The following is a 144,179-nucleotide window of genomic DNA, read 5'->3' as shown; positions in this document are numbered from 1 at the left end:
GTCCCACCACCAGTGGTGAATCCATTCCTGACACTCTGTCTCTGGGCTGGGGCCTAGGGTTGCCACCTAATCCCTTTGAACCCAATCAAACACATATTAATTACACAGGTTCTGTGGCTGATTAAGGTGGTGATTAAACTCACACACTCTCCCTTCTCTGGCCCAGGGGGTGTAAACATTCTCACACTGTCCTGTCCTGTTAGCTTGGTGGGTTGCAGCTGCTTTCAGGCCTTGCACTGGGCTGGCTCCTCCCCGGCTGACAGGATGTCCTCCCTAGGAGACTTATGGCACAGTGGAGATCCTTCCATTCAGCACCAGCCTGTAGGAGCCCAACCTCCCTGGGACCCACTCCCAGGCTCCACACTCCGGCATCTTTCTTCAGTCCATCTTCCACTTGACTTCAGCACTACTCCCTGCTGCACATGTGAGGCTCTCTCACATTTAAGGGTTACTCTTGGCCACCATGCCCTGCCTGGGGATTTGCCAAGTTCCCTTAAACATGCAAATCCAGGCTTTGCATGATATTGATCTGGTCAGCTAAGTAGCAGAGGGGGTTGTTTATCAGTTTCAGCTGCTTTATTGTTAATGAAATTAACAGCAGGTGCACTACATGGGCAACAATGAGATGACCCCCAAAACAGGAATGGTTTTACAGGTGGAGGCTACTGACATTTTTTTCCCTTTTCATCTTTTCTGACTGTTTTTCACTAGTTCTGCATTTGGGTAGGGTCAGTGTCACTACTGGTAGCATGAGGCGATACCTGGACCCTACAAAGGTTGCACAGGCAATCCAACTCCTCCAGGATGGCACATCAATACGTACCATTGCCAGAAGATTTGCTGTGTCTCTCAGCAGTCTCAAGAGCATGGAGGAGATTCCGGAAGACAGGCATTTACTCTAGGAGAGCTGGACAGGGCCGTAGATGGTCCTTGACCCATCAGCAGGACCGGTATCTGCTCCTTTGTGCAAGGAGGAACAGGATGAGCACTGCCAGAGCCCTACAAAATGACCTCCAGTAGGCCACTGGTGTGAATGTCTCTGACCAAACAATCAGAAACAGACTTCATGTGGGTGGCCTGAGGGCCCGACATCCTCTAGTGGGCCCTGTGCTGACCTCCAGTAGGCCACAAATGTGAATGTCTCATTGTCAGACCCTATGCTGGTGCAGTGGGTCCTGGGTTCCTCCTGGTGCATGACAATGCCCGGCCTTATGTGGCGAGAGTATACAGGCAGTTCCTGGAGGATGAAGGAGTTGATACCATTGAATGGCCCCCACGCACACCTGACCTAAATCCAATAGAACACCTCTGGGATGTCATGTTTTGGCCCATCTTTGAATTCAGTCCTCTGTAGGTTGATAATTTTCATTCCATCCAACAATGGGGCATCCTTACATTCCTAACACATTATCCAGTCCATATCAGTATAGACATACAGCAGGAGATTTTTCCCCATTGAGATCTGATGGGTTTTCAAAGTATTCCTTTAAATTTTTTTGAGTAGTGTGTATATATATAAATATATACACACACACGTAAAGTGTTGCGTAAATTTTATTTCAGGTACTTATATAGCGCTGTCAATTTACGCAGCACTTTACATATATATTGTACATTCACATCAGTCCCTAACCCTCAAGGAGTGTACAATCTAAGGTCCCTAACTCACATTCATACATACACATACCAGGGACAATTTAGACAGGAGCCAATTAACCTACCAGCATGTCTTTGGAGTGTGGGAGGAAACTGGAGTACCCAGAGGAAACCCACACAGGCACAGGGAGAACATGCAAACTCCAGGCAGGTGGTGCTGTGGTTGGGATACGGACCAACGACCCTAGTACTGCCAGACAGAAGTGCTAACCACTTAGCCACTGTGCTGTGCTATATAAGTACCTGTATTAATCTTCATAAACTAGCCGTTTCGGTTCACCTCAATGACAGCCTCTCAGAACACTGAGAAGATCAGCGGAGAACAAGTTCTCCACTGATTATCTCTGTTTCATAAATTGCTAATGAACTGATCTCAGTTTCATAAATGGACACCACAGTGCAGCATTTCTAGGGGACACTAGAGGGAATTAGCAATTGAATGTAACCATTGGTTCTCTAAAACTGTTGTACAGAATCCACAGGAGCAGGGCTTTGTTTGATAGACTATTTCCTAAAAAAGGTTAAAAATTATAATATTACAATTTAATTCATTTGGTACATTCTAAAAAAAAACATATAATACGAACATGCCTTTTTTGTTCAAAAGAGAGAGCGGTACCCAGGGGTCTTGATAGGTGAATGCACAGTGAAGATTTTATTTCATCGTTTCGATGAGGCGCAAGCTCATCTTCCTCAGGACACGAACATGTCTATATATCAGCTTTCTGTTATTCTCTACACTAGGGGTTTCCAAACTTTTTAGTATGAGGGCCATATAATACATTTTCCTAACATTCACAGTTGTAAAAAAAAATATTTATTATAAATGAATTAATAAAATTTAAATTAACAAATAAGTCCCCCCTTTACATCCAGAAGTGCTCTCCTTACATCCAGATGTTGTTCATACCCCATTATGGCATTAGAGATCCAATATAACAATTCTAGAGAATGCTAGAGGGAATTAGCAAATACATGTAACCAATGGTTCTCTAGAATTGCTGCCTCTGGATGGAGCTGAGAGGCATAGGAAATACATATGTCTTGGTAACAAGAGATACACTTATATGGGATAGGACACATTACATGGAAAATGGCACATTAGATTGGACAAAGCACATTACATGGGACAGGGCACAGGGCATATTGCATGGGACTGGGCAAATTACATGGGACAGAGCACAGTGCACATCAGATTGGACAAAGCACATTACATTGGACAGACCACAGGGACAATACATGAACAGAGCACATTACCTGGGACAGAGCACATTACATTGGACAGAGCACAGGACACATTACATGGGACAGAGCACATTACCTGGATCAGAGCACATTACATGGGACAGAGCACAGTGCACATAGCATAGGACAGGGGACATTACATGGGACAAAGCACAGGACACATAGCATGGGAAAGGGCACATTAAATGGGACAGACTACAGAACACTTACAGTATATGGGACAGGGCACATTACATGGAGCAGGGCACATTACATGGAGCAGGGTACAGGGCACATTAGATGGGACAAGGCACATTACATGGGACAGAGCACAGGACACATTACATGGGACAGAGCACATTACCTGGATCAGAGTACATTACATGGGACGGAGCACATTACATCAGACAGGGCACAGGGCACAATACATGGGAAAGAGCATATTACATGGGACAGAGCACATTACATCAGACAGGACAAAATACATGGGAAAGAGCACATTACATGGGATAGAGCATATAACATCAGACAGGACAAAATACATGGGAAAGAGCACATTACATGGGACAGAGCACTTTACATGGGACAGAGCACTTTACATGGGACAGAGCACTTTTTCATGGGACAGAGCACTTTACATGGGAAAGAGCACATTACATGGGACAGAGCACTTTACATGGGACAGAGCACTTTTTCATGGGACAGGGCACCTTGTATGGGACATACTGTTGGGCACTGTGTGGGGGACACAGCTGGGCACACTACTGTATGTCTTCATTCTTCTTCTACCTTTCCTCCAGTGGTGCACTATTTCCCGCCGGCCCCTCCTCATATCCTGTCCATCCCAGATGATTTCACATACAAGCACCCCGGATGGACAGGAGAAGAGGAGAGATCGGCGGGGAAGAGTATACTACAGCCAATAGTATGCCCTGCATGAGTGTCCATGTGATCTACTTTTCAGTCACAGGCAGATCACCATGGAACTCCGACTGAGGAACAATGTGTTAGGCAATTTCGGTGGCCGCAAGGCCCCTGTCAGGGATGCGGGTGTGACCAGAAGTGTGTGGACTGACACAGGGAAACGTAGGCTTCAGATATAGTAAATAATATAATTTATTGAGACTAACAATACAAATATAAACGCAGTGCACCAAACCCCAAGCTAACACAAATACATACAACAAGGTGAAACAAACCCAAACCTAAACTGATATAGATACACAGGTACATACACATATAGAGCACAACGTAGTCAGGCAGGCCGGGTCGATAACTATCGGGCAGGTAGGTACAGGAGGAGCAGGCGGAGAGAATGGTCAGGGTCACAAGCCAGGGATCAAACAGGAGAAGTCAGCAGAGGTCAGGATCAGGCAGGGTCGGCAACAAGTCAGGCAGAAACAGGAACAGGAATGCAGGTTACAAGATACAGGGGCCCATGGAAAAACACACACCAAGGCCCTGACTGTGAGTCTGGCCATTCCTTAAATACAACCCCTGCAATCAGCCTCAGGTGTTTTGGCTGACTGCAGGGGTGAGTCTCTGATTGCTGAGAGCACCCGCTGGCCAGCCCTGGTACTGCAGCCCACAAGGCAGGTGAGTCCCACCGTTATTGGCAAGTCCATTCCTGACAGCCCCTGTGAGCACAAGGCCTTAGGCGACTGCCTAATTTGCCGAATTAAAGAGTTGCCTGTGGACCTGATCACTCCATTGATTGCCTCCTGTCTTTGACTTCTGCCTAAAACTGGCTACTTTCTCGTTTGCCACCTACCAAGCCCCTTGACTGGACCTAATTATTCTCTTGCTTGCTGCCTGCTTTGACCCCTGCCTGGACCTGACTAATTTCCTGACTTCTGCCTAGTGTACGATCTCCATACTGCAGGTGTTCTGTTCCTGCTGTTCCCTTGATGGGGTGATTCCGAGGGCCACAACCTGGTGAAAATTTGTAGCAAAATAAACCAGGGCTACCACGGTTTATGGCCCATCTCCACCTTCAGGTGCTTTGGTGAAGACCAACTATGGGTAAGACCAGGGCCGATGCAAGGATTTTTGTCTACTTAGGCAAAGGTGCATTTTTCACCCCCACGACCCCGGTCTTCCCACCAACCCCCTTTCCTCCACAAATGATGGGGGGGGGTGGGGTTATGCCCTGCTTTCCCTCACTGGCTAAGGGCAGTTGAGGCAATCTAAAGCTTCTAGGCAGTATGAGAGAGGGCGCAGTGTTAGGGATCGGAAGACAGGCATTTTAAATCATTTTAGTCTTAAAGATTACTTATAACCCCCAAAACATTGTATGTTTTCTTAAAAGCAGACACCATAAAGAATAAAATTTTGGTAGTTTCAATTAAATTCAAAACACTTTATACATAACTTTTATTGCTATCTACTAGGGGACCACGAGCCCCCTATGTGATCACATATACCAGTGGTGGTAAACCTATGGCACGTGTGCCACAGCAGGCACACAGAGCTTTCTCTGTTGGAATTTGGCCCCCTTGTGCTGGTGGTCAGTGGAACTTTGCCCCCTTGTGCTGTAGATCAGTGGAACTTTTCCCCCTTGTGCTGCCGGCAGGGGCATATTTACCACAAGGCAAACAAGGAACTTACCTAGGGCGGCATTTTTCTGGGGGGCAGCGCTGCCCCCTGAAAGAAGGGATGGAAGAAGGGACACACGCAGCATGGAGACCAGGTGAGATCTGAGAGAGCCTGTAGCGCTGCTTGATGGTGTATGCAGAGCCTGACTCTTGTTCCCAAGTGTCTGGAGCTGTGAAGGTGAGTGTCTTCTCTCTCGCCAGGGTGGGAGGGGGGTACCAGTGTATGGGGGGCGGTGGTAGTGGAAGGCTCTCTCGGGTGGGGGGGGGGCTGGGATGTTGTTCGTCAATGTCAGAGTTTGTGGGGTAGGGGGGTGTTGGCTGGTGTCAGGGTCTCTCTGTGAGGGGGGATGATTTTTGTGCTGCCTAGCACGTAACCTAAATACACCACTGGCTGCCGGTCAGTAGAACTTTGCCCCCTTGTGCTGCCGATCAGTGGAACTTTGACCCCTTGTGCTGCCGGTCAGTGGAACTTTGACCCCTTGTGCTGCCGGTCAGTGGAACTTTGCTCCCATGTACTGCCAGTAAGTGGAACTTTGCCCTCTTGTGCTACCGGTCAGTGGAACTTTGGCCCCTTGTGCTAGTGGTCAGTGGAACTTTTCCCCCTTGTGCTGGTGGTCAGTGGAGCTTTGCTCCTTTGTGTTGGTGGTCAGTGGAACTTTGCTCCCTCGTGCTGGTGGTCAGTGGAACTTTGCTCCCTTGTGTTGGTGGTCAGTGGAACTTTGCCCGCTTGTGCTGGTGTTCAGTGGAACTTTGCCCCCTTGTGCTGGTGGTCAGTGGAACTTTGCCCCTTGTGCTGGTGGTCAGTGGAACTTTGCCCCTTGTGCTGGTGGTCAGTGGAACTTTGGCCCCTTGTGCTGGTGGTCAGTGGAACTTTGGCCCATTGTGCTGGTGGTCAGTGGAACTTTGCCCCTTGTGCTGGTGGTCAGTAGAACTTTGGCCCCTTGTGCTGGTGGTCAGTGGAACTTTGGCCCCTTGTGCTGGTGGTCAGTGGAACTTTGCCCCCTTGTGCTGGTGGTCAGTGGAACTTTGGCCCCTTGTGCTGGTGGTCAATGGAACTTTGCCGCCTTGTGTTGGTGGTCACTGGAACTTTGACCCTTTGTGCTGGTGGTCACTGGAACTTTGGCCCCTTGTGCTGGTGGTCAGTTGAACTTTGGCCATTTGTGCTGGTGGTCAGTAAAACTTTGCCCCCTTGTGCTGGGGGTCAGAGGAACTTTGCCCCTCTGTGCTGGTGGTCAGTGGAACTTTGCCGCCTTGTGCCGGTGGTCAGTGGAAGCTCTGTTATTGTGTTTTTCTTTTAAGATAAAAGATGTTAATGTATGAGTTGTTTTTTCTAAACTAAAACCTCAGTATTCAGGTTTAATTGCAGTGTTGGCACTTTGTGATAAAAAAAGTGGGTTTTGGGTTGCAGTTTGGGCACTCAGTCTCTAAACGGTTCACCATCACTGGCATATACTGTAGGTGACAGGTACTCTTTATGAGACATCTGGGGTCTATTAGACCCCAGATGTCTCCCTAGTACTTTTCACTGCAGCTAATGAAACACAGATCATATTCCATCAGCTGCTTCCTCAGGCACTGATCCTGCAGCTGGGGCAGTGGAGCCGGGTAAACCTGACGGGGGGGTGACACACATTTCGGCAGTTGTGGAAGTGATCGGCGGCTTTGCAGCTGCATGTATCATTTACACATTGAAAGCTGGCTTCAGTCAGCTTCACAAAAGTACACACGCTATACAGACCAGGAGTGTGTTAACACACGTCTGTAGCATAGTTAAAATCCGAATCCTCAGCACGTGGATGGGGGATTCGGATTTTAAGGAACCACCACCTATTGTCAGGAATGGACTTGCCAATAATGGTGGGACTCACCTGCCTTGTGGGCTGCAGTACCAGGGCTGGCCAGCGGGTGCTCTCAGCAATCAGAGACTCACCCCTGCAATCAGCCAAACACCTGAAGCTGATTGCAGGGGTTGTATTTAAGGAATGGCCAGACTCACAGTCAAGGCCTTGGTGTGTGTTTTTCTATGGGCCCCTGTACCTTGTATCCTGTATTCCTGTTCCTGTTCCTGTCTGACTTGTTGCCGACCCTGCCTGATCCTGACCTCTGCTGACTTCTCCTGCTTGATCCCTGGCTTGTGACCTTGACCATTCTCTGCCCGACCCTCTGTACCGCTCTGCCCGTGAGTTACTGAACCCAGCTTGTGACCCCGACCACTCTCCCGCCTGTTCCTGGTACTCCATTTGCCCGTTTGCTACTGACCCGGCCTGCCTGACAACTCTTTGTATTGTATGTATTGTTATCGGTGGGTGGTTTGGTTTGTTTGCACTGTGTTTATGCTTAGTTTTGCACTGCGTTTTGTATTGTTAGTCCTAATAAATTATATTGTTTATACCATATCTGAAGCCTGCGTTTCCCTGTGTCAGTCCACACACCTCTGGTCATACCTGGAGCCCTGACACCTATCCTAGTGTCCTAAGGCAGCTGCCTATGCCACCCTATGGTTGAACCCTGGGTAAGACAATGTCATCTGCCAAGGGACGTCGTAATACTCAAGACAAGAGGCAGCAGTAAGGTGCGGTGATGTCAATGACATATTCAGGCAATGGCAAAAAGCCAGGATGCAAAGGTATTTTTTTAACATATTTTTAGCCTTTATGTACAGTATTTTTCTTTTTTATTTGTGGTGATATGGTGCTCCTAGATAAGCAGACCTGTCTTTTTCATACAAGGTCGGATTTAACATGTATGTCCAGTCAATCACTAAGTTTTTACATTTTGCAATAGGCAAGATCTGATAATATATTTTTTTTAACATATGTGTTTAGACTCTCCAAGGATCTCACGTGTTCAATATTTTCTGCCTGCGATCGGCTCGTTGGATAACAGTTTGCTTGTATCTGAAAGAATTTCCAGTGCTTTCATCAAAGCAGTAGGCTGAATTTTAATTTGTCGGAATACAACTGATTATGCGGCTCGGCACAAATCTTACTCGGCATATTGTTCAGACACACAGAACAGGCTCTGCCTTGGAACCCTCTCTGCCGAATCCCTGGAATAATGAAAGATCTCCTTCTCACAAACGGAGAGCTAAAGAGAACCCGTCACTTGGCAAACAGCTTGTTTATTAATCAGTTTGACACTTGTTAATGTATTAAACAAGAACTCAGTATCATTTATTGTTAAATTTGTTGTTATTATTAATTTCACTATTATTATTATTTCTCTTAGTGTAAATGTCCTTCCTGTCTCCAGCTCCAGTGCTCTATGCTGGCATGCTAAGAATACCCCCATCCCTCATCACAAGAGTTCCTACATACACTTGCAGTCAGGTCCAGATTTCCCAATAGGCACTGTAGGCAAACGACCCACACTGCACTTGAGTACGTGTGTTAGAATACTGCTTCCCTTTCTGAACACCGACAACAGACACCACAGCCGACCATACAAGACTAGACGACACCAGTCTTGAAGTAAACCAGGAGGTAGACTAGTTTATTTGAACACAGATACAAGATATATACACTCATTGGGCAGTATAATGACTCAGGGCATGGCAATCTACATTTAGTAACAAGAGACACACAGGTATTCAAACGTCACACCAACAGACAGTCCCATCAGGAGGGAGGGCTGCTGGAGACACCCCCCCACTAAGCTAATACACATAAACACATACATCCCATAATAGTTTGCTCCCAAGCAAGACACACAATAGAACAATGGGATGCAGCCACATAACATCAAACAATCAACAACCCTCCACCCCAATATTAGGACAGATCACCCTGTACCCCTAAAAGGCACAGGATGACTTACAGGTAATAGGGATATGGGGAGCTGAGACAGGGGTCTCCCCACCTCTCCAAAGTGAACTGGGTTCTATGGGCCCCCCACCCAAAGTGACTCCCGTCACAGCGCCCTTCCTAGATGGGCACCTGGCAGTTTGAGTTTTTTTAGGTTTTTTTTTACAGCTGTCCCAAGGAGTCCCGGAAATGAAGGTCTGTTACGGACAGCTGAGCTGCTTGCAGGGCAGATAACAGACATAATGTGCGGTACACAGATCCCTCCCCCTAACTCCTTCGGCTCCTGATCCCCAGCAGCTGATCAAGCAGCTCTATTGACAAATTGAGGCTTGCAGGGTTTGGGCAGGACTCTGGAGAGGGTGTGGTGGCCTTGGAGGTGATCACGCCGGCTCGCCATCTGATGCAGCAGTGACAGGCTCAGTGGGGCTGCAGACACTGTGAAGGGAGCAATCCCCTCTCCAGTAGGTACTGGGGGGGGGGAAGTGAGCAGAGGAGTCCTGGCCAGGGACAGTCAGGATCTCTCTGGGTCAGGGGTGTCAAACTGGCGGCCCTTCAGCTGTTGCAAACTACAAGTCCCATCATGCCTCTACCTTTGGTAGTCATGCTTGTAACTGTCAATCTTGCAATGCCTCATGGGACTTGTAGTTTGGCAACAGCTGGAGGGCCGCCAGTTTGATACCCGTGCTCTAGGTGAAGCAGAGAAGTCACAGCTGTCCTGCATACAGAAGAGGGGGAGGGAGGATCACACTGAACAGACCATTGTGTACACAATGCAACTTCACCCCTCCACTGCCCTACAAACCAATGGCCCCTGTACACTGCCCTACAAACTAATGGCCCCTGCACACTGCCCTACAAACTAATGGCCCCTGTATACTGCCCTACAAACTAATGGCCCCTGCACACTGCCCTACAAACTAATGGTCTCTGTACACTGCCCTACAAACTAATGGTCTCTGTACACTGCCCTACAAACTAATGGTCTCTGTACACTGCCCTACAAACTAATGGTCTCTGTACACTGCCCTACAAACTAATGGTCTCAGTACACTGCCCTACAAACTAATGGTCTCTGTACACTGCCCTACAAACTAATGGCCCCTGTATACTGCCCTACAAACTAATGGCCCCTGCACACTGCCCTACAAACTAATGGTCTCTGTACACTGCCCTACAAACTGCCAATCCTATCCATTTCCTCCTTCCAGCCTCCTTCCAGCACAACCCCTCCACTCTACTTCTCAATCAAAACACAAATTATTGTTCACCCCCCCACCGTGTTCCCAGTACAATTCCCAACCCCCTCCCCATGAATCTTACAGTCCTCCTGCCTCTACAGAGGTTCCGAGCTGTGCTCTCTCTCTCCTGTCATACCAGCAATCCATCATAGAGCAAATAACACTGGATCGCTCTAACATCAGACTGTGCTCTGTATGATTACCTGTCCACATTTCCACATTTCCAGCTGCCGGGAGAACAGCAGTCTTTGGAGGAGATGTAGATAGGTAATCATAGGGCAGCCCACTGAAATTAATGAGTTACCCTACACGCAGGGTTGCTGTTAGAAACCACAGGGCCCCATGCAGCCAACCTGACAGACCCCCCCCCCCCCACCCAAAAAACCCCACAGTTTACTATGCTTCAGTTGTGAATGAACACAGGGAGTGATCGGTACTGATCACTCGTTGTGTTCATTCAGGAAAGGAAGAGGTTGGTAAATGTGGCATTTTTACCGAACCCTTCCCCCACTCTCCATCCTGAGAGATCCTATTGTGTGCTTGCAGGTGGGAAGGAAAGGAGGGAAGGAGAGGAGAGAGGCCGGCAGTACTGCAGGGGTGATGACCCACACAGGGGTCCAGGGCAGCAGGTGAAATGGTGTATGCAGTGGTGTCCCGAGGCAGGTGCAGGGGGTGCGTGCTGCACCGGGTGACACCTACCGCACGGGGTGACACCGGACCCGCTCCTCGAAAAGGTAAGTTGTAAAGCAAGCCGACGATCCCCACAGGATGGATCGATTCTGCAGTTTGGGAAGCATAATGCATTGGAGTCCCATCCATTATGCTCAATACGCAGATCCGATCCATTCTGCAGAGATCATCGTAGGGGGTGTCACCAAGTGTTATCTCACCGGGTGACACCAACCCTAGGGACGCCCCTGGGTGTATGGTATGCACATGTAAGGTGCACATGTAAGGTGCACAGGGAGGGTGATGGGTAGGGGGGGCAATTACTAGAACCAATCCCCTGCATGGCTCTCTCTGCAGCAGCTGAAAGCCAGCAGGAGGGAGAGGCGAAGAAGCCAGTTTTCAGCTGCTGCAGAGAAAGCCATACAGGGGATCGGTTGCAGTAATTGCCCCTGCCATGCCGATCATCCTTCATGCCCACATCTGATTCACCCAGCTGCTTGGGCCCCCCTGCTGGCCTGGGCCCCATACAGGACTGGTGGTACCCCCTTATCCACGGCCCTGCATACGGGAACGTGACCACGCTCGGTTGCACCAGTAGGTGTGCGCCAAGGCTTAGTGTACATGAGGCCTCAATCATTATCAGATCTCAATTGTGACAAATGGCCCCACATCGCGTCAGTCCATGTCACCACAATGTGACATGGAAAATGGCTCCTACTTTTTTGTGGTGCGCTAAGGTATGTTATGCTCCAGGTTGGTGTGCATTGCATTAAGGCAGCTCATTAAAATGAACAGACTGCTAACGCGCCCTAATATAAGAAGTGACCCCCTTTTTTGTAATGTAACACACTACCATGTGCTGTCTTGCGTAGGGGTGCGCAACATCGCAGGTGTGCTGCAGTAGTGTGTTGGAGTGTCATTCAAATGAAATGGCGCATTTTACGTGTTTCTGCAGTAGCGTGCGCGTTACCATGACACGTTTGTTGAAATGAGGGGCTCAGTCGCTATCAGGCGACAATGAAACGTTTTTTCGTTCCCAGGAGCTGGAAGCTTCTAGGAGGAGGCTGGTGCTGTGGCCGGGGATCTAAAGATAGAAAATCAGAAGAGAGAATTAAACACATAATAACACAGTCTGCCGAGCGTGGAAAAGAGCGCCGCGGCAGCACAATGTGTTCCGGAAGATCTGATTGGAGATCCCATTCATTAGACTTGTCTGGAATGGATCACTAACTGTTTAATTGCAGATTTCAAAGCATTTGGCTGGCTAGGGTGTATTCATTATCGGAGTCTGGATTACTAATTGATTAAATACATTGTGTCTGCCTCTACTGCTGCAAGAGCTTGCAGATGGGTGCAGATTAAAGGGGAACTCCAGCCCGACGCACATACCGCTCTCGCTAAAAGTGAGCAAAACACGTGTAGCTGCATGGCTGCATATCTGCCTCTGCACTATAAACTGGGTGGCCCCTACAGGAATCATCCTTCTGCAAATAAGATCTTTTCATTTTCATTGCATACCTCATTTTTTTTTTAAAGGCATTTATTTTTGGTTTTAGTTTTTTGTAAGGTTACAAAATGGAAACTGTCTATACCAAGGTGATGACATGCTCATTGCATACCTTTTTTTTTTTTTTTTTTTAAAGCATTTATTTTTGGTTTTAGTTTTTTGTAAGGTTACAAAACAGAAGCCAGCTATACCAAGGTGATGACGTGCTCATTGCATACCTCATTTTAGATGTCATCATTAGGTATTTATGCTTCTCTATGCAATGCAGGCAGATCATGGCTGATGGGAGGAGATGGCAGGATGCTGTACATAAACAATAAATGGTAGAAGTCTTATGCGCTGCCAAACAAAACCAAACAAAAACCTACCAATACAATCAAAAAAGAGATAAAAAAAAACAGCAAACACCCATAAAGTGTTCCACCACTAAAAAATAAATAAAAGAAAACAGTGCTGCGCTAACAAGTATTAATGATAAACTCGATACACATAAAAGTATAAAATATAAATATACAACTTCCTCAGGCAATCAAAAAAAATAATAATATATATATATATATGTATATACAGTGGGGCAAAAAAGTATTTAGTCAGCCACCAATTGTGCAAGTTCTCCCACTTACAAAGATGAGAGAGGCCTGTAATTGGCATCATAGGTAGACCTCAACTATGAGAGACAAAATGAGAAAAAAAATCCAGACAATCACATTGGCTGATTTGGAGAGAATTTATTTGCAAATTATGGTGGAAAATAAGTATTTGGTCACCAACAAACAAGCAAGATTTCTGGCTCTCACAGACCTGTACCTTCTTCTTTAGGAGGCTCCTCTGTCCTGCAGTCATTACCTGTATCAATGGCACCTGTTTGAACTTGTTATCAGTATAAAAGACACCTGTGCACAACCTCAAACAGTCACACTCCAAAATCCACTATGGTGAAGACCAAAGAGCTGTCGAAGGACACCAGAAACAAAATTGTAGACCTGCACCAGGCTGGGAAGACTGAATCTGCAATAGGCAAGCAGCTTGGTGTGAACAAATCAACTGTAGGAGCAATAATTAGAAAATGGAAGACATACAAGACCACTGATAATCTCCCTCGATCTGGGGCTCCACGCAAGATCTCACCCCGTGGGGTCAAAATGATCACAAGAGCAAAAATCCCAGGACCACACGGGGGGGACCTAGTGAATGACCTGCAGAGAGCTGGGACCAACGTAACAAAGGCTACCATCAGTAACACACTATGCCACCAGGGACTCAGATCCTGCAGTGCCAGACGTGTCCCCCTGCTTAAGCCAGTACATGTCCGGGCCCGTCTGAAGTTTGCTAGAGAGCATTTGGATGATCCAGAAGAGGATTGGGAGAATGTCATATGGTCAGATGAAACCAAAATAGAACTGTTTGGTAGAAACACAACTCATCGTGTTTGGAGGAGAGAGAATGCTGAGTTGCATCAAAAGAACACCATACCTACTGTGAAGCATGGGGGTGGCAACATCATGCTTTGGGGCTGTTTCTCCGCAAAGGGACCAGGACGACTGATCCATGTACAGGACAGAATGAAGGGGCCATGTATTGTGAGATTTTGAGTGCAAACCTCCTTCCATCAGCAAGGGCATTGAAGATGAAACGTGACTGGGTCTTCCAACATGACAATGATCCCAAATATACCGCCCGGGCAACGAAGGAGTGGCTTCGTAAGAAGCATTTCAAGGTCCTGGAGGGGCCTAGCCAGTCTCCAGATCTCAACCCCATAGAAAACCTTTGGAGGGAGTTGAAAGTCCGTGTTGCCCAGCGACAGCCCCAAAACATCACTGCTCTAGAGGAGATCTGCATGGAGGAATGGGCCAACATACCAGCAACAGTGTGTGCCAACCTTGTGAAGACTTACAAGGAACGTTTGACCTCTGTCATTGCCAACAAACGATATATAACAAAGTATTGACATGAACTTTTGATATTGACCAAATACTTATTTTCCACCATAATTTGCAAATAAATTCTCTCCAAATCAGCCAATGTGATTGTCTGGATTTTTTTTCTCATTTTGTCTCTCATAGTTGAGGTCTACCTATGATGCCAATTACAGGCCTCTCTCATCATTTTAAGTGGAAGAACTTGCACAATTGGTGGCTGACTAAATAATTTTTTGCCCCACTGTATATATATACAGTATATATATATATATATATAGTGACAGTGTATGTTACACTATAATATCTAGTGTAGATGAGGGTCCACATCGTTACATAGTTAGTCTGGCTGAAAAAAAACAAAAGTCCATCCAGTTCAATCATAAAAAAAACAAAAACAAAGTTATAATCCTATACCCACAGTTGATCCAGAGGAAGGCAAAAAACCCAGCAAACAATGATATGATTTGCTCCTGGAGGGAAAAGATTCCTTCCTGATCCCCCGAGAGGCAATCGGATATTCCCTGGATCAATTTTACCTATAAATGTTAGTATCCAGTTATATTCTGTGTACTTAAGAAATAATCCTGGACTTTTTAAAGCAATCCACTGAGCTGGCCAGAACTAACTCTTGGGGGAGTCTATTCCACATTTTCACAGCTCTTACTGTGAAGAAACCTTTCCATGTTTGGAGATTAAATCTCTTCTCCTCCAGGCGTAAAGAGTGCCCCCTTGTCATCTGTGACGACCTCAGAGTGAATAGCTCCATACCGAGTTCACTATATGCACCACTGATGTATTTATACATGTTGATCATATCCCCCTTATGTATTATACATGGAGATCATATCCCCCTTCTGTATTATACATGGAGATCATATCCCCCCTTATGTATTATACATGGAGATCATATCCCCCTTATGTATTATACATGGAGATCATATCCCCCCTTATGTATTATACATGGTGATCATATCCCCCCTTATGTATTATACATGGAGATCATATCCCCCCTTATGTATTATACATGGTGATCATATCCCCCCTTATGTATTATACATGGAGATCATATCCCCCCTTATGTATTATACATGGAGATCATATCCCCCTTATGTATTATACATGGTGATCATATCCCCCCTTATGTATTATACATGGAGATCATATCCCCCTTATGTATTATACATGGAGATCATATCCCCCCTTTTGTATTATACATGGTGATCATATCCCCCCTTATGTATTATACATGGTGATCATATCCCCCTTATGTATTATACATGTTAATCATATCCCCCCTTATGTATTATACATGGAGATCATATCCCCCTTATGTATTATACATGGAGATCATATCCCCCCTTATGTATTACACATGGAGATCATATCCCCCTTATGTATTATACATGGAGATCATATCCCCCTTATGTATTATACATGGTGATCATATCCCCCCTTATGTATTATACATGGTGATCATATCCCCCCTTATGTATTATACATGGAGATCATATCCCCCCTTATGTATTATACATGGAGATCATATCCCCCCTTATGTATTATACATAGTGATCATATCCCCCTTATGTATTATACATGGAGATCATATCCCCCCTTATGATTTATACACGGAGATCATATCCCCCCTTATGATTTATACACGGTGATCATATCCCTCCTTATGTATTATACATGGTGATCATATCCTCCCTTATGTATGATACATGGAGATCATATCCCCCCCTTATGTATTATACATGGTGATCATATCCTCCCTTATGTATGATACATGGAGATCATATCCCCCTTATGTATGATACACGAAGATCATATCCCCCCTTATGTATTATACACGGAGATCATATCCCCCCTTATGTATTATACATGGAGATCATATCCCCCCTTATGTATTATACATGGAGATCATATCCCCCCTTATGTTTTATACATGGAGATCATATCCCCCCTTATGTATTATACACGGTGATCATATCCCTCCTTATGTATTATACACGGTGATCATATCCTCCCTTATGTATGATACATGGAGATCATATCCCCCCTTATGTATTATACATGGACATCATATCCCCCCTTATGTATTTATACATGGAGATCATTTCCCCCTTATGTATTATACATGTAGATCATATCCCCCCTTATGTATTATACATGTTCATCATATCCCCCTTATGTATTATACATGGAGATCATATCCCCCCTTATGTATTATACATGGAGATCATATCCCCCTTATGTATTATACATGGAGATCATATCCCCCCTTATGTATTTATACATGGTGATCATATCCCCCTTATGTATTATACACGGAGATCATATCCCCCCTTATGTATTATACATGGAGATCATATCCCCCTTATGTATTATACATGGAGATCATATCCCCCTTATGTATTATACATGGAGATCATATCCCCCCTTATGTATTATACATGGTGATCATATCCCCCCTTATGTATTATACATGGTGATCATATCCCCCTTATGTATTATACATGGTGATCATATCGCCCCTTATGTATTATACACGGTGATCATATCCCCCCTTATGTATTCTACACGGTGATCATATCCCCCCTTATGTATTATACATGGAGATCATATCCCCTTTATGTATTATACATGGAGATCATATCCCCCTTATGTATTATACATAGAGATCATATCCCCCTTATGTATTATACATGGAGATCATATCCCCCCTTATGTATTATACACGGTGATCATATCCCCCCTTATGTATTATACACGGAGATCATATCCCCCCTTATGTATTATACATGGAGATCATATCCCCCTTATGTATTTATACATGGAGATCATATCCCCCTTATGTATTATACATAGAGATCATATCCCCCTTATGTATTATACATGGAGATCATATCCCCCCTTATGTATTATACATTGAGATCATATCCCCCCTTATGTATTATACATGGAGATCATATCCCCCCTTATGTATTACACATGGAGATCATATCCCCCCTCATGTATTTTACATGGTGATCATATCCCCCTTATGTATTACACATGGAGATCATATCCCCCCTCATGTATTATACATGGTGATCATATCCCCCTTATGTATTAAACATGGAGATCATATCCCCCCTTATGTATTATACATGGAGATCATATCCCCCCATATGTATTATACATGGTGATCATATGCCCCCTTATGTATTATACATGGAGATCATATCCCCCCTTATGTATTATACATGGAGACCATATCCCCCCTTATGTATTATACATGGTGATCATATCCCCCCTTATGTATTATACATGGAGATCATATCCCCCCTTATGTATGATACATGGAGATAATATCCCCCCTTATGTATTATACATGGAGATCATATCCCCCCTTATGTATTATACATGGAGATCATATCTCCTCTTATGTATTATACATGGTGATCATATCCCCCTTATGTATTATACATGGAGATCATATCCCCCCCTTATGTATTATACATGGTGATCATATCCCCCCTTATGTATTATACATGGAGATCATATCCCCCTTATGTATTATACATGGAGATCATATCCCCCCTTATGTATTATACATGGAGATCATATCCCCCTTATGTATTATACATGGAGATCATATCCCCCCTTATGTATTATACATGGTGATTAGAGATGAGCGAAGTATTCAAAAATTCGATTCGGCTGATTCGGCGAATTCGAGGAATAAATTTGATTCAATGCGAATATATTCGCTGCGAATTTAACTTATAAAAAGGGTGTTTCTAGGCTTCAGAGAGCCTTTATATTAGTGCAGAACACTGTACCTTTAATTTAAATGCCCTTGGAGTCTGCTGGGGAAGAGAAATAATACTGTCAGTCAGTATGACATGCAGATGAGTGCCGTCGATCTTAGAATCACCGCACACTTCACTCATTTGGGCAGTCACAGGGCCAAAACCAGAGTGTGGAGCCACAGTGTGGCGGTGGAGGCAGCAGCAATGGGAGGCCATACAGCACCCTATGACAAAATGGAACCCACCAGCAGTGTGAGGAGACCTGAAAGTGGCACATGGCAGAGTGTGGCAATGGAGACAGCAGCAATGGGAGGCCGTACAGGGACCCATGAGACACTCTGGACCTGGCAGCAGCATGAGGAGGCGGTACGGGGGCCCATGGCAGATTACGGGCCTGGCAGCAGCAATGGGAGGCCCGTAATCTGCCAGCACCCTATGACAAAATGGAACACACCAGCAGTGTGAGGAGACCTGAAAGTGGCACATGGCAGAGTGTGGCGATGGAGACAGCAGCAATTGGAGGCTGTACAGGGACCCATGAGACACTCTGGACCTGGCAGCAGCATGAGGAGGCGGTATGGGGGCCCATGGCAGATTACGGGCCTGGCAGCAGCAATGGGAGGCCCGTAATCTGCCAGCACCCTATGACAAAATGGAACACACCAGCAGTGTGAGGAGACCTGAAAGTGGCACATGGCAGAGTGTGGGGATGGAGACAGAAGCAATGGGAGGCCGTACAGGGACCCATGAGACACTCTGGACCTGGCAGCAGCATGAGGAGGCGGTATGGGGGCCCATGGCAGATTACGGGCCTGGCAGCAGCAATGGGAGGCCCGTAATCTGCCAGCACCCTATGACAAAATGGAACCCACCAGCAGTGTGAGGAGACCTGAAAGTGGCACATGGCAGAGTGTGGCGATGGAGACAGCAGCAATGGGAGGCCGTACAGGGACCCATGAGACACTCTGGACCTGGCAGCAGCATGAGGAGGCGGTACGGGGGCCCATGGCAGATTACGGGCCTGGCAGCAGCAATGGGAGGCCCGTAATCTGCCAGCACCCTATGACAAAATGGAACACACCAGCAGTGTGAGGAGACCTGAAAGTGGCACATGGCAGAGTGTGGCGATGGAGACAGCAGCAATGGGAGGCCGTACAGGGACCCATGAGAGACTCTGGACCTGGCAGCAGCATGAGGAGGCGGTACGGGGGCCCATGGCAGATTACGGGTTTAGCAGCAGCAATGGGAGGCCCGTAATCTGCCAGCACCCTATGACAAAATGGAACCCACCAGCAGTGTGAGGAGACCTGAAAGTGGCACATGGCAGAGTGTGGCGATGGAGACAGCAGCAATGGGAGGCCGTACAGGGACCCATGAGACACTCTGGACCTGGCAGCAGCATGAGGAGGCGGTACGGGGGCCCATGGCAGATTACGGGAATGGCAGCAGCAATGGGAGGCCCGTAATCTGCCAGCACCCTATGACAAAATGGAACACACCAGCAGTGTGAGGAGACCTGAAAGTGGCACATGGCAGAGTGTGGCGATGCAGACAGCAGCAATGGGAGGCCGTACAGGGACCCATGAGACACTCTGGACCTGGCAGCAGCATGAGGAGGCGGTACGGGGGCCCATGGCAGATTACGGGCCTGGCAGCAGCAATGGGAGGCCCGTAATCTGCCAGCACCCTATGACAAAATGGAACCCACCAGCAGTGTGAGGAGACCTGAAAGTGGCACATGGCAGAGTGTGGCGATGGAGACAGCAGCAATGGGAGGCCGTACAGGGACCCATGACACACTCTGGACCTGGCAGCAGCATGAGGAGGCGGTACAGGGGCCCATGGCAGATTACGGGCCTGGCAGCAGCAATGGGAGGCCCGTAATCTGCCAGCACCCTATGACAAAATGGAACCCACCAACAGTGTATGGAGACCTGAAAGTGGCACATGGCAGAGTCTGGCGATGAAGTCAGCAGCAATGGGAGGCCGTACAGGGACCCATGACACACTCTGGACCTGGCAGCAGCAAGAGGAGGCGGTACAGGGGCCCATGGCAGAGTGGCGAAGCGTAAGCAGCTTAAATTGAAGGCCATACAGAGGCCTATGTTAAAAATAATAACATGTTTGGGGCATGATTCATGGCGGATTTAGTCAGTTGTGTCAGGAACTGGTGGTTTGAAATCCAGACTAATCCACGCCTGATTCATTTTCACAAACGTGAGTCTCTCCACACTTTGGGTGGACAGTCGTGTCCTCCGCGGAGTTACAATACCTCCTGCCGCACTAAACACGCGCTCCGATGCCACGCTACTCTCCGGGCATGACAGCCTTTCAAGGGCAAATTCAGCTAGTTGGGGCCAAAGGTCAAGTTTCGTTGCCCAGTAGTCAAGGGGATTGTCTACCTCGGTTGGCAGGGTGCTGTCCAAGTAGGCCCGAGCCTGTTGTTTGAGGTCCTGCTCCAGGTCCACCTGATGCTGCTGCTGCTGCGGCTGGTTAGTAGTTTCCTCACTGCGCTGGTGAAGAAAGCTACTCATCATCGACTGCAGACTGAGGCAGCTGCTGCTGGTGGAGCTGCCACTGCTCCTACCACCCCACCCCTCCCCTGCTGCCATGGCAGCGGAACGCGAGCGCACAGGGCCCACAGTGTCTGAGGATGGACGTTGGCGCAGAAAGGCAGAGACCAACTGACTACATAGGTGGTTTTTATAGTACGTTATTTTGGCCTCCCTCTCAGCAGGTGTGAAAAAGGCCACCATTTTTGAACGGTAGCGAGGGTCCAACAAGGTGGACAGCCAAAAGTCATCCCTCTGTCTGATGGTTATTATTTGGCTGTCGCTACGCAAGCAACCGAGCATGCTATGGGCCATTTGTGCCAAGGAATGCGAGGGACTCCCTGCCTCCATCTCCACAGCATACTGCCACGGTGCGTCTGGGTCCTCTGTCTCCTCCTCCTCCTCTACCAGATGCTCCTGCTCCTCCACTCCTGTCCGCTGAGTGGAAAAACCACCCATTTCACTCAATAATTCCTGAGCACCAATGTCCTCCCCTACCTCCTCCTCTTCTTCCTGTCCTGCCCCCACAGGGGTCATGTGGCGTTGAGATCTGTGCGCCACGTCTATCGCACCCTGACCAGCCATTGTTAACAGCATTTGTTCCAGGACGTGCAACAGAGGAATGACGTCGTTCATCCCATAGTCCTGCCGACTCACGAATAGCGTGGCCTCCTCAAAGGGTCTGAGCAAGCGCAGGTGTCACGCATGAGCTGCCAATGGCTGACATCTAAGTTACACAGGGGAGTACCTTTATCCGCTTGTAACATCAGGAAATCGGTGATGGCCTTTCGCTGTTCGTAAAGGCAGTCTAACATATGTAGGGTTGAATTCCACCTTGTTGCAACGTCACAGCATGAGGAGTCGGTACGGGGGCCCATGGCAGATTACGGGCCTGGCAGCAGCAATGGGAGGCCCGTAATCTGCCAGCACCCTATGACAAAATGGAACACACCAGCAGTGTGAGGAGACCTGAAAGTGGCACATGGCAGAGTGTGGCGATGGAGACAGCAGCAATGGGAGGCCGTACAGGGACCCATGAGAGACTCTGGACCTGGCAGCAGCATGAGGAGGCGGTACAGGGGCCCATGGCAGATTACGGGCCTGGCAGCAGCAATGGGAGGCCCGTAATCTGCCAGCACCCTATGACAAAATGGAACCCACCAGCAGTGTGAGGAGACCTGAAAGTGGCACATGGCAGAGTGTGGCGATGGAGACAGCAGCAATGGGAGGCCGTACAGGGACCCATGAGAGACTCTGGACCTGGCAGCAGCATGAGGAGGCGGTACAGGGGCCCATGGCAGATTACGGGCCTGGCAGCAGCAATGGGAGGCCCGTAATCTGCCAGCACCCTATGACAAAATGGAACACACCAGCAGTGTGAGGAGACCTGAAAGTGGCACATGGCAGAGTGTGGCGATGGAGACAGCAGCAATGGGAGGCCGTACAGGGACCCATGAGAGACTCTGGACCTGGCAGCAGCATGAGGAGGCGGTACAGGGGCCCATGGCAGATTACGGGCCTGGCAGCAGCAATGGGAGGCCCGTAATCTGCCAGCACCCTATGACAAAATGGAACACACCAGCAGTGTGAGGAGACCTGAAAGTGGCACATGGCAGAGTGTGGCGATGGAGACAGCAGCAATGGGAGGCCGTACAGGGACCCATGAGAGACTCTGGACTTGGCAGCAGCATGAGTAGGCGGTACGGGGGCCCATGGCAGATTACGGGTTTAGCAGCAGCAATGGGAGGCCCGTAATCTGCCAGCACCCTATGACAAAATGGAACCCACCAGCAGTGTGAGGAGACCTGAAAGTGGCACATGGCAGAGTGTGGCGATGGAGACAGCAGTAATGGGAGGCCGTACAGGGACCCATGAGACACTCTGGACCTGGCAGCAGCATGAGGAGGCGGTACGGGGTCCCATGGCAGATTACGGGAATGGCAGCAGCAATGGGAGGCCCGTAATCTGCCAGCACCCTATGACAAAATGGAACACACCAGCAGTGTGAGGAGACCTGAAAGTGGCACATGGCAGAGTGTGGCGATGGAGACAGCAGCAATGGGAGGCCGTACAGGGACCCATGAGACACTCTGGACCTGGCAGCAGCATGAGGAGGCGGTACGGGGGCCCATGGCAGATTACGGGCCTGGCAGCAGCAATGGGAGGCCCGTAATCTGCCAGCACCCTATGACAAAATGGAACCCACCAGCAGTGTGAGGAGACCTGAAAGTGGCACATGGCAGAGTGTGGCGATTGAGACAGCAGCAATGGGAGGCCGTACAGGGACCCATGACACACTCTGGACCTGGCAGCAGCATGAGGAGGCGGTACAGGGGCCCATGGCAGATTACGGGCCTGGCAGCAGCAATGGGAGGCCCGTAATCTGCCAGCACCCTATGACAAAATGGAACCCACCAACAGTGTATGGAGACCTGAAAGTGGCACATGGCAGAGTCTGGCGATGAAGTCAGCAGCAATGGGAGGCCGTACAGGGACCCATGACACACTCTGGACCTGGCAGCAGCAAGAGGAGGCGGTACAGGGGCCCATGGCAGAGTGGCGAAGCGTAAGCAGCTTAAATTGAAGGCCATACAGAGGCCTATGTTAAAAATAATAACATGTTTGGGGCATGATTCATGGCGGATTTAGTCAGTTGTGTCAGGAACTGGTGGTTTGAAATCCAGACTAATCCACGCCTGATTCATTTTCACAAACGTGAGTCTCTCCACACTTTGGGTGGACAGTCGTGTCCTCCGCGGAGTTACAATACCTCCTGCCGCACTAAACACGCGCTCCGATGCCACGCTACTCTCCGGGCATGACAGCCTTTCAAGGGCAAATTCAGCTAGTTGGGGCCAAAGGTCAAGTTTCGTTGCCCAGTAGTCAAGGGGATTGTCTACCTCGGTTGGCAGGGTGCTGTCCAAGTAGGCCCGAGCCTGTTGTTTGAGGTCCTGCTCCAGGTCCACCTGATGCTGCTGCTGCTGCGGCTGGTTAGTAGTTTCCTCACTGCGCTGGTGAAGAAAGCTACTCATCATCGACTGCAGACTGAGGCAGCTGCTGCTGGTGGAGCTGCCACTGCTCCTACCACCCCACCCCTCCCCTGCTGCCATGGCAGCGGAACGCGAGCGCACAGGGCCCACAGTGTCTGAGGATGGACGTTGGCGCAGAAAGGCAGAGACCAACTGACTACATAGGTGGTTTTTATAGTACGTTATTTTGGCCTCCCTCTCAGCAGGTGTGAAAAAGGCCACCATTTTTGAACGGTAGCGAGGGTCCAACAAGGTGGACAGCCAAAAGTCATCCCTCTGTCTGATGGTTATTATTTGGCTGTCGCTACGCAAGCAACCGAGCATGCTATGGGCCATTTGTGCCAAGGAATGCGAGGGACTCCCTGCCTCCATCTCCACAGCATACTGCCACGGTGCGTCTGGGTCCTCTGTCTCCTCCTCCTCCTCTACCAGATGCTCCTGCTCCTCCACTCCTGTCCGCTGAGTGGAAAAACCACCCATTTCACTCAATAATTCCTGAGCACCAATGTCCTCCCCTACCTCCTCCTCTTCTTCCTGTTCTGCCCCCACAGGGGTCATGTGGCGTTGAGATCTGTGCGCCACGTCTACCGCACCCTGACCAGCCATTGTTAACAGCATTTGTTCCAGGACGTGCAACAGAGGAATGACGTCGTTCATCCCATAGTCCTGCCGACTCACGAATAGCGTGGCCTCCTCAAAGGGTCTGAGCAAGCGCAGGTGTCACGCATGAGCTGCCAATGGCTGACATCTAAGTTACACAGGGGAGTACCTTTATCCGCTTGTAACATCAGGAAATCGGTGATGGCCTTTCGCTGTTCGTAAAGGCAGTCTAACATATGTAGGGTTGAATTCCACCTTGTTGCAACGTCACAGCATGAGGAGTCGGTACGGGGGCCCATGGCAGATTACGGGCCTGGCAGCAGCAATGGGAGGCCCGTAATCTGCCAGCACCCTATGACAAAATGGAACACACCAGCAGTGTGAGGAGACCTGAAAGTGGCACATGGCAGAGTGTGGCGATGGAGACAGCAGCAATGGGAGGCCGTACAGGGACCCATGAGAGACTCTGGACCTGGCAGCAGCATGAGGAGGCGGTACAGGGGCCCATGGCAGATTACGGGCCTGGCAGCAGCAATGGGAGGCCCGTAATCTGCCAGCACCCTATGACAAAATGGAACCCACCAGCAGTGTGAGGAGACCTGAAAGTGGCACATGGCAGAGTGTGGCGATGGAGACAGCAGCAATGGGAGGCCGTACAGGGACCCATGAGAGACTCTGGACCTGGCAGCAGCATGAGGAGGCGGTACAGGGGCCCATGGCAGATTACGGGCCTGGCAGCAGCAATGGGAGGCCCGTAATCTGCCAGCACCCTATGACAAAATGGAACACACCAGCAGTGTGAGGAGACCTGAAAGTGGCACATGGCAGAGTGTGGCGATGGAGACAGCAGCAATGGGAGGCCGTACAGGGACCCATGAGAGACTCTGGACCTGGCAGCAGCATGAGGAGGCGGTACAGGGGCCCATGGCAGATTACGGGCCTGGCAGCAGCAATGGGAGGCCCGTAATCTGCCAGCACCCTATGACAAAATGGAACCCACCAGCAGTGTGAGGAGACCTGAAAGTGGCACATGGCAGAGTGTGGCGATGGAGACAGCAGCAATGGGAGGCCATACAGGGACCCATGAGAGACTCTGGACCTGGCAGCAGCATGAGGAGGCGGTACAGGGGCCCATGGCAGATTACGGGCCTGGCAGCAGCAATGGGAGGCCCGTAATCTGCCAGCACCCTATGACAAAATGGAACCCACCAGCAGTGTGAGGAGACCTGAAAGTGGCACATGGCAGAGTGTGGCGATGGAGACAGCAGCAATGGGAGGCCGTACAGGGACCCATGAGACACTCTGGACCTGGCAGCAGCATGAGGAGGTGGTACGGGGGCCCATGGCAGATTACGGGCCTGGCAGCAGCAATGGGAGGCCCGTAATCTGCCAGCACCCTATGACAAAATGGAACACACCAGCAGTGTGAGGAGACCTGAAAGTGGCACATGGCAGAGTGTGGCGATGGAGACAGCAGCAATGGGAGGCCGTACAGGGACCCATGAGAGACTCTGGACTTGGCAGCAGCATGAGTAGGCGGTACGGGGGCCCATGGCAGATTACGGGTTTAGCAGCAGCAATGGGAGGCCCGTAATCTGCCAGCACCCTATGACAAAATGGAACCCACCAGCAGTGTGAGGAGACCTGAAAGTGGCACATGGCAGAGTGTGGCGATGGAGACAGCAGTAATGGGAGGCCGTACAGGGACCCATGAGACACTCTGGACCTGGCAGCAGCATGAGGAGGCGGTACGGGGGCCCATGGCAGATTACGGGAATGGCAGCAGCAATGGGAGGCCCGTAATCTGCCAGCACCCTATGACAAAATGGAACACACCAGCAGTGTGAGGAGACCTGAAAGTGGCACATGGCAGAGTGTGGCGATGGAGACAGCAGCAATTGGAGGCTGTACAGGGACCCATGAGACACTCTGGACCTGGCAGCAGCATGAGGAGGCGGTATGGGGGCCCATGGCAGATTACGGGCCTGGCAGCAGCAATGGGAGGCCCGTAATCTGCCAGCACCCTATGACAAAATGGAACACACCAGCAGTGTGAGGAGACCTGAAAGTGGCACATGGCAGAGTGTGGGGATGGAGACAGAAGCAATGGGAGGCCGTACAGGGACCCATGAGACACTCTGGACCTGGCAGCAGCATGAGGAGGCGGTACGGGGGCCCATGGCAGATTACGGGCCTGGCAGCAGCAATGGGAGGCCCGTAATCTGCCAGCACCCTATGACAAAATGGAACACACCAGCAGTGTGAGGAGACCTGAAAGTGGCACATGGCAGAGTGTGGCGATGGAGACAGCAGCAATGGGAGGCCGTACAGGGACCCATGAGACACTCTGGACCTGGCAGCAGCATGAGGAGGCGGTACGGGGGCCCATGGCAGATTACGGGCCTGGCAGCAGCAATGGGAGGCCCGTAATCTGCCAGCACCCTATGACAAAATGGAACACACCAGCAGTGTGAGGAGACCTGAAAGTGGCACATGGCAGAGTGTGGCGATGGAGACAGCAGCAATGGGAGGCCGTACAGGGACCCATGAGAGACTCTGGACCTGGCAGCAGCATGAGGAGGCGGTACGGGGGCCCATGGCAGATTACGGGTTTAGCAGCAGCAATGGGAGGCCCGTAATCTGCCAGCACCCTATGACAAAATGGAACCCACCAGCAGTGTGAGGAGACCTGAAAGTGGCACATGGCAGAGTGTGGCGATGGAGACAGCAGCAATGGGAGGCCGTACAGGGACCCATGAGACACTCTGGACCTGGCAGCAGCATGAGGAGGCGGTACGGGGGCCCATGGCAGATTACGGGAATGGCAGCAGCAATGGGAGGCCCGTAATCTGCCAGCACCCTATGACAAAATGGAACACACCAGCAGTGTGAGGAGACCTGAAAGTGGCACATGGCAGAGTGTGGCGATGCAGACAGCAGCAATGGGAGGCCGTACAGGGACCCATGAGACACTCTGGACCTGGCAGCAGCATGAGGAGGCGGTACGGGGGCCCATGGCAGATTACGGGCCTGGCAGCAGCAATGGGAGGCCCGTAATCTGCCAGCACCCTATGACAAAATGGAACCCACCAGCAGTGTGAGGAGACCTGAAAGTGGCACATGGCAGAGTGTGGCGATGGAGACAGCAGCAATGGGAGGCCGTACAGGGACCCATGACACACTCTGGACCTGGCAGCAGCATGAGGAGGCGGTACAGGGGCCCATGGCAGATTACGGGCCTGGCAGCAGCAATGGGAGGCCCGTAATCTGCCAGCACCCTATGACAAAATGGAACCCACCAACAGTGTATGGAGACCTGAAAGTGGCACATGGCAGAGTCTGGCGATGAAGTCAGCAGCAATGGGAGGCCGTACAGGGACCCATGACACACTCTGGACCTGGCAGCAGCAAGAGGAGGCGGTACAGGGGCCCATGGCAGAGTGGCGAAGCGTAAGCAGCTTAAATTGAAGGCCATACAGAGGCCTATGTTAAAAATAATAACATGTTTGGGGCATGATTCATGGCGGATTTAGTCAGTTGTGTCAGGAACTGGTGGTTTGAAATCCAGACTAATCCACGCCTGATTCATTTTCACAAACGTGAGTCTCTCCACACTTTGGGTGGACAGTCGTGTCCTCCGCGGAGTTACAATACCTCCTGCCGCACTAAACACGCGCTCCGATGCCACGCTACTCTCCGGGCATGACAGCCTTTCAAGGGCAAATTCAGCTAGTTGGGGCCAAAGGTCAAGTTTCGTTGCCCAGTAGTCAAGGGGATTGTCTACCTCGGTTGGCAGGGTGCTGTCCAAGTAGGCCCGAGCCTGTTGTTTGAGGTCCTGCTCCAGGTCCACCTGATGCTGCTGCTGCTGCGGCTGGTTAGTAGTTTCCTCACTGCGCTGGTGAAGAAAGCTACTCATCATCGACTGCAGACTGAGGCAGCTGCTGCTGGTGGAGCTGCCACTGCTCCTACCACCCCACCCCTCCCCTGCTGCCATGGCAGCGGAACGCGAGCGCACAGGGCCCACAGTGTCTGAGGATGGACGTTGGCGCAGAAAGGCAGAGACCAACTGACTACATAGGTGGTTTTTATAGTACGTTATTTTGGCCTCCCTCTCAGCAGGTGTGAAAAAGGCCACCATTTTTGAACGGTAGCGAGGGTCCAACAAGGTGGACAGCCAAAAGTCATCCCTCTGTCTGATGGTTATTATTTGGCTGTCGCTACGCAAGCAACCGAGCATGCTATGGGCCATTTGTGCCAAGGAATGCGAGGGACTCCCTGCCTCCATCTCCACAGCATACTGCCACGGTGCGTCTGGGTCCTCTGTCTCCTCCTCCTCCTCTACCAGATGCTCCTGCTCCTCCACTCCTGTCCGCTGAGTGGAAAAACCACCCATTTCACTCAATAATTCCTGAGCACCAATGTCCTCCCCTACCTCCTCCTCTTCTTCCTGTCCTGCCCCCACAGGGGTCATGTGGCGTTGAGATCTGTGCGCCACGTCTACCGCACCCTGACCAGCCATTGTTAACAGCATTTGTTCCAGGACGTGCAACAGAGGAATGACGTCGTTCATCCCATAGTCCTGCCGACTCACGAATAGCGTGGCCTCCTCAAAGGGTCTGAGCAAGCGCAGGTGTCACGCATGAGCTGCCAATGGCTGACATCTAAGTTACACAGGGGAGTACCTTTATCCGCTTGTAACATCAGGAAATCGGTGATGGCCTTTCGCTGTTCGTAAAGGCAGTCTAACATATGTAGGGTTGAATTCCACCTTGTTGCAACGTCACAGCATGAGGAGTCGGTACGGGGGCCCATGGCAGATTACGGGCCTGGCAGCAGCAATGGGAGGCCCGTAATCTGCCAGCACCCTATGACAAAATGGAACACACCAGCAGTGTGAGGAGACCTGAAAGTGGCACATGGCAGAGTGTGGCGATGGAGACAGCAGCAATGGGAGGCCGTACAGGGACCCATGAGAGACTCTGGACCTGGCAGCAGCATGAGGAGGCGGTACAGGGGCCCATGGCAGATTACGGGCCTGGCAGCAGCAATGGGAGGCCCGTAATCTGCCAGCACCCTATGACAAAATGGAACCCACCAGCAGTGTGAGGAGACCTGAAAGTGGCACATGGCAGAGTGTGGCGATGGAGACAGCAGCAATGGGAGGCCGTACAGGGACCCATGAGAGACTCTGGACCTGGCAGCAGCATGAGGAGGCGGTACAGGGGCCCATGGCAGATTACGGGCCTGGCAGCAGCAATGGGAGGCCCGTAATCTGCCAGCACCCTATGACAAAATGGAACACACCAGCAGTGTGAGGAGACCTGAAAGTGGCACATGGCAGAGTGTGGCGATGGAGACAGCAGCAATGGGAGGCCGTACAGGGACCCATGAGAGACTCTGGACCTGGCAGCAGCATGAGGAGGCGGTACAGGGGCCCATGGCAGATTACGGGCCTGGCAGCAGCAATGGGAGGCCCGTAATCTGCCAGCACCCTATGACAAAATGGAACCCACCAGCAGTGTGAGGAGACCTGAAAGTGGCACATGGCAGAGTGTGGCGATGGAGACAGCAGCAATGGGAGGCCATACAGGGACCCATGAGAGACTCTGGACCTGGCAGCAGCATGAGGAGGCGGTACAGGGGCCCATGGCAGATTACGGGCCTGGCAGCAGCAATGGGAGGCCCGTAATCTGCCAGCAACCTATGACAAAATGGAACCCACCAGCAGTGTGAGGAGACCTGAAAGTGGCACATGGCAGAGTGTGGCGATGGAGACAGCAGCAATGGGAGGCCGTACAGGGACCCATGAGACACTCTGGACCTGGCAGCAGCATGAGGAGGTGGTACGGGGGCCCATGGCAGATTACGGGCCTGGCAGCAGCAATGGGAGGCCCGTAATCTGCCAGCACCCTATGACAAAATGGAACCCACCAGCAGTGTGAGGAGACCTGAAAGTGGCACATGGCAGAGTGTGGCGATGGAGACAGCAGCAATGGGAGGCCGTACAGGGACCCATGAGAGACTCTGGACTTGGCAGCAGCATGAGTAGGCGGTACGGGGGCCCATGGCAGATTACGGGTTTAGCAGCAGCAATGGGAGGCCCGTAATCTGCCAGCACCCTATGACAAAATGGAACCCACCAGCAGTGTGAGGAGACCTGAAAGTGGCACATGGCAGAGTGTGGCGATGGAGACAGCAGTAATGGGAGGCCGTACAGGGACCCATGAGACACTCTGGACCTGGCAGCAGCATGAGGAGGCGGTACGGGGGCCCATGGCAGATTACGGGAATGGCAGCAGCAATGGGAGGCCCGTAATCTGCCAGCACCCTATGACAAAATGGAACACACCAGCAGTGTGAGGAGACCTGAAAGTGGCACATGGCAGAGTGTGGCGATGGAGACAGCAGCAATGGGAGGCCGTACAGGGACCCATGAGACACTCTGGACCTGGCAGCAGCATGAGGAGGCGGTACGGGGGCCCATGGCAGATTACGGGCCTTGCAGCAGCAATGGGAGGCCCGTAATCTGCCAGCACCCTATGACAAAATGGAACCCACCAGCAGTGTGAGGAGACCTGAAAGTGGCACATGGCAGAGTGTGGCGATTGAGACAGCAGCAATGGGAGGCCGTACAGGGACCCATGACACACTCTGGACCTGGCAGCAGCATGAGGAGGCGGTACAGGGGCCCATGGCAGATTACGGGCCTGGCAGCAGCAATGGGAGGCCCGTAATCTGCCAGCACCCTATGACAAAATGGAACCCACCAACAGTGTATGGAGACCTGAAAGTGGCACATGGCAGAGTCTGGCGATGAAGTCAGCAGCAATGGGAGGCCGTACAGGGACCCATGACACACTCTGGACCTGGCAGCAGCAAGAGGAGGCGGTACAGGGGCCCATGGCAGAGTGGCAAAGCGTAAGCAGCTTAAATTGAAGGCCATACAGAGGCCTATGTTAAAAATAATAACATGTTTGGGGCATGATTCATGGCGGATTTAGTCAGTTGTGTCAGGAACTGGTGGTTTGAAATCCAGACTAATCCACGCCTGATTCATTTTCACAAACGTGAGTCTCTCCACACTTTGGGTGGACAGTCGTGTCCTCCGCGGAGTTACAATACCTCCTGCCGCACTAAACACGCGCTCCGATGCCACGCTACTCTCCGGGCATGACAGCCTTTCAAGGGCAAATTCAGCTAGTTGGGGCCAAAGGTCAAGTTTCGTTGCCCAGTAGTCAAGGGGATTGTCTACCTCGGTTGGCAGGGTGCTGTCCAAGTAGGCCCGAGCCTGTTGTTTGAGGTCCTGCTCCAGGTCCACCTGATGCTGCTGCTGCTGCGGCTGGTTAGTAGTTTCCTCACTGCGCTGGTGAAGAAAGCTACTCATCATCGACTGCAGACTGAGGCAGCTGCTGCTGGTGGAGCTGCCACTGCTCCTACCACCCCACCCCTCCCCTGCTGCCATGGCAGCGGAACGCGAGCGCACAGGGCCCACAGTGTCTGAGGATGGACGTTGGCGCAGAAAGGCAGAGACCAACTGACTACATAGGTGGTTTTTATAGTACGTTATTTTGGCCTCCCTCTCAGCAGGTGTGAAAAAGGCCACCATTTTTGAACGGTAGCGAGGGTCCAACAAGGTGGACAGCCAAAAGTCATCCCTCTGTCTGATGGTTATTATTTGGCTGTCGCTACGCAAGCAACCGAGCATGCTATGGGCCATTTGTGCCAAGGAATGCGAGGGACTCCCTGCCTCCATCTCCACAGCATACTGCCACGGTGCGTCTGGGTCCTCTGTCTCCTCCTCCTCCTCTACCAGATGCTCCTGCTCCTCCACTCCTGTCCGCTGAGTGGAAAAACCACCCATTTCACTCAATAATTCCTGAGCACCAATGTCCTCCCCTACCTCCTCCTCTTCTTCCTGTCCTGCCCCCACAGGGGTCATGTGGCGTTGAGATCTGTGCGCCACGTCTACCGCACCCTGACCAGCCATTGTTAACAGCATTTGTTCCAGGACGTGCAACAGAGGAATGACGTCGTTCATCCCATAGTCCTGCCGACTCACGAATAGCGTGGCCTCCTCAAAGGGTCTGAGCAAGCGCAGGTGTCACGCATGAGCTGCCAATGGCTGACATCTAAGTTACACAGGGGAGTACCTTTATCCGCTTGTAACATCAGGAAATCGGTGATGGCCTTTCGCTGTTCGTAAAGGCAGTCTAACATATGTAGGGTTGAATTCCACCTTGTTGCAACGTCACAGCATGAGGAGTCGGTACGGGGGCCCATGGCAGATTACGGGCCTGGCAGCAGCAATGGGAGGCCCGTAATCTGCCAGCACCCTATGACAAAATGGAACACACCAGCAGTGTGAGGAGACCTGAAAGTGGCACATGGCAGAGTGTGGCGATGGAGACAGCAGCAATGGGAGGCCGTACAGGGACCCATGAGAGACTCTGGACCTGGCAGCAGCATGAGGAGGCGGTACAGGGGCCCATGGCAGATTACGGGCCTGGCAGCAGCAATGGGAGGCCCGTAATCTGCCAGCACCCTATGACAAAATGGAACCCACCAGCAGTGTGAGGAGACCTGAAAGTGGCACATGGCAGAGTGTGGCGATGGAGACAGCAGCAATGGGAGGCCGTACAGGGACCCATGAGAGACTCTGGACCTGGCAGCAGCATGAGGAGGCGGTACAGGGGCCCATGGCAGATTACGGGCCTGGCAGCAGCAATGGGAGGCCCGTAATCTGCCAGCACCCTATGACAAAATGGAACACACCAGCAGTGTGAGGAGACCTGAAAGTGGCACATGGCAGAGTGTGGCGATGGAGACAGCAGCAATGGGAGGCCGTACAGGGACCCATGAGAGACTCTGGACCTGGCGGCAGCATGAGGAGGCGGTATGGGGGCCCATGGCAGATTACGGGCCTGGCAGCAGCAATGGGAGGCCCGTAATCTGCCAGCACCCTATGACAAAATGGAACCCACCAGCAGTGTGAGGAGACCTGAAAGTGGCACATGGCAGAGTGTGGCGATGGAGACAGCAGCAATGGGAGGCCATACAGGGACCCATGAGAGACTCTGGACCTGGCAGCAGCATGAGGAGGCGGTACAGGGGCCCATGGCAGATTACGGGCCTGGCAGCAGCAATGGGAGGCCCGTAATCTGCCAGCACCCTATGACAAAATGGAACCCACCAGCAGTGTGAGGAGACCTGAAAGTGGCACATGGCAGAGTGTGGCGATGGAGACAGCAGCAATGGGAGGCCGTACAGGGACCCATGACAGATTACAGGCCTGGCAGCAGCATGAGGAGGCGGTACAGGGGCCCATGACAGATTACGGGCCTGGCAGCAGCAATGGGAGGCCCGTAATCTGCCAGCACCCTATGACAAAATGGAACACACCAGCAGTGTGAGGAGACCTGAAAGTGGCACATGGCAGAGTGTGGCGATGGAGACAGCAGCAATGGGAGGCCGTACAGGGACCCATGAGACACTCTGGACCTGGCAGCAGCATGAGGAGGCGGTACGGGGGCCCATGGCAGATTACGGGCCTGGCAGCAGCAATGGGAGGCCCGTAATCTGCCAGCACCCTATGACAAAATGGAACACACCAGCAGTGTGAGGAGACCTGAAAGTGGCACATGGCAGAGTGTGGCGATGGAGACAGAAGCAATGGGAGGCCGTACAGGGACCCATGAGACACTCTGGACCTGGCAGCAGCATGAGGAGGCGGTACGGGGGCCCATGGCAGATTACGGGCCTGGCAGCAGCAATGGGAGGCCCGTAATCTGCCAGCACCCTATGACAAAATGGAACACACCAGCAGTGTGAGGAGACCTGAAAGTGGCACATGGCAGAGTGTGGCGATGGAGACAGCAGCAATGGGAGGCCGTACAGGGACCCATGAGAGACTCTGGACTTGGCAGCAGCATGAGGAGGCGGTACGGGGGCCCATGGCAGATTACGGGCCTGGCAGCAGCAATGGGAGGCCCGTAATCTGCCAGCACCCTATGACAAAATGGAACACACCAGCAGTGTGAGGAGACCTGAAAGTGGCACATGGCAGAGTGTGGCGATGGAGACAGCAGCAATGGGAGGCCGTACAGGGACCCATGAGAGACTCTGGACCTGGCAGCAGCATGAGGAGGCGGTACAGGGGCCCATGGCAGATTACGGGCCTGGCAGCAGCAATGGGAGGCCCGTAATCTGCCAGCACCCTATGACAAAATGGAACACACCAGCAGTGTGAGGAGACCTGAAAGTGGCACATGGCAGAGTGTGGCGATGGAGACAGCAGCAATGGGAGGCCGTACAGGGACCCATGAGAGACTCTGGACCTGGCAGCAGCATGAGGAGGCGGTACAGGGGCCCATGGCAGATTACGGGCCTGGCAGCAGCAATGGGAGGCCCGTAATCTGCCAGCACCCTATGACAAAATGGAATGCACCAGCAGTGTGAGGAGACCTGAAAGTGGCACATGGCAGAGTGTGGCGATGGAGACAGCAGCAATGGGAGGCCGTACAGGGACCCATGAGAGACTCTGGACCTGGAAGCAGCATGAGGAGGCGGTACGGGGGCCCATGGCAGATTACGGGCCTGGCAGCAGCAATGGGAGGCCCGTAATCTGCCAGCACCCTATGACAAAATGGAACCCACCAGCAGTGTGAGGAGACCTGAAAGTGGCACATGCAGAGTGTGGCGATGGAGACAGCAGCAATGGGAGGCCGTACAGGGACCCATGAGAGACTCTGGACCTGGCAGCAGCATGAGGAGGCAGTACAGAGGCCCATGGCAGATTACGGGCCTGGCAGCAGCAATGGGAGGCCCGTAATCTGCCAGCACCCTATGACAAAATGGAACACACCAGCAGTGTGAGGAGACCTGAAAGTGGCACATGGCAGAGTGTGGCGATGGAGACAGCAGCAATGGGAGGCCGTACAGGGACCCATGAGAGACTCTGGACCTGGCAGCAGCATGAGGAGGCGGTACGGGGGCCCATGGCAGATTACGGGCCTGGCAGCAGCAATGGGAGGCCCGTAATCTGCCAGCACCCTATGACAAAATGGAACCCACCAGCAGTGTGAGGAGACCTGAAAGTGGCACATGGCAGAGTGTGGCGATGGAGACAGCAGCAATGGGAGGCCGTACAGGGACCCATGAGACACTCTGGACCTGGCAGCAGCATGAGGAGGCAGGCAGAACCGCCGTATCTTTATCACGGTTTTCCCAGGCCACCAAATGGCGACGCTGCATATGCTGACGCAACGCTGTAGTCCCAACATGGGCCCCCTGGCCACGCTTGACTTTCTGGCCACATAGTCGACATACGGCTACGTTTACTTCCTCGGGCGGCTTGACAAAAAATTGCCACACCGCCGAGTAGGAAACTTTGCCCCCGCTACTCCTCACTGGCTGACTGCTACTTCCTCCGTACACACCGGCACCACTACTGGCCGTGGTGGTAGGCTGCAGTGGAGCTGGTGCTGTACTCCGTGGCCGTTTGCCTCCACTGACACTGCTGCGACCCTGCTGCCTCCTGGGCAACCCACCGACTGTTTTGCTCGCTGCCAAGCTGGCACCCTCTTCTCCTGATGATGCGGAAGCAATAGCCTGATGACGATGAGGCTGCCAAGTGCGATCAGCCTCATCATCATCAATTAGGGTCTCCGCCTCACTACTAGCCCCCTCGGCTGCGTGTGGGTCAGGAGACAGACCTGTCTCTAGACCGGCTACCGAGCCACTCTCCTCGCCAGTACTTCTTCGCCTGGCTGCTGAAGAGGCGGATGTCTCCCCCCGTTCCTGACCGCCCTCTGTTAGCTCTTCCTCACTGTACAGTGGGGCTGAGCCCACAGCATGCGATACTTCGCTTGGTGAGGGAACACCAAAGGACAGGGGCAGGTAGAGGACACGTGATTTCAGTGGGCTTGCTCCCGGGCCATGCCAACTAACGGTTGTGTCTGACGTACCCACCGACCGTTGGCTGTAGGTGTCAGAGGTGACCTGGGAAGAGGAAGATGACCGGGTCAACCAATCGATGACGGCAGGGTTGTCGGTGGAGACACGATCGCTGGATGACACCGGGAGCACTGGCCTCTGGCTGCGACTAGTGCTGCCTCGACCCCTTCCTCTGCTGCCACGTCTGCTCGCTCCTGAAACATTGCCTCCTCTGCCACTCCTCTGCGTGTTGTCTGACATACTCTTTAATTCAACGATTCTGTGTCCCTGAGTAACAATTCTGTGTCCCTCAGTAACAATTCTGTGTCCCTCAGTAACAATTCTGTGTCTGTCCCTGAGTAACAATTCTGTGTCCCTCAGTAACAATTCTGTGTCCCTCAGTAACAATTCTGTGTCCCTCAGTAACAATTCTGTGTCTGTCCCTGAGTAACAATTCTGTGTCCCTCAGTAACAATTCTGTGTCCCTCAGTAATAATTCTGTGTCCCTCAGTAACAATTCTGTGTCCCTCAGTAACAATTCTGTGTCTGTCCCTGAGTAACAATTCTGTGTCTGTCCCTGAGTAACAATTCTGTGTCCCTAAGTAACGGTTCTGTGTCCCTAAGTAACGGTTCTGTGTCCCTAAGTAACGATTCTGTGGCCCTAACTCTGTCCCTCAATACAGACAGGTGGTCTGTCTCTCTTGAATGACTGGAGGCTAATGGAGAATTCTAAAATGGCCGCAATTTATAGCTCGACCATTACACAGTGCTGGCTGGCTGGCTGCTGATTGGCTAATGCGATCACATGTCATGAATGAATGCATTATGGGTCAGCCTTCCCACAGATCCCCGCTCCGTCGCCGCACATGTCGCCGCCATTTTTGGAAAAATTTTGATTCGCTGACTTTCGATTAGCAGACTTCGGATGCGCGAATCGAAATTTTCCTAATATTCAAAACGAATTCCACTTCGCCAAGTTCGATTCGCTCATCTCTAATGGTGATCATATCCCCCCTTATGTATTATACAGGGTGATCATATCCCCACTTATGTATTATACATAGAGATCATATCCCCCCTGATGTATTATACATGGAGATCATATCCCCCTTATGTATTATACATGGTGATTATATCCCCCCTTATGTATTATACATGGAGATCATATCCCCCCCTTATGTATTATACATGGTGATCATATCCCCCCTTATGTATTATACATGGAGATCATATCCCCCCTTATGTATTATACATGGAGATCATATCCCCCCTTATGTATTATACATGGAGATCATATCCCCCCTTATGTTTTATACATGGAGATCATATCCCCCCTGATGTATTATACATGGAGATCATATCCCCCCTTATGTATTATACATGGTGATCATATCCCCCCTTATGTATTACACATGGAGATCATATCCCCCCTTATGTATTACACATGGTGATCATATCCCCCTTATGTATCATACATGGATATCATATCCCCCCTTATGTATTACACATGGAGATCATATCCCCCCTTATGTATCATACATGGAGATCATATCCCTCCTTATGTTTTATACATGGAGATCATATCCCCCCTGATGTATTATACATGGAGATCATATCCCCCCTTATGTATTATACATGGTGATCATATCCCCCCTGATGTATTATACATGGAGATCATATCCCCCCTTATGTATTATACATGGAGATCATATCCCCCCTTATGTATTATACATGGAGATCATATCCCCCCTTATGTATTATACATGGAGATCATATCCCCCCTTATGTATTATACATGGAGATCATATCCCCCTTATGTTTTATACATGGAGATCATATCCCCCCTGATGTATTATACATGGAGATCATACCCCCCCTTATGTATTATACATGGTGATCATATCCCCCCTGATGTATTATACATGGAGATCATATCCCCCCTTATTTATTATACATGGAGATCATATCCCCCTTATGTATTATACATGGAGATCATATCCCCCCTTATGTATTATACATGGAGATCATATCCCCCCTTATGTATTATACATGGTGATCATACCCCCCTTATGTATTATACATGGAGATCATATCCCCCTTATGTATTATACATGGAGATCATATCCCCCCTTATGTATTATACATGGAGATCATATCCCCCCTTATGTATTACACATGGTGATCATATCCCCCTTATGTATCATACATGGAGATCATATCCCCCCTTATGTATTACACATGGAGATCATATCCCCCCTTATGTATCATACATGGAGATCATATCCCTCCTTATGTTTTATACATGGAGATCATATCCCCTCTGATGTATTATACATGGAGATCATATCCCCCCTTATGTATTATACATGGTGATCATATCCCCCCTGATGTATTATACATGGAGATCATATACCCCCTTATGTATTATACATGGAGATCATATCCCCCTTATGTATTATACATGGAGATCATATCCCCCCTTATGTATTATACATGGAGATCATACCCCCCCCCCCATGTATTATACATGGAGATCATATCCCCCTTATGTATTATACATGGAGATCATATCCCCCCTTATGTATTATACATGGTGATCATATCCCCCCTTATGTATTATACATGGAGATCATATCCCCCCTTATGTATTATACATGGAGATCATATCCCCCCTTATGTATTATACATGGAGATCATATCCCCCCTTATGTATTATACATGGTGATCATATCCCCTCTTATGTATTATACATGGAGATCATATCCCCCTTATGTATTATACATGGCGATCATATCCCCCCTTATGTATTATACATGGTGATCATATCCCCCCTTATGTATTATACATGGAGAACATATCCCCCCTTATGTATTATACATGGAGATCATATCCCCCTTATGTATTATACATGGAGAACATATCCCCCCTTATGTATTATACATGGAGATCATATCCCCCCTTATGTATTATACATGGAGATCATATCCCCCTTATGTATTATACATGGCGATCATATCCACCCTTAATCTCCTCTTCTCAAGAGAGAATAAATTCAGTTCCTCCAATCTTTCCTCATAGCTGAGCTCCTCCGTGCTTCTTATCAGTTTGGTTGCCTTTCTCTGTACTTTCTCCAGTTCCCCAATGTTCTTTTTTTGAATTGGTGAGGGGAGTTTACAGGTAGAGAGAAACAAAAAGCTCAAACGCCTGTAGAAGCATTTTTTTTTGAGCTGCAGTTTGCAAGAATTTATTCTTGCTAGCTCATTGGATTGCTCCACTAGCCTACTGTGCGCTTTCACTCCCTTCCTACACAGGCCAATTTTCAGCTTTCAGTGCTGTCGCATTTTGAATGACAATTGCGCGGTCATGCAACACTGTGCCCATGTGAAATTTTTATACTTTTTTTCAAACAAATAGAGATTTCTTTTCCTGGTATTTACTCGCCACTGGGTGTTTTATTTTTTGCGCTATAAACAAAAAAAAGAAGAAAAAAAAAAAGTTTTTCTTTGTTTCTATTATAAAATTTTGCAAACAGGTAATTTTTCTCCATCAGTGATGTGCGTTGATGAGGCTGCACTGATAGACAGTACTGATGGGCACTGATAGGCAGCACTGATGGGAACTGATGAGATGGCACAGATAGGCAGCACTGATGGGCACTGATGAGATGGCACAGATAGGCAGCACTGATGGGCACTGATAGGAGGCACTGATAGGCAGCATTGATAGGCGCAATTGATGATGCTGCATTGATAGGCGACACTGATGATGCTGCACTGATAGGCTGCACTGATGGGTGGCACTGCTGGGCAGCACTGATGGGTGCCACTGCTGGGCACAGGTGGGTGGCTCTGATGGACACAGGTGGGTGTCACTGCAGGGCACAGGTGGGTAGCACTGCAGGGCACAGGTGGGTGGCACTGATGGGCACAGGTGGGTGGCACTGATGGGCACAGGTGGGTGGCAGTGATCATCAGGGCACTGAACATCAGTGCCCTGATTATCAGTTCTGATCTCTTCACTGACAATTGCCAGTTCTCAGCAGTACTTTCCTCACAACAGTGTGAGGAGAGTGCAGCCGATAACCGGCAACTGTATTTACCCGGTGATCTGCTTTGTCATTGGACACAGCTGATCACATGGTAAAAGACCGCTGTGATTAGTCGTTTACTGTATCATGCAATCAGCTGTGTCTGTAGGATACAGCAATCACCAGCAGCGCCGGGTTTGCACCACTGGGGGCGCCAGGGGCGGACTGACAACTCATGGGGCCCCCGTGTCCTTGCCCAAACTCAAAAAGTCTATGAAAAAGGTACCAGGGGCATCTTTTGGGGCCCCCTACTGACCCCTGGCCCTCGGGCAGTGCCCGAGTTTCCAAATGGTCAGTCCGCCCCTGGGGGGCACGCAGGGGGGCATGTTCTGGAATGACGTCCATGGACGTCGTCCCAGGATTACAGAACTGCGCTGTAGCCGTCCTTCAGCTATAGCACGGTTGGAAACCGGTTAGAAAAGTCCTGGATTGTTTCTTGGATACACAGAATATAACTGGATATAACATTTATAGGTAAAGTTGATCCAGGGAATATCTGATTGCCTCTCGGGGGATCAGGAAGGAATTTTTTTCCCAGCAGGAGCAAATTGGATCGTGCTTTGCTGGGTGTCTTGCCTTCCTCTGGATCAACTGTGGGTGTAGGATTACAACTTTTTTTTTTTATTAATGGTTGAACTGGATAGACTTTTGTCTTTTTTTCAGCCAGACTAACTATGTAACTATACCCCCCCTCCCCCAAGAAGCAGATGTTTTGCGTCCCGTACAACCCTTTCAGTGCCACCTCCCAGTAAGGACGGAATGCCTGCGGAATATCGAATCTCCCGTCCGCCTCGCCGCCCCATCTAGCGGCCTTCTTTTGAAACGGCGGCGCGGAAAGTGTCGGCGTAGAGGAACAATCGCTGGGAGAGCTTCTAATTGGCTTCCTAGTTTTCATATCAAAGAGAGACAAATGTGAATTGAGGACAGTGGCATGTTTAATAAGCTGCATTTAGCATAACGACAGCTGTTGGGAGCTGGGAGGGAGGCTCACTGATGTTTCCTTCTGCTATTTGATGTGCAAGCCCTTTCTAAATAGACGAGGAGCCGGACGCGGTATTATCTCCGCCGAGCACTAATTACGAAGTAAACTTGCTACATACTATAGGCAGGCTGAGCAAATCATTGGGCTGCATTTAAAGCTGAACTCCAGCCTTCTCTTTGGGTCCATAGTATTCCCTAGTAGACCAGTTGTGGTCATTTGCAGACGGGCTCCTATACTACGGGGTCTATGTATTAAAAAGAAGTGCTGTGTGAATGTGTCAATCCAGTGTAAAGAATCATCACCGTAATTTTTTCACATTGTTTTATTTCCCCGGCTCGATAGTGCCATCTAGTGGCAAAAAAATTGTGTTTTTCCTGATATAGCTAAATCTGTAAAGGTTGCCACCTTATGACCAGCCGTGTATTTACTGCAAGGCAAACAGGGCGTTTGCCTGGGGCGGCAATTTTCAGGGGGGTAGTGTCGCCCCCTGGAAGAAGGGACATACATGGCAGGGAAGGGGATCTGGTGAGGCTCCCCTGTGGAATCCGAGCAGGCTGGTGGAGGGTGTAAACTGCCCACACAAGGAAGGAAGACACTGGGCTTGGCTCCGGGGATGGCCAGCTGCTTTCTGGAGAAGGTTAACCGCTTCCCGACTGCCCTATATCAGAAATACTGCTACAGGGCGGCACGGGTGCGCAAAATCATGTGTATATATACACGCTTTTGCATTTCCGGGTAGGGGGTGTGCTTGAGATACATGCACCCTACCTGCGCCACCATGCACGGCCGCAGCTGTCAATCACCAGGTCCTGCGCCGCCATGCACGTCCGCGGCTGTCAATCACCAGGTCCTGCGCCGCCATGCACGGCCGCGGTTGTCAATCACCAGGTTCTGCGCCGCCATGCACGGCTGTCAATCACCAGGTCCTGCGCCGCCATGCACGGCCACGGCTGTCAATCACCAGGTCCTGCGCCGCCATGCGCGGCCGCGGCTGTCATTCACCAGGTCCTGGCCGGTGATTACTTGACGGCACCTAATGATTACCAAGTATCTCTGATGGGGAGGGAGACTGTTTTGTTTATTAACCGCTCCCCTCCCTGTCAGCTTGGGCGTACTGCTTTGGATGGCTGTGCACAGCACAGCCATCCAAAGCAGTGTGCTTACAGTGAAACACACAAACACCGCCCCATACTAAAACACTCCCAGCACACAGTTAACCCTTTGATTGCCTCTCATGCTAACCCCTTCCTGCCCAGTGCCATTAGTACAGTGTCAGTGCTTTTTTTTTAGCACTGATCACTGCATTGGTGTCACTGGGGATGTCAGTGACACCAAGTCAGCTCCCTACCTGTGTCAGAATGTCCGCCGCAGTCCCGCTATAAATCGCTGATCGCCGCCATTACTAATAAAAAAAAAATCCCAGTATATATACCGTCATTTGTAGCTGTTATAACTTTCACGTAAACCAATTAATTTACACGTATTGGGATTTTTTTTTTTAGCAAAGACATGGAGCAGAATACATTTTGGCCTAAATTTATGACGAAATTTGATTTTTTAAATTTTTTTACCGGATATGTTTAATAGCGAAAAGTCAAAATATAGGTTTTTTCTCAAAATTGTCGGTCTTTTTTTTTATAGTGCAAAAAAATCAAAAACACACAGGTGATCAATTTCCACCGAAAGAAAGCTCTATTCATGGGAAAATTTCATTTGGGTGCAGCGTTGCATGACCGCGCAATTGTCAGTCAAGATAAAGCAGCGCCGTAATGCAAAAAATGGCCTGGTCAGGAAGGGGGGTAAATCCTCAGGAGAGCAAGTGGCGGCGGGGGTTGGGAGGGGTTTGTTGGCAGAGAGTGGCGGCAGTGGGGCCCAGGTGGTGGTGCCGAATTTTAAGTGTTGCCTAGGGCAACAAAAGAACTAAATACACCACTGGGTATGACCAGTAGGTGGCGATCACAGGAAATAAATGTAACAAGCAAACGACAGTGAAGATCCCTCGCTCCTGTCCAATGAATGATTTTTTATTTATAAATCCACTTTAGCTCCAGGACATTTCTGCCACTTTTTATTTACATTTTAAAATCCATAAAATTCCTATTTTTTTGGCTAGAAAATGTCTCAGAACCCCCAAACATTTCATATATTTTTAAAGCAGAGGCCCTAGAGAATAAATTGGTGGTTATTGCTGTTTTTTTTTTTTATGTCACACAGTATTTGCGTGGCAGTTTTTCAAATGCAATGTTTGGGAAAAAATACACTTTAGCCCTCATGCACACGGGACATTCTGATAACGCTGGTAACATTCGCTGTAAAGTCACGTTAAAAACCTGAGTTTTCCAGCTTTTTTAGTGTTTTTGCATTATCGTTTAGTGGTGTTTTGCCTCAATTAGTGGTGGTTTTTCAAGTTTGCTCTTTTTAGCCTTTTTTCCGCTTTTTTTTTTACCCCCCCAATCTTTTTTGGGTTAAAAAAAGTCCAAAAATGCTGGTTTGTGGCATTTTACCACGTTTTATCGCGTTTTTCAGTGTTAGAGCATTTTTACAGCTAAGCCCTCATGCACACGGGACGTTTTGATAACACTGGTAATGTTAGCTGTGTAAAGTCATGTTAAAAACTTGAGTTTTTCAGGTTTTTTTAGCATTTTTGCATTCGTGTTGAGTGGCGTTTTGCCGCAATTAGCAGCGTATTTCCATGTTTGCAGTTTTTAGCGTTTTTTTTATGTTTTTTTTTACCCAAAACATTTTTTATAAACATCGACCAGATGGGAGATAAAAAAATACAAAGTAACATTGTTTATAAACATCGATCAGACGGGAGATAGAGAGATGCAAAGTAACATTATTTATATACATCAATCAGACAAGAGATAGAGATACAAACTAATATTGTTTATAAACATTGATCAGAAGGGAGATAGAGAGATACAAAGTAACATTGTTTATAAACATTGATCAGAAGGGAGATAGAGAGATACAAAGTAACATTGTTTATAAACTTCTATCAGACAGGAGATAGAAAAATACAAAGTAACATTGTTTCTAAACATTGATCAGATAGGAGATAGAGAAATACATAGTAACATTGTTTATAAACATCGATCAGACCGGAGATAGAGAGATGCAAAGTAATATTGTTTATAAACATCGATCAAACAGGAGATAGAGAGATACAAAGTAACATTATTTATAAACATCGATCAGACAGGAGATAGAGAGATACAAAGTAACATTGTTTATAAACATCAATCAGACGGGAGATAGAGAGTTACAAAGTAACATTGTTTATAAACATCGATCAGACGGGAGACAGAGGGATACAAAGTAACATTGTTTATAAACATTGATCAGATGACAGATAGATACAAAGTAACATTGTTTATAAACATTGATCAGACGGGAGATAGAGAGATACAAAGTAACATTGTTTATAAACATTGATCAGATGACAGATAGATACAAAGTAACATTGTTTATAAACATTGATCAGACGGGAGATAGAGAGTTACAAAGTAACATTGTATATAAACATCAATCAGACGGGAGATAGAGAGATACAAAGTAACATTGTTTATAAACATCGATCAGATGGGAGATAGAGAGATACAAAGTAACATTGTTTATAAACATCAATCAGACAGGAGATAGAGAGATACAAAGTAACATTGTTTATAAACATCAATCAGACTGGAGATAGAGAGATACAAAGAAACATTGTTTATAAACATCGATCAGACGGGAGATAGAGAGATACAAAGTAACAATATTTATAAACATCGATCAGACAGGAGATAGATACAAAGTAACATTGTTTATAAACATTGTTCAGATGGGAGATAGAGAGATACAAAGTAACATTGTTTATAAACATCAATCAGACAGGAGATAGAGAGATACAAAGTAACAATGTTTATAAACATCGATCAGACGTGAGATTGTAAAAATAATTGAAAGAAAAAAGTCTTTATTTCATTTGTAAACAACTTTGCAATGCTTTATACCAAACGGATGAAATCGTATAAAGTAAAGTATACTTTCAAGCATGAGCGCCCCAGAAGCTCATCGAACTGTCCCCGTGCGTCTGCGGCCACCATTTGTTTTTCTTCTTGCATTTTCCCTGCGTTGCCAGAGGAAGTAAATAGAACTTCGAAGCATCTGCCATGTTTGTTTGAACTTTACTACAGATCAGCACTTGTGTTTTATGAGAAGAGATGTCCATTTTTCAGCGGCGCTGACCCTGCGGCTCTCTCTCCTGCCGGTACGCTGGGCTGACTGCCTATGGTAATCTCGCTGACAGAATCGCCACTGTCTGGCTGATTCATTACCCCGTCCCCGCACAAGCCTTTTGTGCTTACCGAAATAGATTTTTCAATGCAGGAGGCTAGATAAAGGCTTAAACACAATAAAACCCCGAGGAATAAAAACCGTTTAAACTTCCAAGACCGTGTAATGAAATTAGCGTGCCGAATTTAAGGGGCATCTGAGGATATTTACTAACGCGACACATGAGGGTGCAGGGAGCCGCAGCAAGGATCGATTTAAACTTTGCAACATTTTTTCTATTGATTTGCGCATTTGATAAACTGCTGTTAAGATGCTGATTTGCTTATGGGGCCCATTGGCGTCCCGGAGCAGTGAGCTAATGCGATGTGTTAACGCAAATTGCATTTAACCTCTTCACGCCGGCCGCACACAAATGTGCGGTCTCCCGGCGTCTGGGCCTAGATACCGATCGGCCGCACCTTTGCGTTCAATTATAAAAAAACATATGTGCTGAGAGCGTGCGCCCTGCGCACTCCCAGCACACGTCCGATACTCACGGAAAGGTCCCGGTCTTCTCTTCCGATCGGGACTTTTCCAGATCATGTGACTGCCGTGACACGTCGTCATGATCCCTAAACCCCATCCCGGCCGTCCCGTCTCCTGGCTTCTGAAACTCTTAAAGGGCTGGGAGGCGCCGGCCTGAAGGGGTTAAAGAGCTTTTCTTGGCCATACTTCTCTTCTGGGTCACAGGAGTGCACTTATTTCTAAAGCCTGCTGTCGGCTCAGATTCACAGAGCAGGTCGAAGGTTTCAGAAGGATCCCAACTTTAAGGTCGGGATCCACCCAGATGCCAGGCCTGCAAATGGCTCCACTTCTCATGCCGCCGCTGAGAGCCTGAGCCAGCCACTCCCTCCACAGACTGGCACTCCAGTGAGTGCTGGAGGGGCAGAGCAGAGAGCAGTAACTGACAATCACCACTCTCTGCTTAGTAAAGATTGAGAACTGAGCGGTCAACTGTCTTGTGACCAGGGGCGTCCCTAGGGTTGGTGTCACCCGGTGCGGTAACACTTGGTGACACCCCCTTCGACAATCCCCACAGAATGGATCGGAACTGCAGATTGAGCATAATGGATCAGACTATGATCCATTATGCTCAATCTGCAGATCCCATCCATCCTGCGGGGATCGTTGGCTTTCTTTACAACTTACCTTTTCTTGGAGCGGGTTCAGTGTCACTCCATATAGGTTGCATGCCGATGATCCCCGCAGGATGGTTCAGATCTGCGGATTGAGCATAATGGATCGGAGTCTGATCCATTATGCTCCCCAATCCGCAGATCCCATCCATCCTACGGGGATCGCCAAGAAAAGGTAAGTTGTAAAGAAAGCCGACGATCCCCGCAGGATGGATTGGATCCATCCTGCGGGGATCGTTGCTTTACTTTACAACTTACCTTTTCGTGGAGTAGGTCCGGTGTCACCCTGTGTGGTCGGTGTCACCCGGTGCGGGCCGTACTCCCCGCACCTGCCTCAGGACGCCACTGCTTGTGATCACTCTCGATCTTACAGCCAACAGGGGACAGCTGCAGCATTAAATTTTCGTTGCAGCCATATAGGTGAGAATGTAAGTTTTTGATTTTGACTTCCCACACTTCTCGATTCATTAGCTGGCAAGGTACCAAAATATAAAAAAAAAAAATGGACATGTGTGGGCAGGTGCCTAAATATTCATTATAACTAACCATTCCGTATCTGCCACCCCTCTCTGCCAATCCCTCCACTGGCCTCCACTCAGTGTCCTCCATCCCTCTCTGCCAATCCCTCCACTGGCCTCCACTCAGTGTCCTCCATCCCTCTCTGCCAATCCCTCCACTGGCCTCCACTCAGTGTCCTCCATCCCTCTCTGCCAATCCCTCCACTGGCCTCCACTCAGTGTCCTCTATCCCTCTCTGCCAATCCCTCCACTGGCCTCCACTCAGTGTCCTCCATCCCTCCTTGCCAATCCCTCCACTGGCCTCCGCTCAGTGTCCTCCATTCCTCTCTGCCAATTCCTCCACTGGCCTCCACTCAGTGTCCTCCATCCCTCTCTGCCAATCCCTCCACTGGCCTCCACTCAGTGTCCTCCGTCCCTCTCTGCCAATCCCTCCATTGGCCTCCACTCAGTGTCCTCCATCCCTCCTTGCCAATCCCTCCACTGGCCTCCACTCAGTGCCCTCCATCCCTCTCTGCCAATCCCTCCACTGGCCTCCACTCAGTGTCCTCCATCCCTCCTTGCCAATCCCTCCACTGGCCTCCACTCAGTGTCCTCCATCCCTCTCTGCCAATCCCTCCATTGGCCTCCACTCAGTGTTCTCCATCCCTCTCTGCAAATCCCTCCACTGGCCTCCACTCAGTGTCCTCCATCCCTCTCTGCCAATCCCTCCACTGGCCTCCACTCAGTGTCCTCCATCCCTCTCTGCCAATTCCTCCACTGGCCTCCACTCAGTGTCCTCCATCCCTCTCTGCCAATCCCTCCACTGGTCTCCACTCAGTGTCCTCCACCCCTCTCTGCCAATCCCTCCACTGGCCTCCACTCAGTGTCCTCCATCCCTCTCTGCCAATCCCTCCACTGCCCTCCACTCAGTGTTCTCCATCCCTCCTTGCCAATCCCTCTACTGGCCTCCACTCAGTGTCCTCGACCCCTCTCTGCCAATCCCTCCACTGGCTTCTCATTGCCCAATGGATAAAATTCAAAACATTAACAATAACATATAAAGCCATTTATAACTCTGCCCCAAATTACATCACCAATCTTGTCTCCAAATATCACCCAAACCGTACTCTCCGCTCCTCCCACGACCTCCTGCTCTCTAGCTCCCTTGTCTCCTCCTCCCATGCTCATCTCCAGGACTTCTCCAGAGCTTCCCCCATCCTCTGGAACTCTCTACCCCAATTAATCAGACTATCGCCTACTCTGCTCACTTTTAGGCGATCTCTGAAAACCTATCTCTTCAGGGAAGCCTATCCTGCCCTCAGCTAATAATGGAATCTTCTATTCCTCCTACCAGTCCATCCCCACAGTTACTACCTTTTGTACCTCTAGCCCCTCCCTCCTAGATTGTAAGCTCCAAGGATCAGGGCTCTCCTATCCCTCTTGTATTGCACTGTATTGTTGCTGTATTGTCTCCTGTTACTTTGTAAAGTGCTGAGCAAACTGTTGGCGCCATAAATCCTGTATAATAATAATAATTATATTTTGCATTTAAAGCGGAGTCTAACTTATTGTGATGGAACGTCTGTCACCCAGATTGGGTGATCCCATCAGAGAACCACTTCCTCGCCACTGTTACATAGGACCAATTGCACCCAAGACTAGTGATCACATGAATTGGGACCTCACAAAGAGGTCCTGTATAGCGATCGGTGTCCTCCAGACACAGTGGGCACTGGATCGCGGTGTCGCACACTCCCAGGGAGCACACACAGGCTGTAAATGTGGGCTCCGTTTATGAACAACAACCCGCTCCTGCACTGCCCCCGTCCGGCCGTTTATATACATGGGTCAGACGCGAAGTGGCTAACAGATTAGAGCTGATTATATCAACATCTTCTTAGAGTCTCTGAGTCTAGGAGAGTCTAGAAGAGGGGTTGAATCAGTCAATGCTGGTGACCCCAAATCTGTATCCTGGTCCTCCAGTTTTCAGAGTCTGTGTGTTCTGGGGAAAGATGGACTTGAATACAAATTAAACTACTCCAAAGGTTTCCCCCAGGACCACCAAAGAATAGAGCCCCCTCAGATGCCAGGGCCCATGGTCAGTAGGCAAGAGGATAGCATGCAGTCCCCCCCAAAAGCCCCCGTCCTGGTTGGGTCTGTCACACTTACCTTTCCTTTAACCTCCCTGGCGGTATGATTATGGCAGGAATTTTGTACCAAATGTGGTACCATTTTTTTGAATGGAAATTTGGTGTTATGTATTGTAGGCCTGCAATTCTTAGTAATTACTTAATAAATACTCATAAAAAATAATAATAATAATAAATTGAATTCAATAATATAATCAAACCAAAAACACTGAAATTTGAAATAGAGCGCCAAGTTCACACATCGCTGAGCAAAGTCGCAGAATCGTTTTCAGTATCTGATGACGAATTTCCCCACGAATCATTATCACTCAATTCTGCAAGTGGTTCTGATTTACTATCGCTGTTCTCTAGCCGGTCTAAAACCGCTTTTGACCTAAAGGGACGCTTTTTGGACACCATGGACTTTTCTAAGTTTCCCGGCAGAAAGAACAGTCAAAATGCAGGCAGGGCACAGGACAAAGCACTCGGGACAAAATGTATGTGAAATGGTTTGAAACAGCAATGTTTTACTATATAATAATCATTTTTTAAAAAAAATGTTTTAAAAATGTCAAATTTGCCGCCGGTTCCGGCGCCCGTACATCCCGACGTCACAGGGACCGGAACACTGAAGCTGGATGACGGCATCGGCCGGAGGAGATGGCTGGGGACGCTGCAGGGGACACATCGTGGGAGCGAAGGACAAGGTAAGCACTGCAGGGACTCCATGAGCAACGCCGCATGGTAAGCCCGAGTGTAGCTCGGGGTTACCGCTCTTGGTACTCAAATTTTACCCCGAGCTACACTCTGGAATACCACCAAGTAGGTTAATGGTCCCTGTCCCTTACTGGCGGGATGAAGTCACTCCTGTGCGTGCATGAGAGTCAATCATCCAAGTGATGTAAACTGAGCAGCTGGAGAAGGCTGAAAGCAGGCAGGTAGGTGTATTTCTTTGCAGAAGAGACATCTCTTCTGCAGTAAAGAGCCTGCCTGCTCACAGTTTGTGACAGCAGAGCTTTAGTTCCGCTCTAGGGCCTTGTTTACACTTGCTTCAAAATGTGGCATTGGACATGCTTTTTTAAAGGCCTGAAGGCCAATCAAAGCACCTGTCAAAAAATTAAAAATGGTGAGCTTACAGTCCTGTTCACACTGTTCTGTTTGCTTTGCTTCAAAAATGATAGCTCGTGTTGCGTTCTTGGTGCATCAAAGTGTCCCCGGAGCTCCATAGAAGTCTATCACAGCGCTCACTAACAGCACCTGCAGCATTTGAGGGGCATCTATTCAGAGTTAGCTTCGCTTTGTTTTGGATGTATGAGATATCCCAGAATGCACTGGGAAACCAACAAGAGAACCAGAAAGATGTCATAAGCAGTCACTTCTGCTTCATGTGTATATATTCTGGAAGAGTCCGGTGCATACGTCCCATCTGGAGTATAGGGTGGAGCAGCAGGAAGGTGAGCAGGGTCCAGACTGGAACGGATCAACTAGCATATGGCACATGTGGAGTTCAAGATGGGTGGAAGCAAGGGCGGACTGACAACTCATGGGGCCCCCGGGCAATAGGGGATCATGGGGCCCCTGTGTCCTTGCCCAAACTCAAAAAAGCCTATGAAAAAGGTACCAGGGGCATCTCATGGGGCCCCCTACTGACCCCGGGCCCTCGGGCAGTGCCCAAGGTTCCAAATGGTCAGTCCGTCCCTGGGTGGAAGGTGAAAAGGGACCAAAGAGAGGACTGAGCAGCAGTGGATCAGCAGGACTGGGGGAACAGAGCTGGAGAAACTAGCAACGTCACATGTGGTGCACAGCATAGGAGCAATACAGCAGGAGGTGAGCAGGGACCATAGAGAGAGGAGGATCAGCAAACCAGAGAATCAGCAGAGCTGGGGGTACTACTGAGTGAGGAATAAGTAGAGCTGGGGGTTATTATTGGGAGGGGGGTCAGCAGAGTTGGGGGTTATTACTGAGTGGGAGATCAGCAAAGCTGGGGGTTACCACTGAATGGGGGATCAGCAGAGCTGGGAGTACTAACGAGTGGGAAATAACCAGAGCTGGGGGTTATTATTGGGAGGGGGGTCAGTAGAGCTGGGGGTTACTACTGAGTGTGGGATCAGCAAAGCTGGGAATTACTACTGAGTGGGGTATCAGCAAAGCTGGGGGTTACTACTGAGTAGGGGATCAGCAGAGCTGGGGGTTACTACTGAGCAGGGGATCAGCGGAGATTGGAGTACTAATGAGTGGGGAATCAGTAGAGCTGGGGGTTATGATTGAGAGGGGGATCAGCAGAGCTGGGGGTTACTACTGATTGGGGAATAAGCAGAGATGGGGGTACTACTGAGTAGGGGATCTACTGAATGAGGGTACTAATAAGCTGGGGATCTGCTGAACAAGGGTACCAATGATCTGGAGATCTGCTAACCAGGGGTACCAATGAGCTAGGGACCTGCTGGATGGGGGTTCTACTGTGTCCCTTTAAAACAAATAGAAAATCAACACACACACCTGGCATTTGCCCAGCTTCATTAAAGCTTCAAAAAAGCATCACCGAAGCACCACAGAAGCATCAAAAACACATAAAAAAACTCAATTTGAAATGGTGGGCACTTTAATGTGTGTAAATGACCCCCTAGGGTTATGGTTTGGTGATGCCCTGTGGTGTGCCTTCACCTGCATGAGTCATGTCCTCTCTTCCTGGGAGATGATAAATGTAGGAGGAGGTCAGACCTCATGATGTGTCCATCTACGAGAAGTCAGCAGTGCAAATCTGTGTACAGATGTGTAATGGTGGAGTGACCCCACAGCAGGACCCTGGCACGGGTCACATGAATGAGTTCTCTATATTACCCGAGAGGGAGACAATTAAATGAATGGAATCTATGAGTACCACAGCACAGCATTGAAGGAAGGGGAGAGGTAGAATGTTTTGCACTCAGATTTTGCATTGCTTTAACCCATGAATTGCTGGAAATGTGCGCCAAATTGTCCGTAAGAAGTTCCTTTTATTAAATAAAGAAGTAATTGATTGTAAGAGGACGTCTGGTCTGATTCTTGTGAAGAGGAGTGTGAATCATCCACCATGAATATGAGCAAAGTGTGTAAATTGACGGGAACCACATGGAAGAAAAATATATTTTAAATATATTTTAAAAATATTCTTCCCAAATATATTGACATATATTTGAAATACTAAAATTTTGGCCGTATTCAATATATTTCAATAAATAATATATATATATATATATACTGTGTGTTGAAATACGTTTTTGTTACATAATATATGAACAATATTTTCAAAAATACATTTTCAAATATACTGTACGTCTTTCAAAAAAAATAATTTTGAATTTGAAAATACTTTTTTTGAATGCATTTACAAGTATATGTAAAAATTGATGTTAAAAGGACTCTTTTTATATGTTAAAAAAAATCTGAGGAATATATTTAACCACTTGCGCCAGTGCCTCCCGGCCCTTTAACGGTTTCAGAAGCAAAAATGCAACTGGAACGCATCTGGACTGTTTCTATAGTGTGAGCCAGCGCTCAGGGCCAGTTCACACTACATGCGTTTCAGTTGCTTGTTTTCTGCACAGAAAGTAGGTGATATGGTTGTCTGTGTCATAGTTCACATCAGTGCTTGCAGTTCTAGTGTGTGCCGGATGCAGAAAAAAAAAGTAAAACAGGCGGCATTTTTTCTGCACAGACCTGTACTGGAATATGGTAAAACACATCAAAAATGCACCGGAATGCACCAAAACTCACAGGGGAAAAAAAATGAACTGGAATGCATAAAAAATGCACTAGAACACTTCAAAAATGCACCGGAACGTGCTAAAAACGCATAAAAACCATGCATGCAAAAATGCATCTGGAACACATCTAGACTGCGTTTCTATAGTGTGAACTAGCCCTTAGGACTTGTTCACACCATTTGTGGTGCAGAAACGCATGCAAGAGCACGCATTTTCCTGCACAGCATAAAAATGCAATGCCCTCTGCAGATGTGTGCAGGCACCATGATCATGTAATTGCACCTCCACACGTCTAGTAAACGCAGACGCATTCACAGCCACACGTTAGGCAGCCCATTGAAATTAATGAGCTGAGGATAACAAATGTCAAAAATGCCCCATTCACACAGGTCCTCTGGCCTGTACAGCATGAATGAGTGGGTTGTTCATGTGGCTAGAGCCACCTGTTACACTATGGGGACACAGCAGCTGTATTTTAATCTGACAGGTGTGAAGGCGTGGGGAAGTGGCCCTGAATGCTCACTGTCTGTGTTCTGGGCTGTACACCTGCACCTATATGCTTGTCAAATTAGGACCTGCAGCATTTCCATAGTGTAACATAGGATGCCTGCAAAAATATGTATAAGAGTCCAAGTGATGTATTATAAAAAGAAATGTAGGAAGCAGGGGCAGACTGACAACTCATGGGGCCCCCGGGCAATAGGGGATCATGGGGCACGTGTCCTTGTCCAAACTAAAAAAAGCCTATGAAAAAGGTACCAGGGGCATCTCATGGGGCCCCCTACTGACCCCAGGCCCTCGGGCAGCGCCCGAGTTTCCAAATGGTCAGTCTGCCCCTGGTAGGAAGACATACATAGCATAAAACAGTATGGCTAATTTCATTAAAATCCAGTTTATACAATCACATATCCAAAAGTGGAAAGGGGCTTTGTATACATTGACAGCGGTCCCGGGAACTAGTCAAAACTCATGCAGCATGTCCAACAGCGTGATGACGTAATGAGTACAAGCTCCGTGCCCCCGACGATGTCATTTCTGATGAAACGCATTGGGCGGAGCTTGCACTCTTCCTCTATAGTTACATAGTTAGTCTGGCTGAAAAAAGACAAGTCCATCCAGTTCAACCATTAAAAAAAAAAGTTATAATCCTATACCCACAGTTGATCCAGAGGAAGGCAAAAAAACCCAGCAAAGCACGATCCAATTTGCTCCTGCAGGGAAAAAAATTCCTTCCTGATCCCCCGAGAGGCAATCAGATATTCCCTGGATCAACTTTACCTATAAATGTTATATTCTGTGTATCCGAGAAACAATCCAGGACTTTTTTAAAGCAATCCACTGAGCTGGCCACTCGTTACGTCATCACGCTGTTGGATATGCTGCATTAGTTTTGACTGGTTCCCGGGACTCCCGCATATGTATACAAAGAGCTTTGTCACTTTTGGATGTGAGATTTTACACAGATTCCTATTTTTTCGGGGTAATTGGGCTTGTAGAAAGCCTAAGGGTAACTGTGTAAAATCTACATAAAAACAGAGAGAAAGATTTGCAGATCTCATAAACCCATACAGTATTTTATTCACAATAGAAAACAGATCAAATGTTTAAACTGAGGAAATGTACCATTTTAAGGAAAAAAAATAAAACTCATTTTGAAATTGATGGCAGTCTCAAAAAGGTTAGGACAGGGCAACAAAAAGCTGGCAAAGTAAGTTTTGCTAACTAGAAGAGCTGGAAAAACATTTCACAACTAATTAGGTTCATTGGTAACAGATCAATAACATGAGTGGGTATAAAAGGAGCATCTTAGAGAGTTGGAGTGTCTCAGAAGTACAGATGGGCAGAGGTTCACCAATCTGTGAAATTGTTGGACAATTTCAGAATACAGGCGTACCTCGGTTTACGAATTTAATTCGTTCTGCTGTACTTTTTGTATTGCGTAAAAGTCCTAAACTGAAACATGGTTTCCCATGGGTATGTATTGAAAACCAATTAATCTGTTCCGGAGGTCAGAAATAAGTAAAAACAATGTATTTTATCTGTTCAAAACTCTTTATAAAGTGCACTTTAAAGGCATAAATACTGTAGAGGGACATGATTAAAAATTAATTTGTAAATGCATTGAAAACCAATTAATCCGATACGGAGGTCAGAAAAAAGTCAAAAACAGTTTTATCTGTTCAAAACTCTTTATAAATTGCAATTTAAAGGTATAAATACTGAAGAGGGACATGATTAAAAATGAATTCGTAAATGCATTGAAAACCAATTAATCCTCGTGGAGAGGGTCCGGTGTCACACCGTGCATTAGGTGTCACCCGGTGCGGCGCGTGCCCCCCAACCCGCCTAGGGATGCCACTGGTTAAAAGGATAGGGGATGCTACACCATGCTAAACATGGCCCTGTCCCAATTTTTTTTTCAAGAAATATTGCTGCCATCAATTTCAAATCACCTAATTTTTTTTCTTAAAACAGTTCATTTTCTCTGTTTAACCCCTTGACGCCGACGGCACACAAATATGTGGCCTCATAGACCTGGGCTTTTTTCCGTAGGGCCGCATATTTGCGTACCTGTCTTTGTGCTGGGAGCGTGCCGCATGGCGTGCTCCCAGCACAAAGACCGCGGTGTCACTGAGAGCACCGGGTCCCTTTCTAACGATCGGGACCCAGGACTCCCGATTCCGGGTCACATGATCGCTGTGATAGCCTCTGATTGGCTATCACAGTGATCAGTCACTGTACAGCCTGGTCCCCTTGTCTTTTTCTCTTTCTATGAATGGAGGAGAGAGATACATTGTATCTCTCTAACTCCTGGCATAGAGAGAAAAAAAATGTTTGTTAAAAAAAAAAGATAAATAAATAAATATTAAAAAATAAAATAAAAAGTAAAGAAAAAATACTTAGATCAAGGTTTGATCTAGTTCAGTGCCAGGATTAGTGTTTGGGTCAAGGTCAAAAGGTCAGGGTCAAAGGTCAGGATTTAAAAAAAAATGGTATCAGTGTCAGTGTGTATTAGGTGAAAAAAAAAAGCCAAAAGCAAAATGTGCACTATTGTTTTTGGGCTGTACTACGGGTACAAACAACAAATAACATACACATATATGGTATCGCTGCGATCGTCAAGAGCTGTAGAATTTATTTTGGGTTGTTCCTTGGTGGTAGGTTATGGTAGTAAGAAGAAACACACAGCTAAATAAAAAAAAAGATTTGTTTTTATTATTTTGGGCCAGTTTTCCTTTGATAATAAAAAAAAATCAGGAGATATCCATTACCATTTACCACCAAATGAAAGCCCAATTTGTCCTGAAAAAAACAAGGTATAATCCACCTCAATGTACAAAGTAGTTGTGATGATATGTACTATTTTACTAACACATGCCAACGTTTCAAAATTGTGCTTAGACATTTAGATTTGTTTTACCCTTAGGCGTGAAGGGGTTAAACATTTGATATCCTTTATATTTTCTATTGTGAATAAAATATGGGTTTATGAGATTTGCAAATCCTTGCATTCTGTTTTTTTTGTAGATTTCACACAGCATCCCAACGTTTTTGGAATTAGGGTTCTATTGTGCGTTTTATGCGCATTCTCTGAAAGCGCCCCAAAAATGCAGCATGCAGGAGTCCTGGCGCACTTTCATAAAACGCCCCAAAAACACACAATCTAATAAAAAGTCTATGGGAAACTGCAGGTTCACTGCATGAAAAACCAAACCGCAGCGCAGCAGTATGGAACCAGGCTAAGGTAGCACATCAGTTTTCTGGACATGATTTATACAATATCTCCATAGATAATGGAAGACATATAATGGATAATGGAAGTGATGCTCCACCAACACCGACTTAGGCTCACAGGTAGACCTGTTTGCTGACCTGAATGCTGACAGTGATTTGAATCTAACTAGTACAGTTTTTTTATTGTGCCATTCCAAGCAAGGCTGGGTTCACACTGTAGTGGGTCTGGGGATGCGTGGAAATCGCACGTGTTCCCTCACTCGCAGGCAAAACACCCTGCTCATTGCATACACATGGGGCAACCATTAATTGTTAAATTCGGCACATTTTCAGGTGTGCGAAACTACATGGTGCCCCATGCTGTTCCATGTAGCTGCATTTTTTAACCTCCCTAGTGGTCTGATTATGTCCATATTTCTGTGCTCAAAGCGGTACATTTTTTTGCATGGAAATATGTCTTTTTTTACTGCAGGCCTGTAATTTTTAGGAATAACTCACTGAAATCTGTCCGAACAAGAGTCTATTAAACATCCCGGGTATGTTAAAACTTGAAACACAAAATCATAAATTATAATTCAATAAATAATCCTAAAAAATAATAATATAATAATAATAAATGTAATTCAATAATATAATCAAACCAAAAACACTGAAATTTGAAATATAGCACCAAGTTCACACATCACTGAGCAAAGTCGCAGAATCGTTTTCAGTGTCTGATGACGAATTTCCCCACGAATCATTATCACTCAATTTTGCAAGTGGTTCTGATTTACTATCGCTGTTCTCTAGCTGCTCTAAACCGCTTTTGACCTAAAGGGACGCTTTTTGGACGCCATGGACTTTTCTAAGTTTCCAGGCAGAAAGAACAGTAAAAATGCAGGCAGGGCACAGGACAAAGCACTCGGGACAAAATGTATGTGAAATGGTTTGATACAGTAATGTTTTACTATGTGATTTTAGTGAATGTCACTTTTTGTCACTTTCAAATTTCCTGCCAGTTCCGTCCCCTGTACATCCCGACGCTCGCACGGGACGGAACCCAGATGACAGATGTCGGCATCCGCTGGATTACATTGCCGGGGACACTGCAGGAAGGACATCGCGGGAGCGCAGGACAAGGTAAGTGATCGAGGGATCCCGGAGCAGCGCCGCATGGTATTCCCGAATGTAGCTCGGGGTTACCGCTTGTGGCACTGAAGTTTTACCCCGAGCTACACTCGGGAATACCACCAGGGGGGTTAAAAAGGGTCGGTGACTCTTTCTCTACATTTCCCTCACCCACATGGAAGAAAAATATATTTGAAATATATTTTAAAAATATTCTTCCCAAATATATTGACATATATTTGAAATGCTACAATTTTGGCTGTATTTAATATATTTCAATAAATATATATATACTGTATATATAAATAAATATATATATCTACACACACACATATGACACCAATACAGTGATCAGTGCTAAAAAAAAAAAGCACTGACACTGTACTAATGGCACTTGGAAGGAAGGGTTTAATATGAGGGGCGATCAAAGAGTTAACTATGTGTAGGGAGTGTCTTACTAGGGGGCTGTGTGTTGGTGCTTCACTGTAAGCACACTGATCGGGATGGCTGTACTGTGCACAGCCATCCAGAGCAGTGTGCCCTAGCCGACAGGGAGGAGGACTGTTAGTAAAAAAAACAGTCTTCTTCCCCGTTGGAGATGCTCGGTAATTTCCGGGCGCCGGTGGGTAATTAGCGGGCGGTACCCAGTGATTGACAGCCGTGGCCACGAATGGCCCCCTACCCAGAAGTGCATAATCACGTATATATACGTGATTTTGCGCACCCCTGTCGCCCTGTAGCAATATATCTGCTATACGGCAGCAGAGAAGCAGTTAAAGCAGTAAGAAGCATTTTTTCATGGTCTGGGGTCAGGCTTGGAGACCAGTTGCTATAGCAGTAGAGAGGCTCCCACGAACAGCAGGATAAGTACATAAGCAGGTCTCCTTGATGGATGATATGGGCTCCCCCGAGGTGCAGGGATTAAGCACTAACCAGTATTCACCAGAGCTCCTGATGGTGGAGATGGGTTTTGCTACTTGCTAGTACCTGGTCGCGGCACTCAGGATCACCCCCCCAGGAGGTGAGCAAGCCAGGGTCCAGTAGTAGATATAACATGTAGGGATCAAGACGGAAGAATAATCAGTAAACAAGCCAAAGGTCAGTAACAAGTGGTTACAGGTTGGGTTCATGCAGAAGCCCAGTCAAGGAACAAGTCAATGAGTGCTAGTGAAGATAAGGACAGCTGCAGGTACACAAAGGAGCAAGATATTGTCTGGAGAGAGCACAAAATTCTGGCTAAAAAGGAAGTGCAAAGACATGGCCTAAAGCAGGAAGTTCATGGGATGAGCAAAGAATTCAAGGTTCAAGAGAAACAAGACACAAGGCAAGGTTGTCTAAGGAACCAGACAGGGAACTGTCCATCATCTCTGATGGCTCAGCAAAGAAGAGCCACCGCCTGACACAGAGGGGGCTGTGGGTTCAGATCCTGGTCCTGACACTGACCATAAGTGAAATCCTTGGGTGGTAAGGGTCATGGCTATTGCATATCAGAGCTGATCAGCTTCTTTCTCAAAGCCTCTAAGGCCGAGGTGCTGATGTCACTTCTGGTTGGTGAGTCCCAGAGTCCCACAGCCCCGGGAGGGTTCTCGGCTCCGTGAGACACAGCTGTATGGTACTATATATGGTTTGGAGCAGTAGATTCCCAGGACCTCTGGCATCTCCTGTATGCAGCGGCAACACCAATCAGTGTAGTGCAATATGTTCATGTCCTTCTCCCAAATGCGAGTTGTCACCCTTTGCTGTGCTTTTTATTTTGTTCCAGAGATCTTTTCATGTTTTTAAGGAGCTGCCTCCAAGTGCTGCTGTATATTGGATAAACCTTTTGGGACTTATATGCCATGGACTTTAGACGTATTACCCATCCTATGCGCCATCTTTGCATACATGTGTGCATGTGAACAAAAATGTTTACTATCAAATGTATGGAGGAATAGGATACACTGATCAGCCATAACATTCTGGCCACTGACAAGTGAATAGCATTGTTTATCTTATTACAATGGCATTTGAAAGTGGGTGAGATATATAAGGCAGCAAGTAAACATATTGCCCCGTACTTGATGTGTTGAAATCAGAATAATTGGGCAAGCATAAAGATTTGAGCGACTATGACAAGGGCCAAATTGTAATGTCTAGATGCCTGGTGTCAGAGCAACTCCAAAACTGCAGCTCTTGTGGGAAGTTACTGGTCTGAAGTGGTCCAAAGAAGGAAAACTGGCATACTGGCGATAGGGTCATGGTTGGCCAGGGCTTATTAAAGCATGTGGGGAGCAAAGGCTGGCCTGTGTGGTTCAATCCAATAGAAGAGCTACTGTAGCTCAAATTTCTGTAAAAGTGAATGCTGGTTCCAATAGAAAGGTGTCAGAACACAGTGCATCACAGTTTGTTGTGTATGTGACTGTATAGCTTCTGACTGGTCAGGGTGCCCATGCTGACCATGTCCACAGCCAAAAGTGCCTACAATGGGCATGTGAGCATCAGAACTGGACCACAAATAGAAGAAGGTGGCCTGGTCTGATGAATTCAAGAATGGTTTGAGGAACAAAACAACAAGTTCAAGGTGTTGGCTTGATCTCCAAATTTTCCAGATCTCAATCCAATCGAAAATCTGTGGGATGTGCTAGAAAAACAAGTCAAATCCATGGAGGCCCCATCTTGCAACTTACAGGACTACAAATCTGGTGCTGACAGCTTGATGCCAGATACCACAGCATACCTTCAGAGGTCTAGTGGAATCCATGCCTCGACGGGTTTTGGTGGGTGGTTTTAATGCCATGGCTGATCAGTGTATATGGAATGATAGTAGCAAAACAGGGCGGACAATGTATGTGTTTTTTATTAAATAAATTCATATGAATTTTAACAGTAGAGTAAGTCTGGATCAGATAAGGTTCATTAAGAATCCCAACAATTGCTTATCCATTCTTTTTTTTTGCTTTAACCGAATATATATATTTTGGGTACACTCATTCTTTAACAGCTCAGGCAGCAGACTCTTGGTTCCATCAGGTTCCCACCACAGTACATACATCCTTGTACAAATCAATAGTAAATTCCCTCAAAACAGATATTATGACATGTATTCAAAATGGATCACCTGGGACGACCGTTCCCACTTAACGGCAAGTCACAAAGCGTGATAAATAGGTCTATTAGTCTTGTTCTGGAGAGCCGACAGAAAGATGCATACAGGCTGAACAGTTATTTATTTCAACGCACTATTTACCGTGACGCTTTTGCTGGATGAGATACATTGAGATAAACATGTTACCTTTTTTCACAGTTGCAAGTAAAAGTTTGTGAACTCTTCTCAGTTACCAGAATGAACCAACAAACACAATATGCTCCAATGACTAAAAATAACTGAATTCCGTTACCTCGTTGAACACATTACAGAAAACACAAAGCAACCTCATCAGGGTTATATTTTGATGGTGCAGTGGCAGCAAGTGTGGACATGTATGACCTTCCAGAGGCGGCAAGTGTGGACATGTATGACCTTGCAGAGGCGGCAAGTGTGGACATGTATGACCTTGCAGAGGCGGAAAGTGCAAATATGCATTGCGGCGCAGTGGTGGCAAGTGTGAACTTGCATGGTGGCACAGTGGTGGCAAGTGTGGACATGCAGTGGTGGCAAGTGTGAACTTGCATGGTGGCACAGTGGTGGCAAGTGTGGACATGCAGTGGTGGCAAGTGTGAACATTCATGGTGGTGCAGTAGCAGCATGTGAACATGTACACGATGGTGCAGTGATGGCAAGTGTGAATGTACATGGTGGTGCAATAGCAGCAAGTGCTACCATGCATGATGGTGAGGTGGCAAGTGTGAACATACATGGTGTTGGAGTGGTCTCAAGTGGAAACATGCATGGTGGAGCAGTGGTGGCAAGTGCAGACATGCAGTGATGGCAAGTGTGAACATGCATGGTGGAGCATTGGTGGCAAGTGCGGATATGCAGTGGTTGCAAGTGTGAACATGCATGGTGGAGCAGTGGTGGCAAGTGCAGACATGCAGTGGCGGCAAGTGCGAACATGAATGGTGGAGCTGTGGTGGCAAGTGCAAACATGCAGTGGCGGCAAGTGCGAACATGAATGGTGGAGCTGTGGTGGCAAGTGCAGACATGCAGTGATGGCAAGTGTGAACATGCATGGTGGAGCAGTAGTGGCAAGTGCGGACGTGCAGTGGCAGCAAGTGCGAACATGCATGGTGGAGCACTGGTGGCAAGTGCGGACATGCAGTGGCGGCAAGTGCGAACATGCATGGTGGAGCAGTAGTGGCAAGTGCGGACGTGCAGTGGAAGCAAGTGCGAACATGCATGGTAGAGCAGTGGTGTCAAGTGCGGACGTGCTGTGGTGGCAAGTGCGAACATACATGGTAGAGCAATGGTGGCAAGTGCGGACGTGCAATGGCGGCAAGTGCGAACATGCATGGTAGAGCAGTGGTGGCAAGTGCGAACATACATGGTAGAGCAGTGGTGTCAAGTGCGGACGTGCTGTGGTGGCAAGTGCGAACATACATGGTAGAGCAATGGTGGCAAGTGCGGACGTGCAATGGCGGCAAGTGCGAACATGCATGGTAGAGCAGTGGTGGCAAGTGCGAACATGCATAGTGAAGCAGTGGTGGCAAGTGCAGACATGCAGTGGCGGCAAGTGCGAACATGCATGGTAGAGCAATGGTGGCAAGTGCGGACGTGCAGTGGCGGCAAGTGTGAACATGCATGGTAGAGCAGTGGTGTCAAGTGTGGACGTGCAGTGGCAGCAAATGCGAACATGCATAGTGGTGAAGTGGTGGCAAGTGTGAATGTGTAGTAGCAGCGAATGCAAATACGCATGGTGGTGCAGTGGTCACAAACGTGAACGTACATGGAGGTGCAGTGGCAGAAAGTATGATTGTGTATTGAGGTGCAGTGGTGGCAAGTGCAACTGTGCATGTTGTCACAGTAGTGGCTAGTACAAATGTGCATAGCAGTGCAGTGGTGGCAAGTGCGAGCATGCATGGTGGCGCAATGCGGTAAGTGCGAGCATGCATGGTGGCGCAATGTGGTAAGTGTGAGCATGCATGGTGGTGCAATGCGGTAAGTGTTAGCATGCATGGTGGCGCAATGCGGTAAGTGTGAGCATGCATGGTGGTGCAATGCGGTAAGTGTGAGCATGCATGTTGGTGCAGGATCGGCAACTGCCAAAATGCATGGTAGTTCAAATATGCATGGTGGTACAGTTGCAGCAAGTGCCAAGATGCCGAGGCAGTGAGCAGGGTCGTGCATGTTAGGAGCAAAATAGATGCACCAGGGGTCTTTTTCTGCCATCCATCTTCTATGTTTCTATGACATCTTGGTGCAGTGTGCCTCCACCATGAATTCTCTAGCATTCTGTGAGAGACTCAAAGTCTGTACCTAACAGTTTTGTATTAATCGTCCGTTTGGAAGCTTCAGAAATGCTTTGATTTAGGACCCTTTCACACCAAATGCATTGGCACATTTTTTTTTATTCACTCTAGTTCAAGGACCTTCAAAAAACGAGGTATTTGTATGGGAGCAGTTGATATTATCCTGATATGTACAAGTACTTTTTTTCAATGCAACGAATACTTAATGCCGGTCAACACACAGGCAGAAATAGCAGCCCAGCACGTTTGGTGCCTCGGCCATGCTGTAGATTCTGTTAAAACGCAATGCAACTCAACGCAGCATGTCCATGCCCACTGACCTGCTCCCAACACACACATTGCAGTGTAAATGGACCCTAAGTACATGCATGCACATCCCCCATTTTCTTACGTCTTCCCCAAACCAGTGACTGCACACAGGTGTCAGAAAAGAAAGTGAAATGGAGCACAAGTACCGCTGCCAATCTCCAGTATTCTCCGTTTTTGGGGGCCCATCCTTCTCCAGACACCAGTTAGCGTCTTTGGGGAAACTTAGGAACCACAGGCATGCATGATGGCGGCACCATTTTTGGTTATCCCGGTATGGTACCATGCATACTGTACACAGCATTGGAGCCATTTTAATGGTGAGATGCATAATGTGCATTCTGGCTTTATTGTTGGGATACTCACGTCACGTCACACATCTCAGGAGGCTTCAGGGTTGTACAACACTGAGCATGTGCAATGGAGCTCATCAGGGTGCTGGCTGTTAGGACCTGGAAGAGACAGCTGGCCTCCAGATGATGTCAGAGAAAAGGATGGTGGTGTGGGAACCCGGTGTGTGATAAATCATAAGGTAAGAAGGGGTAAACAATAAAATTAACCTGTGAGGGGGGTTAAGTTACTCTTTAAAGGACAACTAAAATTCTATTTTGCTTCTTATTTCCATCTCAGGGAGTCCCAGATAAGGTGCCAACATTGAACAAATTTATCAATATTTTAAGTTCTTTGAGATCTGTGTTAGGAATCATTGCTCTGAGGATCCAGAGGAAGGTAAAGATCCCCCCAAAGTGGCTCAGATGCATTATTATGGTGACCACTCTACAACCTTCACTATTTTCTTCTGGAGACACAGAAGCATTGACTTGGCCCTATATATAGGATCATTGTCATGTTGGAAAAGTCCACGTATTCCACATACCCAACTTCTTGTCATGTTGGAAAGTCCACGTATTCCCCAGGCCCAACTTCTGGGCTAATGATCACAAATTGTCTTCCTGTATTTTCTGGTAATATGCTCCATTGATCCTTCCATCAATTTAAACTAAATCTCCTGTGCTACTGTAGTTCACACACAACCTCAAAACAGATCCACCCCCATGCTTCACAGTAGGGTTGGTGTGTGCCATAGGTTAGTTTTGCGGCCAATTTGGTGCCTAATCTGGAAGTTATAGGCATCATCTCATCGCACCTGCTGATTAATATAGCTTGCTTTCTTTCCCACTTCCCCTCCAGCCTCCCAATCTCTCTATTTAAACTGTGCTCAAAATGCCATCTGGTGCCTGAGCAGTGGCTTGTGTTTCTATCTGCAGGCACATGGTCCAGTGTTTCCGGGTGATCCAGAGCATTCCTGTGACCCTAGAGACTCTGTTATTCCCCACTTCTGTGTTTCAAACACCCCAGTTCAGCAAGAGACCAACCCTCACCCCTGTGTTCCTAGCATCTCAATGCTCCCATAAAGCTTTGACCCCTCTGTCTCTAGTAACCCCTGCACTCTGTGCCTCCAGTGTCCCCCTGTGTCTTCAGGTCCAGTGTTCCAGAGTTCCAGAATCCCCAAAGTTCCCATCTCTTAATTATGGACCTCAGACCTGTATCTGACCACTCTTGTCCACTGCCTGCCCTGACCTTTGGCATGTCTTCATTTCTGAGATTGCTTTGGTACTTTGTTCTGGTTCTTTTTCTCTGGTCATCAACATTCTGAGCCACCTCCTCTCTGTTACAGCCATTCATCCTGACCTCTGGCTTGTTACTGCCTATTTGTGTTTGCTACCTTCCTTGACCTCTAGCTTGTTCTTGCCTATCAGTGTCTTCTGCCTGTTCTATCTTCTGCCTTGTTTTTGGTTATTCGTGTTTATCCCTTCCTGACCTCTGGCTTGTTCCTGGTTATTGGTGTCTGCTGCCCATCTTTCATCTTTGGCTTGTTACATACCATCTGTGTCTACTGCCTATTTTGACGTCTGGCTTTTTCCTGGTTAACCATGTCTGCATCCCATCCTGACGTCTGGCTTTTTCCTTGTTATCCATGTCTGCATCCCATCCTGACATCTGACTTGCTCCTGATTACCAATGTCTAATGCCTATCCTGACCTCTGGCCTGCTCCTGGCAATCTGTGTCTGCTTCCTGTTTGACCTCTGGCTTGTTACTGGTTGTCTGTGTCTACTGCCCATCCTAACCTCTGGCTTGCACCTCACCACATGTCTCTGCTGCCCATCCTGGCCTCTGGCTTGTTCCTGGTTATCCATGTCTGCTGCCAACTCTGACCTCTGCTTTGCTCCTGGGTATCCATGTCTGCTGCCTATCCTGACCCCTGGCTTGCTCCTAATTGTCCATGTCTATTGCTTATTCTGACCTCTGGCTTGCTCCTGAACATCTTTGTCTGCTGCCTGTCTGACCTCTGGCTTGTTACTGGTTGTCTGTGTCTGCTGCCTAGCCTGACCTGGCTTGAGCCTGGTTATTCATGTCTGTTACCCATCCTGATCTTATGTTTGGCTTGTACCTGACCATCTGTGTCCACAGCCAGCCCTGACCTCTGAACTGTTATCAGTAACCTCTGACTCATGGTCTGTGGTAATTAAATTAGAGCAGGGTGAAATCCAAAGGTCACAACCTGGGATCAGCATCCAGTGAAGCCCAAACCTCCATGAGGGGGTCCCTAGTAAACACCTGTTGGCCCCTGGGGGATCCTGTGGGACTATCCTCTTAAGTCTTATCTGTTCCTGAGTGATCCTAATCCTCTTTCCAGGACCTTCCTCTTCCAGTGTTCTCCAGTATAGCTCCTTCTCAGCATATCCAGATCCCAGGTCTCACCTATCCCTGATTGCCCTGTTCTACCATGAACTGGCCGTCAACCTACATTTCTCAGGTAAAGTTACCTCTTCTCATTATTGGGTATCCCCTTCAGTATAGCCAGAGGGCCCACATCGGTATAGTTTGCATGCTGAAAGCCAGCTAGGACTAAGAGTCAACACTGTTCTCGGTCTTTAGCGGTCACTGAGAGCTCCAGTTCCAACCATTTGAGGATCAAGGACCAATCAGAATGATCACCAGTTCGGCTATGACATACTGATCACTAGCAGTGTGCATCCATTTAAAGATCATCTACAACCTCCAGATTTTCAATGATAGGACTATCAACTTACCAGCATCTAGGCAGCTACAGCACCAGCAAGGGTGACACACTGCAGAAGTAAGACACTGTATGGTTTCAGCCTATGGAGTCTATTTATGAAAAATATGAGGGGAGGGGTAATCTCCTGGGTCTGTTGGGAGTGGGTCATCTCCTGGAGCCATAGGGTGTGGGGAACTCTAAGCAGGGAAAGGGTCCTCTCCTCCATAGGGCATGGAGAGGTCTAAGTGATGGGAGGGGTCATATTCTAGATCCATGGGGAGAGGGGAGGTCTGTTGGGGGAGATGTCATCATCTGGGCCTAAGGGGAAAGGGTCATCATCTGGGTTTATGAGGGTCTAAGGGGAGAAAGGGTCATCTGCTAGGTTCATGGAGTGGAGAAAGCCTATATGAAGGGAGGGGTCATTTCTTCTCTTCGGTCTATGGGGGGAGGGCAGTCAATGTGAGGAGAGGGGTCATCTCTTGAGTCCATTGCAAGAGGGAAGGTCTGTGGGGGGAGTCATCATTTGGGTTTATGGGAGAGGGGTAACATTTGGGTTTATGGGGGGGGTCTATGGGGGAGAGGGGTCATCTCCTGGGTCCATGGGGAAGGTGAGGTCAATGTGACGGGAGACGTCATCGCCTGGGTCTATGGGGAGAGGAAGCCCTCATCTGGGTCGATGGTGGAGAGGTCACATCTGGTATTAAATGGGGGGTCAATGGGGGTGAGGTCAACCCCTGGGTCTATGGGGAGGGGGGTCATCATATAGGTTTATAGGGGCATTGATAATCTTCTGGATCCATAGGGCATGGGGAGGTCTAAGAAGAGAAAGGGTCATCTCCTGGTTCCACTGGGCATGGAGAGATCTAAGTAGTGGGAGGGATCATATCCTGGGTTCATGGGGAGAGGAGGGGTCTGTTGGGGGAGGTGTCATCATCGGAGTTTATGGGGGGGAGGGTCATCTTCTGGGTCTATGGGGGAAAGAGGAAGCCTATGTGAAAGGAGGGGTCATCTGTTGGGTCCATGAGGAGGTCTGTAGAGGGAGTGACTCCTCCCTCTACAGACCTCCTCATGGACCTAAGAGATGACCCATCCTTTCATCTGAGTCTACAGGGGGAGGGTTCATCTCCTGCATCCAATGGGGGGACAGGGAATCTGTGTGAAGAAATGGGTCATCTCTTGGGTCTATGGGGGAGGGGTCATCTCTTGGGTCTATGGGGGGGAAGTCTATGTCAGGAGAGGGGTCCTCTCTTGGATCCACCAGGAGGTCTGTGGGGGAAGCGTAATCATCTGGGTCCATGAGGGATGGGCAATCATCTGGATTTATTGGGGGTCTATGGGGGGAGGGGTCATCTCCTGGGTCCATGGGAGGAAGGGTAGTCTATATGATGGGAGGGGTCATCTCCTGGTTCTACTGGGGGGAGAGGTCATCATCTGGGTCTTTGGGGAGGAAGGTCTAAGTGTGGGGAAGGGCTCATCTCCTGGGTCTATGGGGGGGGAAGGGTAGTCTATATGAGGGGAGGGGTCATCTCCTGGTTCTACTGGGGAGAGAGGTCATCATCTGGGTCTATGGGGGGGTCTAAATGTGGAGAAGGGGCATCCCCTGGGTCTATGGAGGAAGGGTAGTCTATATGAGGGGTTGGTTCACTTCCTGGTTCTACTGGGGAGAGGTCATCATCTGGGTCTATGGTGGGGGATCAAAGTGTGGGGAAATGGTCATCTCCTGGGTCTATGGGGGGAATGGTAGTCTATATGAGGGGAGGGGTCATCTCCTGGTTCTACTGGGGGGGAGAGGTCATCTTGTGTCTCTATATGGGGTCTAAGTGTGGGGAAGGGTCATCTCCTGGGTCTATGGGGGGAAGGGTAGTCTTTTTGAGAGGAGGGGTCATCTCCTGGGTCTATGGGGGGGGAAGGGTAGTCTTTATGAGAGGAGGGGTCATCTCCTGGGTGTATGGGGGAATGGTAGTCTTTATGAGGGGAGGGGTCATCTCCTGGGTCTATGGGGGGAAGGGTAGTCTATATGAGGGGAGGGGTCATCTCCTGGGTCCATGGGGGGAAGGGTGGTCTTTATGAGGGGAGGGGTCATATCCTGGGTCTATGGTAGTCTTTATGAGGGGAGGGGTCATCTCCTGGGTCTATAGGGGGAAGGGTAGTCTATATGAGGGGAGGGGTCATCTCCTGGGTCTATGGTAGTCTTTATGAGGGGAGGGGTCATCTCCTGGGTTTATGGGGGGAACGGTAGTCTATATGAGGGGAGGGGTCTCTCCTGGGTCTATGGGGGAATGGTAGTCTTTATGAGGGGAGGGGTCATCTCCTGGGTCTATGGGGGGAAGAGTAGTCTTTATGAGGGGAGGGGTCATCTCCTGAGTCTATGGGGGGAAGGGTGGTCTTTATGAGGGGAGGGGTCATCTCCTTGGTCTATGGGGGGAAGGGTAGTCTATATGAGAGGAGGGGTCTCTCCTGGGTCTATGGGGGGAAGGGTGGTCTTTATGAGAGGAGGGGTCATCTCCTTGGTCTATGGGGGGGAAGGGTAGTCTATATGAGGGGAGGAGTCATCTCCTGGGTCTATGGTAGTCTTTATGAGGGGAGGGGTCATCTCCTGAGTCTATGGGGGGAAGGGCAGTCTTTATGAGGGGAGGGGTCATCTCCTGGGTCTATGGGGGGGAAGGGTAGTCTATATGAGAGGAGGGGTCTCTCCTGGGTCTATGGGGGGAAGGGTGGTCTTTATGAGAGGAGGGGTCATCTCCTTGGTCTATGGGGGGGAAGGGTAGTCTATATGAGGGGAGGGGTCATCTCCTGGGTCTATGGTAGTCTTTATGAGGGGAGGGGTCATCTCCTGAGTCTATGGGGGGAAAGGAAGTCTTTATGAGGGGAGGGGTCATCTCCTGGGTCTATGGGGGGCAAGGGTAGTCTTTATGAGGGGAGGGGTCATCTCCTGGGTCTATGGTAGTCTTTATGAGGGGAGGGGTCATCTCCTGAATCTATGGGGGGAAGGGCAGTCTCTATGAGGGGAGGGGTCATCTCCTTGGTCTATGGAGGGCAAGGGTAGTCTATATGAGGGGAGGGGTCATCTCCTGGGTCTATGGGGGAATGGTAGTCTTTATGAGGGGAGGGGTCATCTCCTTGGTCTATGGGGGGAAGGGTAGTCTATATGAGGGGAGGGGTCATCTCCTGAGTCTATGGGGGGAAGAGTAGTCTTTATGAGGGGAGGGGTCATCTCCTGAGTCTATGGGGGCAAGGGTAGTCTATATGAGGGGAGGGGTCATCTCCTGGGTCCATGGGGGGGAAGGGGGGTCTTTATGAGGGGAGGGGTCATCTCCTGGGTCTATGGGGGGGGAAGGGTAGTCTATATGAGGGGAGGGGTCATCTCCTGGGTCTATGGTAGTCTTTATGAGGGGAGGGTCATCTCCTGGGTCTATGGGGGGGAAGGGTAGTCTATATGAGGGGAGGGGTCATATCCTGGGTCTATGGTAGTCTTTATGAGGGGAGGGGTCATCTCCTGGGTCTATGGGGGGAAGGGTAGTCTATATGAGGGGAGGGGTCATCTCCTGGGTCTATAGTAGTCTTTATGAGGGGAGGGGTCATCTCCTGGGTCTATGAGGGGAAGGGTAGTCTATATGAGGGGAGGGGTCATCTCCTGGGTCTATGGTAGTCTTTATGAGGGGAGGGGTCATCTCCTGGGTTTATGGGGGGAAGGGTAGTCTATATGAGGGGAGGGGTCTCTCCTGGGTCTATGGGGGAATGGTAGTCTTTATGAGGTGAGGGGTCATCTCCTGAGTCTATGGGGGGAAGGGTGGTCTTTATGAGGGGAGGGGTCATCTCCTTGGTCTATGGGGGGAAGGGTAGTCTATATAAGGGGAGGGGTCTCTCCTGGGTCTATGGGTTAATGGCAGTCTTCATGAGGGGAGGGGTCATCTCCTGGGTCTATGGGGGGAAGAGTAGTCTTTATGAGGGGAGGGGTCATCTCCTGAGTCTATGGGGGGAAGGCTGGTCTTTATGAGGGGAGGGGTCATCTCCTTGGTCTATGGGGGGGAAGGGTAGTCTATATGAGGGGAGGGGTCATCTCCTGGGTCTATGGTAGTCTTTATGAGGGGAGGGGTCATCTCCTGGGTCTATGGGGGGGAAGGGTAGTCTATATGAGGGGAGGGGTCATATCCTGGGTCTATGGTAGTCTTTATGAGGGGAGGGGTCATCTCCTGGGTCTATGGGGGGAATGGTAGTCTATATGAGGGGAGGGGTCATCTCCTGGGTCTATGGTAGTCTTTATGAGGGGAGGAGTCATCTCCTGGGTCTATGGGGGGAAGGGTAGTCTATATGAGGGGAGGGGTCATCTCCTGGGTCTATGGTAGTCTTTATGAGGGGAGGGGTCATCTCCTGGGTTTATGGGGGGAAGGGTAGTCTATATGAGGGGGGGGGGTCTCTCCTGGGTCTATGGGGGAATGGTAGTCTTTATGAGGGGAGGGGTCATCTCCTTGGTCTATGGGGGGTAGGGTAGTCTATATGAGGGTAGGGGTCTCTCCTGGGTCTATGGGGGAATGGTAGTCTTTATGAGGGGAGGGGTCATCTCCTTGGTCTATGGGGGGAAGGGTGGTCTTTATGAGGGGAGGGGTCATCTCCTTGGTCTATGGGGGAAGTGTAGTCTATATGAGGGGAGGGGTCTCTCCTGGGTCTATGGGTTAATGGTAGTCTTCATGAGGGGAGGGGTCATCTCCTGGGTCTATGGGGGGAACTGTAGTCTACATGAGAGGAGGGGTCTCTCCTGGGTCTATGGGGGGAAGGGTAGTCTATATGAGGGGAGAGGTTATCTCCTGGGTCTATGGTAGTCTTTATGAGGGGAGGGGTCATCTCCTGAGTCAATGGGGGGAAAGGCAGTCTTTATGAGGGGAGGGGTCATCTCCTGGGTCTATGAGGGGAAGGGTAGTCTATATGAGGGGAGGGGTCTCTCCTGGGTCTATGGGGGAATGGTAGTCTATATGAGGGGAGGGGTCATCTCCTTGGTCTATGGGGGAATGGTAGTCTTTATGAGGGGAGGGGTCATCTCCTGGGTCTATGGGGGAATGGTAGTCTTTATGAGGGGAGGGGTCATCTCCTGGGTCTATGGGGGAATGGTAGTCTTTATGAGGGGAGGGGTCATCTCCTGGGACTATGGGGGGAAGGGTAGTCTATATGAGGGGAGGGGTCTCTCCTGGGTCTATGGGGGAATGGTAGTCTATATGAGGGGAGGGGTCATCTCCTTGGTCTATGGGGGAATGGTAGTCTTTATGAGGGGAGGGGTCATCTCCTTGGTCTATGGGGGGAAGGGTAGTCTATGAGGGGAGGAGTCATCTCCTGGGTCTATGGGGGAAGGGTGGTCTATATGAGGGTAGGGGTCTCTCCTGGGTCTATGGGGGAATGGTAGTCTTTATGAGGGGAGGGGTCATCTCCTTGGTCTATGGGGGGAAGGGTAGTCTATATGAGGGTAGGGGTCTCTCCTGGGTCTATGGGGGGAAGGGTAGTCTATATGAGGGGAGGGGTCATCTCCTGGGTCTATAGTAGTCTTTATGAGGGGAGGGGTCATCTCCTGGGTCTATGGGGGAATGGTAGTCTTTATGAGGGGAGGGGGTCATCTCCTTGGTCTATGGGGGGAATGGTAGTCTTTGAGGGGAGGGGTCATCTCCTGGGTCTATGGGGGGAAGGGTAGTCTATATGAGGGGAGGGGTCTTGGGTCTATGGGATTATGTAAGAATTAGGCCAAAAACGAACATGCACTTTTATTTAGTGCCCCCACAGAAGGCATCCATATTCCGCTTGACTGGGAGCTACAACCCATGACGTTACTAGCAGCACAGGTTGGACAGCAGCGCCACCTACCGGCAACAGTCTGGGAATAACTCTCCGCTTGCCACCTATAAAAACCATCAACACTGAGGTCACCATAGAAACCCCGATCGATGACCAAAATTCATAAAAAGATTCCATCTGAAACAAACAGTACAACTTTGTAGAGACTGAGCTCTCTCATTAGTCTTTGTATTGCGCATGCGCACCGTAGGGAGCTAATCGCAGGACAGTTCACGCATGTGCACAGGGGAGAAGGACTTGACCTTTCACGCATGCGCTATAGGTTCAACAGACGCGGGAGCGTGCACGCTGCAGGAGACGGGCACTGATCAGCTGTCAAGCAGTGTCGGGAGCGCGCTTTTGTGGGAGAGGCAGCGCATGCGCATTGCTGGTTCCGCGGTCTGGGCTGTTCTCCGGTCCCGGTGATGAGAGGACGGTGACAAGGCTGCGTCGGTGTCCGCTATGGAGTTCGCTGAGCTCATCAAGACCCCCCGGGTGGACAAGGTGGTCCTGCACCGACCCTTCCACCCGGCAGTGGGCGGGACCCTGTGTCTGACGGGTCACCATCTGATCCTGAGCTCCAGACAGGACAACAGTGAGGAGCTCTGGCTGCTCCACTCCAACATTGACTCCATAGAGAAGAGGTGAGAGCTCGTCGCTGCTGGAGATGGGGGGAGAGGGTGTCTATAAGGGTCATCGATCATCATATTGGGGGAGGGGATGTCTATTAAGGGAGGAGTCATATGAGGGAGGGGGTCATCATATGGGGTAGGGGATGTCTATTGGGGGGAGGGGTCATCATATCGGGGGAGTGGTTATCATATGGGTCTGTGGGGGGAGGGGATGTCTATTGGGGAGGGGCATCATCTGGATCTATGGGTGGAAGAGATGTATATTGGGGTGGTGGTGGCGGCCAACTTCTGGGTCTATGGGGAGGAGGAGATGTCTATTTGCGGGGGGGGGGTCATCCTCTTAATCTTTGGGAGGGGGGGGGCGAGATGTCTATGGGGGGAGCAATTTTCTAGGACCATGGGGGGGGGTCATCATTTGGGCTCTGTAAGGAAAAGGGAAGGTGTTATCTTTTTTGGGTCAGTAGAGGGGATGGCTACTCTTAAGAGCTGTAATTTCTAAACCCTTCCTCCAATTTGGATGTACGTACCCTCAAATTAATTCTGAGAGTGTGCACTTTCATCCCATATCCATTATATAACTATAGCTTGAATATTTATTTCAGGTACTTATATAGCGCCATCAATGTACACAGCACTTTACATATATATTGTACATTCACATCAGTCCCTAACCCTCAAGGGGGGTACAATCTAAGGTCCCTAACTCACATTCATACATACACATACTAGGGACAATTTAGACAGGAGCCAATTAACCTACCAGTGTGTCTTTGGTGTATGGGAGGAAACCAGTGGAAACCCACGCAGGCACAGGGAGAACATTTGGTGATGCCATGGTTGGGATTTGAACCAGCGACTCTAGTACTGCCAGGCGGAAGTGCTAACCACTTAGCCACTGTGCTGCCCAATATGTTTGTAGAACTCGGTGTAGCATTATTCAGCCTGAGGTCATCACAGAGGACAAGGGGGCACTCTTTACATTTGGAGGAAAAGAAATGTAATCTCCAAACACAGAAAGGTTTCTTCAACACTAACATTTATAGGTAAAGTTGATCCAGGGATTATCCGATTGCCTCTCGGGGGATCAGGAAGGAATTTTTTTCCCTGCAGGAGCAAATTGGCTCATGCTTTGCTGGTTTTTTCTGCCTTCCTCTGGATCAACTGTGGGTATAGGATTATAACTTTTTTTTTTTTTTTTTAATGGTTGAACTGGATGGACTTTTGTCTTTTTTCAGCCAGACTAACTATGTTTTGGTAAATACCTGAAAAAATCTAAAATTGTGCCTGTGTCCAAATATATATGGGCCTAACTCTATGTATTTTAGAAATTAAAGTTATATTGTCTTCCATTTAATTATTTTATGGGTTTTGATTGGGGAATTTTTAGGAGCATACTCCATGGTAGTAGAATATATGGTGCTGAGGGCACTGCATTAAGGATACCGCCGTCCTGCCTGGTGATACTGTCCGTAGGTCTCCTGTAGGGGAGCCAGAGAGGCGATACCGATCATGGATGTATTTTGGTGTTTATTTATGGTTGTTTATTAGTCATTAATATTTTAATAATGGTTTATTATTAGTCATTATTGTCATTTTATATATTGTGCATCATAGATATGGAATGCAGACTGGGGTTGATATGTGTAATACGTTTTAATAATTAAAATGGCCATTGAGGTCTCCAGTATGAGCAGTGTTGAACTCTATACAAAGCGAGGATCTAGCTGCGTCTGGCGTTCACGGCCTATGAGGAAGTCAATGTGATGAAACGCGTCAACAGGAAGTTACATCAGACGCACACCGGAAATATCGCATCGGCCATTTTAGAGAAGGCATTTCAATATCAGAATTCATGTAGGCATATACTCTTCAATAAAAGAGCAGTTTTTATTGTACTGCTGCACTATGGATATTTATTTTTAATACACCTGTTGTGAGCGCGGAAGTAACAAGAAGTCAAAGTGTAGAATTTTAGTGAGGCACGGAAATGATTAAGAAGGCATATATATGCAATGTATAGAACAGCCTTTCTCAACCCTTTCAATACAGAGGAACCATTGACCTAACTTTCAGGTCTCAGGGAACCCCTGCTAAAAATGACTATATCTACACTTCATGATACATTACTGTGATGGTCAGTGGGAAGAATGCCCCTTACATTGGTGATCAGTGGGAAGAATGTCCCTTACATTGGTGATCAGTGGGAAGAATGCTCCTTACATTAGTGATCAGTGGGAAGAATGTCCCTTACATTGGTGATCAGTGGGAAGAATGTCCCTTACATTGGTGATCAGTGGGAAGAATGTTCCTTACATTGGTGATCAGTGGGAAGAATGTCCCTTACACTGGTGATCACTGAGAAGAATGTCCCTTACCTTGGTGATCAGTGGGAAGAATGTCCCTTACATTGATGATCAGTGAAAAGAATGTCCCTTAGATTGGTGATCAGTGAGAAGAATGTTCCTTACATTGGAGATCAGTGGGAAGAATGTCCCTTACATTGGTGATCAGTGGGAAGAATGTCCCTTACATTGGTGATCAGTGGGAAGAATGTTCCTTACATTGGTGATCAGTGGGAAGAATGTCCCTTACATTGGTGATCAGTGGGAAGAATTTTCCTTACATTGGTGATCAGTGGGAAGAATGTCCCTTACACTGGTGATCACTGAGAAGAATGTCCCTTACCTTGGTGATCAGTGGGAAGAATGTCCCTTACATTGATGATCAGTGGGAAGAATGTCCCTTACATTGGTGATCAGTGGGAAGAATGTACCTTACGTTGGTGGTCAGTGGGAAGAATGCTCCTTACGTTGGTGGTCAGTGGGAAGAATGCTCCTTACGTTGGTGATCAGTGGGAAGAATGTCCCTTAGATTGGTGATTAGTGGGAAGAATGTCCCTTAGATTGGTGATCAGTGAGAAGAATGTTCCTTACATTGGTGATCATTGGGAAGAATGCTTCTTACATTGGTGATCAGTGGAAAGAATGTTCCTTACATTGGTGATCAGTGGGAAGAATGTCCCTTACATTGGTGATCAGTGGGAAGAATGCTCCTTACATTGGTGATCAGTGGGAAGAATGTTCCTTACATTGGTGATCAGTGGGAAGAATGTACCTTACATTGGTGATCAGTGGGAAGAATGCTCCTTACATTGGTGATCAGTGGGAAGAATGTTCCTTACATTGGTGATCAGTGGGAAGAATGTCCCTTACATTGGTGATCAGTGGGAAGAATGTCTCTTACATTGGTGATCAGTGGGAAGAATGTCTCTTACATTGGTGATCAGTGGGAAGAATGTCCCTTACATTGGTGATCAGTGGGAAGAATGTCCCTTACATTGGTGACCAGTGGGAAGAATGTCCCTTACATTGGTGACCAGTGGGAAGAATGTCCCTTACATTGGTGACCAGTGGGAAGAATGTCCCTTACATTGGTGATCAGTTGGAAGAATGTCCCTTACATTGGTGATCAGTGGGAAGAATGTCCCTTACATTGGTAGTCAGTTGGAAGAATGTACCTTACATTGGTGATCAGTGTGAAGAATACTCCTTACATTGGTGATGAGTGGGAAGAATGTCTCTTACATTGGTGATCAGTGGGAAGAATGTCTCTTACATTGGTGATCAGTGGGAAAAATTCTCCTTACATTGGTGATCAGTGTGAAGAATGCTCCTTACATTGGTGATCAGTGGGAAAAATTCTCCTTACATTGGTGATCAGTGGGAAGAATGTCCCTTACATTGGTGATCAGTGGGAAGAATGTCCCTTACATTGGTGGTCAGTGGGAAGAATGGCCCTTACATTGGTGATCAGTGGGAAGAATGTTCCTTACATTGGTGGTCAGTGGGAAGAATGTTCCTTACATTGGTGATCAGTGGGAAGAATGTTCCTTACATTGGTGATCAGTGGGAAGAATGTTCCTTACATTGGTGATCAGTGGGAAGAATGCCCCTTACATTGGTGATCAGTGGGAAGAATGTCCCTTACATTAGTGATCAGTGGGAAGAATGTCTCTTACATTGGTGATCAGTGGGAAGAATGCTCCTTACATTGGTGGTCAGTGGGAAGAATGTTCCTTACATTGGTGGTCAGTGGGAAGAATGACAGATTGCTAAAAAGATTAATGGTGTCAGTGGGAACTTACCTGAGTGGCAAAAATTGCTGATTACTCAAGGAACCCCTACGGACCTCTGGAGGAACTCTGGTATAGAGGGTAGGGTGCATGACCTGAAGGGGAATAATGGAGCACTCCTGTTGGTGTGATATCTAAGGTTGATGGTCACTGACACACGTTGGATTAATGGAGAAGACACTTATATTGATGTTTTGCATGAAGTTTGTGGAGGAAGGTAAGAGTATATATTATTAATGGTGATTGGTGAAGAGCACAATATTCGGAATACCCTATATTCTCAGAGATTGAGCACAGTTGAAGATTGAAGACATACTACACTATATTTGTTTTCCTTTATTTGGGAGCACAAGCAGAAGAGAAGCCAGGAAAAGAGTGGAGGAGAGGAGGATGTATTTGTACCCAACGCTTGATTGTCAGAGGAATCTGGTGAGAGCATATGAAGACTGAATGTCCTATATGGATTTTGAGGATTGCTGTTGTGGTGATTTGATAGTGACAGCATCTGATCATTGTTATTTATGGACATTTTGTGGTATCAGGGTTTCGCTGTTTCACAGGCAGTTTAAGCTTGGATGTGTTTGGTATCTATTTACTCGACACAACCCCATCTTTTATATTTCAGAAAAAAATTAGGTATCATATTGTATGTACATCAAAATTAATTTTGGTTTATTTTATACTGAAAATATGGGTTCGATGAACATGTGCACTAATAACCGGTGACCTAAAAATGTGTAACTCATCATTTTATTTTCCAAGGTCTCTGTGTATACACTGCTTGGGGGTTTAAAACTTCAGGCCCAAGAGCTCCTTCACAACAGTGGCTGCATTATATTCTGGTCTCTGTTGTGCCCTGTGAAGGGAGTGGTGCCAGTGTGTCGTAAATGACACATCCCACTGTGCACTATTAATGCAAGGAACATTCTTCCCACTGATCACCAATGTAAGGAACATTCTTCCCACTGATCACCAATGTAAGGAACATTCTTCCCACTGATCACCAATGTAAGGAACATTCTTCCCACTGATCACCAATGTAAGGGACATTCTTCCCACTGATCACCAATGTAAGGAGCATTCTTCCCACTGATCACCAATGTGAGGAGCATTCTTCCCACTGATCACCAATGTAAGGAACATTCTTCCCACTGATCACCAATGTAAGGAACATTCTTCCCACTGATCACCAATGTAAGGAACATTCTTCCCACTGATCACCAATGTAAGGAACATTCTTCCCACTGATCACCAATGTAAGGGACATTCTTCCCACTGATCACCAATGTAAGGAGCATTCTTCCCACTGATCACCAATGTGAGGAGCATTCTTCCCACTGATCACCAATGTAAGGAACATTCTTCCCACTGATCACCAATGTAAGGGACATTCTTCCCACTGATCACCAATGTAAGGGACATTCTTCCCACTGATCACCAATGTAAGGAGCATTCTTCCCACTGACCACCAATGTAAGGAACATTCTTCCCACTGATCACCAATGTAAGGAACATTCTTCCCACTGATCACCAATGTAAGGGACATTCTTCCCACTGATCACCAATGTAAGGGACATTCTTCCCACTGATCACCAATGTAAGGAACATTCTTCCCACTGATCACCAATGTAAGGGACATTCTTCCCACTGATCACCAATGTAAGGGACATTCTTCCCACTGACCACCAATGTAAGGAACATTCTTCCCACTGATCACCAATGTAAGGAACATTCTTCCCACTGATTACCAATGTAAGAGACATTCTTCCCACTGACCACCAATGTAAGGGACATTCTCTCCAATATATATATATATATAAATAGGGCCCACTTTAGGACCTCCCTGGGATGTGGGCATGATTACCTCCTCCTTTGAAGGCATGGAAAGCTTAAGTGAATTCTGATGATATCTTTAATATACATGACACTATTGTTGAGGCCAAAGACGAATATTTGTTATTTTACAGGTTCGTCGGCTCTTCTGGGACCATCACCATAAAATGCAAGGACTTGCGCATAATCCAACTGGAGATCACAGGGATGGATGAATGTATCAACATCGCTAGTTCTATTGAGGTGAAGACCTACCCCCCCCCCCCCCCAATACATATATACGATGTGGTAGGTTGTTTGACTATTAATTGGTCATATGTGCGCTGTGCTCTCTCTAGGCCTTATCCACTCTGGACACCATCTCCCTGATGTACCCGTTCTTCTACCGGCCAATGTTCGAGGTCACTGAAGACGGATGGCATGCTTTCCTGCCTGAACAAGAATTCGAACTTCTCAGCTCAGAGGTACTTATATTGTCTAGGAAGATTCTCATTTATCTATTTTATGGTATATCTAGTTGTGCTTTATCAAATCAACTAGACTTGTTCTGTCATTTTGAAGACGTTTTGTAGCTTATCCAAACCACTACCGGTGCCTGAACAAGAATTTAACTCCTCAGCTCAAAAGTACTTCTCTTTTATGAAGGTTCTCATTTATCCAGGTCATGGCACATCTAGTAACACTTGGTCACATTCAGCTGGATTTGTTCTGAAGACGTTTGTAAATTCTCCACATTGTTTCTGAGTGTTGGTCAGATACCCCAGCATTGATATCCACAGAGGTAACACAGCCACTAATCACCATGGAAAGGCAGATGTAGTTGTTCAGGAACAGGATGGGATGTGTGAAAGTTGTGGGACCACCATGTTCTAGTTCCATAATCCCATCCTTAGTTTTAGGAAGTCTGTCCAGGTGCTAATCCTTCAATTTACATGAAGTTGTGCATTGATGTTAAACTGGTCTTGTATGTGGAAGACAAATGGTGTTGAAGGCCTCCACCGTGTTCAGAAATGGTTGTACCAGTTTAATATAGATGACCTCTTCCAAACTAGATGTCCTCAAAAGAATGTTCATTTTCATCACGTAGGAAGACTGCTGAGTCTTGGTTTGTAGAATTTGCCCTCCTATGTTGGGCATTTGGTTCACTGAGGGGTTGTTTTGCATCCCCAATGTATTGTATTCCTCACTACACCGCACTGCATGTACAAAGTTGTTGGGACTTTTGATTCCCTGCTGTTTTGACAATGGTTCACACCTTCAGCCATGTAAATGTTGGGATATCTTCTTGACACTCATCAGAACTGAAAAATTGTTTTGGAGAAACTACAAAACGTCTTCAGTGGATATCAATGTTGGGATAGCTTCCTGACACTCCTCAGAACTGAAGAATTGTTTCGGAGAAGCTACGAAACATCTTCAGTGGATATGAACGTTGGGGTATCCTCTTGACACTCGTCAAAACTGAAGAATTGTTTCGGAAAAGCTACAAAACATTTTCAGTGGATATAAATGTTGGGATAGCCTCCTGACACTCATCAGAACTGAAGAATTGTTTTGGAGAAACTACAAAACGTCTTCAGTGGATATCAATGTTGGGATAGCTTCCTGACACTCCTCAGAACTGAAGAATTGTTTCGGAGAAGCTACGAAACATCTTCAGTGGATATGAACGTTGGGGTATCCTCTTGACACTCGTCAAAACTGAAGAATTGTTTCGGAAAAGCTACAAAACATTTTCAGTGGATATAAATGTTGGGATAGCCTCCTGACACTCATCAGAACTGAAGAATTGTTTCAGAAAAGCTACAAAACGCCTTCAGAAGCTACAAAATATCTTCAGCATTTCAGAAGTCCAGTTGAATGTGACCAACAACTACTACCTTTTTGTGAGTTGCGGGTTTATCTTTATGGTTGGTGTAATAGCTAGTTGAAAAATAGTTTAAGACAAGATGAAAGAGAGGCTTATCTTCTTTACAATCTTGATTGTCCATTGCTTCTTGTAAAATACCTTACTTGCTCTCTAGGGAGCCCCTAAACCTGGCCATGTAGCCACTGTAAACTATGACCTTCAGATTACTCCAGAACCCTGACATACCTCTTCTATTATAAATAATACTAATAATACAGGGTGCGGCAACATAACTTCCTTTTTTCAAAACGCAATAAAACCCATTTTATGAATCAGAATTGTTTTTATTGTCTTTAATAATGTAGGTACATATCTAAAGTTCTGTTTTACACAGTTTTGAAAATCATATCAGGTAGGTGACGCCCCCCAATGTCCATACACTGAATAAGCCGATTTCTGGCGTTTTTCATGACCCTTTCCAGCATAGCAGCGGGTATGTTGGCAAATTCTGCACGGATGTTGGCCTTCAGGTCTTGTAGGGTCCTTGGACGGTTTACATAAACGCGGGATTTCAAAAAACCCCACAAAAAAAAGTCGCAAGGGGCCAAATCGGGGGAGCGGGCTGGCCACTCCAAATCTCCCCTTATTGAGATGAGGTGCTCCGGGAAGTGTTCCCTTAAAACAGCCATTGATGCTCTTGAAGTGTGAGCCGTTGCTCCGTCCTGTTGGAACCAAATGTCCCCTAAGTCCAATTCATCAAGTCGTGGAAAAACAAATTCCTCCAACATGTTTACATACCGGTCTGAATTCACTGTCACTGTGACCTCATTTTCTTCAAAGAACCAGGGACCAATAATCCCAGCTGAGGCAATTGCACACCACACTGTGACTTTAGATGAATGCAAAGGCCTTTGATGCAATTCTCGAGGATTGGTGTCGGCCCAGTAGTGCATGTTCTGTTTGTTGACGCATCCAGTCAAGTGAAAATGGGCTTCATCACTGTAAAAAACAATTGCGTCCTCAGGGACATTTTCGAGTACTGCCTCACATGCGTTCCTCCGAGAATTGAAGTCGCGTTCGGAGAGTTCCTGCACAATCACCAACTTGTACGGATGGTAATGAAGGTCATCGTGAAGAATTCGCCTCACTGAACCATCCGAAAGTCCAAGGGCAGATGCATGTTTGTGCGCAGAACGCTGCGGGGATCGCAAGATTGAAGCTCTCACTGCTTCGATGTTCTCAGGTTATCTGATGGGTCGAGGGACTCTAGCTCTTCGTCTTGTCGTACTCGCGGTTTGTCTGAACGTAGTGACCCACGTAACAATTGATTTCCGGTCCAGGACACGGCCCAACGGGGCTACATTGAAGCGATGTCGGAAGGCGCGTTGGGTTGCGATCACAGAAAATCAGTTCGAAAAGTAGGCCTCTACGGCAAACGCACGCTGCTCACTGTTCCAACGCATGATGATGACTGACCTGGAAGAGAACAAAAACTTTAGAACTACGCCTGTCGCCTGAGACCACTCCCGCCCTGCTATGGCCGCTACAACCTGAATGGCACGCATTTCAAAAAAGAAGTTATGTTGCTGCACCCTGTACTAATCCATGGAAATACAAATTTTATATATTTCAGCTTGCTAGTCCTTAGATGTTTTGGCATTAGTTTTCTTTTTCTGTCTAAGAACATTTCAGCAAGTACAGATAATACCTCTTGATCCTGCCAGAAATCCAGTGCCATTATGGCTCCACGTGAAATAAAATGATATCTGTATAAATGTTGCATCACTTCTGTGGACTACAGGCTGCCTCCACCCTATGCTGTGAAAAGGAGAGGGAAGGTGTTCATTAGGCCTAACACACTTTTTGTCCTAGGGTGGCAATGCTGCACCTACACAGATGGTGTGGGAAAGGGTTGTCACCCTAGGACAGGAAGAGTGTTACTGGAAGGATCACCAGGTGAAAATAAAGAGAAAAAAAACAGAGCCACCATATGTAAGGAATGATAAGTTGTAACGTATAAAATGTTAGTTTTTGGATTTGGGATGATCTTGGGAGTGCTTGGATCCTAGTATGAACCCACCCGAGTGAGCCCACCACCTGTACTGGGCCAATTATCTGCTGGCCAGAACATTCTGTTCCTGCAGCCACACATATAAAAGGGACGTGTACAAGTCTGACTACAGTGCGAGGAATGCCTGGGCTTTTGATTGGCCCCGTACAGGTGACTGCTGTCTGGTGTGCTTGCTCACGTGGGTTCAGACAAGGATCTAAACACTATCTGCTGACATTTAAAAATAATCATGATTAAAAGCTCTGCTGACGTGGACCGTGGCCAGAGTCTTCATCATGAATAAAAGCTCTGCTGACGTGGTCCGTGGCCAGAATCTTCATCATGAATAAAGGCACTGCTGACATGGACCATGGCCAGAGTCTTCATCATGAATAAAAGCTCTGCTGACATGGACCGTGGCCAGAGTCTTCATCATGAATAAAAGCTCTGCTGACGTGGTCCGTGGCCAGAATCTTCATCATGAATAAAGGCACTGCTGACATGGACCATGGCCAGAGCCTTCATCATGAATAAAAGCTCTGCTGACATGGACCATGGCCAGAGTCTTTATCATGAATAAAGGCACTGCTGACATGGACCATGGCCAGAGTCTTCATCATGAATAAAAGCTCTGCTGACATGGACCATGGCCAGAGTCTTCATCATGAATAAAAGCTCTGCTGACATGGACCGTGGCCAGAGTCTTCATCATGAATAAAAGCTCTGCTGACATGGACCGTGGCCAGAGCCTTCATCATGAATAAAGGCACTGCTGACAAGGACCATGGCCAGAATCTTCATCATGAATTAAGGCTGGAAGGAAACCTGGAATGCAGAGCTGCTTTACACCACTTACCTAGTGCAGGGTTCAGATCATTTGACCCAGAACATAGAGGCGCCTTCCAGAGGACAGGTAAGTTCAAGCTCAGTCCAAAATTAATATCACCTTCTCTAACTGAGATGTCTAGACATCATAATCTGCTACCTAATGATTGTAATAGCCAGCAGACACCCTGATCTGCGTTTATGGGAACTAGTGAGTGTTTGTTTGAGAGGTAGACAAGTATTTTTGTGGGGTTTTTTTTTTTTTATTTTATTCCCAACTCTCCCTTGGAGTCATAAAAATATAAGAGCTGGTATGTACTAATTTGTCTAGTCTGGAGTAATAAGATACAAGATAAAATCTCACAAGGGCACTCTGTTACCACAAGGTTGGAAGAGCATAATTGTCTACAGAGTCTTTCTATGATGTATTATTAACAACACCCTCCACTGGAATCACTTGAACTCCGTCATTTGTAGGGAGGTCAACATACTTCTAGCCATATAGTGTATTTTTCTGGTGCGTTTACGTGATAGGGAGTTCTCCATAAATATCTGAAGTGCTGCATGTGTGTTCGTAGTGTCTAAGGCTTTGGCTTCCTTCCATAGCTGGAAAAGATCAGGAAAACGGTTTGTAGGTGGGTTGGTGCAGTGCCACACTATAAACGTGTGTTCTCTTACAGACCGATGAATGGCGGCTGAGCTACGTGAATAAAGATTTCTCTGTGTGCCCGTCATACCCTCCCATCGTCATCGTACCCAAATCTATCGATGATGAATCACTGCGGAAAGTAGCTGCCTTTCGGCAAGGTGGGAGATTCCCGGTTCTCAGCTATTACCATCGTAAAAACGGTATGGTGAGTATTCCTCATTGCACTTTGCATCCAGAATTTGCTCTTTACATTTTGTGATTTTGTATGAGGATGTGGGTAGTATTAACTTGTAAAATGTTTCAATCAAATATATAGAAATGCCCCATTTTACACCCAGTGAAGTCATTACTGGGTCTCTCCTCTGGTCTTTCGTCATAATATCGAGTTTGTTGGAAGGCAGGCCAGTTTTTGTAAACATCAGCGTAAAAGAACACATCTCTGGCATCTGGCATCGCTTTAGATGTGCATCTTTACTGGTCACTGGGTGGTGCAGACTTAAAGTAGAATTCCAGTTTTAACCTAACAAGTACTAAAAATGTCCCCTCCCCTCTCCTAAGACGCACGCTGACTAACCTGTGTAAAGAAATGTACCGATTTTCAGCCCGCTTTGGTCCAGTTATGTGATCCGGATCCCCTGTTTCAGTCAGCAGCAGCTGCAGGAGAGAGGAGGGAGTTCTGACAACATGTTGTAGCCTATAGTTGACGTCACCACTTCTGGAGTTCCCAGCCGCTGTTAAGCACTCTCTCCTCTCACCTGCAGCCACTTCTGATTTACACAGGGGAGTTCAGGTGACCAGACCAATGTGGGTTGAAAATAGGTAAGTATACACATCTATTTTACACAGGTTAGCATAGGTTTTAGGAGCAGGGAGGGGACATTTTAATAAAAGTTAGGCTTAGGCTGGAATTCTACTTTAATCTGTGCAATCTGCTGATAAGTTACTTGATTACAGACATGGAACGCAGTCAAGCAACTGATCAGCAGCTTGCACACCTAATGTCTGCAGCACCCAAAGGTCAGCAAACCAGCACATAATCTGCTGATGAGTTACTTGATTACAGACATGGAACGCAGTCAAGCAACTGATCAGCAGCTTGCACTGCTTATGTCTACAGTACCCAGTGGTCAGCAGACCAACACGTCTAAAGGGATGCTGGAGATGTGTTCTTTAATATAGCGCTCAGGAACAGCAGTACAGTGATTGACATCAGCCCTGAAGATCAACAACAACAACAATGAAGATCAAAAATGGTTGATGGCAGAGAAAGCTTATAGCTGTGAAAATTGGGCTTCTCTCAAGAGCCTTCCGCCCTGATGCAAGAAGTGGGAGGAGTTATGTAAATATCAAAATGCGTTGATTGGTGGATTTCAGTTGAAGGAGTGGACATTCCTTGGCAGACCAAATTTGCATTCACACTACCCTGAGTGAATAAATGAATGAATGAAAGGAGTGGCGCAGGGACTGTCAGGCTGGGAGGAAAGAGCCAGATGAAGCCGACTTGCTGCAGTTTCACAAATGCCCCCGGAACATAAGTGACAGGTCCACTTTACTGGGGAAGCTATGAGTTTTGGCATAAGTATCGGGGCAAGTACAGCGGGAATTTAAATGTATTCCACTCGTGGTTTGAGTTGCGTCAGAGTATCTACATACTGTAGATGTGTCAGATATGACCCCCCTGCAAAGCTGCCCTTGCATTTCTGTTGAGTTTGCAGCTCTGACGTGATCATTGCCAGTACAGGCAGCTGTAATGGGCTTTGGTTAATGCATGCATATATTATCTTCAACATCGAACACACAGCCACCACCACCACCACTCAGCATGCAAATACTTTTTTTTTTTAATTAAATCATTCTATTTTTATTACATAGCTATTGTGAGATCCAGTGGCATCATTCTTTGGTCTTTGTAGTAAGATTGAGTGTGGTTGGTAAGCCAGCAGGCTCCTGAAAACATTACAGCACCCTTCCTTGATCTTTAAATGGAAGAATGCATCTCAGACATCCATGTAGACATGTATTCTCCTCTCTGATGGCCACTGAGTGCTGCAGACTTTAGTTTTGCTATCTGCTGATCACTGTATTAGAGTGCAGTCAAGCAACTAATCAGTAGATTGCACAGCTAAAGTCTGCAGCAACCAGTGGCCAGCAAGCACCTGCACCCCCCTTCCCTTCGTCAAGTTAACATGCTAAATCATTTTATTTATTACAGGTACTTATATAGTGCTGGCAATTTACACAGAGCTTTTCATGCATGTGTGTGTGTGTGTGTGTGTATATATATGTATATAGTGTGTGTGTGTGTGTGTGTGTGTATATGTATATATATATACAGTTGCAAGAAAAAGTATGTGAACCCCTTGGGATTACGTGGAGTTTTGCATGAATTGGGCATAAAATGTGCTCTGAACGTCATCTAAGTCACAACAATAGAAGAACACAGTCTGCTGAACATAATACTACACAAACATTAGATGTTGCCATGGTTTAATTGCACATAACATGTAAACATTCACAGTGCAGGGAGGAAAAAGTATGTGAAACTTTGGACTTAATAACTGGTTGACCCTCCTTTGGCAGCAATAACCTCAACCAAATGTTTCCTGTAGTTGCAGATCAGACTTGCACAACGATCTGGAGTAATTTTGGACCACTCCTCTTCACAAAACTGTTTCAGTGTACCAATATTCTTGGGATGTCTGGTGTGAATCATTCTCTTAAGGTCATGCCACAGCATTTTAATCGGGTTGAGGTCAGGACTCTGACTGGGCCACTCCAGAAGGCGAATTCTGTGCTGTTGCAGCCATTGTTTTGTTGAATTACTTGTATGCTTTGGGTCATTGTCCTGTTGCATCACCCATCCTCTGCGGAGCTTCAGTTGGCGGACAGATGGTCGTACGTTTTCCTGCAAAATGTCTTGATAAACTCTGGAATTCATTTTCCCATCAATGACAACAATCCGTCCAGGCCCTGAGGCAGCAAAGCAGCCCCAAACCATGATGCTCCCTCCACCATGTTTTACAGTGGGGATGAGGTTTTGATGTTGGTGGGCTGTGCCTTTTTTTCTCCACACATAGTGTTGTGTGTTCTTCCCAAACAACTCAATCTTGGTTTCATCTGTCCACAGTATATTTTGCCAGTAGTGCTGTGGAACATCCAGGTGCTCTTTTGCAAACTTCAAACGTGCTGCAATATTCTTTTTGGACAGCAATGGCTTCCTCCGTGGTGTCCTCCCATGTACTCCATTCTTGTTTAATGTTTTCCTTATTGTAGATGTGTCAACAAAAATGTTAGCATGTGCCAGAGATTTCTGTAGGTCTTTAGCTGACACTCTGGGATTCTTCTTTACCTCATGCAGCATTCTGCGCTGTGCTCTTGCAGTCATTTTTACAGGACGACCACGCCTAGGGAGAGTAGCAACAGTGCTAAACTTTCTCCATTTGTAGACAGTCTGTCTTACCATGGACACATGAACATCAAGGCTTTTGGAGATACTTTTGTAACCCTTTCCAGCTTCATGCAAGTCAACAATTCTTGATCGTAGGTCTTCTGAGAGCTCTTTTCTGCGAGGCATGGTTCACATCAGACAGTGCTTCTTGAAACCAGTAAACGCAAAACAGGTGTGTGTTTTTTAAGGGCAGGACAGCTGTCAGCAACACATCCAATATCATCACACTGTTTCGAGTCAAGGTTGGCTCACTTCTGGCTCCAATTAGCTCTGGGAGAAGTCATTAAGCTAGGGCCTCACATACTTTTTCCTCCCTGCACTGTGAATATTTACATGTTATGTGCAATTAAACCATGGCAACATCTAATATTTGTGTAGTATTATGTTCAGCAGACTGTGTTCTTCTATTGTTGTGACTTAGATGACGTTCAGAGCATATTTTAGGCCCAATTCATGCAAAACTCCACGGAATCCCAAGGGGTTCACATACTTTTTCTTGCAACTGTATATATATATATATATATATATATATATATATATATATATATATATATATACAGTTGTGTTCAAAATAATAGCAGAATAGCAGTCAGACATCACTAACCTGATCAATCACTGTTTTTGGTAGAAATTATATTTCTACATGGCAAATAATTTACTATTAGGTATAGTAGAGTAATAGAAATCCAACAGACCCAACAGTCATGACATGCATGCTGCTGATTCTGTGTAATTGAATCACTAATTGAAAGGGGCATGTTCAAAATAATAGCAGTGTGGAGTTCTATTAGTGAGGTCATTCATTCTTTGAAAAACAGGTGGCAATTATTGCCCTTATTTAAGGAAGGAAGGCAGCAAATGTTGTTCATGCTGGTTACAGTGCATTTCTCTCTGAAATTCTGAGGAAAATGGGTCGTTCCAGACATTGTTGATTAAAAAGTTGATTGGAGAGGGGAAAATATATAAAGAAGTGCAGAAAATGATCGGCTGCTCAGCTAAAATGATCGCAAATGCTTTAAAATGGCAACCAAAACCTGAAAGACGTGGAAGAAAGCGAAAAACTACCATTCGAATGGATAGAAGAATAGCTAAAATGGCGCGGACTCAGCCAACAATCAGCTCCAGGAAGATGAAAGAAGGTGTGACGTTCCTTGTGAGGACTGTTACAATTAGAAGACGCCTATGTGAAGCCAAGCTATCTGCAAGAAGCCCCCGCAAAGTCCCACTGTTGGAAAAAAGACATGTGCTGAAGAGGTTACAATTTGCCAAAGAGCACATTGACTGGCCTAAAGAGAAATGGTGCAACATTTTGTGGACTGATGAAAGTAAGATTGTTCTTTTTGGGTCTAGTGGCCGGAGACAGTTTGTCAGATGACCCCCAAACACTGAATTCAAGCCACAGTACACTGTGAAGACAGTGAAGCATGGTGGTGCAAGCATCATGATATGGGGATGTTTCTCATACTACGGTGTTGGGCCTATTTATCGCATACCAGGGATCATGGATCAGTTTGAATACATCAGAATACTTGAAGAGGTCATGCTGCCTTATGCTGAAGAGGAAATGCCCTTGAAATGGGTGTTCCAACAAGACAACGACCCCAAACACACCAGTAAACGTGCAACATCTTGGTTCCAGACCAACAAGATTGACGTTATGGAGTGGCCAGCCCAATCCCCGGATCTTAATCCAATAGAAAACTTGTGGGGTGACATCAAAAATGCAGTTTCTGAGGCAAAACCAAGAAATAGAGAAGAACTGTGGAATGTAGTCCAATCATCCTGGGCTGGAATACCTGATCACAGGGGCCAGAAGTTGGTTGACTCCATGCAACACAGATGTACAGCAGTTCTCAGAAACAGTGCGACTACAACCAAATATTCATTAAGTGATTCAAAGGAAAGCAAAATCTTCAAACATTTTTCAGTTTATATAGTGAATGTTTGAGTTTGTAAAGAAGAATACAAACACTGCTATTTTTTTGAACAGCCTAATATTCACTTTTCTTCACTTTTTTTAGAGGAACAACACAAATTTGATCTATTTTTCTTCATGTTTTGATTTGGAATAGAATGCGTCGTGTTCCCAATGCATTTGTGTGGATGGAAATAAAAGTTATTGGAAGGATTTTGAGCTTTATTCACTTTTTTCAACACACTGCTATTATTTTGAACACAACTGTGTGTGTGTGTGTGCGTGTATACACACACACTGTGTATTCATGTCACAAGGTCTCTAATTCACATTCATACACGGCTCAAAAATATTAAAAGAACACTTTGAGAACACATCAGATCTCAATGGGGAAAATCTCCTGCTGGATCTCTATACTGATATGGACTGGGTAAGTTGTTAGGAATGTAAGGATGCCCCATAGTTTGATGGAAATGAAAATGATCGACCTACAGAGGACTGAATTCAAAGACACCCCGAAAATCAAAGTGAAACAATTATGTAGCAGACTAGTCCATTTTGCTGAAATTTCATTACAGCAACTCAAAATGGTCCTCAGTAGTTTGTATGACCCCCACGTGCTTGTATGCATGTCTGACAACGTCGGGGGAGGCTCCTAATGAGACTACGGATGGTGTCCTGGGGGATTTCCTCCCAGATCTGGACCAGGGCATCACTGAGCTCCTGGACAGTCTGAGGTGCAACCTGGCCGTGTCGGATGGACCGAAACATGATATCCTAAAGGGGTTTTATTGGATTTAGGTCAGGTGAGCGTGGGGGCCATTCAATGGTATCAATTCCTTCATCCTCCAGGAGCTGCCTGCATACTCTCCCCACATGAGGCCGGGCATTGTCGTGCACCAAGAGGAACCCAATACCCACTGCACCAGTGTAGGGTCTGACAATGGGTACAAGGATTTCATCCCGATACCTATTGGCAGTCAGGGTGCCATTGTCTAGCCTGTAGAGTTCTGTGTGTCCCTCCATGGATATGCCTCCCCAGACCATCACTGACCCACCACCAAAACGGTCATGCTGAACGATGTTACTGGCAGCATAATGTTCTCCACGGCTTCTCCAGACCCTTTCATGTCTGTCACATGTGCTCAGGGTGAACCTGCTCTCATCTGTGAAAAGCACAGGGCACCAGTGGTGGACCTGCCAATTCTGGTGTTCAATGGCAAATGTGAACCGAGCTCTATGGTGCCGGGCAGTGAGCACAGGGCTCACTAGAGGACGTCGGGCCCTCTGACCAAACAATCAGAAACAGACTTCATGAGGGTGGCCTGAGACATTCACACCAGTGGCTGCTGGAGGTCATTTTGTAGGGCTCTGGCAGTGCTCATCCTGTTCCTCCTTGCAAAAAGGAGCAGATACCAGTCCTGCTGATGGGTTAAGGACCTTCTACGGCCCTGTCCAGCTCTCCTAGAGTAACTGCCTGTCTCCTGGAATCTCCTCTATGCTCTTAAGACCTTCTGACAATGTCACATATTGATGTGCCATGCTGGAGGAGTTGGACTGCCTGTGCAATCTCTGTAGGATCCAGGTATAGCCTCATGCAGGGTTGTTGAATTCCTATCATCCGACGCCCAGGACATGTAGTTGGGGGCGCCAGGCAGGTAGGTTTTTTTTTTTCTTACCTTCAGGGCAAGCAGCATGGCTCACCTATCAGAAACAGATGGCGGCAGCGCTACCGCCGATTGATTCCACACAGTGCCAGCCTCCGCTCTCCCCTGCGTGAACCTCCCCCCGCCCACTATCTCCTGGGCTCCACTTCGTCAGCTAGAGTGGAGGGAGGAGAGTGGACATGTCTCCTCCTCCCCTTCTTGTCTTGACCCCCGAAGTGATGATGTGATGTCACTTCCGGGTTCCTGTTGAGAGAAAGAATGTAATGCGGTGCGATGTGCACTGCATTACATTCAGTGTAATACAGGGGAGACATCCAGGGTCTTTTGGATGCTGGATGTCTCAATAAAGAGAACCTGTCACCAAAATCATCACCTAGAGAACATTGTTCCCTATGTGATTAACAAAAAGTAAAAAAGATTGAGTTTGGTGGAGGGGCTGGCCTGCAGGCTACTGTAAACATCACAGCCCCCTGCCTCAAGCATTATGTAAAAAAAAAACACTTACCAGGCATCCATTTAGATGTGCATGCACTTTTATGCTAGTCACTGGGTGCTGCAGACTATAGGTGTGCAATCTGCTGATCAGCAGATTGCACAGATAAAGTTTACAGCACCCAGTGGGCAGTAGGGAGGAGCATGCATGGGTTTAAATGGATGCCTAGGATATGTTCTTTCATTTAATGCTCAGGAACAGTAGTATAGTGACAGACTACAACCCTAAGGATCACACCCTCACATGATGAAGAGCAAAATTGATTGATAGAAGTGAAAGCTAATAGCTGTGAGAGGTGGCCCAACAACTGTAGGGATCAGGAGGAGCGGGGAATGATGATGATCAAGATAGTTGCTTCACCTTTAAGGTCTATATTGTGGAGATGCAAGTTTGCTAAAAAATTAAAATTGATCAGTTTCAGCACAGGAGAGGATGTACTAGAAATGGGGAGGATGGAGTTCCGTTTTAACCGATTTGCGGATCGTCTTCTCTGCAGGTGATGATGCGCAGCAGTCAGCCTCTCACCGGGACCAACAACAGGCGCTGCAAGGAAGACGAAAAGCTTATAAACGCCACGTTAAGACCAGGAAAGCGTGGCTACATCATCGACACCCGTACTCTGAATGTGGCACAGCAAGCCAGAGCCCGGGGGGGCGGCTTTGAGCAGGAAGCATACTACCCACAATGGAGGAGAATCCACAAATCCATTGAAAGGTAAATTCAGCTGAGCCCCATGGCTCCTTTTTTCTCCCACTGATGCAAGGCACTCTCCCTACCACTGACACCAGTGATGGAACACCATTCCTTCCACTGACACCAACAGTAGGGCACTGTTCCTTCCACTGACACCAATGATAGGACACCAAACATTCCACTGACACCAACGATGGGGCACAGTTTATTCCACTGACACCAATGATAGGGCACCATTTATTCCACTGACACCAATGATAGGGCACCGTTTATTCCACTGACACCAACGATGTTGCACAATTTATTCCACTGACACCAATGATAGGGCACCATTTATTCCAATGACACCAATGATAGAGCACCATTCATTCCACTGACACCAACGATAGGGCATCATTCCTTTTCCTACTGACCACAGATTCTGTGTAATTTATTTACTCCCACTGACCATCAAGGCTGATACCTTCTTCCGCTGATGCTGGGGCATCTACTCACAGTGGTCACAGTCTGGCCCACCTAAAGTCTGAAGGACAGTAAACTGGTCCTTTTGTTTAGAAAGTTTAGAGACCCTGCAATATACAGTATATCTATATATGTCTATGACCACCCTGATTGTTCCTTTCTATGCATCTAGGAAACTCCCGATCCATGAATCGGAGGAGGTTACAGCTCCCAGGAGACCTTACAATCTTGGACAGTAGGCAGGGATGTACGCCTTGCATAAAATTGGTGTCCTGTAACTTTCACATTAGAAAAAGAGATGCAAACTGACCACACCAAGACAGGTCCACTTCTGTGCCCACCGTGGTCACTAACAAACATGAAAGGGGTTGTTTGCTAAGAGGACTGGCTAGATCGCCATGTATGTTATGGCCTTAGGATATCTCCTACAGTTTGCTCAGCTTAATCTGAGATTGCAGAGAGTTAGTCACCAACATTTTATTCAATGTGAAATGAAACCTAAAAAAATAAAGAAACCATTAACAGGCTGGAGTTTTATGACAGAACCCTTCTCCTTGCCTATCAGTGTTTACAGTGTATACACTGAGCTACACACAAGCAGTTCGGCGTACATTTATGGCACTGCTCTGTGTCATGATGAAGTGACTCCCACAGGAGTGACATCATTGCAGCTCGGCCAATCAAACGACCGAAGAGTCAGAACCTGAAAGGAAGTCCAGGAGAAGATGGAATCATCTATGACAGCCGAGAGCACTGACATTGCATCGCTGGAGGGGATAACTTGGGTATGTCTGCCATAATGTGCTAACATGCTGCACATACAATCAGAGGGCATTTTTTTATTTTTTTTATGCGTGGGTTTAATTTCACTTTAAGGGGTAATGTACACTTTAACCTCCCTGGCGGTATTCCCGAGTGTAGGTCGGGGTAAAGTTTCAGCACCACAAGCGGTAACCCCGAGCTACACTCGGGAATACCCTGCAGCGCTGCTCCAGGATCTCTTTTGCACTTGTCCTTTGCTCCCGCGATGTCCCTCCTGCAGTGTACCTGGCAATGTCCTCCGGCCGATGCCGGCATCTGTCTTCCGGGTTCCGTCCCCTGTGAGCGTCGGGACATACGGGGACGGAACTGGCGGGAAATTTAAAAATGTCAAAAAGCGACATTCACTAAATACACTAAAATCACATAGTAAAACATTGCTGTTTCAACCCATTTCACATACATTTTGTCCCGAGTGCTTTGTCCTGTGCCCTGCCTGCATTTTTACTGTTCTTTCTGCCTGGAAACTGAGAAACGTCCATGGCGTCCAAAAAGCGTCCCTTTAGGTCAAAAGCAGTTTTAGACCAGCTAGAGAACAGCGATAGTAAATCAGAACCACTTGCAGAATTGAGTGATAATGATTGGTGGGGAAATTTGTCATCAGACACTGAAAAAGATTCTGCGACTGAGCTCAGTTATGTGCGAACTTGGCGTTCTATTTCAAATTTCAGTGTTTTTGGTTTGATTATATTATTGAATTACATTTTATTATTATATTATTATTTTTTATGATTATTTATTAAATTATAATTTATGATTTCGTGTTTCAAATTTTAACATACCCGGGATGTTTACTAGACTCTTGTTCGGACAGATTTCAGTGAGTTATTCCAGAAAAGTACAGGCCTACAATAAAAAAAATGACTGGGAGGGTTATTTGACCCCTAAACAGTCCTCCTAAAGTGCTTAATGTCTAAAAAGTTGTAGTTAAAGAAGATGTGTGAGCACCTAGGTGCACCTTCGATCCTTTGTGATTTGCAGAGTTTAGAGATGGAGAGCCCTGTGTATCCTTGGATTGTCAGCAGGAGGGACACCTAGGTTCCTGCTCCAGGTGACTTCTGCTGGGAAAGGGTTAGGTTTGAAGGACTTTCTGGGACCTCTTTTCCATTGGATTGATCCTCCCTACTTGGTACTTGGCTGTGGAAGGTCCCTCAGATCTCTTCAATCAGATCTCTTTCCCTCTCCTGCCCTTTGGGCTAACATTCCTGTCCCTCGCTCCATGGCTGTTTGTACGTCTATGGGAATCAGGAGCTTCCTAGATCTATAGCTGAATACTTTTGGCCAGACTCTTCAGGCCCCAGTGTCGCCTAGGAGTGTAGGAGAGAATGTTTTAGCTCTCACCCTGTTCTTTTGGTGGTCTCCAGCTCACCATTCTGAGGATAAGTTGTTGTTCCAGCCCTTGTGGCAGTGACTTCCATGCACCTTCTTCCCCTGTCACATTAACTTTGTGGGATCAAACCCTTGGGTTCTCCAGTGGGCTCAGGGTCCCCTTCACGTCCTGGGGAAGGGGGGGGGAGAGTTATTGAGGTGTACTAATACCATACATTCTCTGGTCTACCTCACATAGCAAGGTTGGTTATCTGGCTAGACATCCTTCTTTAGTCAACAAGTCTTTTGCCCTTGACCTGTATGGTTGGAGATGAGAGACCTTTGGCCTCCCTAGGCAAACCTGGCTCGTGTCTACTTGTCTGTTTTTTCTTTCCTTTCCCTGAAACCTATATTGTGTCTTCTGGGGCTTCTCCACATGCTTTTGCAAATGGCCACATTAGGTTGTTGGTAATTGTTGCAGAATTATTTCTCCTGTTTTGATTGGTGAACTTTTTTCTGACTCCAGATTTGTTTTTTCTCTTCCTTGTGAAGTCATTCCCCTCAGGCAGTGGCCATCTCCATTTTGTTCTGGGACGTGAGATTGATCCTGTGTTCTTCCCTTTGTCGTGGTAGTAGGTTCTCCTATCTAGTAGTGGGGGGGGGGGGTATTCTCAGTCATTCATTCTTCAACTCAGGTTTTGTTACTTTAGGCATCTCCTTGGCTGCAGACAGTCCCAAGTCCTCCTAATGAGGCCTGTTTTTTGCTGTGATGCCCACTCCTTAGTTGGATTTCTTTTTGTTGTCACGTCACAACCTGATCCCTGGTGTCTCTCAATATAGTGGAAAGAAAATGTGACTTCTGTACTTATCATAAAACACATTTCTTGGAGTATATTGAAGGACACAGCTCCTGCCCCCTGTGTATTTGTTCATTTCTTTAGGAACAGTCTTGTTTGGCAGAGGGAGGTTATACTGGGGGCTGCCTTACAATTTTTCTGTCCAGTCATCCTGTAGTCAGCTGAATAACTCTACTGTATCTAAATTCCTTTGTCTCTCAGGGGACTCTAAGAACTCTTAGACTTTAAGAGTTGCTACCCGGTCACAGTAGATTTACTGTGACCAGGCAGCAGCTGCAGGCTTGGCACCTCCTGCTGCCCCTCACTGTGGTTAGACACAGCGGAATTTTGTCAGCAAGTCCCGGCCAATAATTTATGGACAGGACGTGCTGATTGACTTTGTAGCTTGGTATTCAGAGCAGCAGTCTGGCTGTTTCTTCTCCCTGCTAAGCAGGGAGAAAAAAAACAGCCAAGTCTCTTAGTAAAAGCAGCACACATTACACATTGTTAGGCACACAGTTAACCCCTTGATTGCCTCTAGATGTTAACCTCTTTCATCCAGTGACATTCGTACAATGTACAATATTGGCAATGATCACTGTATTAGTGTCACTGTTGATGTCAGTGTACCTCCCAGCCAGCGTCAGCTAGCACCAAATTGCCCACTACACTATAAGTCGCTGATCATCACTATTACCAGTATAGCAGCTTAGCTGCGTAAATTCCAGTATATATACCATATTTTGTAGACGCTATAACTTGTGCACAAAGCAATTAATATACGCTTATTCTGACTTTTTTTTGACCAAAGACATGTAGCAGAAATCATTTGGCCTAAATTTATGAATACATTTATTCATTTTATTTTTTTTTTTATTGGATATGTTTTATACCAGAAAGTAGAAAATAAGAAACTATTGTTTTGTTTTTTTTCAAAATGTTCTTCATTTATATAATAAAAAAAAAAACAGTGGTGATCAAATACCACCAAAAGAATCCTTTATTTGTGTGAAAACAATTATATAAATTTCATTTGGGTACAGTGTTGCAAGACAGCGCAATTGCCAGTTAAAATAGCATAGAGCTAAATAGCAAAAAGTGCAGTGGTCATGAAAGCCCCCCGGAAGTCAAGTGGTTATGACATGGATTTTTTTTTTTTTTTTTTTTTTACGGTGAATACAAAAATCCTATATTAAATTTCACTACTTTGCTTTTTTTGTTGTAACTGTTCAGCAGGGATGCAAATCTAAATTGGAATTTGTATTTTTATACCATAGCACAGTGTTTCTCAACTTTTTTTCAGTTAAGACACCCTTTAAAATTCCACACAATCTTGAGGCACCCTTTAAAATTCCGCACAATCTTGAGGCACCCTTTAAAATTCCGCACAATCTTGAGGCACCCTTTAAAATTTGGCACAATCTTGAGGCACCCTTTAAAATTCCGCACAATCTTGAGGCACCCTTTAAAATTCGGCACAATCTTGAGGCACCCTTAAAATTCGGCACAATCTTGAGGGCACCCTTGAAATTCGGCACAATCTTGAGGCACCTTTTAAAATTCGGCACAATCTTGAGGCACCCTTTAAAATTCGGCACAATCTTGAGGCACCCTTTAAAATTCGGCACAATCTTGAGGCACCCTTTAAAATTCGGCACAATCTTGAGGCACCTTTTAAAATTCGGCACAATCTTGAGGCACCCTTTAAAATTCGGCACAATCTTGAGGCACCCTTTAAAATTTGGCACAATCTTGAGGCACCCTTTAAAATTCCGCACAATCTTGAGGCACCCTTTAAAATTCGGCACAATCTTGAGGCACCCTTAAAATTCGGCACAATCTTGAGGCACCCTTAAAATTCGGCACAATCTTGAGGCACCCTTAAAATTCGGCACAATCTTGAGGCACCCTTAAAATTCGGCACAATCTTGAGGCACCCTTTAAAATTTGGCACAATCTTGAGGCACCCTTTAAAATTCGGCACAATCTTGAGGCACCCTTTAAAGTTCTGCACAATCTTGAGGCACCCTTTAAAATTCGGCACAATCTTGAGGCACCCTTTAAAATTCGGCACAATCTTGAGGCACCCTTTAAAATTCGGCACAATCTTGAGGCACCCTTTAAAGTTCTGCACAATCTTGAGGCACCCTTTAAAGTTCTGCACAATCTTGAGGCACCCTTTAAAATTCGGCACAATCTTGAGGCACCCTTTAAAATTCGGCACAATCTTGAGGCACCCTTTAAAGTTCTGCACAATCTTGAGGCACCCTTTAAAATTCGGCACAATCTTGAGGCACCCTTTAAAATTCTGCACAATCTTGAGGCACCCTTTAAAATTCCGCACAATCTTGAGAGACCCTTAAAATTCTGCATAATCTTGAGGCACCTTTTAAAATTCAGCACAATCTTGAGGCACCTTTTAAAATTCCGCACAATCTTGAGGCACCTTTTAAAATTCCGCACAATCTTGAGGCACCTTTTAAAATTCCGCACAATCTTGAGGCACCTTTTAAAATTCCGCACAATCTTGAGGCACCTTTTAAAATTCAGCACAATCTTGAGGCACCTTTTAAAATTCCGCACAATCTTGAGGCACCCTTTAAAATTCTGCATAATCTTGAGGCACCCTTTAAAATTCAGCACAATCTTGAGGCACCTTTTAAAATTCCGCACAATCTTGAGGCACCTTTTAAAATTCCGCACAATCTTGAGGCACCTTTTAAAATTCCGCACAATCTTGAGGCACCTTTTAAAATTCCGCACAATCTTGAGGCACCTTTTAAAATTCAGCACAATCTTGAGGCACCTTTTAAAATTCCGCACAATCTTGAGGCACCCATTACAAAATGTAAAAAAACTAAACAAATAGTTTTACAGAACGCAACAACATCCACACATGTAGGACTGGTAGAGGTGATTTATTTGTCCAAAGCAAATACACTTTTGCACACTGGTACTGACTAGTATTCTATTGTTTCTCTGCTCCCTCAGTTTCTCACTCAGCAAGTGTGACCCCAGTGTGGACAAAAAGGGGCGGGGGAGGGGCAAACAAGGATGCTGTGCATGTGCCTGACGTCCTCCTTATCAACTGATGACATCATTGGTTATGTCGCGCGACTAGAGCATTGTAATGGGGCACAATGAAAACCTCTAGTTTTGTGTACCTAAAAGGCTGGCTTGTACACAATTTTTAGGCATTTTGCCAAGGCACCCCTGAAGAAGCCTGAAGGCACCCCAGGTTGAAAAAGGCTGCCATAGAAAGCAGTTCAAAAATGTTTACAATCCCTTTAGTCGGAGATGCAAAGGAGACTCAGATTTCTCATGAAAAAAATATTTTTTTTCTTTTTTTTTTTTTTAAATCTTTTTCTATGTTTTTTGTGTTCTTTATGTTTCAGATTTAACATCCTGCAGGAAAGTTTGATCAAACTGGTAGAGGCCTGCAATGACCAATCTCATAACATGGATCGCTGGCTTAGCAAGTTGGAGGCCTCTAACTGGCTGAACCACATCAAAGAGATTTTAACCACGGCCTGCCTGGCGGCACAGTGCATCGATCGGTGAGCGGACTATAATGCATCCATTAGGAATGAATATCTGATATATATGTGAAATACTAATAAGTACATAAGCCAGTGTAAATGAAAATTACAGGAAGTGCAAAGATAATACGTTGGGTAGAAAGTCTATCCTCCCCGTCTTGTATCTTGGCTGGGGCTCATCAGGAATAGTTTGGCTATGACCCAGTCCTTTTTTATAGACCACAAGACCCAACCTTCGCTGACATACTCACATCACCCCCCTTATTTTGCTGTCCTCACCACCCCCTTAAGGGTCCTTCATCCAATGTGCATTTTTCTTACAATTATGTCGCACTTGATGACATCATCGCCATCATACTGTAGGAAAGTTCCTTGACCTAGGTCACCATTAGGTTACAATCTGTACTTTTATCGTTCGGTGATTGACAGCAAGCAGATGTTCTCAGCACTGCAGGGTATCTTCAGGGTGTTTGATTGTGATTGTATTCCCAGGAACTGTAATTAAGTTTCTGGGGCAGATATAACCCCCATAAATAAACTGCTGGGTGAAGTCCTATCTCAGGAGATGGAATCTTTCTTTTATGACCCCCTGCCATAAGCATCCAGCTAAGTAATCTTGCTCCCTTGATGTTGTGGTGCATTCAGTAGTGACAAGAGATGCCCCATTGATAACTGAAATAGCCGTACTGCCATATTGGACAGCTATACGGAAATGTCAAATCACCACTTCATAATTGCCCTGATACTGTATATGAGAATGTTGTGCGCCCCAACAGCATGTATTAATTAGTTGTATCTGTATCAGTAATTGTGTCTTGTACTAAGTAATGGTATGTTTGTATGTCTTTGTGTTAGGGAGGGGGCGTCAGTGTTGGTCCATGGCTCAGAAGGCATGGATTCCACATTACAGGTGACGTCTTTAGCCCAGATCATCCTGGATCCCAAATGCAGAACCATCCGTGGCTTTGAAGCATTGATTGAGAAGGAATGGTTACAGGTGAGCGGGGAAGATGGAATGGGGTGTATATAGATGGGAGGGGGGGGAGATGGAATGGAGTGTGTATAGATGAGGGGGGAAGATGGAATGGAGTGTATATAGATGGGAGGGGGGAAGATGGAATGGGGTATATATAGATGGGAGGGGGGAAGATGGAATGGGGTATATATAGATGGGAGGGGGGGGAGATGGAATGGGGTGTATATAGATGGGAGGGGGGAAGATGGAATGGGGTGTATATAGATGGGAGGGGGGAAGATGGAATGGGGTGTATATAGATGGGAGGGGGGAAGATGGAATGGAGTGTATATAGATGGGAGGGGGGAAGATGGAATGGAGTGTATATAGAGGTGAGCGGGGAAGATGGAATGGTGTGTATATAGATGGGAGGGGGGAAGATGGAATGGAGTGTATATTCAGTCAGGTCCATAAATATTGGGACATCGACACAATTCTAACATTTTTGGCTCTATACACCACCACAATGGATTTGAAATGAAACGAACACGATGTGCTTTAACTGAAGACTGTCAGCTTTACTTTGAGGGTATATACATCCACATCAGGTGAACGGTGTAGGAATTACAACAGTTTGCATATGTGCCTCCCACTTGTTAAGGGACCAAAAGTTATGGGACAGAATAATAATCATAAATCAAACTTTTACTTTTTAATACTTGGTTGCAAATCCTTTGCAGTCAATGACAGCCTGAAGTGTGGAACGCATAGACATCACCAGACGCTGGGTTTCATCCCTGGTGATGCTCTGTCAGGCCTCTACTGCAACTGTCTTCAGTTCCTGCTTGTTCTTGGGGCATTTTCCCTTCAGTTTTGTCTTCAGCAAGTGAAATGCATGCTCAATCGGATTCAGGTCAGGTGATTGACTTGGCCATTGCATAACATTCCACTTCTTTCCCTTAAAAAACTCTTTGGTTGCTTTTGCAGTATGCTTTGGGTCATTGTCCATCTGCACTGTGTAGCGTCCAATGAGTTCTGAAGCATTTGGCTGAATGTGAGCAGATAATATTCCCGAAACACTTCACAATTCATCCTGCTGCTTTTGTCAGCAGTCACATCATCAATAAATACAAGAGAACCAGTTCCATTGGCAGCCATACATGCCCACGCCATGACACTACCACTACCATGATCACTGATGAGGTGATATGCTTAGGATCATGAGCAGTTCCTTTCCTTCTCCATACTCTTCTCTTCCCATCACTCTGGTATAAGTTGATCTTGGTCTCATCTGTCCATAGGATGTTGTTCCAGAACTGTGAAGGCTTTTTTAGATGTCGTTTGGCAAACTCTAATCTGGCCTTCCTGTTTTTGAGGCTCTCCAATGGTTTACATCTTGTGGTGAACCCTCTGTATTCACTCTGGTGAAGTCTTCTCTTGATTGTTGACTTTGACACACATACACCTACCTCCTGGAGAGTGTTCTTGATCTGGCCAACTGTTGTGAAGGGTGTTTTCTTCACCAGGGAAAGAATTCTTTGCTCATCCACCATAGTTGTTTTCTGTGGTCTTCCAGGTCTTTTGGTGTTGCTGAGCTCACCGGTGCGTTCCTTCTTTTTAGGAATGTTCCAAACAGTTGTTTTGGCCACGCCTAATGTTTTTGCTATCTCTCTGATGGGTTTGTTTGTTTTTTTTTCTCAGCCTAATGATGGCTTGCTTCACTGATAGTGACAGCTCTTTGGATCTCATCTTGAGAGTTGACAGCAACAGGTTCCAAATGCAAATAGCACACTTGAAATGAACTCTGGACCTTTTATTTGCTCATTGTAATTGGGATAATGAGGGAATAACACACACCTGGCCATGGAACAGCTGAGAAGCCAATTGTCCCATTACTTCTGGTCCCTTAACAAGTGGGAGGCACATATGCAAACTGTTGTAATTCCTACACCGTTCACTTGATTTGGATGTAAATACCCTCAAATTAAAGCTGACAGTCTGCAGTTAAAGCACATCTTGTTCGTTTCATTTAAAATTCATTGTGGGGGTGTATAGAGCCAAAAATGTTAGAATTGTGTCCATGTTCCAATATATATGGACCTGACTGTAGATGGGAGGGGGGAAGATGGAATGGAGTGTACAGTGGGGCAAAAAAGTATTTAGTCAGCCACCAATTGTACAAGTTCTCCCACTTACAAAGATGAGAGAGGCCTGTAATTGGCATCATAGGTAGACCTCAACTATGAGAGACAAAATGAGAAAACAAATCCAGGCAATCACATTGGCTGATTTGGAAAGAAGTTATTTGCAAATTATGGTGGAAAATAAGTATTTGGTCACCTACAAACAAGCAAGATTTCTGGCTCTCACAGACCTGTACCTTCTTCTTTAAGAGGCTCCTCTGTCCTGCACTCATTACCTGTATCAATGGCACCTGTTTGAACTTGTTATCAGTATAAAAGACACCTGTCCACAACCTCAAACAGTCACACTCCAAGCTCCACTATGGTGAAGACTAAAGAGCTGTCGAAGGACACCAGAAACAAAATTGTAGACCTGCACCAGGCTGGGAAGACTGAATCTGCAATAGGCAAGCAGCTTGGTGTGAACAAATCAACTGTGGGAGCAATAATTAGAAAATGGAAGACATACAAGACCACTGATAATCTCCCTCAATCTGGGGCTGCACGCAAGATCTCACCCCGTGGGGTCAAAATAATCACAAGAACGGTGAGCAAAATTCCCAGGACCACACGGGGGGACCTAGTGAATGACCTGCAGAGAGCTGGGACCAACGCAACAAAGGCTACCATCAGTAACACACTACGCCGCCAGGGACTCAGATCCTGCAGTGCCAGACGTGTCCCCCTGCTTAAGCCAGTACATGTCCGGACCCGTCTGAAGTTTGCTAGAGAGCATTTGGATGATCCAGAAGAGGATTGGGAGAATGTCATATGGTCAGATGAAACCAAAATAGAACTGTTTGGTAGAAACACAACTTGTCGTGTTTGGAGGAGAGAGAATGCTGAGTTGCATCCAAAGAACACCATACCTACTGTGAAGCATGGGGGTGGCAACATCATGCTTTGGGGCTGTTTCTCCGCAAAGGGAACAGGATGACTGATCCATGTACAGGACAGAATGAATGGGGCCATGTATCGTGAGATTTTGAGTGCAAACCTCCTTCCATCGGCAAGGGCATTGAAGATGAAACGTGGCTGGGTATTCCAACAACACAATGATCCCAAACATACCGCCCAGGCAACGAAGGAGTGGCTTCATAAGAAGCATTTCAAGGTCCTGGAGTGGCCTAGCCAGTCTCCAGATCTCAACCCCATAGAAAACCTTTGGATGGAGTTGAAAGTCCATGGAGTCCAGCGACAGCCCCAAAACATCACTGCTCTAGAGGAGATCTGCATGGAGGATGGGCCAACATACCAGCAACAGTGTGTGCCAACCTTGTGAAGACTTACAGGAAACGTTTGACCTCTGTCATTGCCAACAAAGGATATATAACAAAGTATTGAGATGAACTTTTCATATTGACCAAATACTTCTTTTCCACCATAATTTGCAAATAAATTCTTTCCAAATCAGCCAAAGTTATTCTCTGGATTTATTTTTCTCATTTTGTCTCTCATAGTTGAGGTCTACCTATGATGCCAATTACAGGCCTCTCTCATCTTTTTAAGTGGGAGAACTTGCACAATTGGTGGCTGACTAAATACTTTTTTGCCCCACTGTATATAAATGGGAGTGGGGAAGATGGAATGGAGTGTATATAGATGGGAGGGGGGGAGATGGAATGGCGTGTATATAGATGGGAGGGGGGGGAGATGGAATGGCGTGTATATAGATGGGAGGGGGAAGATGGAATGGAGTGTATATAGATGGGAGGGGGGAAGATGGAATGGAGTGTATATAGATGGGAGGGGGGAAGATGGAGTGTATATAGATGGGAGGGGGGAGATGGAATGAAGTGTATATAGATGGGAGGGGGAAGATGGTATGGAGTATATATAGATGGGAGGGGGAAGATGGAATGGAGTGTATATAGATGGGAGGGGGGAAGATGGAATGAAGTGTATATCGATGTATAGGCATCTAGGGAAGGTGAACATGTGGAGTATGGCTGTTTTTGTAAAATTAGGAGCTGTTATTATTATTGCTCCTGTGGACAGGCGTCTTTTATACAGGTAACAAAATGAGATTAGCAGCACTCCCTTTAAGAGACTGCTTCTAATCTCAGCTTGTTACCTGTATGAAAGACACCTGGTAGCCAGCAATCCTGCTGAATGATAGAGGATCAAATACTTATTTCCCTCATGAACATGCAAATCAGTGCATCATTTATTAGACATGCATCTCTGCTGAATGTTTTGTTGCTATTCAGTCTCTCAGTTTTACAATACACCGAACATTCGATTTTTAGACTGATCATTTCTTTGTGAGTGGGCAAACATTCAATGTCAGCAGGGGATCAAATACTTTTTTCCTTCACTGTACAGATTAAAGCTAATCCCTTTAATCTGCAAATGAATGAGTAAATACAAAACAAAGTCACTGGTGTCCGAACGATGTTTATAAACACTGTCAGACATCTGTTTTTTTTTCTTTACAGCAATAGCTTCTGAAGCCACTGTAATTACATAGCTATTCCCGGCTGTCATTTTCACATTTGGGATTTGCTGGCAAGTGGGGGGGAGCAGTAAGAAGGGCAGGGCGCATACTGCAAACATCTTTTTTGGACATGTGTAGCACGTCTAATTATCGAAATTAGTTAAAATTCCTGTTATGGAGATTTACTTGATACCCAAGTGTACAATGTAGGTCTACAAAGTAGTTTAAATCCCAATCCTGTCCTTTATTTATCGCTCACAGATAAACATGGTGTTTTATCCTTTCAGTAATTCTGGTCTTTTTCTTCAGGCTGGTCATCCATTCCGGCATCGCTGCACACAGTCCGCGTACTCCAACAGTAAGCAGAAATGGGAGGCCCCGACTTTCCTCCTGTTCCTGGACTGCGTGTGGCAGATCCTCCGCCAGTTCCCGTGTTCCTTCCAGTTTAACGACCGCTTTCTCATCACGCTCTTTGAGCACGCCTATGCCTCTCAGTTCGGGACCTTCCTCTGCAACGACGAATATGAGAGGTCAGTGCCCAAGGCCAAAGCCCCCGTGAAATAGACAAAAATCTTATTTGTTTTAAAAAAAGTTGAATTCCACGTAGACCAGTTAGTACAGGTATGTGTTCATTAACCCCTTCCTGCCCCAGTGTCCCTTTAAATAGCTGTGAATGCCCAGGTGGTCGGTTGGGGATCATCAAGGATCAGTGATCACAATGGCTACATAATCAAAAGCCGGTCCCTCCGGCTACCGATACTCGATTTGGTCTTTGTGGCGGGAGCATGCTCATAGGCATTCGGGTGCCCAGTGACGCACATGTGCAGTGTGTAAGCGTTAAAGCCCACCCCTCTGCCACCACACACACGTATTGGGTGGTCATAAAGCAGATAAGTGTTACTAAACCCACAACAGTAAAATCAGTTTGTAAATGCAGTAAAGCTTGCTTGTTATACTCACTGAGGAACTTAAGGAGTTAATCCTCTGCATTGTTTGATTTCCTGCTGTTTGATCCTGACTTCTGTGATCCTCCCCTTCTTACAGTGCCCCCCTCTTATTTCCGAAGACATATTGTGTGGAGTCACTCTGCACGTGCTCCATTTGGTGTATATTGCTAGAGTGTTTTTTTGGGGTGGGGGGGAGTGCATGTGATCAGCAAAGGAACAATCAGCACTGTTCAGACAGAGGTCAGAGATCTTGCATCCTCCTGGAGCAAAATGAAAACTCCTCCTACAAGCTTTAACTAGTGTTCTGCTGGACACTGGTAGAAGTCAGAAGACTGCTCTAACTGCTGATAAGAAAAGGTATTTAGCGGTTTATATTTACTAAAATAATTGCATTTCCATGCTGTGTGTACTGTGGGAGACCAGATATAGTGAATGCAGGGTCCGGGGAGACCAGATACAGTGAATGCAGAGTCCGGGGAGACCGGATCTAGTGAATGCGGGGTCCGGGGAGACCGGATCTAGTGAATGCGGGGTCCGGGGAGACCGGATCTAGTGAATGCGGGGTCCGGGGAGACCGGATCTAGTGAATGCGGGGTCCGGGGAGACCGAATCTAGTGAATGCGGGGTCCAGGGAGACCGGATCTAGTGGATGCAGGGTCCTGGGAGACCGGATCTAGTGGATGCAGGGTCCGGGGAGACCAGATATAGTGAATGCAGGGTCCGGGGAGACCAGATATAGTGGATGCAGGGTCCGGGGAGACCGGATCTAGTGGATGCAGGGTCCAGGGAGACCAGATATAGTGGGTGCAGGGTCCGGGGAGACCAGATATAGTGAATGCAGGGTCCGGGGAGACCAGATATAGTGAATGCAGGGCCCTGGGTTTAGTAACACTTTAATAAACCATTCGGGGCTTGTTTACACTTGCATTGCCATCTGAAAAGGAATCCTCCTGGTTGCCAGTTATAAGCCTTGAAACCCGTGGTTTTACTACCCCCATCTTTAACCTTATATGTTGGCTGGCTGGGATGGTACATATGCCACGGCTGTGATGCTTTGCAGTACCACTGGCAAACCTGACTCATTCAACTGAATGGAGCACACCGCAGTCATGTGTAATGCGTGCAGTTGCAGCGGGGCTCCGTTCACTTGAACGAGTCATGTTTGGCAGTGCTACTGCCTGCCAAACCTAACATGGGGTCTAGTTTTTACCGCAGCTGCGAAGCAAAGCACTGCAGCATGTGTACTGTCCCAGCCGGCCAGCCTGAAAGGTTAAAGTTAGGAGTCAGGGATTGGTAAAACCGCAGTGCACCTTTTTTTGCCACCCCCTTGGCCAAAAGTATAAATGGGGGCTAAATGAATGTTTTGAGTAAAAGCAGTGTCAGTACCTGATGTATCAGCTCTGCAGTACAGAGACTGCAAAAGGCTGAGATTGCGGAGGGGAGAAGCAGCACAAGGAGCATGCATGTTACAGTGCACATGTGCCAAAAAGGAACATGCTGTTAGTGGGAGAGAGCAGTGAGTGAGAGAAGACATGAGTGCAGTCTGGAGGTGCATGCATCTCACTCGCCTTCGTCCCACTTGATAGCACTGGTGCTTGGCAATTGTCCACTCAGGAGTCCAGGACTGTCACATGGGGGTCATCAGACAGCACTGAAATGTACAGCACATTGATAGTGGATGCTCCATAAATAGGGCTTCAGTCTGGGGTGGAGCTGACAGCTAGTAGAAACAGACAAAAACATGCTTTTATTGCACAGTGTGGCCATGGATAAGAATGGGACCACATTATCCATGCATTTGGTCCCCTGGGGGATCAAACAGTGTTTTTAAATCGTGGTGATACTTCTAATAACTTCATCCTTCTATCCTTACTTACAGAGGTATTACACCTAGATTTTCACAAATGTTACTTTTTTGTGTCATAGGAGTAAACTGAAGCTCCAGCAGAAGACTTTATCCCTCTGGTCCTGGATGAACCAGCCAACGGAGCTCCACAAATTCACCAATCCCTTATTCGAAGCCAATGGGTTGGTGATCTGGCCATCGGTGGCTCCCCAGAGCCTTCAGTTATGGGAAGGTATGAATACTGCAGATCTCATTTATCAAGATGATGAGTTTTCCAAGCCAGGGAGGGATCTTTGTAGGCAGGGTGTCCACTCTGGACACAGACTAAGAGAGATGTACTTTCCTGCAATCAGTTTAGCAGCCCCTGCTGTGTTGATTGTATTGAGTACAGGGTTCCTATGTCCTCTAGTAGGCAGCCATGCCTCCTGGTCTGCCCCTAGCTATTCAGAACATGGTAGGCAGGAAGTGCCTAGGGATGTCAATAATTCCTGCACCATCTACAAAACCTGTATGTTTCCTGGTCTGCAGGGAGTGAATGAGCTCCTGTGACATTGGTGGAAGTCGGCAAGCGTTATATTGAGCCCTTGTCCCTATTTCACAGAGCTTCTGTAACCGAGAACGGACCTAACACTCAAGTGAATGCTAGAAGGATTATTCTGTATTGTATTTAGTTGTGAACCCCTTCCAATTCCTGCCTGTAGTGACTGTCAGGGGTCATTCCAGGTGATGGCTGGTCAGAGGAGTCCATATCCTACCTATAGTGACTGGCATGGGTCATTTCAAATGATGGCTGCTCACAGCAGCCAATTCCTATCTATGAGTACTGGATGAGATCATTACTGGTGATGGTTGCTCTCAACTATGTGGCAAATGAGGTTTAATGTTGATAAATGCAAGGTTCTGCACTTGGGGGCTAAGAATATGCATGCATCATACATACTAGGGGGGGTACAACTGGGGGAATCAATGGTGGAGAAGGATCTGGGGGTTCTGGTAGATCCCAAGCTTAATAATGGCATGCAATGCCAAGCTGCGGTTTCTAAAGAGAGCAAAATCCTCTCTTGTATTAAAAGAGGTATAGACTCCAGAGAGAGATATCATTCCCCCATTACAAATCATTAGTAAGACCTCATCTGGAATATGCAGTTCAGTTTTGGGCACCAATTCACAAAAAGAACATTGGGGAACTGGAGAAAGTACAGAGAAGGGCAACCAAACTGATGCGAGGCATGGAGGAGATCAGCTATGAGGAAAGATTAGAGGAACTGAATTTATTCTCTCATGAGAAGAGGAGATTAAGGGGGGATATGATCTCCATGTATAATACATAAGGGGGGATATGATCACCATGTATAATACATAAGGGGGGATATGATCACCATGTATAATACATAAGGAGGGATATGATCACCATGTATAATACATAAGGGGGATATGATCTCCATGTATAATACATAAGGGGGATATGATCTCCATGTATAATACATAAGGGGGGATATGATCTCCATGTATAATACATAAGGGGGATATGATCTCCATGTATAATACATAAGGGGGGATATGATCTCCATGTATAATACATAAGGGGGGATATGATCTCCATGTATAATACATAAGGGGGGATATGATCTCCATGTATAATACATAAGGGGGGATATGATCTCCATGTATAATACATAAGGGGGGATATGATCTCCATGTATAATACATAAGGGGGGATATGATCTCCATGTATAATACATAAGGGGGGATATGATCTCCATGTATAATACATAAGGGGGGATATGATCACCATGTATAATACATAAGGGGGATATGGTCTCCATGTATAATACATAAGGGGGGATATGATCTCCATGTATAATACATAAGAGGGGATATGATCAACATGTATAATACATAAGGGGGGATATGATCTCCATGTATAATACATAAGAGGGGATATGATCAACATGTATAATACATAAGGGGGGATATGATCTCCATGTATAAATACATCAGTGGTTCATATAGTGAACTCGGTGTAGAGCTATTCACCCTGAGGTCATCACAGAGGACAAGTGGGCACTCTTTACGTCTGAAGGAAAAGAAATGTAATCTCCAAACACGGAAAGGTTTCTTTTTCCAGCAGGAGCAAATTGGATCATGCTTTGCTGGGGTTTTTTTTGCCTTCCTCTGGATCAACTGTGGGTATAGGATTATAACTTTTTTTTTTTTTTTTGGTTGAACTGGATGGACTTTTGTCTTTTTTTCAGCCAGACTAACTATGTGATTACGTAACTGCCCAATTCCTACCTATGGTGTCTGGTAGGGGTCATTCCAGGAGAAGGCTGCTTACAGCTGTCAATTTCCTGTCTATAAGGACTGGCAGGGGTCATTCCAGGGGATGACTGCTCACAGCAGTACAATCCCTGCCTATTGGGACTTGCATAGGTAATTCCAGGTGATGGCTGCTCACAGCAGTACAATTCCTACCTGTAGGGACTGACAGGAGTCATTCTCAATGATGGCTACTCACAACAGTCCAATTCATATCTATAGGGACTGGCAGGGGTCATTCCCAATGATGACTGCTCACAGCCGTCTAATTCAAATCTATAGTTACTGACAAGGGTCATTCTCAGTGACGGTGGCTCTCAGCAGTCCAATTCATACCTATAGGGTCTGGGAGGGGTCATTCCTGGTGATGGTTGCTCACAGCAGTCCAATTTCTGACTATAATGACTGGCAGGGATCACTTCAGTAGATGACTGCCAATTACATTAATAACCCTGCTTCTTACCTCAACTGACACTGTGAATAAATCTTGTGCATGAGCAGTCCAAGAGAGGCCCACCTTGCTTTGCACTCCAAGTTGCCATGGTGCAGTGATGTTTAAGATAGCAAAGACGTGAGGTGCTACTCTGTGATCCTATATCCGTAACTCAGGAGGTGTTGGTTGGGCTATATAACTCCACCACAAAACGGGGGCCCCTACAGGGGCCAAAACTTTCCAACTTATATAAACCAAATAAAATCAACAAGAAGATCACCAGGGGGTTGTCCTAAGAGTTAATATTTATCACTGATAGCAGTATCAAAACAGGAAGATAAAAGGCATCCAACATGTTTCAGGGCAAACAGTCCCCTTCATCGGGGCTAGAACAAGACAGAACCATATTCTTGATATATATAAAGAATAAATCTAGTAATAATCATTGTTTAGAATAAGGGAAATGTTACAAATGACAATGATCCTGGTATTTATGCTCTGTATTTATTAGGATATTGGTTCTGTCTTGTTCTAGCCCTGATGAAGGGGGCTGTCTGCCCCGACAATTCAACATTCACCTTAAAACTGAGTATGTGTTTTGAAGATAATCCAGGAATACAGGTAAAACGGGGGGCAGGGGCTGGATAACATGAGGGAGGTAAGTTCAGCTTTAAGAGGCGTTTCCTAACCCTTTGTGATAGCACATGGGGTTTCAGGAAGGAAAAGGGTAATCGTGAGAGCAGAACTGTTCACTGGAGAGAGATGATGACATCATCACAACACGTCATCGCGGCACGGTGCTCTATGAATCTCTGGGCAGCCAGGATGCCAAAAATGGGCACTTAGCTGGTGACAAGCAGAAGTAATTACACCACTATGGCAGCAAGGGGCAGACTTGTTGCTGTCTAATTCAAGTACATACAGATTGCTGATGGAGGAACGGTGTAAAGTTGCACTTTAGTACCTAGACAAAGTATGCTTAGTGACACTTCTTCTCTCCCCCCCCCACCACCCAGGTGTGTTCCTGCGCTGGAATCGGCCCTCTAAGTACTTGGAGGACGCCTATGAAGAGATGATCCACATAATAGAGTACAACAAGGAGCTGCAAGTCAAAGTCAACGCACTGAGGAGGCAGCTGGCCGAGCTGGAGACCGAGGATGGGATTCTAGAGACTCCATAGAGCTGGCATCCTTCTGCCAAGCACCTCACCCCATTGTGCCCCTGTGTACATGTCCTGAGGCGGGGGAGGGCTCCATGTTTACAATAACTGTCATGCATGCACTACACATTTCCTCTCGTGCATTCCGTATATTCATCTTTGGACAGAAATTGGGGACCAAGGAGGACTGTGGCGGCAGCTCTGATTGCAGGGCCAACTTCACCCAAAGCTGATAATCTGAATTCTCGCTGGGCACTGGTTGGTTGAGTCCCATTATTGCCTCCAGAGACTATTATTGGGATTTCTCTGCAGCCAGTGTCACCCCCTCCAATAATAAAGGGGTCCTTCTCTCACCAGTGGACACCCCAATGATTTATGATCAGTACAAACTGTTGCCATCTGACTTCCTTGTAGTGGTTGCTGCCATAAGATAGACCCAGGGATGCCAACAATGAGATATCATCTCTGGAATCCTTCACAAATAGAAGAAGGCTATTGACATATATTTGAAATGCTACAATTTTGGCCATATTCAATATGTTTAAAAAAAAAAAATATATATATATATATATATATATATATAAATATATATAATACTGTATGTTGAAATGCGTTTTTATTACAAAATATATGAAAACATTTTTTAAAAATACATTTCAAATATACAGTATGTCTTTAGAAATAGAAATCTACATTTCTGGAATGCATTTACAAATATATGTAAAAATATATGTTAAAATTACTGTTTTTATATGTAAAAAAAAAAGTCTGAAGAATACATTTAAAAAATATATATTTTTAAAAATATATTTTTTTAAACATATATTCTTCTGGGTTTTTTTAACATAAAAAAGTAATTTTAAGATCTATTTTTGCATATATTTGTAAATGCATTCCAGAAATGTAGATTTATATTTTTAAAGACATACAGTATATTTGAAATGTGTTTTTAAAAATATTTTTCATATATGTTGTAATTATTATTATTATTATACAGGATTTATATGGTGCCAACAGTTTGCTCAGCGCTTTACAATATAACGGGAGACAATACAGCAACAATACAGTTCAATACAAGAGGGTTAGGGGGGCCCTGCTCCTTGGAGCTTACAATCTAAGATGGAGGGGTAATAAAAACTCATTTCAGCATACAGTATGTGTGTGTGTGTGTGTGTGTGTGTGTGTGTGTGTGTGTGTGTGTGTGTGTGTGTGTATATATATATATATATATATATATATATATATATATATATATATATATATATGTGTATGTATGTGTATATATATATATATATATATTTATTTATTTTTATATATATATATATATATATATATATATATATATATATATATATAATATTTTTTTATTTTTTTTTTTAAATATTTCAAATGCTACAATTGTGGCCATATTCAATATATGTCAGTATATTTGGGAAGAATATTTTTTAAATATATTTCAAATGTATTGTTCTTCCATATGGGTAAAGGCAAACATTTTTTTAGTTTTGTATAGAGTGGAGAGAAATTAGAACCCCTGTCAGTTTTAATTGCTGTCTGTGTCCTCATTGAGGAGATTCACCCTTTCTATTTGTCCTGTTTACCATTATCATTGAAAGTAAAATAAAATCCCACATTTTGGGTTGACCCCAGAAAAGTAATAGAGGGGACATCTTCCAATGGGGACACTAGTTCTGGTGACCTGGGGGTCCCCAAGGGATTCCCTTAATTTGTAGGGATTTCCCTTCACTTCTTGTTTGGCTATAGGACAGGAAGTGAAGAGCAATCTCCGCAATGGCACACATGGGGTGAAAAAAAAACTGACAGTGTTCATAACCCTCCCTTGCTCTATCCAAAATGGGAAAAAAAAAGTTTGTCTATGGTTCTTCTTGAAGGGGAATGAGTTAATTAGGGTTGACTAGGGTTAAATAGGAATTCATTTTGACAGCCGGGAATTGCTGCCAACTGAGGATCAGCAACAGGGGCAGTAGAAATGCGCGTACCACATATGTCCTGTGTAGTTTTCAGATTTTTGGATGTATGTAGTATGCTCTATGTCCAGTAGTTAAGGAGAGAAGGGGAAGAAGGATTTAATTTGGGCTGACTAGGGTTACATAGCAATTCATGTTGGGCATACCACATGCGTCTAGTGTACTGTTCATTTTTTTGGACGTATACAGTATGCTCTGTCTCCATTGGTTAATATTATAGGTTAGAAGAAAGAACCATTATTTTCTGATTTTCATTTGTTTATGGGGAAGGAGGCATTAATTTGGGTTGAACAGCAATTCATTTGACAGCCCAGATTGGCAGTGGTAGGACAATGGCATACCACATATGTTCTGTGTACTTTCATTTTCTTGGATGCATGTAGTATGCTCCGATTCCAATAGTTAGGGGGAGAAGGGGAAGAAAGCCGGGAATTTCTGGCAACTGAGAATCGGCAATGGGGACAGTAGAAAGGGCGTACCACATACATTCAGTGTACTTTTCATTTTTTGGATGTATGTAGTGTGCTCTATGTCCAATAGTAGAGGGGAGAAGGGAAAGAAGGAGTTAATTAGGGTTGACTAGAGTTACTTAGCAATTCATGTTGACAGCCAGGAATTGCTGGCTACTGAGGATTGGCAATGGGGACAGTAGGAAAAGGTGTACCACATACATCTTGTGGGAATTGTTTATATTCAACACCACGCATCATCTGTCTCCTGCCCAGTAGATCCCCATAGAAGTCCGTGGTGCCCTTCTACCTAGTTGGAGAAGGGTCCTATAGACTTCTATGGGGTCTACCTCACAGGTGTGGTCAGGAGAATCCACTGATTCATGCTGGCAACTGCCTGAATGTAGACTTCATGCACACTGATGTAATTGGGCATAAAATCCCAGGCAGGAAATGAGACGGCTCTGACTTGATGCAACTTCTAATGCACATTGTGAGAAGCTCACAGTGTGCAATTAAATCAGAATAAGCCGTTTCTATCTTAACTGTGACCAAAGGGAAGGCCAGAGGTCAGATTTAAACCTTCCCTGCTCCATCCAAAACATTTGGCTATACACGTGCATACATAATCTTACAACTAGGTGGCAGTGGTGATCCAATTATAACAGTCCCAGTCCAGGACCACTGAGAATCCTCCATGTTGGTTTTGCACTCAGTCATAATGAAGACTGTATCTGTACGTTCTGTAATTCCTCTGTATATGTGAAATGTTTATAAAATGATTCTACCAATCTGGTGTCCGTGTCTCCTTTACAGAGCCAGCATTTTAAATCTGCGTGTTGGGTGGCAGTGCAGTCACCAGGTTGTAAGTGACATCAGTGATCAGATACTGGAAATATTAATGTTACTAAAATTGGGTGATCAGTTTGCCTAGAATGCCAAAGCATAAATCCAAAGGTCCCTCCCTTCTGCTGGACTAGATCCGTCAGCATTTCTGTGAGAACTGGCAGTGTACCCTATAAAGGTCCTGACACCAATGGCCTGGATTACTGTCCGTTGCCTCCTTAATGCTTTCAGGGGTAGCTCCTCCTTTATATTATCCAGGGAGAAATTCAATGCTACTGTGTGTGTTTATGGGAATAATTTCAACCATGATGGCTGACCCAGAGGCGCAAGTGTTTCCACATCCTAACTTCCCCATAGTTGCAGCTGCTTTGGCATGGTCTACTGATGATTATGAGGATGGTACCCTCTCTAAGGTAGATTACTTGGTACCTAAGAAGTCTCAGTCTACTGATGTAACTCCAAAACTAAAGAACACCATTGTGGCTCTTCTCTATGGTAGAAGACTTGGTACCTGAGAAGTCTCCGTCTACTGACATAACTCCAAAACTAGAGTACACCATTGTGGCTCTTCTCTATGGTAGAAGACTTTGTACCTGAGAAGTCTACTGATGTACAGTTGTGTTCAAAATAATAGCAGTGTGTTGAAAAAAGTGAATAAAGCTCAAAATCCTTCTAATAGCTTTTATTTCCATACACACAAATGCATTGGGAACACGACACATTCTATTCCAAATCAAAACATGAAGAAAAATAGATCAAATTTGTGTTGTTCCTCTAAACAAATTGAAGAAAAGTGAATATTAGACGGTTCAAAAAAATAGCAGTGTTTGTATTCTTCTTTACAAACTCAAACATTCACTATATAAACTGAAACATGTTTGAAGATTTTGCTTTCCTTTGAATGACTTAATGAATATTTGGTTGTAGTCGCACTGTTTCTGAGAACTGCTGTACATCTGTGTTGCATGGAGTCACCCAACTTCTGGCACCTGTGATCAGGTATTCCAGCCCAGGATGATTGGACTACATTCCACAGTTCTTCTCTATTTCTTGGTTTTGCCTCAGTAACGGCATTTCTGATGTCACCCCACAAGTTTTCTATTGGATTAAGATCCGGGGATTGGGCCGGCCACTCCATAACGTCAATCTTGTTGGTCTGGAACCAAGATGTTGCACGTTTACTGGTGTGTTTGGGGTCGTTGTCTTGTTGGAACACCCATTTCAAGGGCATTTCCTCTTCAGCATAAGGCAGCATGACCTCTTCAAGTATTCTGATGTATTCAAACTGATCCATGATCCCTGGTATGCGATAAATAGGCCCAACACCGTAGTATGAGAAACATCCCCATATCATGATGCTTGCACCACCATGCTTCACTGTCTTCACAGTGTACTGTGGCTTGAATTCAGTGTTTGGGGGTCGTCTGACAAACTGTCTCCGGCCACTAGACCCAAAAAGAACAATCTTACTTTCATCAGTCCACAAAATGTTGCGCCATTTCTCTTTAGGCCAGTCAATGTGCTCTTTGGCAAATTGTAACCTCTTCAGCACATGTCTTTTTTCCAACAGTGGGACTTTGCGGGGGCTTCTTGCAGATAGCTTGGCTTCACATAGGCGTCTTCTAATTGTAACAGTCCTCACAGGGAACTTTACACCTTCTTTCATCTTCCTGGAGCTGATTGTTGGCTGAGTCCACGCCATTTTGGCTATTCTTCTATCCATTTATATGGTAGTTTTTCGCTTTCTTCCACGTCTTTCAGGTTTTGGTTGCCATTTTAAAGCATTTGCGATCATTTTAGCTGAGCAGCCTATCATTTTCTGCACTTCTTTATATGTTTTCCCCTCTCCAATCAACTTTTTAATCAAGGTACGCTGTTCTTCTGAACATTGTCTGGAACGACCCATTTTCCTCAGAATTTCAGAGAGAAATGCACTGTAACCAGCATGTACAACATTTGCTGCCTTCCTTCCTTAAATAAGGGCAATAATTGCCACCTGTTTTTCAAAGAATGAATGCCCTCACTAATAGAACTCCACACTGCTATTATTTTGAACATGCCCCTTTCAATTAGTGATTCAATTACACAGAATCAGCAGCATGCATGCCATGACTGTTGGGTCTGTTGGATTTCTATTACTCTACTACACCTGCTAGTAAATTATTTGCCATGTAGGAATATCATTTCTACCAAAAACAGTGATTGATCCGGTTAGTGATGTCTGACTGCTATTATTTTGAACACAACTGTAACTCCAAAACTTAGTGTTACTATAAGCAGATTTTATTTTTTTTTATTAAAATAACAAACATGTTATACTCACCTGCTCTTTGCAGTGGTATTGTACAGAGTGGGCCCCAAACATCCTCTTTTCAGGTGCCCCGCTGGTGATCCTGGCTCTTCCTCTTCTTTGTGTGTCCCCATAGCAAGCCGTTTTCTATGGGGACAAACGCCAAATGCTCGCTCCCAAACTGTGTCTATAGAGCCGTGCTCCATAGACACACACACAGTGGGATTTAGCCATGCCTCCCACTTTCTCTTCATCATACTTAATTGACAGCAGCAAGAGCCAATGGCTCCTGCTGCCGTTCGAGTCCATGTGCGAAAAGGAAGCAAGGGGAGGAGATGCAGCCATGCACAGTGCTGAGCTCTTCTCCCTTCTCTTCTCCTTCACACAGGGAACTTTTTAGGTTAAGTATCACTTTAAAGACACCATTGTCACTCTTCTCTGTGGTAGATGACTTGGTACCTGAGAAGTCTGTCTACTGACGTAACTCCATTAATGATACTGTTGTGGTTCTTCTATGTTTTAGGTGACTTGGTTCCTGAGATGTCTGTCTGGTAATGTAACTCCAGAATTAGGGACACCATTGTGGCTCTTGTCTATAGTGGATGACTCTGTACCTGCAAAGTCTCAGTTTAATGATGTAACGCCAACTTAAGGACGCCATTGTGGCTCTTCTCTATGGTAGGTGACTTAGTACCTGAGAAATCTCAGTCTACTGATGTAACTCCAAAACTTAAGTACACTGTTGTGGCTCTTCTCTGTTGTAGGTGACTTTTTCCCTGAGAATTCTCAGTCTAGTAATGTTACTCCAAAACTTAAGAACACCATTGTGGCTCTTCTCTATGTTAGATGCCTTGGTACTTAAGAAGTCTCAGTCTAGTGTTGTAACTCCAAAACTAAAGAACACCATTGTGGCTCTTGTTTATTGTAGATGACTTGGTCCCTGAGAAGTCTCAGTCTACTGACGTAACTCCGAAACTAAAGGACGCCATTGTGGCTCCTCTCTTTTGTAGATGACCTGGTACCTGAGAAGTCTCAGTCTACTGATAGAACTCCAAAACTTAGGAACACCATTGTGGCTCTTCTCTATGGTAGAAGACTTGGTACCTGAGAAGTCTCAGTCTACTGGCGTAACTCCATTAATGACACTGTTGTGGTTCTTCTATGTTTTAGGTGACTTGGTTCCTGAGATGTCTGTCTGGTAATGTAACTCCAGAATTAGGGACAGCATTGTGGCTCTTGTCTATAGTGGATGACTCTGTACCTGCAAAGTCTCAGTTTAATGATGTAACGCCAACTTAAGGACGCCATTGTGGCTCTTCTCTATGGTAGGTGACTTGGTACCTGAGAAATCTCAGTCTACTGATGTAACTCCAAAACTTAAGTACACTGTTGTTGCTCTTCTCTGTTGTAGGTGACTTTTTCCCTGAGAATTCTCAGTCTAGTAATGTTACTCCAAAACTTAAGAACACCATTGTGGCTCTTCTCTATGTTAGATGCCTTGGTACTTAAGAAGTCTCAGTCTACTGATAGAACTCCAAAACTTAGGAACACCATTGTGGCTCTTCTCTATGGTAGAAGACTTGGTACCTGAGAAGTCTCAGTCTACTGGCGTAACTCCAAAACTTAATGACACTGTTGTGGCTCTTCTCTGGTTTAGGTGAATTGGTCCCTGAGAAGTCTCAGTCTAGTAATGTAACTCCAAAAAATAGGGACACCTTCTCTATAGTGGATGACTTAGTACCTGAAAAATCTCAGTCTAATGACATAACGCCAAAACTTGAGGACGCCATTGTGGCTCTTCCTATGGTAGATGACTTGGTACCTGAGAAATCTAATTTTGACATAACTCCAAAAGTTAAGGACACCATTGCAGCTCTTACTGACACAATATGCATGTGTTACCTAAGGTTACTAGCTGGGTTTGCCTAACCACTTGGCAAAAAATTGCCCTAGACACAAAGTGGCTGTAAATCTCAGACATGAAATATGAACAAAGCATATCCCTTTAAAGTGTGTACTTGTCTCAGGCCAGAGCACTACGTATCATTTCTGTCTGCTGCTTCAATCCTCTGCTATCAGCATGAATCACTTCTGACAAGTTTTCCTGACACCAAGAGAAAAATGGTGACAGAGGAGGGAGCTCAGGCAGATTTACAGCCTCAGCTCTGTTTCTGTGTGCTGTGTGAAGGGATTTGTCCGTTCTGTGCAATCAGCTCTCAGTGCTCTCTCTGATGCGTGTAAATTCAGATCTCCGCCCCCTTTTATCTGAACTCTTAGACAAACTTTAACATTCAGCACTTTAAACGGATGTAGAGAAAAGACGACCTCAGAAAAATGGGTACAACTTGTGAAGAAGGATTTGTTTCATATACCCTGAGACCAGTCCCTTCACTGGGTATATGTAAGGGTTTAAAAGACTGAAGGGAAGGCCGGACAATTTTAACACCTTCCTTTCCCTATTCAAAACTAATAAGGAACATTTTGGCAAATTTATACTCTTTAAAATTGCAGTGTGGTTGTTTTTAAGGAGCAAAATATGAAGATACTTGAACAAAAATGAGCTGCATGGTTGAGTTGCCAAAAAGAAGCCGTTACTGCACCAATGCCATAAAAAAGCCCAGTTACAATATTTTTTCTGTGGCACTGGCACAGTAAATGGTACAGTAAAGGCTTCTTTCTGGCAACTCAACCATGCAGCTCATTTTTGTTCAAGTATCATCATATTGTGCTCCTTCAAACAACCACACCGTATTTTTCCAGAGCAGCCTGTATTTCTCCTGAGGTTACCTGTGGGTTTTTCTTTGTTTTTTCTGGCAGTTGTGGCTGCAGTCTTTGTTGGTCTACCTGTCCATGGCTTGGTATTAAGAGATCCCTGCGTTTTCCACTTCTTAATAAGTGATTGAACAGTACTGACTGTCATATTCAAGGCTTTGGATATCTCTTTACTTTTCAATCTTTATATATAAAGTTCTATTACCTTGTTACACATGTCTTTTAACAGTTCTTTTCTGCTCCCCATGGCTCAGTAGCTAGCCTGCTCAGTGCATCCATGGGAGAGCTAACAAACTCATTGACTATTTATACACTGACACTAACTGCAATTTAAAAATCTGTAGATGTGGGAAATTAACCTTTAATTGCCATTTTAACCCGTGTGTGTCACCTTGTGTGTCTGTACCAAGGCCAAACATTCCAGGGGAGGGAAACTTTTGATCCGAGCCATTTGGGTGATTTCTGTTATCATTATGATTTACAAAGGAGCAGCTTTTTGGTAAGATCAGTCGTATTTTTAAAATCAAAATCTCAAGATTCCTGCCAGGGGATGCAAACTTTTGAGCACAACTGTAGCTTTTCAAGTTTCCTTCTCCAAGGCAATCCAGTTCCAACATGCCTTCTCCAATCTCACCAGCAGGTGGCGGTGGTAATCCAGTTATAAGAGTCCCAGTCTGGGACCACTGAGATTTCTCCACATTGGTTTTGCACTCAGTCATTATTTTATCTATTTCAGGTACTTATATATCACCGTCAATTTACACAGCACTTTATATATATATTGTACATTCACATCAGTCCCCAACCCTCAAGGGGTGTACAATCTAAGGTCCCTAACTCACATTCATACATACACATACTAGGGACAATTTAGACAGGAGCCAATTAACCTACCAGCATGTCTTTGGAGTGTAGGAGGAAACCAGAGTACCCAGAGGAAACCCATGCAGGCACAGGGAGAACATGCAAACTCCAGGCACGTGGTCCCGTGGTTGGGATTCGAACCAATGACCCTAGTACTGCCAGGCAGAAGTGCTATCCATTTAGCCACTGTGCTGCCCCTGCGTTCATAATGAAGACTGTTCTCTGACACCATTCTACCAATCCGGTGTCAGCGTTTATTTTGCAGTGCCAACATTTTAAACCCGTGTGCGTGCGTTAGCAGGTGGCAGTGCGATCACCGGGTTGTAGGTGACATTGATGATCAGATCAATATTGACGTTAATAAAATTGTTCGATCAATTTTCTAAGAGCTCATTAACATTCTCACTTTACCGAAACCCCTCGATGTGATGCAGCGCAGTTCAGTTGGGACCTCAGTGTGACCTGCTGACAGGCGTGCAGCAACACACCTAACATAGTTATAGAGGAACTCGAGGCGTGCACCCAGGGGCGGACTGACCATTTGGAAACTCAGGCACTGCCCAAGGGCCCTGGGCCAGTAGGGGGCCCCCATGAGATGCCCTTGGTACCTTTTTCATAGGCTTTTTTGAGTTTGGGCAAGGACACAAGGGCCCCATGATCCCCTATTGCCCGGGGGCCCCATGAGTTGTCAGTCCGCCCCTGCGTGCACCTAAATACACGGATGAAATACACAGGAGGGAGCTATTAAAGAATTTATATTTCTGTCAATCCAGTCCTGAGATTTGCACAGCTCTGTCACATAGCATGGCCCTGTGTGGCAGGGCAGAGGACCTGATTTTTCTCTGCTGGGGTTAAGTAACTTAGATGTAACTTGGGTGGGACGTGCACAGTGCACTATAGGTCCACACCGTGGTTCATGTTTTGGTGCTACCCTGTCCCTGAACGCTGCTGAGAGTGTGGTGGGGGCTGCCCCAACAATGGGAAGCCTGGGCTATTTGTTTGGTTGCCATGGGTGTGGGCCTATTGTCTACTTTCCCTAAGGGGTTAATGTAGACTCGCCAGCTGCAACAATTTTGGTCCCAATCCAGCGGCCAGTGGAGAACAGTATCACTTTGAATTTGGTGCCATTTTCTTCTCTCTGGCCAAGTGCTCTACTGAGTCTGTGCAGCCTCTTTATTAATGGTCTTTCTGCTCTTGCGTGCCATTTCCATTGAATTGGTGTCAGTGGTTGTAATAGTAATTTTCAACATTGGTGTCAGTGAACATAATAATGGCCCCAACATTGGTGTCTGTGAACACAATAATGACCCCAACATTGGTGTCAGTGGATGTAATATTAACCCCCTACACTAGTGTCAGTGGCCACAGTAATAACCCCCAACATTGGTGTCAGTGGATGTAATATTAACCCCCAACACTATTGTCAGTGACTGCAGTAATAACCCCCAACATCGGTGTCAGTGATTTCAATAATAACCCCCAACATTGGTGTCAGTGAACACAATAACAACAACAACATTGGTGTCAGTGGATGCAATAATAACCCCCAACATAGTGTCAGCAGACGGAGTAATAACCCTGGCACTGGTGTCAGTGGCCGCAATAATAACCTCCAACATTGGTGTTACCAAGTGCAATAATAACCCCTAACATTGGTCTCAGTGAACACAATAATAACAACAACATTGGTGTCAGTGGATGCAGTGATAGCCCCCAACATTGGTGTCAGTAGATGAAATAATAACCCCCAACATTGGTGTCAATGGAAGCAATATTTACCCCAAACATTGGCATCAGTGGACTTAGTAATAACTTCCAACACCAGTGTCAGTGAAGACAGTAATAGCCCCCCAAAATTGATGTCAGTGGATGCAATAATAACTCTCAACACTACTGTCAGCAGACGCAGTAATAATTATGACACTGGTGTCAGTGGCCACAATAATAACCCCTAACATTGGTCTCAGTGAACACAATAATAACAACACCATTGGTGTCAGTGGATGTAGTGATAACCCCAAAACATTGGTGTCAGTGGATGAAATAACCCCCAACATTAGTGCCAATGGAAGCAATATTTACCCCAAACATTGGCATCAGTTGACTCAGTAATAACGTCCAACACCAGTGTCAGTGAAGACAATAATAGCCCCCAAAAATTGATGTCAGTGGATGCAGTGACAACCCCCAACACTGGTGTCAGTGGATGCAATAATGACCCCCCCAACATTGGTGTCAGTGGATGTAATATTAACCTCCTACACTAGTGTCAGTGGACACAGTAATAACCCCATACATTGGTGTCAGTGGATGTAATATTAACCCCCTAAACTAGTGTCAGTGGATGCAATAATGACCCCCCAACATTGGTGTCAGTAGATGTAATATTAACCCCCAACATTATTGTCAGTGGCTGCAGTAATAACCCCCAACATTAGTGTCAGTGATTTCAATAATAACCCCCAACATTGGTGTCAGTGAACACAATAACAACATTGGTGTCAGTGGATGCAGTGATAACCCCCAACATTGGTGTCAGTAGATGCAGTGATAACCCCCAACATTGGTGTCAGTAGATGCAATAATAACCCCCAACACTAGTGTCAGCAGACCCAGTAATAACCCTGACACTGGTGTCAGTGGCCACAATAATAACCCTAACAATGCTGTCAGTGAACACAATAATAACAACATTAGTGTCAGTGGATGCAGTGATAGCCCCCAACATTGGTGTCAGTAGATGAAATAATAACCCCCAACATTGGTGTCAATGGAAGCAATATTTACCCCAAACATTGGCATCAGTGGACTTAGTAATAACTTCCAACACCAGTGTCAGTGAAGACAGTAATAGCCCCCCAAAATTGATGTCAGTGGATGCAGTGACAAGCCCCAACATTGGTGTCAGTCAACACGATAACCCCCAACACTGGTGTCAGTGGATGCAGTAATTACCCCCAACATTGGTGTCAGTGGATGCAATAATAACCCTCAACACTACTGTCAGCAGACGCAGTAATAATTATGACACTGGTGTCAGTGGCCACAATAATAACCCCTAACATTGGTCTCAGTGAACACAATAATAACAACACCATTGGTGTCAGTGGATGTAGTGATAACCCCAAAACATTGGTGTCAGTGGATGAAATAACCCCCAACATTAGTGCCAATGGAAGCAATATTTACCCCAAACATTGGCATCAGTTGACTCAGTAATAACGTCCAACACCAGTGTCAGTGAAGACAATAATAGCCCCCAAAAATTGATGTCAGTGGATGCAGTGACAACCCCCAACACTGGTGTCAGTGGATGCAATAATGACCCCCCCAACATTGGTGTCAGTGGATGTAATATTAACCCCCTACACTAGTGTCAGTGGACACAGTAATAACCCCATACATTGGTGTCAGTAGATGTAATATTAACCCCCTACACTAGTGTCAGTGGATGCAATAATGACCCCCCAACATTGGTGTCAGTAGATGTAATATTAACCCCCAACATTATTGTCAGTGGCTGCAGTAATAACCCCCAACATTAGTGTCAGTGATTTCAATAATAACCCCCAACATTGGTGTCAGTGAACACAATAACAACATTGGTGTCAGTGGATGCAGTGATAACCCCCAACATTGGTGTCAGTGGATGCAATAATAACCCCCAACACTAGTGTCAGCAGACCCAGTAATAACCCTGACGCTGGTGTCAGTGGCCACAATAATAACCCTAACATTGCTGTCAGTGAACACAATAATAACAACATTAGTGTCAGTGGATGCAGTGATAACCCCCAAACATTTGTGTCAGTGGATGAAATAAAAACCCTCAACATGGGTGTCAATAGAAGCAATATTTACCCCAAACATTGGCATCAGTGGACGAGGAGGAAAGGGGCAGGGAGGAGAGAAGAACTCTGTCCTGGAGGGGGCAGAGATTTGGGGGAGAGCTCTGTACTGGGGGGGGAATTGTTAACTGGTCAATGATATATGCACTCTGTACATAGCGTAATCCTCAACTCTGCATTCTGAATGTAACGCACTCCTTAACCCTGCACTGTGTACATTGCGCACCCCTGAACCCTGCACTCTGTATGTAACGCACTCCTTAACCCTGCACTGTGTACATTGCGCACCCCTGAACCCTGCACTCTGTATGTAGCACACTCCTGAACCCTGCACTATGTACGGAATGCACTCCTGAACAATGCACTCCCTACATAGCGCACCCCTGAACCCTGCACTCTGTATGTAGCACACTCTTGAACCCTGCATTATGTACGTAACGCACTCCTGAACAGTACACTCTGTACATAGCGCACCCCTAAGCCCTGCACTCTGTATGTAGCACATTCCTGAATCCTGCATTATGTACGTAACGCACTCCTGAACAATGCACTCTGTACATAGTGCACTCTTGAACCCCGCTCTCTGAATGTAATGTACTCCTGAACTCTGCACGGTACGCATTCCTGAATCCTGCACTCTGTACGTAGCGCACTCCTAAATTCTGCACTCTGAATGTAACTCACTCCTAAACTTTGCACTCTGAATGTAACACATTCCTGAACCCTGCACTCTGTATGTAGCACAATTCTGAACCCTGCACTGTATATGAAGCGCACTCCTGAACCCTGCACTTGGCACACTGTGCGCAATGTACACAGCAAACTCCTGAACCCTCCACTCTGTACATATCACACTTCTGAACTCTGCACTCTATACATAGCACATTGCTGAATTCTGCGCTTTGTATGTAGCACACTCCTCAATGCTGCACTCTCTTCGCAGCGCACTGCTCAAACCCTGCACTCCAACTGTAACACACCTCTCAACTCTGCACATAGGGCACCACTGAATTTTGCACTCTTTTGGGTAATACACTGCTGAACCCTGCACTCTGTATGTCACACACTCCTGAACTCTGTATTCTGTATGTAGCACACTGGGGGGAGTTGTTGATGATGTTGGTGCAATGGGATGGGGGGGGGGGCAGGGGGCAGGTAAAAGCCCTGTAGCCTTAGGTCTCATTTACACTTATATTTGTAACTGTGTTTGTAAATGCTCCCCCTTTTACTGGATACACTTGAAGACAAAGCTGCAATTTGCTTGGAGATAGAATAAGTGGAGGGGCCAGGGGTGTGATCAAGGGCAGGGCCAGGGGGTCAAGGGTGGGGTCAAAGGGGGCCCCATCAGGTAAGTATACAGGACCCCGTGATATCTAACAGCAGCCCTGAACCCCCAACATTGGTGTCAGTGAACGCAATAATAACTCCCAACATTGGTGTCAGTGAACGCAATAATAACTCCCAACATTGGTGTCAGTGGACAGCAATATTTAGTTAGTTTAGTAATAACTTCCAAGACCAGTGTCAGTGAAGACAGAAATATCTCCCACAAATTGATGTCAGTTGATGCAATGACAACCCCCAACATTGGTGTTAGTGGATGCAGTGATAACCCCCAACATTGGTGTCAGTGAACACAATATTAAAAACAACATTGTTGTCAATGGATGCAATGATAAAACCCCAACATTGGTATCAATGGATGCAATAATTACCCTGAACATTGATGTCAGTGAATGCAGTAATAACCCCCAACACTGGTGTCATTGGACGCAGTAATACACCCCAACACTGGTTCAGTGGATGCGGTAATAACCCCCAACATTGGTGTCAGTGGATGCAATAATAACGCCAAAGATTGGCATCAGTGGACTCAGTAATAACTTCCAACACCAGTGTCAATGAAGACAGTAATATTACAGCAGCATCAATAGAACAACAGCAGCCCCTCGGAGTGGCCGCTGACAGCAGATCGGGCAGGAGTGGGGGGTCCAGGCTGGCTGGTGCAGGCGTGCGTTGCCTAATGACAGGTGGATGTCAGCCAGGAGAACTGGGAGTGGCACCGCCTGGCTTTGTATCCCCACACACCGGCACCTTGCACTCTGCCACTGATCGGGGGAACCAGGGGCGGACTGAGAACTCATGGGGCCCCCGGGCAATAGGGGATAATGGGGCCCCTGTGTCCTTGCCCAAGCTCAAAAAAGCCTATGAAAAAGGTACCAGGGGCATCTCATGGGGCCCCCTACTGACCCCGGGCCCTCGGGCAGTGCCCGAGTTTCCAAATGGTCAGTCCGCCCCTGGGGGGAATGGCTCAGACTGGGGAATGCAGTATTGGCTGAAGGAAGAGGAGATGTCACACCACGAGCTCACCCAGAGGCTGACCATTGTCATCACCCATGTCAGTAAGAGCTGGGCGAGGCAGGAGACATAGAGAGAGATAGACAGAGGGGTGACACCACGCGTTACCACACCAGGTGACACCAACCCTAGTGATGCCTCTGTCTGCACACAGTAATCATGAAAATCAGTCCAATATTGTCGCAATAGAATCGGTGTGAGGAGAGAACCCAGGGGTGAAATAAGCAGAAACTAAATATCCAGGAAAATAGAAAAGATGAAAAAATAAGGGGGGGAGGAGGGGGAAAAAAAAGACAGAAAGAAGGAAAAGAAGGAGGGAGAAAGAAAAGAGCACCAAAAAGAGGAACAAAGGGGGAAAAGAAGGGCAATTCTATCATAAATCCCCTCTCCAAAATCTCAGTAGAGAATAATGGGTCATCACAATCCCTCAGTGAGATGTCCAGGGGAGCCACACCTTATATTTCCATGGATAACCCCTATTGATATAGGTAAGCTTGTACATTGGGGGGCCCCATCCACAGCCATTTCCCAGGACGACGTCACCGGGGGATCCTCAGAAATCAACTTTAACAGAATCTCTCTTTTGGCATAATAAAAAAGGTTGGATATCAACAACTTCAGATGGTGGGATTGTTGCACATCATCATGAAGCCCCAGCAATGCTGAGGCAGGTGAGAAGGTCAAGGACAACGGAAGCCATACATTAATTAGATCAAAAACATCAGACCAAATAATACAATTCTAGGACACGTCCAAAACATATGTATAAAGGTACCGGGATATAACCTACAACAAGGACAGGTAGGGTCCCGCTCTGGATATATCCGAGAGAGCCTCAAGGGGGTAAAGTAAAATCTATGTAAAAAATTTTACCTGTATGAGCTTAAACCTGAAGGAGATAACCAAATTAGGACCTTGTTCCAGAGCCTCCACCCAATCCTCCTCATCCAGAGAAGGAATATCTTCTTTCCACATAGCCCATAATTTCTCAACCTTAGGGGAATGAACAACAAGCAATGTTCTATAGAGAGCAGACATTGGCTTGGGGAGGTCCTCCTGAGTCAACAGCTCCTCAACAGGGTCCTCATGAAGGACAGGTGGCTGCGGGAATTTGGCCCCGGCCGCATGTCGCAGTTGGAAATAACGGAAGAACATCTGCGGGAATCTGAACTTCTGGGAAAATTGAGAGAATGTTAATAGCACCCCAGAGGGCATAATATTGGCCAGGGTTCTAATACCATACCTGGCCCAAAGATGCTGGCCTGGGATGGAGCGGAAAGAGGGAGTGAAGGATTCCCCCAAAGAGGTTGGGCTTGGGAGATATGGTTAGGTTGAAGGAGACGTCGTCTAACCGAAATCAAAATTCGTAAAGTAGCAGGAATAGTGTCATAAGCCCAGCTTCCCCGATACGGGATATTATGAGGATCTGCTAAAGATCCCAAACAGGCTGCCTCCAGGCAGATGGCAGCATTGAACCTAAAGTTCCCAAACCACCAGCATCACCGCCCAATAATAGATTTGAAAGTTTGGGAGGGCCAAACCCCCCATTTCAGCAGGGAGATGCAAGGTGGATTTCGCAAGACGGGGTAGGGCACCCTTCCAAAGAAAAGGGATCACCCAGGAGTCTATTTTGCTAAAAAAAAAGATGCAGGGATCCAAATTGGGCAGTTTCAAAAGAAATAGTTAAACTTAGGAAGGATCATCATCTTCAATAGATTGATACGGCCTATCAAACTTAGGGGAAGAGCTGACCAGTTCCGATACCATTCTCGCAGAAGGGACAGAAGGGGGAGAAGATTACAGCTGGGTCACATCCGTAGTCACCTGGATCCCTAAGTAGCGGAATTCCTCTACCCAAGAAAGCTGGGTGTAAGCAGCCCCAACATGGGCACTATCGTCTAGGGTGAAAAGCAGAGACTTATCCCAGTTAATACATACAGTGGGGATCGAAAGTTTGGGCACCCCAGCTAAAAATTTGTATTAATGTGCATAAAGAAGCCAAGGAAAGATGGAAAAATCTCCAAAAGGCATCAAATTACAGATTAGACATTCTTATAATATGTCAACAAAAGTTAGATTTTATTTCCATCATTTACACTTTCAAAATAACAGAAAACAAAAAAATGGCGTCTGCAAAAGTTTGGGCACCCTGCAGAATTAATATCTTGTACTGCCCCCTTTGGCAAGTATCACAGCTTGTAAACGCTTTTTGTAGCCAGCCAAGAGTCTTTCAATTCTTGTTTGAGGTATCTTTGCCCATTCTTCCTTACAAAAGTCTTCCACTTATTTGAGATTTCTGGGCTGTCTGTCACGCACTGCTCTTTTAAGGTCTATCCATAGATTTTCAATTATGTTGAGGTCAGGAGATTGTGAAGGCCATGGCAAAACCTTCAGTTTACGCCTCTTTATGTAATCCCCCGTGGATTTCGAGGTGTGTTTAGGATCATTATCCATTTGTACAAGCCATCCTCTCTAACGTCAGCTTTTTCACAGATGGCATCAAGTTACCATCCAAAATTTGCTGAAATTTTATTGAATCCATTTTTCCTTCTACTCGTGAGATGTTCCCTGTGCCACTGGCTGCAACACAACCCCAAAGCATGATTGATCCAACCCCATGCTTAACAGTTGGACAGAGGTTCTTTTCATTAAATTCTGTGCCCCTTCTTCTTCAAACGTACCTTTGCTCATTCCGGCTAAAAAGTTCAATTTTAACCTCATCGGTCCACAGAACTTGTTTCCAAAATGCATCAGGCTTGTCTATATGTTCATTTGCAAAGTTCAAACGATGATTTTTGTGGTGAGGACGTAGAAGAGGTTTTCTTCTGATGACTCTTCCATGAAGACCATATTTGTACAAGTATCTCTTTATAGTGGTATAGTGTACCACAACTCCAGTGTCTGCCAGATCTTTCTGGAGGGATCGTGCAGTCAAACGTGGGTTTTGAATTGTTTTTCTCACAATCCTGCGAGCTGTTCTGTCTGATATTTTTCTTGGTCTTTCAGATCTTGCTTTAACTTCCACTGTTCCTGATGACTGCCATTTCTTAATTACATTCCGAACAGAGGATATTGACATCTGAAAACGCTTTGCTATCTTCTTATAGCCTTCTCCAGCTTTGTGAGCGTCAACTATTTTCAGTTTCAGTTTTCTAGACAACTGTTTAGAAGAACCCATGGTGCTGATTGTTGGGGCAAGGTCAGATGAGTCTGGGCATTTAAAACCTTTGAGATTGACATAACCTGGTCTTCCCAAACGATGATTGAGAACAATCCATGACACTGGCAGGTCTCAGCTTGGCAAAGGGGGCAGTGCATGCTATAAATTCTGCAGGGTGCCCAAACTTTTGCAGACGCCATTTTTTTGTTTTCTGTTATTTTGAAAGTGTAAATGATGGAAATAAAATCTAACTTTTGTTGACATATTATAAGAATGTCTAATCTGTAATTTGATGCCTTTTGGAGATTTTTCCATCTTTCCTTGGCTTCTTTATGCACATTAATACAAATTTTTAGCTGGGGTGCCAAAACTTTCGATCCCCACTGTATACCTAAGAACGAGCCGTAAAGATCGAAAAGCTCTAGAGCCGCAGTGAGCAATTGCCCCGCATCATGCAGATACAAAAGGGTATCATCTGCATATAGGAATAGCTTCTCCTCCAGAGCCCCCACCCTCAGCCCCTGAATAGAATGGGATTCCCTAACCAATATAGCTAGAGGCTCTAGGGCCAGGGCAAAAAGGCCAAGGGAAAACAGACAACCCTGCTGGGTCCCACAGTGTAGAGGGAAGAGATGAGAAATCCAATCATTAGTACAGACCCTCGCTTTGGGGACCCTGTAGAGAAGCCGAACGCAAAGAAGATACCTCGCACCAAAGCCAAACCGTCGTAAAACTTTCCACAGATATGTGCACTCCACAGTATCAAACCCTTTCCAGCATCAAGGGAGGCAATCACACGAGTGCCAGGGCTGTCATGTTGCAGAGACAAATTAAGAAAAAGGCAACGTAAATTGATATCAGTACCCTTCCCCGGCATAAATCCAGTCTGATCCACGTGTATCAACTCCTCAATAATCGTGGGCAGACGGGTGCAAGAATTTTTGCAAATATCTTGGCATCGACATTAAGCAATGAGATCGGCCAATAGGAGACACAATCTATTGGATCCTTGCCAGATTTGGGAACCAAAACAATAATAGCCTTCTCCATGGATGCAGGCAGGGTCTCCAGAAACAGGAGCTCAGCAAAGAGGAAAGTTAATCTAGGGGCAAAAAGATCAAGAAATTGAGAGTAAAATTCAGTCAGGAGGCCATCTATCCCAGGTGTCTTTCCCCCTTGGAGAGAGCCTATCACCTCCTGCTCCTCCTCCAGTGAAATCTCAGCCTCAAACCGCTCTCTGGCCACAGGGCCAATCATAGGGAAGGGAACATTGTCTAGGAAGGTGGTCCCCAACAGTAAAGCTAACTCTAGAAGAGAAGAGGGCCTGGTTGTATTCAAGAAAATGGGCATTTATGAGAGCCAGGGAGGAACGTAATGCCCCAACCCCCCCCCGCATCTCGGACACTACCAATGCGGGGAATTGACCCTTTGCTAACCACGCCAATAACTTACCATTTTTATCCCCAAATTCAAAGACCCTCTGAGCTGAGGCCAAAAGAGCCTTCTTGGTCTGCTCAACTCGGGCCAAGGATAATTCCCGCAGTGATTGATGCAATGCCATGTAGTGGTCCCGAAAGGGGTCACTCGTATAAACAGCTTCCAAAGTTTTGGAGGTATCCAACAAGTGGGAAAACGAGGCAGCTGCCTCCCTCCAAGACCAGAGATTCAAGAAATATATTCTCCCCTAACCCAGGCCTTAAAGGTGTCCCAGCTGAATGGGGAGGAAGAAGCTTCATTCGGCACCCAGTAGTTACAGAGGGATTCAGTAAGAGGCTCAATCAACCTCGTATCCATTGCCCAGAATGAGACAGATGCCATAAATGAGCCCCGGGGGGAGGTGACAGGGACAGGGTCAAACACAAGGGGGCATGATCGGAGGTGCCCCTAGACAGAATACTGGCCTCATGTACGTGGGGAGGAAAGGCAGAACTAGCATATACTAAATCAATACGGGACAAAGTCCTGTGTGAGGCCGAATGACATGTGTATTCTCTATTGGTGGGATGGAAATGGCGGCAGACATCTGTAAGGGCAAAAGTAGACGCCCAATGAGAAAGATCAGGAGATGACCGTATGACACCAAGGAGTCTGTCTAGTTCCGGGCAAGGAGCCAGGTTAAAATCACCAATAAGTAAAACAACATCAGAATCATAATGGATACGCAACTGCATGATATCATAAAGAACCTGGGGGCGGCAGGTAGAGTCCCACCAGCACCGTGGTACCATCATAAATACAAACATGGAGCATAACATACCTACCCTCTGGGTCAATACGTACATTTAAAGTATGCAGTGGACGGGACTTGTGGATCAAGATAGAAACTCCCCGGGCATAATTAGAGTATGTGGCATGGTAGTGCAAACCGACCGATGGCCTTCGCAAACTAAGAATTTTGGATCCCAAGAGATGCGTCTTTTGAAAAACACATATCTGGGGATGGTGTCTCTGTAGAAAGCGGAAAACCAATGAGCGCTTAAAGGCTGAATTGAGACCATGGACATTCCAAGAGACAATAGTTATCTTAGATATCTCAATCAGTGCAATAAAAATGAAAATAAATAAAATAACAAAATAATCAGTGTACAATATTCGTGCAAATGCCGTGCAACAACACACAAATTCCATCAAACTGCAACGTCTGATCTGTGCTCAAATAGTCCAATATGATGTGGATAAAATCACTTTATCAATTGAAGATGACACTCGTGCTGATAATATATGACAGTGGGTAACTGCTGACACAAAACAATCCGACCACCGGCTAGATTAGCCTCTCACCTTAAAACTTTGACCCGTGAGGGTCAAAGCGTTTTGTGGGATCACACCCTCAGATCCTTCAAGTATGCAGCCTCTCCACTGGTCTGCTCTCACCGCAAACAAATCTCCCTCACAGGGGGTCAGCACTCTGGTAGTGGCTCCTCTCCAGATAAGGCAGGGTTAAGCGCCAATATCTCATTCAAAAACATAAAACACATCCCTCCATAGTGTAATAGATAGGACAAAATGTAAAAAATGCGCACTCACATGGATCTTCAGTAAATGTCAGCATAAAACCTCATGCTTTTGGGTGTACTTTGCATGCATGGGTATAGGAATCTGGTGTGCCAAGATGGCGTCCACACCGGAAGTGCATCACTACGTCAGGCCTACGAGTTGCATCACAATCCCATGTGACCTCCTCAGGGCTGGGAATCATAGTGACGGACCTCCCCTAAATACGAGGCATAATGTGAAAAAAACTCCCCCAGACGCAGATCCTTCGCTCCACGATGGTACCACCCTCGTTTCCCATGGCCATATTATCGAAGACCACAGGGAGCTTCTACACTAACCAGCTATCCATTGTCTTGCCATATTAACACATATATAACGGGGCCATATATTAGAAGCCAAAAATTAAAATATCACCTACATAAAATGATATAGATAAGTGGATAAAGACCCCAATTAACTGATCTTATTCCATATACTATACAAAACAAAGTAAATCTGTAGGATCTCATAAAACATTACCCTAAAACCATTTATTAATAAATATAGAGAGAGAGAGACCCTACACCCAAATAATTAATATCTTGACTAAAAAATAAATAAAAATTATTAAAACTAAAAATATGTAAAATAAAAATGCAAAAAATGAAAAATAATAAAAATAAAAAATGAAAAAACAAGACTACCAATATAGAGCCCTGAGGTGAAACTACTCTACAGAGGAAAAAATAATGATCTAAAAAATATATATAATACATTTTCATGTATAATAAATATATATATAAAAATATAAAAAATCTCCAAAATATTACCTAAGATTAATGAGGTGATCCAGGAAATAGGGAATGTAGATAGAAACATATTTCTGAAAGATAAAGAGAAAAAGGATGATCATGTAGATAAATTAGCCTTATGTTTGGATTTTAGTATTCATTATAAAAAGGTGGAGACTATTTTTAAGAGACACTGGCCACTATTAAAAGCTGATCCTGTTTTAAAAGACAATATTGGAGCTCCCGATTTTTAGTTATAGAAAGGCCCCTTCACTGAGAGATAAAATAGTCAAGAGTGTTCTTGACCCTCCATTAAGAAATAAAAAAGTAACGTTTTCAGATCAGAAAGGCTTCTTCCCTTGTAAGCAGGGGCGGACTGACCATTCGAGCACTCAGGCACTGCCCGAGGGCCCGGGATCAGTAGGGGGCCCCATGAAATGCCCCTGGTACCTTTTATAGGCTTTTTTGGGTGTGCTTTGGGTGTGGGCAAGGACACAGGGGCCCCATGATCTCCTATTGCCCGGGGGCCCCATGAGTTGTCAGTCCGCCCCTGCTTGTAAGGCATGCTATGCCTGCAAAGCCACAAAGGGAAAGAATCACAAAAGAAATAGCTTTGTTTCTCATGCTAATGGTAAAGAATTCAGTATTGATGAATTTATTTCATGTAGGTCCCAGGGAGTAGTTTATGCATTACAATGCAGTTGCGGTTTACAATACTTGGGGACAACAAAAAGACCTTTTTGGGTTAGATTGTGAGAACATGTGCAAAACATTAAAAAGGGGTTTCCCAAACATAGTGTTTCTAAGCATTTTGCGAAATATCACAACAAGGATCCTACAGAATTAAAATTCTGGGGAAAAACCAAGTATAATAGGCATTGGAGGGGAAGCCGTAAGGTGCGATCCCTTGGCAAAACGGAGACAAAGTGGATTTACATTATGCAGACACAGATTCCCAAAGGATTAAATACTGAATTTGATTTAAACTGCTTCATCTCAGACTACTAAGTATGGTGAGGTAGGGGGTTCTATAGGAGTGTACTATCTGGTAATATTAAGTAGGATGCAGGGGTGTTTATGATGTATAGTTGGGGTTTTTCAGTCTCGGAGATAATTTGGGGTTCATTTATATTTATATGTTTTATATATGTATTCAAATATGAGATTGATTATGTATTCATGTGCATTTGTACACCCTAGCTTTTGGATGTAATTTGTATATTTTTTATGACCTTTTTATACAGGCCAATTAGGGGTGGGATGGAATTGCAATATATGTAATATTCATTTTTTAATATATGCAATAGGCTCATATATTCTCCCTATATTTGGTCTTCGATAATATGGCTGCGGGAAACAAGGGTGGTACCATCATGGAGCGAAGGATCCGTCTCCGGAGGAGTTTATTTCACATTATGCCTCGTATTTAAGGGAGGTCCGTCACTATGATTGCCAGGCCTGAGGAAGTCACATGGGATTGTGACGCAACGCGTAGGCCTGACGTAGTGACACACTTCTAGCATGGACGTCATCTTGGCATACCAGATTCCTATACCCATGCATGCAAAGTACACCCAAAAGCATGAGGTTTTATGCTGACATTTACTAAAGATCCACATGAGTGCACATTTTTTATATTTTTTCCTATCTGTTACAATAAACATATTACACTATGGAGGGATGTGTTTTATGTTTTTGAATGAGATATTGGCGCTTAACCCTGCCTTATCTGGAGAGGAGCCACTACCAGAGTGCTGACCCCCTGTGAGGGAGATTTGTTTGCGGTGAGAGCAGACCAGTGGAGAGGCTGCATACTTGAAGGATCTGAGGGTGTGATCCCACAAAACGCTTTGACCCTCACGGGTCAAAGTTTTAAGGTGAGAGGCTAATCTAGCCGGTGGTCGGATTGTTTTGTGTCAGCAGTTACCCGCTGTCACATATTATCAGCACGAGTGTCATCTTCAATTGGATAAAGTGATATTATCCACATCATATTGGACTATTTGAGCACAGATCAGATGTTGCAGTTTGATCGAATTTGTGTGTTGTTGCACGGCATTTCTTAAAAAAAATAGGTTGTGCTTAACTACATGCCGCCCAGCCACTGTACATATACGGTGGCAGGGCAGCACTCGCCGGCAAAACCATGTTTTAAAACATGTGTTTTGTAAACAAATAGGGGGCGCGCGCGAGGCGCGCCGTCGCCCTATCTGTCCCGCGGATCAGCGCCGCAGATGTCAGTCGCCGGGTCACAGCCGCTCCTTAGCGGCTATGTCCCGGCGATCGGCAGCAAACAGTGACAGAGAGCACAGCTGCAGTAGCTGTGCTGTCTGTCACTTCCCTGTCAGTTTCTCTTTCTCGATCAGCCTTGTCCCGCCCAGCACACACCCCCGCCCCCTAGTAAAACACTCCCCCTCACTCCTATAACCCTTCGCTGCAAAATAAAGTTAACCCCTTCCTCCCCATTGCCATTAGTACAGTGTCAGTGTTTTTTTTTTTGCACTGATCACCGTATTAGTGTTTTTGGGGATGTCAGTGACCCCAAGTCAGTACCCCCCAATGTCAGAATGTCCGCTGCAGTCCCGCAGTCCTGCCATAAGTCGCTGCCATAAGTCACTGATCGCCGCCATAATTCGCTGATCGCCGCCATTATTAGTATAAAAAAAAAAAACGAAAAATCCCAGTGTCTTTCCCGCCATTTGTAAACGCTATAACTTTCACGTAAACCAATTAATTTGGGTTTTGGGTTTTTTTTAGCAAAGACATGTCGCAGAATGCATTTTGGCAGAAATTTATGACTAAATTTGATATTTGCATTTTTTTTTACTGGACATGTTTTATAGCAAAAAGTCCAAAATATTGTTTTTTTTTCTCAAAATTGTCAGACTTTTTTTTTTACAGCGCAAAAAATAAAAACCGCACAGGAGATCAAATACCACCGAAAGAAAGCTCAATTTGTGGGGAAAAAAAGGATGTAAATTTCATTTATGTACCATATTGCATGACCGCGCAATTGTCCATTAAACTAGCGCAGCGCTGTATAGCAGACAAATGGCGTAAATTGCAGTATCTATACCATAGTTTGTAGACGCTATAACTTCCACACAAAGCAATCAATATACACTTATTGGGATTTTTTTTATCAAAAACATGGAGCAGAATACATTTTGGCCTAAATTTATAACCAACTTTGAGTTTACTATATGTTTTTTATAGCTGAAAGTAAAAAATATTGTTTTTCTTCAAAATTTTTGGCCTTTTTTTGTTTATAGCATGAAAAATAAAAAGCGCACAGGTGATCAAATTACACTGAAAGAAAGCTCTATTTGTGTGAAAAAAAGTACGTAAATTTTGTTTAGGTGCAGCATTGACCGCGCAATTATCAGTTGAATTAGTGCAGCGCCGAGTAGCAAAAAGAGGCCTGGTCATTAATGGGGGTAAATCCTCAGGAGCTCAAGTGGTTAAATACATACAAAAGTGTAACAAAAAAGTAAATAACAAAACAATAAGAAACAATATTATAAATCAAAATAAAATCCAGCAAAAACGAAAAAGTCCAAATGTTCAAATAATCAATAATGTCCAAAATAATTCATCACCAAGTAAATCCACCACCAAAAATGGTTAAATAGAACTCACCAGAGTAATATGCTGATTGTTGAAAAACCAACATATAGTACTTGTTATTCTGGGAGAAATGAATAATATGGTGACAACAACACTGAAGAAATGAGGGATGAACTCCAACAGATGATGTGCTGCAAAGTTGAAAATCCACTCCAAAGGTGATTTAGTATCCAAACTGAGAGATGATCAGACCGTCACTCAAAAGAACAAAGCGAACAATCATGGTGCGGTATGTTTTAAAAAGCATCAAACTTTAATAAAGAAATGCACTTACAAGCAAGGTGTCCAGACTGACACCAGTATAGACAGCATGTGTGATGAATACAGGCGACTCAGACCCAGCCAAACATGCACATGCAACGTGCAGACAAACCAGGGAGTATTCTGAACCTCACATCCAAAGGCACCGCCCTAAGCTTTTCGTCATCGACGTCCTCGCGGTTGCACGGCATTTGCACGAATATTGTACACTGATTTTGTTGTTTTATTTATTTTTATTTCTATTGCACTGATTGAGATATTTTTACGTATTGTACCTTATATGGGGTACATGTCCTCTGTTATGTTCTGTGGCATTTTGGATATTTATTGCATTTATATACAATATCTCTTTGCATGTTTATGTTTTGTATTGAGTTTGCAGTGGTTGAGACATACTTTTTTGACTATTATTCACCATCACTTCTTGGTCCAGCTGTAAATCACATTTTTTGTGGTATTATATTATGTGTCACATTGCATGATTGTGTATTATTTCACAGATATTTTATATATATCTTGTGGCACTGAGTGAGCATTTTTTGGTTTATTCCACTTTTGTTATTTTATTTTACACATTGGGGTTTATTTACTAAAGCTGGAGAGTCCAAAATCAGACTCCCTTCTGCATAGAAACCAATCCGCTTCCAGGTTTCATTGCCAAAGCTTCATTGAACAAGCTGAGGTTAGAAGCTGATTGGTTTCTATGCAGAAGGGAGTCTGATTTTGGACTCTCCAGCTTTAGTAAATAAACCCCATTGTGTCACCATTCACATGTGTATTTTATTTATTTATGTGAGTAGCGCTACATTTTGATTTATTTATGTCTACAGATCATGGGTATATGATTTAATGTTAGCAGCTTCTCTTGGTAGGTCACAAATTTAGGATTATTAGCACAGGAGGTTCACACCACTATATCTTAGACATCGCCTGACAAAAAAATAAATAAAACCAAAATCCCAACCAAGCTGGGGGGGTCTGTGATATCACACTGAAGGGGGGAGGCCCAGAGAGCGGGCAGGTCCTCAACTTTCCATCCTGAGTACAATTGGACATTATACATACATAGAGTAACCATATCATGTCAAACTAAAAAATCCTGAGATACAGTACCACAATTAAAAACCCCAAAAACATACAAAAATATCCCCGCCCCCAGCCCAAGGAGAGCAGCCAGGAATCTGTCCCCCCAGTACTTTTGGCAATATAGTGTATGTCTATAATCTCTCCCCCCTCTTTCTGCTGAAGGATGAGGATAAAGATCCTCCTTCCCGGCTCCCCTCTTCCTGCAGGAAAGATAAAGATAGGGACTGATGATCCTCCACTCCTCCTGCAAGAAGGATAGAGATTGATGATCCCCCCCCCCCGCCTCCTGCAGGAAGGATAGGAACTGATGACCCCCCCCCCACCTGTTTGCAGAATAGGAGAATTGATTATCTCCCCCATCCCCTGCAGGAAGGGTAAGGATAGGGATTGATGATCTCCCTTCCCCTGCCTCCTGCAGGAAGGATGTGGATTGATTATTTCCCCCACCCCCTCCTTCTGCAGGAAGGGTAAGGACAGGGATTGATGATCTCCCCCCCCCCCTCCTCCTGCAGGAAGCATAGGGATTGATGATCCCCCTCCTGCAGGAAGGATAAGAATAGGGATTGATGATCTCCCCCCTCCTCCTGCAGGAAGCATAGGAATTGATGATCTCCACCCCTTCCTCCAGGAAGGATAAGGATAGGGATTGATGATTTTCCCCCCACCCTCCTCCTGCAGGAAGGATAAGAATAGGGGTTGATGATCTCCCCCCCCCCCCTCCTGCAGGAAGCATAGGGATTGATGATCCCCCTGCAGGAAGGATAAGGATAGGGATTGATGATCCCCCCTTCCTCCTGCAGGCATGATATAAGGATAGGGATTGATGACCCCCCCCCCCACCGGAATATTAAGGATAGGGATTGATGACCCCCCCCCCCTGCAAGAAGCATAAGGATTGATTATCTCCCCCTCCTCCTGCAAGAAGGATAGAGATTGATTATCTCCGCTCCCAACCAACCCCCCCCCCCCCTGCAGGAAGGTAAGGATGGGAATTGATGATCTCCCCCTCCTCCCATTTGAAGGACAGGGATTGATCATCCCCCCCCTGCAGGAAGGATAAGGATAGGGACTGATGACCCCCCCTGCAGGAAGGATAAGGATGGGGATTGATGATGCTCCACAGGAAGGATAAGGATAGGGATTGATAATCCCCCTTCCTCCTGCAGGCATGATATAAGGATAGGGATTGATGACCCCCCCCCCACCGGAATATTAAGGATAGGGATTGATGACCCCCCCTCCTGCTGGAATATTAAGGATAGGGATTGATGATTTTCCCCCGCCCTCCTCCTTCAGGAAGGATAAGAATAGGGATTGATGATCCCCCCTCCTGCAGGTAGCATAAGGATTGATTGTCTCCCCCTCCTCCTGCAAGAAGGATAGAGATTGATTATCTCCCCTCCCAACCAAACCCCCCCCCCCCTGCAGGAAGGGTAAGGATAGGAATTGATGATCTCCCCGTCCTCCCACTCGAAGGACAGGGATTGATCATCCCCCCCCTGCAGGAAGGATAAGGATAGGGACTGATGACACCCCCCCCCCCCCCGCAGGAAGGATAAGGATAGGGATTGATGATGCTCCGCAGGAAGGATAAGGATAGGGATTGATGACCCCCCCCCTCCTCCTGCAGGAAGGATAAGAATAGGGGGATTGATTATTCCCCCCCCCCCTCCTCCTGCAGGAAAGGTAAGTATAGGGATTGATATTCTCCCTCCTTCTGCAGGGTGGATAAAAATAGGGACTGATAATCCCCCCGCCTGTTGCAGGAAAGGTAAGTATAGGGATTGATGACCCCCTCCCTCCTGCAGGAAGGATAAGGATAGGGATTGATGACCTCCCTCCTCCTGCAGGAAGGATAAGGATGGGAATTGATGACCCCCCTCTTCCTGCAGGATGGATAAGAATAGGGATTGATGACCCCCCTCCTCCTGCAGGAAGGATAAGGATAGGGATTGATGACCTCCCTCCTCCTGCAGGATGGATAAGGATAGGGATTGATGATCTCCCTCCTCCTGCAGGAAGGATAAGGATAGGGATTGATGATCTCCCTCCTCCTGCAGGAAGGATAAGGATAGGGATTGATGACCTCCCTCCTCCTGCAGGATGGATAAGGATAGGGATTGATGATCTCCCTCCTCCTGCAGGAAGGATAAGGATAGGGATTGATGATCTCCCTCCTCCTGCAGGAAGGATAAGGATAGGGATTGATGATCTCCCTCCTCCTGCAGGAAGGATAAGGATAGGGATTGATGATCCCCCCTCCTTCTGCAGGATGGTTAAGAATAGGGGGATTGATGATCCCGCCTGCTGCAAGAAGGATAAGGATTGATGATCCCCACCTTACAAGAATGATAAGGATTGATGATCCCCCCTCCTCCAGGAAGGATAGGGATGATGATCCCCCCTCCTCCAGGAAGGATAGGGATGATGATGCCCCCTCCTCCAGGAAGGATAGGGATGATGATCCCCCCTCCTCCAGGAAGGATAGGGATGATGATCCCCTCTCCTCCAGGAAGGATAGGGATGATGATCCCCCTCCTCCAAGAAGGATAGGGATGATGATCCCCTCTCCTCCAGGAAGGATAGGGATGATGATCCCCCCTCCTCCAGGAAGGATTGGGATGATGATGCCCCCTCCTCCAGGAAGGATTGGGATGATGATGCCCCCTCCTCCAGGAAGGATAGGGATGATGATGCCCCCTCCTCCAGGAAGGATAGGGATGATGATCCCCCCTCCTCCAGGAAGGATAGGGATGATGATGCCCCCTCCTCCAGGAAGGATAGGGATGATGATGCCCCCTCCTCCAGGAAGGATTGGGATGATGATGCCCCCTCCTCCAGGAAGGATAGGGATGATGATGCCCCCTCCTCCAGGAAGGATAGGGATGATGATCCCCCCTCCTCCAGGAAGGATAATGATGATGATGCCCCCACCCTTTACCCCTTACAAACAGATATAGATCGTAGCTGGCTCTCGATCACACCAGGCGGACATCTCTCTGATTGGTCCGGACGTACACACCTCCGACGCTCCTTCACATTCTTCTTTGACGTCACCGTAGTGGGCGGGCTCACACCGGCGTTCAATTGTCTCCTAGATACCCGCCGGAGTAAAGAAGGGGAGGACGCGCCCCCTGGGCACCGGCCAATCAGGAACGTCTTGACCGGCTGGGCTGAGGCGCACGTGGTTTGAGACGGAGAATATCTGCAGAGTGCAGGTGACGTCATAGACAGTGCGAGGACACCGAGAGAGCGGAGCGGGTGAGTGTGAGATCGGTATGTATAGAGATCGGTGTATGGAGGAGATAGGAGTGTCATGTATACAGGGGGCCGCAGATGTATGTATATGGGGGGGGCAAGGTGTGATACAATGTATGGAGGAGACTACAGGGGGATCACATGACTGCACCTCTATGTATTGGGGGGTATTTACAGGTGGCAGGACCCCAATCCAGCATTTCATTTGTTTCTTCGTGTCTTCTAAATGATTGAATCGATGTCTTTCCGTCCGATCTCTCCATCCGTCCAGTCAGGCGATGTCTGACCCATTCATTCATTTATTTGTTATCTAACGTCTGTATCTTCTGCCCATCTGGCCGTGCAGGGGTGCTTTCGGAGCACCGCTAGGGTGATACTTTTTTGTTTTTGTATTTTTTCTGTTCGTATGTTGTGGGTTGTGTGTGTGTAGGGTTTTTTTTTTGTGTATTTATGTTATGTGTATCTTCTGTATGTTTTTGTATAGTGTTTGCCTTTTTTTTGTGTATTTTATTTTACATTTTTTGTTTGTTTTGTATTTTTGTGCACTATTGCATTTTTTGCGGAAATTTTTGTGTGTATTTATTTTATGTTATGTGTATCTTTTGTATGTTTTGGGTAGTGTTTGCATTTCTTTTGTATATTTTTTTTATGTTAAATGTTTTTTTTTCTGTTTTGTATTTTGTGCACTATTGCATTTTTTTTTGTGGGATGTTTTATTTTTGACTTTTTTTGTAATCTTTATATTTTTGTGTGTGGGGGGTTTGGAATATTTCTGTGTGTAATTTGTTATTTTTAAAATGTTTGTTTTGTGCACTTTATTTTTGTTTTTTATATTTTACTTTTGTGTGTGTGTGTGCACATCTATCTGTAGTCAGGTAATTTCTGAGTACTGCTGTGTTGTGTTTTGTTCTCCCCCCCCCCCCCCCCTTTTTTTTTTTTTTTTTTTTTTTTTTTTGTGTGTATCTTTTGTATCTATCTGTAGTCAGTCAGGTAATTTATGAGCACTGCTGTGTTTTTTCTTTGTTTTTATATTTTACTTTTTTTGTGTGTGTGTATCTATTTGTAGTCAGGTAATTTCTGAGCACTGCTGTGTTTTTGTTTGTTTTTTTTGGGGGGGGGGGTTATTTTTATATTTAACTTTTTTGTGTGTGTGTGTGTGTGTATCTATTTGTAGTCAGGTAATTTCTGAGCACTGCTGTGTATGTGGGTTTTTTTTTTATTTTTTTATTTTATTGCTTTTAGTTAAATGGCTGATTTGTGTATCTTGTGTACACCTGTCCATCTATCCATACAGGGGTGATTTATGAGCGCCACTGAATTAATGTGGGGGTTTTTTTTTCTTTTA

General features: G+C 46.3%; 1 protein-coding gene and 1 long non-coding RNA gene across 2 annotated transcripts; one reads left to right on the top strand and one right to left on the bottom strand.

The window, feature by feature from the left end:
* The first annotated feature begins 73,192 nt into the window (after window positions 1-73,192).
* On the top strand, window positions 73,193-112,613 carry MTMR9 (myotubularin related protein 9). Its single transcript, XM_089688751.1, has 10 exons — window positions 73,193-73,475; window positions 79,563-79,671; window positions 79,767-79,892; window positions 84,833-85,006; window positions 92,821-93,038; window positions 99,838-99,999; window positions 100,837-100,978; window positions 105,866-106,086; window positions 108,430-108,581; window positions 112,118-112,613. Exons 1-10 carry the CDS (start codon window positions 73,294-73,296, stop codon window positions 112,279-112,281), a joined length of 1,650 nt encoding a protein of 549 aa, XP_089544877.1. The 5' UTR covers window positions 73,193-73,293; the 3' UTR covers window positions 112,282-112,613.
* Window positions 81,643-142,653, bottom strand: LOC149453067 (uncharacterized). Its single transcript, XR_016314738.1, has 3 exons — window positions 142,599-142,653; window positions 134,642-134,694; window positions 81,643-82,753 (listed from the first exon to the last, which is right to left on the bottom strand). It is a non-coding gene; the product is annotated as an uncharacterized LOC149453067 (long non-coding RNA).
* Between the last annotated feature and the right edge of the window lie 1,526 nt (window positions 142,654-144,179).

The sequence above is a fragment of the Staurois parvus genome, unplaced genomic scaffold, assembly GCF_062004578.1.
Source record: "Staurois parvus isolate SC_StPar_1 unplaced genomic scaffold, SC_StPar_1.0 ptg000453l, whole genome shotgun sequence".
Taxonomy (NCBI): Eukaryota; Metazoa; Chordata; class Amphibia; order Anura; family Ranidae; genus Staurois; species Staurois parvus.
This window is presented reverse-complemented; position numbering and strand designations above follow the sequence as displayed.

Bases quoted from the DNA above. Each gene is read 5' to 3' on its own strand.
- MTMR9 (XM_089688751.1), top strand. From the start codon at position 73,294: ATGGAGTTCGCTGAGCTCATCAAGACCCCCCGGGTGGACAAGGTGGTC. The intron at 85,007-92,820 runs GTGAGTATTCCT...TCTTCTCTGCAG, and splicing joins ACCATCGTAAAAACGGTATG to GTGATGATGCGCAGCAGTCA. The intron at 108,582-112,117 runs GTATGAATACTG...CCCACCACCCAG, and splicing joins GAGCCTTCAGTTATGGGAAG to GTGTGTTCCTGCGCTGGAAT.